Below are 144,179 nucleotides of genomic sequence, written 5' to 3'. Positions count from 1 at the left end.
TCAGTTTCAAACAAATATCTTGGATGCCAATTATCACTGTAATTCCAAAACAGAGGGGCACATTGGATTCAAAACAGAAGCGTATCAGAGTTAGAACAGAAGTATATCTTGTATAAATTCATTAGCCCTTTTTGAAAGTGACAGATGTTGGGTTGCATTCAAATAGCATTAGACAGACACACAAATCCGAGCAGAACTTTACATACTTCTGCTAAATTAAGATTACTGCTTTGACAATCTTTCTCATACTATTATGTCAATGTGGTGATTTGATTTCACAACAGATCTACATTTTATGCGGTCTTATTAGCTTCCTTATTTACTTTTGGTAACTAAGATTATACTCATATAAGTAATTCAAATTACATCATCTTCATACTTATTCCAAATCTTAGACCTGTATAGATATATTCATTGACTTTGATAAATTGTCACATGGTAACTTAGGGATAAATTTTAAACTTTTTCAAACCCTTACAATTAGTCAACTAAAATTCTTATATTCCCAAAGGTTCTTTAAGAAGTATTCATTTATCATTCTTACAAAATTCATTTTCTTATTTCCCGTTACTCATTCTTTTTTCCGTTTAACACTAACGTTGAATTTATTTGCAATAAGTTAGGCCATCTAAGTTAGGATTCAAGATCTAAATTCAATTATGTGTCTATAAGATCATAATATCATTCCTTTCTAACCACTATTCAGATATGAAATTTCCATATGTATATATATATATATTTGATTTTATAACTTAAGTAAACCACAAGTGTTTCTCTTCTAACGTTATCAATGTGATCTTATTTGACTTGTTTTCCAAATCATTTTAAGTCTTGATCTCATTCTTCTAAGTTTGAGAATTTCGGGTCAAGTTTCAATATCCAAGTAATGGATCCTAACTTTATCAATCATTCATGTATGAATATTACTATGTCGGAGTAGCATAAATATTATCTCTTTCAATGTTATCAGAAGGTTCAATAACGATATGATTTTAGTGAATTGAGTCATACATATTTGAGTACTAAGTAGGAAAATTTGCATTAGCTTAAATTGTTTAATCTTTTATTTAGCTTAAGTCAATAATCCTTAGCAATCTCAGGTTGAGTTTCAAATAGTCAATAAATGGGTTCTAACTTTATTAAATATTGAATAGAACCAATTCAAATAAAGTCGCATATATAAAATTTTAACTTGAGACTTCTATCCGCGTATTTAAAACATTCCCACTAATTTCCTAATTGTAGGTAGGTGCTAACCTTTAACCAGTTAAATCATTTGAGCTTTCCCCTAAACTTTGGAACAGTCTTTTATCTGATGCCCCATCTTCCCACACTTGAAACAAGCTCCGGTAATTCGATGACACAATCCTCGATGAATGTTGTGACACGTTGAGCATACTAGGATAGACTTACTACCTTTACAACCTTGCTTAGCATTACTTGTCTCTCCTATCACAAAATTCTTAGTCTTCCTCTTTGGTCTACTTTTTGCTTCCACGCCTAACTGTTTCTTTTGATCTTGCCAAGTATTATAGTATTGCACTGCTTTTACCATATTCTCTAGCACTTTTACTTTATCTAATCGTTCTGATAAGGACTTAACCTCCACTTCATTCACACTTTTCACCATATTTTCCTAATGACAGGAGAGAAGTGTTAAACACAAGAAGATGGTTACTAACACAAGAACATGGTCACCATCTTCATTAAGCCAACTCATGTACTTCTAAAAGATGATTACACGTATGAAAAACGGCCAATCCAGATTGTGAATCGCCAGATCAAAACATTGAGAAACAAAGAAATTCCATTGGTGAAAGTAGATTGGCAAAATCATGGAGGGACGTATGCGACTTGGGAGACCAAAGAGGATATGATGAAGATACCCTGATTTGCTCCCTCTGGATTCGACATTCTTCCAAAATAAAGGTAATTCGAGTTTGGAGGACTAAACTTTTTAAGGGGGGAAGACTATAACAACTCCAACCTATGATTAGCTAATAAACCTTACTTAAGAATGCTTAACTAGTAATTAAGATGAAATTCTGAGTTAATTGCATGTGCTATGTGTTAATTGTGTTTATATCTGTCCATGGTAGAAATATATGTCTGTTTTTTTGTTTTGATACACGAATTGAAGGCCTTATTGTCATCTGAACATGAAATTGACTACGTTTTTGTGTTATTTAGAATTTTCTGAATATTATGGTAGGTTTAATTAGAATTCGATTCGGAACCAAATAATTAGAATAAAATAAGTGTAATTGATTAGCTTAATCAAGGCTTAATGAAACTCCACTAACAAGCCTATATAAGGCTAATTGATCCTAGACTATGACATTCAAACACTTCATCTTCATTCTTGAGTAAGGAAAACGTGAGAGAGAGAGAGAGAGAGAGAGAGAGAGAGAGAGAGAGAGAAGCTTAGGAAAATTGAGTTCAAGCTTGAAGATTGTTGAGAATTAAAGGATTTGACTTGGAAACTCAATCAATTGAACATCTAGAGCACAATTGAGCATCTAAGGTAAGAATTAACCTTGAATTTGAGACATCAAATTAATTTCCATGAGAATTCAAGAGAATTAAGATAATGAATGCAAGAATTAAGCTAGGGAAGTAGAAAAGAAGATCATATCGTGAATGCATGCATATCTCCTTACATTTTTTAGCTTAATCACCAAGGATTTTCACATGCACGTGGTAATTCTAGTTTGGTTTTAAGAATTCCTCACATTTCATACCATTTGACCTCAATTGATCATGCTTTGGAAGGTTTGAGTTTACAACATTACATGTGTGAGACCATAAAATATCCTCTCACATGGATTGTTAGTGAGATTCAACGAAGACAACTCCATAAACCTGCAAGAGATAAATATGGTTGATGCCACCCAACCGGGGTTACCGGCCGGGGACACTTCGATGATGAAGTTAGAATCTATGAATGAAGAATCAAGAATTGTAAAGAGTATTTGTGTGCTGTCTGGAGAAGAGAGAGATCATACCTATATGTTATGAGGCCTCTTCCTTTTATAGACGGGGGTGGGCCGAATAAGCCCAATAGTTGGCCCCTTGGCAGGCCTTGTTTGGGTTAGCCCAATAAGTTGATATATATTTTTTCCTGGCTCCCACAATTGCCCCAAAACTTTCATTGACTTTGGTAGACGGAATGAGAGTTTTTATTGCCAAGTTATGCTATTCAAATAGACGTTAGGTCCTTTGACAAAGAATACATTGGATAAACGAATAACATAAATGAATGAATGACTGGATGAATGCATGTATGTATGAATGTATGTACAAATATATGTATATAAATGAGAGAGGTGAGCTAAAGCCCAGTGAGTAATACTATCTCTATAACGATGGGCCACAATATTATAACCCCGGGCAAGGGTGTAGTCTATTGTCGAGTGTAAAGATTGCTTCCAAATATGGACTTTTGTGCCGAGCTAGAAATATTGCTATATGCCGAGCACAGAAATGATTGCATGAACCAAATAAGACAGTTTGAATAAGGTAGATATATCAGCCAAAAAATGGACCACGAAATTGTTACCCTCGGGTGAGGGTGTAGACCTACGGTATTATAACCCCTGGGTGAGGGTGTAGGCCAAGGAATTCTAACCTCCGGGGATAGGTGTAGGCCTTGGTATTCTAACCCCCGGGCATGGGTGTAGGCTGCGGTATTCTAACCTCTGGGCGTAGGTGTAGGCCGCGGTATTCTAACCCCCGGGCATGGGTGTAGGCCATGGTATTCTAACCCCCGGGCATGGGTGTAGTGTATTACCTAGTGCAAAAATTGCTTCAGAATATGAACTTCCGTGCCGAGCTAAAGATATACGGAGAGCTCCAAAATATGGAGGCGTTTGTTGGTGTTAAGCGGCGATCAAATGCAGACATTGTAATCTGTGTCAATGATTTCCTGTACCAAATAACAGCCACAAAAAAGTGGAAAGCTGTAAAAGCTATAAAATGACGGTGCGCAAAAATATACGAAGAACTGTCGAGTGTGTAGCCGAATGTGTAGTATGAGTGTATTGCCCCCAAACTGTCGCTTGCTTGGAGCTGTGTGAAAAGGAGCAAGAGTTTGGAACTCATATTGCTTGTACCAAGTTGGCCGAGTATGCATGCATAGAAGAGATGCTGAGATGATGATCGGCTGATATGCCCCAATTGGAAAGTGAAAACTTGGCTAAGATGTCCTAGTGGGCAATAAATGGCCAAGGTAGTGAAATGAACGATCGGGGAAGATAGAGGATTATGTCCTAGCCCCAAGATCCTGCTGCTGAAATTGCATGTCGATCATATATGATATGACCGTTGAGCAATATTGTAACATCCAATCGTTCCAGGTCGTTGATCTCAATATTAGGCGCGAGAGGCACAAAATTTGTAGAATTGGACTTCAAGGTGATTTCGGATTTGTTGTTGATACTCGGCCGACGGAATAATTGGGGGAAGTGGGAAATATGTTGAGTACTCGGGAGTTACCGAGAACAGTAGTGACCCAGTTGTAGGTGTATGAATGACGCATAGGTTTTTGTGCAGTAGATTTTAACGCGGCTAAATGGAGATTGAACTGCCAAGTTGCCGAATTGGTGGTAGAATTGCTTCCATTGTTGTGAACATGTAACATCGGATCACCGTTGCCTCATTTCATGCAAATGACATTAGTTATTCGGAAGAAATACAGATTTGACATTGGCTAGAAGTGCTGAGGAGTAAGCCAAGAACAAATTGTTAAAACGGATTCTGTGCCCCAGTGCTGTTGAATGATAGTTGGTATTCAGAAGGAATTCATCATTTGGTGACGAATGAGTAGGGCTGGGAGATAGGCAGAAAGTCACCAAATAAGATGTAGTTGGTGAATTCGGCATTGAGCAAGCTTCAGGCGTGGCGGCAAAAATGTTGTTTTAGCTGCGATATGTAGCACTGCATATAAAAATCTATAAATTTGTGGTATAGAAGTTGCAAAATCAAATCGTACGGATGTGTTCAGAAGGCTCAAAATAGTTGGAAACGACTATTGGATCGTTGGAATCAGATTCCGGATGGCGTAATTTTAGCCAAAATGGATCCGACGGCTTAGATCGGTGGAGAATTAGGCTCCGTGAAGCACTGGATAATTTCACTGACACACTAGAAGGCTTGTCAAAAAATAAAAGGAAGTTGCCAGCAAGACTTGAACTCATGCCTATATAGAGAAGGAGTAGGACTTCACCACTTTGCCACACTAGATCTTGTTGTTTGTATTCGGCAAGAAATATACTTGAACTTGATTGTTCTTCAGCCAAGTGGAGCATAGCCGTAACACATGTAAGACTTTATTTGGCTGCCAACTTATGGTCTTCTCCAGCGAAGAACTAAAATTGCTCGACAAATTGCAACGGCCCCGCACGGCTTTGTCTATGCTCTGATTTTGACACGGTTTGGTGCGTTGAACTCGTCTCAATGAGTACTTCACACTGGTATGGTCAAAACTTGATTTCGATAATGTTGAAAATTTTAGTTTGCTGAAACTTTGGTAAGTTTCGCTAATACTAGCGAACGTCGGTTACTTTTTGGCTCCGTGGGTTGGTAGGTTTGGACTCTTTGAGTTGACACGAATCCTCTGGTATATTCAGAAGTTGATTTTGGCAAGCTGAGATGTTAGTTCTATGTCGAGATAGTAGTGCTGAACAATATTGTACTTCCAAAAAATCATGAGATTTTTGCCGAATAGGTAGTTAAAGTACTAATTATAATTATTCCGAGAATGTTCGCTGCTGTTGACGTAGGTGTGGCCGAGTAGTCTTGTCGAGTAAGCAATATTAGCCGGGTATTATTGCCAAAAATGTTAGCCGAATAATGTTACTCTACTACCGAAAATTACCTGGCCCAAGAAATCGGCATTTGATGTTTGGTGTCGAGTAAACTTTTGATGTTTTTAAACTCTGTTTTTTGTTGCATTCAAAACTATAAATAGCTATATCTAAACCTATATATATATACTCTAAAATTTGCAAAAATAATGTGACTGAATAAGGTTGTCGAAACCGAGTTGATAATATCCAAAGTTTACAATGTTAATATGCAGTGGATAATATGCGGAATGAAAAGCCGACTTGCAAAGTTAATAAGAAATGTTACGGAGTAATGGTGAGCATGGTTGCACAATGTGAGTAACTCGACAAACTTGCTGCGGTTAATGATTTAAGCGGGTGGTGATTGCCGAGAATGGAAGTGTTGCAGTCCGATCCTCCATTGCTGAGCTTTGACCAAGGTGGCCAAAGCATTGCTAGAAATAGTTCTTGCATGATGACATTGCCCTTTGACTTAGGTAAGCTCGCCGAAGAACCTTGGTGTGGTTGGAACGAGCTTCAATATAAAGCATGCTCGACGAAAATTATTCTCGGCCTTTCACGAGTTCGCTTGGCGAGTTTGGAAAATTGGTGGTGATCTGAAATAGTGAACGAGCTACTTAGTATGTTGGTGAACGCACTTTGTTGCCACATTGGTTGCTCTTTGTCGCCGAATTAGTCACAGTTTGTTGCCCTAGCTTTGGTTGTGCACTTTGGTGAATCTAATTTGATCTTTTAGTGCCAAGTTGTGTTGTAATGATGGTGGGCAGCTTGGGTGAGCTGTAATGATGCCAAGGATTGTAGGGATGCTGAGTATCCTTGTATGAGCTATGGCACTGCCGAGCATTGCCGAGCAATCTTTTATTAGTTATAGTACTGCCGAATTGCACATGCATGGGGTCGAGCGCCGAATACTTCTTCACAGTGAAGAAATTGTTCTGTTGTCTAGCAATGTTGTACTCAAAGCAATGAGCTAGCGGGTATAGACAATGTTGCTCTGCTGAGATAGGCGGGTTGGCAATTCTTCGGTTTACCGAAACAAATTGGATGGCGGAACACTTGGTCGGCTTGTCTGCTTAGTTTTGTCTTTGCCAAAAGTGGTTGGTAACCTTCTGTTTAGTTTTGTCTTTGCTGAAAGTGGTTGGTAACCTTCTGGCTTTTTCCGGGAATTATTGTATACTAAATTAATAATTACCCAAGTTCCAAGACTACTGGCTATAAGTATTTGCGAAAACATATTAAATTAATAATTGTGATAAATAGCAAGTTGAAATAAGCAAAAGCGTTATTGGCCATTATCGTGGTGTCGAATAAGAAAGTTTAATCCACTCCAAGTTATTGTGGTCCAATTCTAGTGAGAGAAAAAATTGAAGACCCAGCCTTGGATTCTACAGAAAGTTTTAGCATAGGTACACGTGCATACATGTCAAGAATCAACTTCAAGTTAAGTTTTGAGAAACAAAGAATAAATAAATAAATGGACAGACCCATGTATAGATTTAGCCGAGCAGCCTTATTGAATTGCCGAAAAGATGTTTACACCAAGAAAAGTATGAAACCCATTTTTAGAGAGAGAAAATGGAGATGTAAAAGTAGACCCATGAATTCTATTTTGTTTTAAAACTTTTTCATTAACATCAGTTTGTACGCAGACACATACGTATATGCAAGTCAAGAACCCATTTAATCAGAGAGAATAGATCGCCATCACGGTGTTGTTAAGTTTTTATTTACAGTACCATGTTTTCTATTTCCTTCATTGACCTCTTTTAGACGTTTCTCACAGACAGCGCCAATTGTGAGACCATGAAATATCCTCTTACATGGATTGTTAGTGAGATTCAACGAAGATAGCTCCATGAACCTGCAAGAGATAAATATGGTTGATGCCACCCAACCGGGGTTACCGGCCTGGGACACTCTGATGATAAAGTTAGAATCCATGAATGAAGAATCAAGAATTGTAAAGAGTGTTTGTGTGTTTTCTGGAGCAGAGAGAGATCATACCTATATGTTATGAGGTCCCTTCCTTTTATAGATAGGGATGGGCCGAATAAGCCCAATAGTTGGCCCCTTGGTAGGCCTTGTTTGGGTTAGCCCAATAAGTTGATATATATTTTTTTGGCTCCCACAACATGCATGCTATATATACATACAATTCAAGTTTGCTTTTGAACAATTAGCTTGCTTATGGGCCTTGATTTTGCCAAATGATCTTTAATTTATGATATTTTATAAGTTTACAAGTGTTTTCTCAAGTTTTGGCCCAAAAGAATGAGCTTTGATGCATTGAAATTGAGTTTTGGAGCTTAGAGAGCAATCTAGAAATTCCAGAATTCGCACTCTTCAGGAATGGTGAAAGTTGTGCTCGAGCGAAGAATGCTAGCTCCTAAAAGTTTTGTAGAGTTTGGGGGTTGGCTCGAGTGGAAAAAGTTACACTTGAGCGGCTACCCTTTATTTTGAACCTTGGCTCAAGTGACCAAAAGGTGCGCTCGAGCATAAAATGAGAGCTCTTAGAAGTTTTGCAGACCAAGGGGTCCGCTCAAGCAAAGAAAGTTGCGCTCGAGCAAACTGCCCTGCTTTGGAAACTTTGACTAAGTGTTTCAAATTACATTTTGACATCGTCATTGCATCCTAGGCATTCCTAAGCCTTAATTAAGACATAATGACGAGGATAAGGATTAGAAACACACCAAGATAGAAAAGAAATAAGTTATGTGTTTTCTGAACGTGTGTTTCAATTTGTATCTATGATGTGTTTGTGTAGGTCACGAGCCATAGACTATCTGATCTGTATGCTCTGTGTGTTCTGTTATTGGAGCTATCTATGAGTAATAACTCTGTAAACTTATGTTCATCTTTAAATATTTTCTAAATGATATGATATGATCAGTTTTATGATATGGTATATTCTGTATGAATGCATAATTGTCCAAATTTCTAAAATATAATCGTGGCATCCTTAGCATCATGTGATATCTGTTATCTATTACCTCGAACCAGAGGTTCCATCATGGAACTAGTTAATCATAGCCATTATTTGCTCTGTATCTTCTTTATATCTGACCGTTCCATGTGATCATGGGTCATCTGTTTCGTTAGCGCTAATGAATGTACTACGTATGACTATCTGTGAATTCTAAATTCTGAATATGCATATGAATTTTTTTCTGACTCTAAACTCTGATTTCTAAATCTATTACAGACATCATTCATTAAAACCTTTACTCTATTATTATTCAGTGGGCTTCAGTTCACCGTATTATTATGTATGTAGGTGATCAGGCGCGTGACTAGGTTTAGTGATGATTACTTGGAGATCTGTTTTGTCAGCTAACCACTGTGCCTCCCGAGGAGGTTCCTGTTTTGAGAAGTGGTCAAGTTTTGTGAACTATGTTTAAGACCTATGTTTTCTTTTGTTTAAGTCCGAACATGTCTTTTTGTTTATCTGTATGTGTGTGGCGACGCGAGAATGACGTGATAATGATGTAAATTAAGTTTTAAATTTTCTAGTCCCATTTATGTCTACACAGCTCTATGGACATTATTTTATGATATTTGCTTCCGCTAACCCCTTAATTTTGTTTAATCTGTTCAGAGGCCTTCGGTAATCCCCGGGTTACTGGCCGGTTACGATGCTAAACCTATAGGGGCGGGTTTGGGTCATGCTAGATACAATGTTAGGAAGTCAGTAAGTTAGATTATAACGAAAAAGTTGTTACTCCATCAACTCAAACTTTGAACCTCTGACCTTCTCACTAGTCTAAAGAATAGTTATATAGACCACTAGGCCAATTACCCTGTCTCAAATACAAATATATAGTACAACCCCTTTATAGGAGTCTTTACTATAAAATTTCCTACAATGGTTTGAAATCTCTCTATCAAATATATCCTTACCTCGATGGAAAGAGTATTGCGCATAATTGTTGTGTGGTTAGGTTTTATTTGATAATCTAAATTCTTCAATTTTTTAAAAAATATCAAGTATAACGTATCTTCAAAAACGTTAAATTGATCGGATGTTTGTAAATTTTTGATTTGGGGTTGATCGATAAGAACCAAAAGACAGATAAACAAAAAACTCACAAAAATAGAGTAAAAGTCAGGTTTTATGGTTGAGTTCTATGCCTTAACTGATTTAAGAATTTCTTTGGAGGTAATGAACAAATGAGATTACAAAGAAACCAAACAAAACTGATATTATATAAATGAAATTGTCACTTGTTAAAATAACAAGAGCAAGAACAAAAACACTTTGACAAACACTAATTGACAAAAACAAGCTATAGCTTGAACTACTTGTAACAATGGTTAACTGCTATGGCTATTCCTAACTATTGTAGAGCTACTCCTAGAATATCACGATTTGTGAATGAGGTTAAGGGTCCTTTCCTCTCCGAAGCCCTAGCATTTATACTCCTTTGCTGGCCACTTTCTCTTCCTTTTGCAACTACACGTGTCAATTTCTGTTTGTTCCATGTCTTTCTTGATTTCAGCTCCACTCAACTATAATCCCTAGATGTTAAGAACTTCTTTGCAAGTCATGCGCCCATGACTTCACTTGACCCTCAATTTTAGCATGTGCTTCTAGTTACATAACAACTATATCTCTTGGCCTATATTTTATCAATCCAGGCCATGCCAGTATCTCTGTTGACAAGTCATATTACATATTTTAGCACTAGCAGATATCAATAATTTTTTTACCAAATCACATTTTCACTCAATTTGATACATATTTATTTTTTATATACAAATATAATTCAATGAAAGAATTATCAATATTCGATAAACTTAATATTTTCAAAATATGTTTTAGTTTCATTATCAAAATAATACTTGAAACAAGTCCCATGTACAACCATCTCACCATTCATTTTTATACCATCTTCAATCATTCATTAATTTTTTTTTAATCTAATTTGATTTTAAAGTTAAGTAAAAATTTTGATATGATATGACCTACTCTAATTCTTTCATTAAATTTTCATCAAAATCTTTTAAAAAATTGTTTTCTTATCCCAAATTTCATTTTTCATCAATTTTGTTGAAAAAAAACCCAACTCCAATGCTTCCTCTTTTAACAATTTTATCAAAGTTAAGTGAAATTTTTATAAACATTTTGATGAAAATTTGACCAAAGGATTGAAGTAGGTCATATTAAAGAATTTAGATAACTAATAATAAAATCAAGTAATAAAGATTTAATATCATAATATGTATGTTTCTTAAGTGATAAGTATGTTCTTAATGAAATATAAGGTCTTGGGTTTGAAACTTAGTTATGCTATGCATATTAATTTTTTTTATTTGGGTTAATTACACTTTTACCTCCTAAACTATTACCATTTTGCTTACGTAGTCCTTAAACTATTAATTTTGTCTTGTTGGTCCCTAAACTATCACATTTTGGTTATGTTTAGTCCAAATGGTAGATGACATCCAAATTGTTAATGGCAAAGGTGAAAATGTGGTCTGCACGTGAGATTCAAAACTTGTAAAGGGGTAAAACAGACTTTTCACCTATATCTCCGTTAAAAAAAAAAAAAAAGCAATAGGAGGAAACTTATACATCATACGTATTTAATATAATTAGGAGTGAACAATTGGGATTTATCTTGGGTTTCAAAATTTCACCCAAATCAACTCGATTTAGGTTTGGATTTGTGTGAACAAAAATGCTAGAGGCCTCAAAAATTCTACCAAAAGTTTTTTTATCTTGGGTCCCACACCCATGTGAGACATTTGATAAAACTTTTGGTAGAATTTTTGGGGTCTCTAGCATTACTCTTTGTGTGAATCAACAACACTGGAAGGGTTTTGCACCAGTGTTTGTATTTATTGAGTTTGGTTTCGGATGGATCAACACGATGAAGATGAATACGAACATGGTGAACTCCAAACCTGTAAGTATACTTCTCTCTCTCTCTCTGAATCAACAACATTGGAAGGGTTTTGCACCAGTGTTTGTACTTATTGAGTTTGGTTTTGAATGGATCAACACGATGAAGATGAATACGAACATGGTGAACTCCAAACCTGTAAGTATACTTCTCTCTCTCTCTCTCTCTCTCTCTCTCTCTCTCTCTATCTATCTATCTATCTATCTATCTATCTATCTATCTATATCAGTTTGTGTTTGTATGGTTGATTGTGCATTTTTTTTTCAACTTGCACATTCGGTGTTTTTGTAACTACAAGTGAAATCATTGTTTAAGCATTCTATGTTTTTTTGAGCATTATTTTTTGTTTTTTTTTTGGAACAAAAATTAAGAAAGTGCTGTGTTATATAAAATAGTGTTCTATTGTATCAAAGCCTTCAAAGTGATGTTTTTAAGAATTTTTTTGTTTGTTTCTGTCAAATACTTAACAGAAAAGTGCTGTAATTTTATATAAAAAATATAAAAAAGTGTATTTTGATGCCACATAACTTTTATGTATTTTTTCTTGTTTGTTTTTGGAATAGAGGTTATGAAAGTTCTGTTTTGGAATAGATTATTCTGTTAGTGGAATCGTTAAAAGACATTGTATTTTTTTATTCCATTGTGGTCCCCATGCATTCATGTAATGTCTCTGTTAATTTGATATTTTTTGTCCCTTGCATTTGTAGATTGTGGGTAGTAATTTTGATGCTTTTGTGGTCCCATGCATGTGTAAATTGTCTCTGTTTTTTGGTCTCATGCATGTACCAATGTTGAGGTTGTTGACTTTGTGGAACATAGGTTTGAAAATTATTTCCATGATGTAAATGTTCATGTTTGGGAATGGGACTGCAACACTAATAAATAAGGCAATACTTTTAAAGTTAATGTTGATGGGCAAGGTGGTAGAACTCATGAAGGCAGTGTTGAGGGACATAGAGGTACTAGTCATGAAGTCAATATGGATAGGCAATGGGGTGTCACTTATGAAGATAATGTTGGTGAGCAAAGGGGTAGTAGTTCTGATTCTGAGGCTCAATATGAGGTGTTTGTTGATAGTGATTATAGTTTGAATGAGGAACCAATGCTAGGGATGAACCAACACACTGGTAAGCCATCAAAAATCACTCAACCATAGGGTCCCCTGATCCATCAAATCTGTCTACATGTGGCATCTTGAATCTTTCTAGTAGTCTTATAGCAGTTTCGATACACCCATCCTTGATATCGAGGATAGAATTGATTCCTTGGGATTTCTTGAACAATTTCTCCAACTTGGCTATCTTTAGCATAGCTGGATCAAACTCAACAAAATCAAGGGGAAAGAACCTCTCGATAAGATGTGCTGAAGTTTGGAAAGCTTGAGCCTGGGCTGACTTTTCTTAGTAGACAGGAACCTAAATATTCTCAACTGGGGGAGGTAAATCTGGAATTGGATGGTCGGCCGGAGGTGGGTGAGTGGGGGATGCCCTAGATGGCTGCTGCATCCTAGTAATTTGTTTCAGCCTGAGCAAAAATTGTGTGGTTTCGTGCATCCACAGTCCGCTAGAGATTAGTGAACATGTCTACCAGATCTTATGGGTTTTGAGCCATTACGAAATTAGGTGAGCTGACAACCGGGGAATTGAATAAGGGAGATCTGAGAGGTGATTATTGCAAATTCTTATCCAACTGCACTAGTCTGACCCTTCGTCTTCTAACTGATGGAAGAGACACAAACACTAGCTGATCTTAAACTAGATTTGTAGTCTTGCAGAGCTTAGAAGCACAAGTCCACAAAGTTTGAGGGATGTTAGAATTTTCTGAAGCTATAGTGAACTAACTACCTAGCAAAAGAAAAGAAAACAAAGAAACAAAACATCAATCGGACAACATTCTGACAACACTTCGGCTCAATCACCACATTTGTACAGCTGATCACTAGATACCTCCACTGAAACTACACTAATCTCAACTCGACAATTGATATATCTAAACCACTAATGTGAATAGAGAACCCCTATATAGATACCACACAAAGCATATAACAGTTAAGGCGAACAAACACCCCTATGGGGGGTTAGGGTTACCCTGTCCTAGCTTTTGGAGCGTTCTAGTGTTTCATTATTCAAACAAGTGATATCATCACATCTTAGACATGGAAGAGCATCATGTCCTAACTTGGAAAGTTGCTATAGTTCAATATATGCACAAGGTCAATCTGGTCAAAAAGGTATCCCAGCAAGATACCTAAATATCTACAATTCCCAACACCTATAAGTAAAGGGAGGATCAAACAGTACATTGGTGATCCAGATCTGAAGCACAATTTCCATTATGATAGAGCCCATGTCAAGCATGCCATCTAAGATATCAAATGGCAAATACAGTGACTTATATGCACCATGCATGAGATGCAATGAACATATAAATGAAAAGAAAACATCACATCATGAAGTTCAAGTCAAGTTCTCTTAGTTTCTCTAACAGAATTGCCAAAAACTATAGGATGTTTTTTGGGTTACCATGCGCGCCTAACAGTTCAGACTACCTATTTCTTTGATATAGTCTCACTAGTGAAATGTGAAACAGAAATGAGAGTCAAAATCTGGAAACTTTTATAGAAAATCTATTTTATTGCAAATATTTATCGAAAATAGACTACATCATCAGATCTCAGAGTCGCCACCTAATATTTTGGAAAAACTAGAAAACCCATGACTCGTGCCGAAGGCCACTGTCTGTCATAACCAAAGTATCTCGACAGAAACTTACGTATGAGGGGGAAAAGTCATTAATTGAGCACCCCACTCACTTGATCGAAAGATCGACCTCTACTAAGTCATGATGTGAGTTTTATATTCTATATATGCTCATGTTCCGATTTATTTAATATGGCTAACATTACTATCTGAAGTAGATAAATATAGATTGCGTCACTTGTTCTGGTTATGCTTTGGTTTCATGCATTTGGAAGAATCTTTTTTGCACAATTTCAAAGGAAAATGAATTCAGAAGCATAAGAATCAATCGCATTCCAACACAAGCAACACAACTTCCATCCACTGGCATTTATACAGATATTCCAATTAAGTATGTAGCAACATGATATAGTAATGGATACAATAAAGAACATGCACACACAATATGCTAAAACTAAAAAAGCTCACCTAGTACTCCTTGGCGGTAAGCCAAAAGAATGTATTAAGAAAATATATGCATGATCCTATATACAAATAGCTAATGCAATACATACACAAAATGCATCCAAAGGTTCGGCTACTAACATATGACATGTGTATCATCTCAAGACATGAGGGAGCACACATAATCAGGTTAGAAATGATAAACTCCACAAATGTAAATGAGTAGAAACCGAATATGTGAAAAATGTATGCAAGTCATGGATATGATAAATGAGACATGATGCTATTTACAGAAAGCATGTAAATAAAAAGAATAAAAAGACATGGGGCTAGAAGTTATTACAATAATTTGAATGAAAAGAAATAAAGACGGGTAGAAGAGATTATTATAACAATGAATGCATAAGCAAAAGAAAAGATGTGGGGTTAGAGAAATTATTACAACAATGAATTGATGCAACTGAAATAAAGCTGAATCTAATAAATCATACTAAAATAAATAGCCAAATTTAAACAGCAGTCACAAAAATGTCCAGGAGAACAGTCCCTAGAAACTGCCCTGTTCTACTTTGAGAAACCCATCTGGCCGTACACAAATTCATCCAACTGACTAAAAAGTGGTCTGGTTGAGCATATGCTCTGAGCAAAACTCTATTTTATGAAGCAGGTCCATAATAGAAACAAAACAAATCTTTTAAGGGGTACTCATCATTGCTACCTCTCTCTCTTATAGAGAGCATTCAAGGAAGAGGTAGATAGGCCTCAACCCTTATTGATAACACGAATGGCTATATACAACAAATATTTTACAACAACTCAACAAATAAAGTGAATTAAAGCAAAGTGAAATTCAAGCCTAAGAAATATATGGGAACCTACAATCATCTCTTTGTGAATAAGGGTAGGTTAGTACCCAAATCTATGCTCTATTAATTGGAGAGAGTAGATTAATGCCCACCATTTCTTAGTGGAAGCTTTACTTTAAAAGCAAGAAATTCATGAAAGAGTATTGAAAACTCCTCTTCTACTCGTGGAACAAGGATGTTTCCACATTTTCTATGTTCAAATGGATTCAGAAGAGAGTTTTGAACATATTTTACCCAAAACTTCTTACTTTAACTTCCAAGAAGAATCAATCAAAATAAGAGATAAAAACTTTCACAACATCAAATCTCAAGAATCATCCAACTAACCCTATGAAACCACCACCACTACTCATTAAGATTGAGCATGGGTTGAAGCTTATGGGCCAATACATTTGAATGATAAAATATATGATGAGAAAGTATATGAAAATGAAAGAATTTAATCTACATAATCCAAACTTGTGGATGGATGACTACTTTCTACTTCCTTCCACATCCACATTGTTCCAATCAACACATCTATATACAACAATAATGAATTATACATCTAGAAAGCAAGAAAGGAGAGCAAAACAATAGAAAAGTAAAGAAAATTATCAACTCAATGGATGGGTGGCTACTTTCTAGCTCTATCCACATCTATGACGACTTATCACATGATTACAACAAGTAAATAATGAAAATTAGAGCTTAGAGATGAATAACGAGAGAGAGAGAGAGAGAGAGAGAGAGAGAGAGAGAGAGAGTGATAAAATTTCAAAAGTTTATCCTCTTAAAGAGGGTGAACTTTTTGGTTGTCAAACTCCTTCTTGGCACCCTCAAGGTTCTCTAGATATAGCTTAGTGTTCCTAGAATCCTCAATAAGAAGCTTGGAGCTAAACTTTAATAGAGTTTTTGATGGTTGGTGTTTGAAAAGTGTAAGTTAAAGATGAAGAGTAAAGGTGAGCTCTCAATCTTCTTTCTAAGGCTTAGGTAAATTTTGTAACCCTGAGAAATGAAGTTTCGTCCTCTATTTATAGACTTTTGGACATAAATATCTAAGATAATTGTGGAAAACTTGTAGGAAACGTCGAAATTCCAAAAAAGGCTCTATACTCGGACAATTCAGCCGATCAAACAATTATTAATCCGGCCGAATAGATTTTCATCCGGCCATAAATTGTTATTTGGCCAGATGAAAAATATATCATCAGACTAATAAAGTAAAGTTAGCATGATTTGAAAGGAGAAACAGGTATTTCGGAGGATTTAACCCCTTCCATTCATCCTCACCATATCCTTTGCTTGGTTTACTAAAAAAGACAACATTTTGAGTTTGAAAATGTGAGCCATAGGACATTGCGGAAATGTTTGGAATTGCACCACCAAATGTATTTTGAAAAAGGTTTTCAAACGGTCGGAAAGCATTTTGGCCAAAACGAATACTAGGTCAGGTTTAAAGTTTGAGTTTTGGTTTTCCTATTGAAGAACTCATAAGATTTAGCATATCTCAGCTTTCATCATTGGGTATTCAGAAAAGAGAACCCAAGTCTTAAGGCTAGTTAAATGGGGTGTCTACAGCTACTCTAGTGGCTAATTCTTGGCAGAGACTGGGACAAAATTGGTATAAAAAATAAAAAAAAAGCACAAGAGCAAAAATGAAGTATGAGAAGAGTGAAACTCTAAATTAGCAATAAGAAAATTCTCGTTTATTCTTACTTAATCAAAATCAAAACCCTAATTTCAAAAAGCACTAATTTTGAAATTAAAAATCCCAAATAAAAAATGAAAACCCAAATTTCTACAAAACAAACCTCAATGTGGACGATGGGAGGAAGAGTTGCAAAGCTCTGGCGTGGTAGAAATGGGACAACTATGATGTGAGAAGGGTGGGACAACTGCTGGTTGTGGTGGTCTTGTCTTCACAATGGCTGCCGCCTCGTGGTGGTCTCTTCTCCAGTTTGTGTCTGTTGTATTGTTGAGTGATGAAGTGTTATGTTGGAGTACGAGTTTAAGTGTTGGAGAATAAGAAAAGTTGGAGCCAAAAACGTAGGTCACACTTGAAACCTAAAAAAAAAAAAAAAATTATGCATAAAAAGCTTTTAGAAATCTGTTTTATAAAACGGTTTTCAAAAAATCATTTTTTGTATGAAAAAAAAAATTTGCTAAAAAAAAAAACTATTCATGTTGATTTTTTTTTTTTTTTTTTTTTAAAAAAAAGTGTAAGGTAAAAAACGGCTTTTGAAAAATCATTTCGTAAAAATCATTTTCTAAAAACCGATTTTAGAAAAGCCAGTTTACCCTATAATGGGGAAAAAAGAGAAAAGTCCACCCTAGAGTGGGAATAAAGTTTTGGCAGTGCCTCTGTTAAGGAAATTGGTCCCTCCACGGATATCTTCTCCATTCCACAATGATGAAGCTCTTCCCCATGGAACAATTACCACCTCCAATTCCATCCATCTCCAAAAAAGAGACCTCATTGTGTGCACATTTCATTAAACACCTGGCACGTGTTGAACAATTAAGCTATATTAATACATAACCGAAAGTGAAGCTTTGATCCAACCTAATACCAGGAGCTTCTTTCTTTGACACATGTTGGAAATGGTTATAAAATTCTGGGTAAAACCAGAATTTTTTCCTAAGTTTGGTCTATTTTTTTGGTGGGCCCCGTGCGTCGATTTACGCGGGTCAAAGTGGTAACGTGTTCTATGCCGCGTTGTGATTCACGTGGTATATTTGGTTGCTCAAAACCATTACTGAGTGAATGGGAAATTGAAGCCAAAGTATGCTCCATGGAAATGGAGTTTTGGTGGAAAGTCCTTAAAGGTATTGAATAAAGCTTGTCCCACCTTGATTTGGTGGGAAGTTTTGAATGGGTTTATAAGGCATGGGTTTGGTACTTGGGGTGTGCCCCAAGGGGTACCCAAGTGTTTTAGAGGGAGAAGTTATGGGCAAAATGGGCTAGACCCATTAGACCGAAAAATCACCACACACGCGCGCGCCGCCGCCACCGTCCGGTCGGGCTGGGCTTGTTCGGCCCAATACTAATCTTTTTGGGTCAAAAACATTTTGAATTAAATTTTATTTTTTGGAAAAATAAAATCCAGAATTCAAATTAAATTCCGGAATTAAACTGATCCGGTTTTTCCTGTACACCCAAACAAGGCCCTTTCCATTTTTATATGTTCAAATTCAAATCCACCCGAATTCAAACCAAACAGTGCCTTAAACAGTTTTGTATCTGTTTAATTCAAATGAACAGGTACTGTACCTGTTTAATTCAAAATGGAAAGCCACCAATCCATCTATAAATAGACTAGCCCCCCATTTGGATTTTAACTATAATTCTGTCCTTCATAATTCTGCAAATATTCTTTTCATATTGCTGCATTATTTTCTTCTGTGAGAGAGTATAAACACTAAGTGTGTTCGTTAGCCAAACAATTTGTAGTGCTGCTATTGTTTGTAGTATATCATTTTATCCTGGGAGATAGACGTCCAAATTCTGAAAGCACCGTGGAGAGGACGAATCTGTCTTAAGGACACAGTGTCAAACACTGGACTTGGTCAGAAAATTATTCAAAGAAATTAATCAAGTAAGTTGTATAATTTATTATTCTATTATATTTATTTATTTAAATCGGATTTTAATTTTGTTTTTGTAACAAAATAAAATCTGTTTTTATTTATTTTGTTTTATTTCTAGTTTGATTTTTGTAATCAAACAAATTCTCTCATTTCCTTTATTTCTTTATATTCTAGTTGTTGTTTAATACACAACAGAATTTAATCTGTTTAAATACAGTGAAGATTGTCCAACAATCTTAAGACAGATTCTATTTTTGGTATCTTCATTGTATTTAATTTTCTGTAATTTTATAAAGACATATTCTGGTTGGAAAAACAAATAGTGATTTATGCTATTTGGCAGATAGTAGTAATATACTGTCTCTTTTCTTTGACAATTAGTAGTAATATACTGGTGTCATTAACAATTGCAGAATATTAATTTGTATTACAGAAAATTATTGTGGCATTTTATTTTTCTAGTTTTAGTAACAAGGAAAGTAAAATTATTTTGTGTTTTAATTTATTTTCTGGTTTTGGTAACTAGAAAATTAATTTATGGTGTGTTTTTCTGATTTTTGTAATCAGATATTATTGTGGTATTTTATTTTCTAGTTTTAGTAACAAGGAAAATAAAATTATATTATTTTCTAGTTTTAGTAACAAGAAAAATAAAATTATTTTGTGGTATAATTTATTTTCTGGTTTTAGTAACTAGAAAATTAATTTTGTTAATCAATCATGTAACTTTGTGTTTCGATTACAATCTGTACATTTTGTACGTAACTTACGGTTTCATTTGGAAGGTCACTTAAACCCTTTGTGAATAGGTGTTAGTACTTGGAAGTATTTGATTCTAGAGTTAAATATTAGTTTTACAAATTAATTTCATTTTTATTACGAAAAAACCTTTATGGCAAGTTTTTCCTTTATTGGTTTACTGATTTATTCTTTAATTCTATGAATAGTTTCTGCACATGAGTCGGAAAAAAATATATATATATATATATATATATATTCACAAGAACATTTTAATGTGTTGTAATTAGTTTATTTATGTACAAATCAAACTGATTAAATGAAGGTATGTTTTGTCATTTTTGGAGTTTAAAATTTAAAACGCATTGAATCTTATTTATGGGGTTTTTTTTTTTATCTCATGATGAAAGTTATGGGATCTTGCATGATTAGTTTATTTTGTTAATTCATTATTTTTAGTTGATGCGTTTGATATGCATGTATTGATATCAACTCTAGTTATTTCTTTAAAAAATAATGTCATGTGAGTTGGAATGATAAATTGATTTGTTGACTTTGGACATAAGTAGATTAATTTGAATATTTCTCATCAATTTTGAATAGGTGTTTAAACACCAGAGGAATTTAAACGTGAAGATGTATGTAGTTATATCGTTCTATTTAATTGGAAGTAAATTTAAGAAATCTATTATTTTAAATTATGTGACATGAGATGTTGTTAATATTTATTTTACTTGCGTAGTAGAATTTGTTAAACCATAAACCATTTTATTAATATAGGGGTGTATCTCTTGCATTAGTTGAGATAATTTAATTTTCTTCTGCCACAAATATTTTTATAACAGTGACACTTTTTCGTAAATGAGTTGCAAGAATGTATAAAATCAAATGGTTTTTTTTTTTTTTTTGAATTATTTGATTCTTAGGCAAAATTTTTATGAGGATATGATTTTGTCAAAACATTAATTTTGATTTGTGTAGTCATAATTATTTTGGATTTTTCATTTGAAATTTATGAATCATGATTTGAAATTTATGAATCTAGCACATCATAGACAACAAGTGATAGATGTTATTTTGTTTTATATTAGAAGTGATAGGGGTGGTGAATATGATGCACCGTTAAATGAATTTTGTGCACAACATGGCATTATTCACCAAACTACAGCACCCTATTCTCCTCAGCAAAATGGAATTGCTGAAAGGAAGAATAGAATCCTAAAAGAAATGATGAATGCCATGTTACTAAGTTCAGGCTTACCACAGAACTTGTGGGGGGAAGCAATATTGTCTGCTAATTATGTTCTTAACAGAATACCCCACAAGAAAACCAACAGCACTCCTTATGAATTGTGGAAAGGTCGACCGCCTTCCTACAAATACTTAAAAGTGTGGGGGTGTTTGGCAAAAGTTGAAGTTCCTGTTCCTAAAAAGACTAAGATTGGACCAAAAACAGTAGACTGTGTGTTTATTGGTTATGCTCAGAATAGTAGTGCATATCGGTTTCTGACTTATAAATCAGAACTACCTGATATAAATGTGAACACTATTATAGAGTCAAGGAATGCTGTGTTTTTTGAACATGTCTTTCCTTACAAGAAAGGATAGGAATTAAGTTCACAGGAAAGAACTTATGATTATACACAAAGTCAAAAGACTAATGACAATCAACCACAAGAGACTAGTAATGGTCTTGACCAACAGGATTTAACTGATGATGAACCAAGACGAAGTAAGAGAGCGAGAACATCAAAATCCTTTGGTCCAGATTTTCTGACATACCTGTTAGAAAATGAACCTCAAAGCTTTAAGGCAGCAATGACAGGTCCTGAAGCACATTTGTGGAAAGAGGCTGTTAATAATGAAATTAAATCCATTATGCAAAATCATACTTGGGAATTGGTGGATCTTCCACCAGGTTCTAAACCTCTTGGATATAAATGGATATTCAAGAGAAAAATGAAGGCAGATGGTTCAATAGACAAGTATAAAGCAAGACTTGTAGTAAAAGGTTACAGGCAAAAGGAAGGTCTGGACTATTTTGATACATATTCCCCTGTGACAAGAATAACATCCATTTGCATGCTTATTTCTATAGTAGCGTTGTTTAATTTAGAAATACATCAAATGGATGTTAAGACAGCTTTCTTAAATGGTGATCTAAATGAAGAGATCTATATGGAGCAACCCGAAGGGTTTGTAGTGTCGGGGCAAGAAAAGAAAGTTTGTCGGCTTGTAAAATCACTTTATGGATTAAAACAAGCACCTAAGCAATGGCATGAAAAATTTGATCATGCAATGCTTACTAATGGGTTCAAGATAAACGGATGTGACAAATGCGTCTATGTTAAAAACACTGACAAAGGATATTGTCTTTATGTGGATGACATGCTTATTATTGGAAGCAATCAAAACATGATCAAATCAACTAAGCAAATGCTTAATAAAAGATTTGATATGAAAGATATGGGGGTCGCAGATGTTATATTAGGAATGAAAATTACTAAAACATCTGACGGATATGCATTATCTCAATCTCATTATATTGAGAAAATTCTTGATAAATTTATCAAGAATGATTTGAATTTAGCTAGAACATCTGTAGACATCAGTCTTTATTTATCGAAAAATAAAGATGATGTAGTGTCTCAGTTATAAAACTCCCAAACCATTGGAAGCCTAATGTACCTAATGAATTGTACTCGTCCTAATATAGCTTATGTTATCAGTAAATTGAGTAGGTACACTAGTAACCCCGGAGAAGACCATTGGAAAGCGATCATTCGGGTTCTTAGATATCTAAGATTCATCCATGATCATGGTTTGAACTTTACTCGATATCCAGTGGTACTTGAAGGTTATTGTGATGCAAATTGGATATCGGATACTAAAGATTCAAAATCCACAAGTGGATATGTTTTCACTCTGGGAGGCGCTGCTGTTTCTTGGAAGTCCACGAAACAAACATGCATCGCACGATCCACAATGAAATTCGAGTTCATTGCTTTAGACAAAGCAGGAGAAGAAGCAGAATGGCTTCGTCACTTCTTAGAAGACATTCCAATGTGGCCAAAACCTGTGCCAGCTATTTGCATTCATTGTGATAGTCAATCTGCAATAGGCAGGGCACAGAATCATATGTATAACGGTAAGTCACGACATATTCGTCGTCGACATAATACCGTTAGGCAGTTGTTGTCAAATAGAATAATCTCAATAGATTATATAAAATCTAAAGAGAATATTGCGGATCCGTTAACAAAAGGTTTGACAAAAGAGCTCGTGTATAGTTCATCGAAGGGGATGAGATTAAAGCCTATTATATAAGAGTCATCATAATGGTAACCCTACTTATATGACTGGAGATCCCAAGAACTAAGTTCAAAGGGACAACTAAGTTATGTATGGCCCGCCAGAAATCACCAAGGGATTAAAATTTCCCTACCCATTCCTATGGTGAGAGTGATATCTGCAACATATGTTATCTGCAGGGGTATAAGGATAAGCTTTGCTTTTAATGATTACTTATATCTTGATTTAGGTATAAAAGTCAAGATGAGTATAAGGAGATACTCACAATAAGAATCACCTATATGAGTGTTGAACTGGGGCCGGTTCTATGAGAATGAAAGAGGCTACATTCTCTAGAAACACTCATGAAAACCAGGAGCGTTCAAGGCCAAAATGAACACAACAGTGAGAACCACGATGTGTTAGAAAATATTTTGTGTGAAATCTATTGTCTTGGCTTACACAAACAGCTGAACAATTCAAGGCATCGCGTCCATTGGTTAGCCAGTAAGTCTGATAGGTTATCACTAGGGAAGGTTCAAGGCCGAAAACTACCTATCCTGATGCAAGATATTTTCGACTTATACTCTTTCGATAAAGTCTGCATATTGTTGCATTTCCGTTGTCATCAAATTCCATTCATGTGGGGGATTGTTGGAAATGGTTATAAAATTCTATTCAAACCAGAATTTTTTCCTAAGTTTGGTCTATTTTCTAGGTGGGCCCCGTGCGTCGATTTACGCGGGTCAAAGTGGTAACGTGTTCTATGCCGCATTGTGATTCACGTGGTATATTTGGTTGCTCAAAACCATTACCGAGTGAATGGGAAATTGAAGCCAAAGTATGCTCCATGGAAATGGAGTTTCGGTGGAAAGTCCTTAAAGGTATTGAATGAAGCTTGTCCCATATTGATTTGGTGGGAAGTTTTGAATGGGTTTATAAGGCATGAGTTTGGTACTTGGGGTGTGCCCAAAGGGGTACCCAAGTGTTTTAGAGGGAGAGGTTATAGGCAAAATGGGCTAGATCCATTGGACCCAAAAATCACCACACACGCGCACGCGCGCCGCCGTCCGTCCGGTTGGGCTGGGCTTGTTTGGCCCAATACTAATCTTTTTGGGTCAAAAACATTTTGAATTAAATTTTATTTTTTGGAAAAATAAAATCCAGAATTCAAATTAAATTCCGAAATTAAATTGGTCCGGTTTTTCCTGTACACCCAAACAATGCCTTTCCCGTTTTTATATGTTCAAATTCAAATCCACCCGTGTTCAAACCAAATAGTGCCTTAAACAGTTTTGTATCTGTTTAATTCAAATGAACAGGTACTGTACCTGTTTAATTCAAAATGGAAAGCCACCAATCCATATATAAATAGACTAGCCCCCCATTTGGATTTTAACTCTAATTCTGTCCTTCATAATTCTGCAAATATTCTTTTCATATTGCTGCATTATTTTCTTCTGTGAGAGAGTATAAACACTTAGTGTGTTCGTTAGCCAAACAATTTGCAGTGCTACTATTGTTTGTAGTAAATCATTTTATCTTGTGAGATAGACGTCCAAATTCTGAAAGCACCGTGGAGAGGACGAATCTATCTTAAGGGCATAGTGTCAAACACTGGACTTGATCAGATAATTATTCAAAGCAATTAATCAAGTAAGTTGTACAGTTTATTATTCTGTTTTATTTATTTATTTAAATCAGATTTTAATTTTATTTTTGTAACAAAATAAAATCTGTTTTTATTTATTTTGTTTTATTTCTAGTTTGATTTTTGTAATCTTGCAAATTCTCTCCTTTCATTTATTTCTTTGTATTCTAGTTGTTGTTCAGTACACAACAGAATTTAATCTGTTTAAATACAGTGAAGATTGTCCAACAACACAAACATTAAATATCATTCAATAAAGGTGGGTTTTACAAAGGGATGTGGAGGGTGGTGGGGTGGTGAAAAAATAGAGGCTGTAGTGCTTTTTAGAGGAGATAAGGATGAATAGATGGATAGAGAAATAGGGGCATCAACAACGACACTAATGCTATGATATGGTTATGGTGATTAGGAACAATAGGAAAGAAGTTTGGTGGATGTATGGGTCAATAGGTTTGTTCGCTATGGTAGATGAGAGAGAGAGAGCAATCTAGCGAACCAGAGATCTCCAACTGCAAAACCAGAGGCTCTCTTCTCTCAATCTTTCATCGAGATCAAAGGGAGGGAGAGAGAGAGAGAGAGAGAAGAAGAAGAAGCATCGTCGGTATAGAGAAAACGAAACAGGAGCAGAATCGGCCATAGCCTTCTGCTGGAGCTCTCTTACGCCATAGAGTGAACCAGAGTTTGGGTAAAGAGCTCTTTCTCTTCTACATCTCTCAGGTTCATAGCTGTGAGAGCTATTGTTTGCTGGTCCTAAGTCGCCCTCCACCTGTTCGAAAAAATGCCTCAGTGAAACCACTGCAACTGATATGTCATAAGATGATTAAGGAGAAAGAGAGAGAGAGAAAGAGGGACAAAGAGAAGGACAGAGAGAGTAGCAAGCTATCATTGAAAAAGAGCAAACTAGCTAAGTGCAAATTAGCCAAGAGTAAATCAAAGAGCAAAGCGGCCAAGTGCAAATCAACGAAGGTATCCTTGAAGGAGATTGATGATCAAGTGGATGCTCAACTATCTATTGATGAGATGCCTATTGTACTCTGCTAGTCTACACACATTCGAGGACCCCCCAAATCTCTCTTATCTGGAGATTTTGTCGGGCCATGGCAAGGGCCCTCAAATGAAAACAAAAGGGGATTAAGGGATGCAGAATTTGAGGATAGCTCAATCGAGTGTGATTGTGTCGATCTGTGTTTATGTGAAAATCTTAGTACACCACGGTTGCGATTGAATGTGGAAATGCAAGCCTTAACTGAGCAATCATCAAAGCAGCGTCAAACACCTAATGCATGGAACACACCAAATAGAGTGCTAACTACTCTTGAGCAGTGGCCAAAATTAGTCATCGTGTCCCCACTGGCGGCAAACAAAATGATAATGTCAAATAAAGTTGACTCACTCAGTGCTGATCAAAGGAGAGAAGCAATGGGCACCAAGCAACGGAAGAGTGTTGAAAATGTGCGAGCTTGTAGCAATGAGGATTTGGTTGAACTACATATGGAAGACACACAATCTGGCAAGGGTGAATGTCTTGATGGTGATACACCTACTATATCAGTTAAGCCTCTACAAGCCTGGAGCACTTTAGTTAAAGAAGAGATTAACAAGGTGTCAAAATTGAAGTATAAAATAGGTGTCCATAAATTTGAGAACCTAGTAGATGGCATGCACAATGTCCCTGTTGAGATCTTAAAAAAAGGTTTTTCCCATTGGGAAAATGCCTTGGTTGGATACTTCATTGATAAAAGATTCTCTTTCCATTATGTGAAAACTTGGGCACAGAAACTTTAGAAAATTTGCTTGAGGATGTTGTCTCCATTGATAATGGCTTTTTTATTTTAAAGTAAAAAGTGAAGAGGCTATGGACAAAATTTTGGAAGATGGCCCATATTAAATTGGGGCTAGATTGATTGTTGTTAAAAAATGGCAACCTGGACTAAAACTTACAAAGTGTGAATTTTCGAGTGTGCTGTCGGGGGTGAAGTTGTTTAATGTTCTTTTTGGAGTTTTGGACTGAAGGGGGTTTGGGTTACATTGTTAGTATCATGGGAATTCCTCTTTATTTGGATGAGCCTACTTTCAATAACTTTAAAAAGTGGGGCATTACATTTACAGAGAATTTACCCACCAAATTCAGAACTTAAAAAAAAAAAATAACACACATTTTTTTAAAACAAAATATTCATAGAGATAGTTGTTAATTTTAATATATTAGCAAAAGAATTATCAGAGTTTAGAATGCTACCAATTAGTAACAACAATTTATCTATCTCTATATTCGGTGTGTGTATAAATTATAGCCAACAGAAATATTAGTTAATCTCCTAATGAAAGAAGACCCTAGTTTTATTAGAAGTATGCTTCAACTCAAATCTCATAGATATTGCACTCATCAAATGAATCATTAGATACAGTGCAAATTTGTGTACTCTCAACATATGCAAGTGGAATTAATATAAACAAATCAAAATATCTCGCATGTAAATAGTGAAAGACGGTAGCATGAAAGAACACCATATTTTCAAAAGAATTCTAAATGCTGAAAAATTACACTAACACCCCTATTTCTATATCTAAATTTTACCAACTCTGGGATCAAATAGGACTTTTATTGGTTTAGTCAATTAAGGTTAGGGAGAGGTAAGATAATGGGTAAGAATCATCATCTCCTTTATGAGTGTAAGAGAACTTTCAAAATTATTATTTCTTGTTTTCGACATTCTCTTTCTTCAACAATATGTAACAAAGTTGACTCCCTTTCATAATCTTACTTTTTTTTTTTCATTTTTTTTTTCTTTCTTCTCTATTGTCTTCCTTATTAATTCCTCTATTCTTTTGCTCCTAAAGACATTGGTCAGTTATCACCATGGATTTATTGAATGAAAGGTTTGACATGTAGGTTCAAATTGATTTATAAGGATTTTTGAGTATGTAGAAAGAAATGCTAAAGCTCGAATAATACAAAAATGACCTAAATTATTTCCCAGAATTTGGTATAATCTTTCAACTTTCATGATTTTTAGAGAGTATAAATGTAACATGATTTCTCCACATTCAACTAAAATGAAAAATATGAGACTAAATAACGAAATAGTGCGCTTCCAACTGAATAGTTAAAAGTAAATTTAATAACCCTCCAATAAAAGAATGGCTCTAAACTCACAAGGGTTAAAAAGTCTTCACATTAGTCATCAAGATGTTCATGTCTAAGTCCAAAAATTAATCAAAGAATATTTTTGTGACTATGTGCATGCGCAGATCAATCAGAGATGAGACAGAAAATTATTTTTAATCAAAAGATATATAATAAACTAAGATGTAATTAAATTACTAAGGCAACAAAATTAACAATTAGTTGCATAAACAATTGAAAATTTAACACAACACGCACCTAACACAATTTTTTTAAAAAGTAAAATTGAAAATTAAAATAAAAGTAAAATAAACACAAACCAAAACCCTTTCCCCCCAACTTAATTGATATTGTCCTCAATAGTACATACCACAAAGGATTGACAAGAACAATGAAAAGGAAGGAAAACACAAGAAATAAAAAAAATTTATATCACCGAGATGTAGGAGATAGATGCCCCCCAACTTGAAGGAAGTTATACTTGCAATAGGGGTAGACAATAAACACAAATATACATTTTTTTTAAATAAAACAATTTTTTTTCTTTATATATTTGAAATAAATAAAAAAAGACAAAAATATAACAGCAAAATAAAAATAAAAATTGGTCTTTTATCTTCAAATTCCAAGACAGTTTAGGGCTGAAAATCTTATCCTCCTTTAACTAACCCGTCTCGGACCAAATTTCTTTAGTCCTAGTCAATAGTTCCCTTCAAAAGTGTATGCATCTATTTTGCCTTGACACGACACACTAACAACACACAAAATAAATTAAAATAATACAAAACAAAATAAACTAATCTATTTTACTTGAGTGAAGCAATTTCACTTTTCCGCTTCTTATGATTTATGAGATATGGGTTCTCCCAGCAAAAATTATTTGACCCGTCCAAAAGTGGACAAAAGTGAGTTAAAAAGTGATCCTTTAACAAAACAAGAGTAATATATGCACACCTAGCATATGTATTTTTGAATAGCAAGTCATGTAAACAGACCCTAGGAACATAAATCAAAAGTTTGTTGCCAACCCACTCAACTCACTCACTATTTTCTCAGACACTAAATAAACAGGTGGAGGAGTATCCATGGAGATTGTCTCAACGCTATCTAGAAATTCATCAGTATCAATTGAAGGCAAAGGCTCTAACTCTTGATGCGGTACTTCCACACAAGGTGAAAAAGATGGGGTTGAGAGTGGATCATTCTCAATGGAAGAAAAATGTGATTCTCTGAAAGGGTTTGATAATGGCTTATCCATATCACTGTCATCAAAATCAAAACGAGCTAGAGACTCTCTTAAAGAATTTTCTATTGAAAAATGGGAGACAGTCTCTTCTTCCTTATCGAGAATATTAGCTATTTGCTCTAAATATCTTACATTTTGGCAATCGATTGACACTGGATATGCAACAACACGTTGAAATCTAAGTTGCTTTGAAGAAATGTTAACACTTTGTCCTTGTTATCTGAATTTTGTTGAGGTGGGATTTGGGAGTGCAACAATTGTGTACAGAATTCCATATTTTAAAAAATTTGCAGCACTCTCTTCAAAATAGGATTTTTGTTGAGGTGGTGGAGTATAATGTTGATATTGAAAATAATCAAAAGGGGTTTCAAAGTAATCAACATGCTGACTCTCATATTTCCACAAATTATTTTCAAAATACGCCATAACCCCACTATACACAAGGTTCCAAAACACTAAATAGCTTTGACCTTTGTTCCTGTCAAAAGAGCTCAAAAACTCATCCTTTATTTATTTATTTTTTATTTTTTTCTTTACAAGCTAAAACCTGCAAATTAGTATAAATAAATATACAAAAAAAAAATGGACAAACTAAATTGCAATAAAATAAAAGGGGATTTAGGACCTCTAAGAAAGAAAATAAATGTGCAGAATAAAAGGAAGTGTAATAAAGTAAATGTTAGTAGTCAAAGGTTAATAGTCAGTCATTTTTATTTGTCCTCAAAGTTATGTGTAGCAGATGTAATTAATTCACAAGTGTCAAACAACGGTAAATAGTCCATGAATTATATGTTCAGTATGGATATTTGCTTTTTGTGTCACGGTATCAAATTTTTGTCTTTTTTTCTTATTTTTTTTTAAAATTTATATTTCTCTTGCAAAAAAAAAAATTAAATTCAATTTTTTTTATTTTGTTTTATAAATAAATATCTAAATTAAATAATTATATTTTTAGTCCCCGACAACGGGGCTAAAAATTAATGTTGTTTGCGTACCAAAATATTTTATTTAAAACCAAGTAATAACTACTACTCCAAAGTATAGCGGTTAAGATCAAGTGTTGATCTTCAGGAACTAATCGAGTTGTGTAGATTCAAAAATAATAATTAAAGTAATTTAAGAATATTGGTTTTGAAAATAATAAAACTAAAATTAATGAAAACATAAAATAAATAAAATAAAATAAGAAATATCTCAGGGTTTTGACCACTACTAACCTTATAATCAGGGGTTATTATATTAGTTTTCAGAAAATCATTAATTTGGATAATATGATGCAAGTTGATCAAAAATACATCGTCTAGAGGATTTGTATATTAAAATCCGAAAATCACAAATCATCTTCAATTACTACAGATTGTCACCGTGAAACTACACTAAACTACAGTTGATGCACTACTTATCTTACTAGGTATGGCTTGTCTAACAATTTTAATACACAATAGTGAAAACAATTGTATAACGTGATTTGAATAAAACATTTATTATATAAAAAGATCTAAAAATTATACAATTTATTCAAATAAAATCAAAACTAAAAGGGTTTTTTTTTAAGGTCCCTCGTATTAAGATTTTATAGCATAAAGGACATCTAATATTTTCATAATGTCTAAGGTCCCTCAAGTTGATCCAGAGAAAATTGGTCTAGAGAAAATTCACGTCACAGAGAAAATTGGTCCAGAGAAATTTTGAAAAATTCTCCAGACAACAACGTAGCAACCCTTTCTTCAAGCAACCTTTGCTCTTGCTGGAAATCCAGAGAAAGTTGGAAAAGAAGAGGTTGCACTCGTTGGGGGAAGAGATGGTGGAGGAGTGGTTGATGGAGGATAGAAAGTGCATACAACATCGAGCTGATTACCCCCCCTCCCAAAAAAAAGAAGCAATAACATCAATGGGATTTGCAGACTAAGAAGCACAACCATTGAAGGAATGAAATTAAACATACACACATGGGTGCAGGTATATGTGAGTGTGAAATCTATGAAAATATACATAATATATATAAAATCATTGCGTGTGTATATATAATTTGCAGGAAACTAATCAAGCACTCACTATGCACTGTAAAATTGGAACAAAAAAAAAAAAAAAGGGAATGGGTAACATGAGTAAGAATGATAAGATGGCTAAAGAAATGGGTCGGCCAATAACTTCCCAGATTATCCAAAACTCATCCAACTCCGTAATCAAACCCAACAATCAGAGAGAGAGAGACAGAGAGAGAGTATGTATAAGCAGTTCAATTTTGACAGTTGGAAGCAAAGCAACCCATCATCAGTTGGAAGCAAAGAAATTCTGGACTTCCAAAGAATTTCTCTGGGTTCAACCCAGAGAAAATTCAAATTTCTCTGGTCCAAAATTTCTCTGGAACTATAAAACTCTGATTTGATCAATTTGTCTTTGGTTCTGCTGCTGCCGATTTAATCACAATTTCCTGCACAAACAAATTAATAGTTCTTCTATGACTTTGTGATAGATTTTCTTTAAACTTAATGCTATGAATTTCTCTGGGTTGAACCCAGAGAAAATTCAAATTTCTCTGGTCCAGAATTTCTCTGGATAGAAATTTTTTCCAGAGAAAATGAATGAAGAATTTCTCTGGATCACTTTAAGCCTTCCTCTACTGCTGCCTCTTCCTCAAGCTTCTTTTTCCAATATTTTTCAAGTAGGGGTCCAACTATTGCTTTTCCAGAAACAACTCCAATTCTACAAAACCCAGAAAATCAAAAGACGTTATATTCAACACTCAGAGAAATTTTTTACCTAAAGATGTTATATTCAACACTGGATATATATATGTGCTGACATTGTATATATATATATGTATGTATCATATATATATATATATATACATTTATCAACTCCACTCCACTCTGTTTGTTTACCCAGAAAATCAAATTTGCCAAACTTAGTGCTTTTGTTTTGCTGAATTTGTTTTCTTACTTGCCGAAAAATACCCAACACCAGTACCAGCATCACAGAGGAGAATATCCAGCAGCACCAGCAAAAACATCTGTACCATCGGAAGCTATGGACAAACAACTCTCTCTCCCTCTGCACCGAGCCAGCACCACTGCGAAGTATCGACGAACACCAACCTCAAAACCTTCTGATAATGGATCATCTGAATCAGCTTTGCGGACGCAACCAGAGCCGACCAAAAATATCACAGCCCACGGTTTCTTGCACTATAATATATAAAGATGATTAGCTTTTACCCATCCCAATAAGCTATCAGCATGCACAGTACCTATATCGAGCAAACAGGTCAATAAAATCAACTCATCTGCAGGATTTGCACACCGAAACCAACACGCTGCATCTTTCTTCCCCACACACCATGACCACCGATGCAAACCCAAAAACAAGCGCTACCACCGCCAGCGCAAAAAACCGACAGCATCAGAGTATAACCCAACACCGTTGGTTTGCCATTGCTGTTGTAATCTGGAGGAGAGACATCCATGTCCATCATGAATAAGGAAATGTCAAACGTTCAAAGCTGTGCCCATGAAGAAAAGTAATACATGTAGATAGATTAGCTGTGTGGAGGAAGGGATGGCATCAGAGTATAGTTTTAAGGTGGCTTTAAGTGCCTTAAGAGAGGCTAGGATCAAAATTCTTGTTGCAAAGAAAATTGCTGTAAATGATCGGGCACGGAATGAGAGACAAAGAGGGGATATGTTTAGGGAATTTAGACATCAAAAAAATAATTTTGTGGATCTCTTCCATTACAAAAAGTGGGAGAGGGACCCTAGACTAATTTTCCCAAACTAAAAATACTAAATATAGTAAAACTACAATTACTTGGTTAGGATTTCATGTTTACACTAAGATAAAAAAAATTAATTCCTAACACTCATATAAATATCACACTCTAATATTTATAAACTAAACACTCCCACTCTTGGCCGAAGAGCTCTCCCCCAAGCCCTCTTCTTCATTCCTCTTGGCCGAACTTGCTGCCTTTCATAGGCAAATGAAAACCTGCAAAGTAAATAAATGAATTAATAATTAATAATATATATATATATATATATATTAGTTAGTGGTGAATTAATAATTAATATATATATATATATATATTAGTGGTGTGGTGGGTGATGATGTTGAAGATAAAAGGAGAAGAAAAAGTTTATAAAAAGAGATGAAAAAGTGGAGGGGCTAAGTGGGATGGCTGGAATGAATTGGAACGGTGGGGTGATGATGATGTTGATCATGATGGTTTCTTGCTTTAATCTTCCTAACTTGATCAATGTAAAAAAAAAAAAAATGTCGTCAATCGAAAAGTCATCAAAAGCGAGCACCATCTTTTTATTTATTTATTTATTAATATATTAATATAAAATATCTAAAATATTTTATTTACAACAACTTATGTACAAGCACCCAAAATATGTGCAAACTCACAACATCACACAAAATTATAAAATAATATAAATAAATAGACTAATCAAGTGTATAATAGAAGGTCAAATATCTAACATTTAGGTACCGATCATGTTGTTTTGTTTTCACAAGCCAAGGGTTTTATATTTATGGGTTTGATAACCATTTGCTTGTAACCGGGCCTAAACCTTGAAAATTGTACTTGTAGGGCACTAAATTGTGTTTTAAATTTCTGTATATAAATCGTCTCACATGCTGTAAATTCATGCCTTAGAAAATATTGAATTTGTAATAGCATGTAGATTATATTTGTAAATCTTTAGCATATTATGAATACCAATATAGAGATTTAACGAGTATACAAATGATGGGAACTTACGATTACCAAATTGTTATAGAACATAATTAATGAGAATTGATACGCTTTGTAACAGCTGTTTTGGGTGATCGCTCGAGCGGTCATTTGGTCACTTGAGCAGAGATTTGCAGCTCCCAGTATCTCTCAGGTTTGTAGCAAGACCGCTCGAGCGAAGGAATGGTCGCTCAAGCGTAAAATGTGAGCTCCCAGTATTTTCACTCTAGCTTTGCAAAACTTTTGAGACCTCGCGTTCACCGCTTGAGTTTTGGAAAGTTTGCTCGAGCGGTCCCTTTGTATTTTGGCACTTCGCTTGAGCGGTCTGGTCGGGGCATCAGGGTTATATTGCGATCCAAACACTTTTCTAACTAATTTCTCTCACACTCATTCTCTCTCTAACAACCCTCTTTCCAAAACCCTAGCTAGAACACCCTAGATTTCATCTAGTAAGAGTAAGAGTAAGAATCGATCTTTGGGCCTTCATTAAAGTTGTTATCCTCGTCAAGAGCTACGTTTTGAACTGATTAGATCATGGTATTTCAGAAGCTCATTGTGTGGACCTTCATCTCTTTTCATGCAACCTTGAGATAGGAATACCTTTACCCTTGTACATTTGTATTTTGGCGTAAATGTGAGTGAATCTTAAGGTGTGTTGAACTATTGAGATGGATGTGGTATATATATACATCTATTGAGATGAAGTGGTTGTGTGAAATTTATGGTGGATTGTCGAATCAATTATGAAATAATGACTAAATATACTTGAATCAAGGAAAATAGATAGTTGAAAGGAAAAGCCCCAAATTTTCATATGTAACCCTAAGGGTTGTTTTCGATTTTGACTTAATGGTTAATGGATAAGTAAAATTGGAGAGTCCTTGTGATTATTTGTGTTGTGTTTAAAATGTTAATGTTTTGGAATGTGTTTGAGGTGCCCACTTGCCCGGTTCGCGTGAGGGCGACGAATATGGGGATGTTGTGAGATGTCCACTAGTCGGTTCGTGTGAGGATGACGAAAGTGCAAGGTTTGAGGTGTCCACTGGCCGTCCGTGTGAGGACCGAAAAATGTAGAGATTGAATGGGGAATTGTGTGTTGTGTAATAATTTCTAAACCAATGGAAATTCATGGGCATTAATAAAGGTCATGCATATTTGAACCAAATGTTTATATATTTTGTTAAAGTTATTCTCTATTGGGCAATTACTCATTCATATTTACTAACATTTCAGGAAATGAAGAGCCCCATAACCATCAATGAAGAAGAAGAAAATGACTACCTCTTTTAAAAAATCTAAATTTTTGTGAACTTGAAGTTGTAATGTAATTGTGGAACTCCTTTTCTACTTTTATTTTGAATTTTGTATTTTTGTATTAAATGTCACAATGTAATTAGTAACTTAGAGGACAATGTAATTGTTTTGTAATCTTCTCTAGTTCACTGAACTGAGATAAGTATTTTGTAATTTTGTAAAATCTGCAGTTCAATGGGAAAGAGAAACATTTGCATGGGATTGTGTCATGTGTTTATGTGAAGAATGTTCTTTTAATTGTTCATTGGGAATTATATGTGTGAGGTGTTACAAATTTGGTATCAGAGCTAACCAGGTTGAATACCTGGAGCTCATGGGAAGTGACTTGGTCATAATGGGTTATCATGCTAGGATGAGGGGTTGGTGGTTTTATTTGATTATGTGTTTATGTAATTAGGTGTGTATGGGGTCAATCCTCCAGAATATAACTTGTGTCCACTACATTCATCGAAGTCCCTTTGGAATGGCATCTGATCAATATTTTTTTTTCCACTAGGATATCCTTGAATGTCATGGAATGAGTTGATATCTTTGGAGAGGGATCCGTATGTGTTTTGTTTATTTACATACTTATGTGTTGAGAATGAGAGGGAGACTTGAGAAGAAGTGATGAACTAGTATATGAATTTTGAGTAAATTTTGTCCACATCTACTGTTATATAAGATGTTTGAATGTGGTAGGGGTCGTGGCAGACCTCATCGAGGTGGTCGAGATATCCCGGCTTAACTAAAGATCCCTCCTTAAGAAGAAGGAGTGGGTCAAAACAATATGGCTGCTCCACTGGCCCAAGACACTAGGGGAGTGCTGGCTTGAGAGATGGCCGGGGCACTTAGGGAGTCAATGGATATTCTTAGAGCCGAGCAAGCTGCTAGAACTATTGAAGGGGAGACTAGAGTTTCATTCCTAAAAAAGGAATTTTTCCGCTCAAATCCTACTGAATTTCTTGGGGGGTGCTGAACTATTAAAGGTAGATGAATGGCTTGAGAAAATCACCAAATCTTTCGAGATTTTAGATATTCGGGATGGTGAACTTTAGGCGGCCCTCACTAGTTATCAATCGAAGGGGGATGCCGACCAATGGTGAAAATATGCCAAGGGTCAACTTGAACATACTTGGGAGGCGTTTTCTCATGCCTTTCAGGAAAAATACCTTTCTCCAACTGCGAGGGAACACTTGAGGAGAGTGTTTAAGGAACTAGAACAGTCTGATTCCATAGTGTTGGAATTTGAGGCTACTTTTACGAGCCTATCACATTTTGCACCTGACTTGGTAGCTACAAAAGAGCGTAGGCGTCTAGAGTTTGAGAAGAGGCTGAGGCCGAGAATCTTGATGAAAGTGATAGAAACTGTAGCTTGCTTTTTGTGCTCCTTTCGGATACGAGTAGCCCTACAGTTAGGACTCTGTAGACACTCCATTTTTGACCGCCTGCAAGACTTGGATACTTTATCCTGGGCACTCGATGATGAAGTTGTGTTGTGTGTGATTCGAAGTCTCAATGAAGGAACGTAAGCTCTCACTCCAAAACCAGTCCCAAACCTTTCATATTTATACTGTGTTTATCCTAGAAATTCATTTTTGAACATTGTGTCACCCTATATTGAGTTTAAAATAGTGGAACAGAGAAACCCATTGGGAGCCGGCTGTAGTCATTGGGAGCTGGCCGGCTCTCGATAGCAAGAAACACTGTTTTGGGCAGGAATGGGCCAGCTGTCCATTTTTGAAGATATTTTCGACCTATTTTGCTCAAATTCTATAAAATGAGGTTATATCATCACAATTCAAGCTTGAGAGTGTGCTTGAACCAAGTTTGTGTTACAAACAAGAGCTCGCTTCTTTGAGAGGTATAAGCTTACCACCTTCTCTCTTACTTCTTTTCCAATCTCTTGTTAGCTACTTCTTGTGTTTTTGTGTTGTCTTGAGTCCTTTTCAAGTGTTTAAATTTGGGTTTGGATAGCTACCAAAGGGTAGAGAGGGTTAACGCCTTCTCTTACACCTTATTTCATAGCTCAAGCCCTTATTTTTACATTATTTTCTTTAGTTTCCAAACTGATTTTCAGAGGTTTAAAAGGGCTGGAAAACATGGTTTAAAGTCTCAAAAAGTGGAGGGGTTGGCCACCTTTCCTTGTCTTTGTTTACTAGTTTGTGTCTCCTTGCTTTTGTTTATCTTTTTGTGTACTTTTAACACACTTTTAGCCACTATTTTTTTTTTTAATGTTTTGGGACTGTTTAGGGCTGTCCTAATTTAGTAAATTAGTTTATGCTTTGAATATTTGCTTGTTGTAGTGTAAGTCCTCATAGCTTCGGTTGTTTAGGCCTTAGACACCGAATTATTTGAGCTGATAGCTTTCTTCATTTCAAAGGTCTCATTTTAATAATCAATTTAATATTCATTTTTGCAACCTTCCTCTTTTCTTCTTTTCTTCTTTTGTTTGAGAGTCATTTCAATCGGTTGATGGTTATTCAAAGCATGAGCGAGAGACCTATGCTCAATGGCTTAATCTCTACGGAGGTTCACCGTCAACGGCATGGTCCCTGTTTTATGCTTGGAGTTGCTTCTCGCTTGATATTGCTTCTTGTTTAGTGGACTTAAACATCACTTTGGACAAATTGATTAAAGAATGGAAAAGGCTAAGAAAATTGGCTTAAAACATAAAGAAGATGAGTCGTATTGCCTAAGTTCGGCAGGACGTCGTGCCGAGTCCATTGTGTCAAGGGTCGTCATACGTCAACTCATGATGTTTGAATGAACCTTGAAGCATTTCTACCTCCCTCTTTGAGCTCACTTCATGATAGGAGGGAGGGGTGGTCATTGTTCATTGCATTCATTAATTTTTGTCCAAAATCATCAAGCGATCAACTTGCTTATTGATGGTTTCGGAAATGACTTCATTCCTCTCTTGAGGATTACCATGACAGAGAAGAGCAGAGAGGACAAACAGGGCCTAGAAAGGCTCTGTCTGTACTGTTCTCAGCTCAAAGCACAAAACCTTTTTTTGGCATAAAATTTAGTGCCGGCCAGGACTTTTTGGGTCCGACTGGCTCCCAACATTTGGTAAACAGAGTGTTTTGCAGAAAATAGAAGGTAGTGACTGAAGGTGAAACAGAGCAAGTCTGGGTAGACAGAGCAGTTTCTGGACGCTATGTATACGATCCTTGTGCATCATTGTTTAGATCAATGTTGTCAATTAATGTTCCCATTATTGTTGTAATTCGTTAATTATCATTATAGTTAGCATTGTGTATTTGCAATTGTCATAATTAGTTAACTCAGCTAGTTGGTTATATTGTTCATCTTGGTTGCAATGACTTAGATAGCTAGTTGATAACTTAGATATCTAGTTAATAGTTAGCTAGTTTTAATTCATTCATTCAAAGTTGCAATAATTAGTTTAATTCGGACACTCAGACATTTATTCACACCCTCCTGCGCGAGGGCAAATATGTAATAATGGTGTATGTATTCCAATCCCCATTTCTTTCTCATTTTTATTTACCCGCTTATGATGGTGGCATAGAGCATCATGTTTACTTAGCATTCCCATGCTCACATACACGTGTTTCATGTATATTTGGGTTCGGCTCATCATACTAACCAATGTCAAAATCAATTTAATTGCTTGAAAACATGATTTATCGCATGTCTTGAATTGGACCATATACCATGCTCATAGTCGAGCCTATAAAAATAGCATAAATGTGTGCGTTGTATTGGTAACATTATATGGTTTAGGAACATGCATATTTTTCTAATCATTTTTCTTTATTTGGCTTGCCTTGGAGTACTAGGTGAGCACTTATTGTTTTAGCATATCACATCGCATGTTTGTGTTGCCATATCAAGCATATTCCATGAGGCTAAGTGTTTAAGTGATATACTTGTTTGAATGCCGGTGGACGAAGGCTAATTGCTTAAATTGGGGTAAATTGATTAATGTATAATACAAGCTCGCTTTTTCAAGTGACACGTATTCAAAACACTTTTTCAAAAACAAACATAAAATCAATGCATTCCAAATTTTGTGAATTGGTCTATACTTGTGTGCATCACCTAGTAAAATTAGCCTAATAACCGGAACAAGAGCATATAATATAAATAAAAATCACATCATGATTAGTACAGGCTGATCTTTGATCGAGTGAGGGGGTTGCTCAATTGATGACCTTCTCCTCTCGTACCTAAGTTCCCGAGCTGAAACACTTTGGTAATGACGGATAAGTGGCCTTTGGCATGAGTCATGGGTTTCCTAAATTTCCCAAAAATATTTAGGTGGCGACTCTGTAATTTGGCAAAGCAGTCCATTTTTAGCATTTGATTCAAACATCGATTTTTCAAAAAGAATTGCCGGATTTGGACTCTTTTGTGTTTTCACTATTTCACATTGCACTTGTAGAATCAGATTTAGAACCACGGAAGTCCGAACTGTAGGGCTAATCATATCCAAAAGGAGCACGAAAAGCAAACTACAGACTCCCGTGGTTCTGAATCTGGATCACAAGTGCAATATGAAACAGAAAAACACAAAAGAGTCCAAATGCAGCAAACCATTTTAGAAAATCGATTTTGAACTAAAGATGCCAAAAATGGACCGCATTGCCAGATTTTAGAGTCGCCACCTAAGTATTTTTGAAAAATTTAGAAAACCCGTGACTCGTGCCAAAAGGCCATTAGTCCGTCATCACCAAAGTGTCTTGGCTCGGGAACTTAGGTATGAGAGAAGAAGGTCATCAATTGAGCAACCCCCTCACCCGGTCAAAGATCAACATCTACTAATCATGATTGGATTTTTATTTACATTATATGCTCTTGTTCTAGTTATTAGGCTAATTTTACTAGGTGATGCACACAAGTATAGACCAATTCACAAAATTTGGAATGCATTGATTTTATGTTTGTTTTTGAAAAAGTGTTTTGAATACGTGTCACTTGAAAAGCGAGCTTGTATTGACATTAATCAAATTATTCCAATTTAAGTAAAAAGGCCTTCATCCACTGCATTCAAATAGGTGTATCACTTAAGCACTTAGCCTCATGGTATTATGCTTGATATGGCAACATAAACACACAATGCAATATGCTAAAGCAAGAAACGCTCCCCTAGTACTCCAAGGAAAGTCAAATAAAGCAAAACAATTAGAAAAAATGCATGCTCTTAAATAATACAATATGACTAATGCAACACACACATTATGCAAATAATAAGCTTGGCTACTAACATGGCATGTGATTTATTTCAAGACATGCAATAAAGCTTGTATTCGAGCAAAGAGTTTGAATTTGACATTGGTTAGAATGATGAGCCGAACCCTTATGCATGCAAGACGAATGGATGCAAGTCATGGAAAACGCTAAGCAAATATGATGCTACCATTATAAGCGGGTAAATAAAAAGGAGAAAGAAATATGGGTTGGAAGACATACACAATTATTACATGTTTTGCTCTCGTGCAAGAGGGTCCGAATGAGTGTCCGAATTAACTATTTATTACAAGTCCAAATGAATAATAAATAAACTAACTACTTATTACAAATTTGAATGAATGCTAAATAAATAACTAGCTATCTAACTTATTACAACAAGGATAATATAGCAATAAGGATTACAACACTAATTTCAACAATATAATATTACCACACTAAGTACAATAATAATGACAACAATAATATGAACATTAATACTACAAAATTAATGTATATATAAAAAATGCAGAAGGATCGCATGCGCGTCTCAATGAAGACGATTTTCAGAAGCTACTCTGTTTGCCTTTTGTGCAATGGCTTTATTTTACCCTCAGCCACTGCCCTCTGTTTCTGCCAAAAGTATTATGCTTACCAAACATTGGAGCTCAGCCGGCCCCCAATGAGGCCCGACCAGGTCCAAACAAGGCCTGTCGTGCCCTATTTTCATGCAGAAAAATATTTTTGTGCTCTGAGGTGAAAACAATGCAGACAGAGCCTTTCTAAGGCCTGTTTTCCCTTTCTGCTCTTCTCTGTCATGGGAAAACTCAAGAGAAGAACGGATTCGGTTCCAAAACCATCAATGGTAGCAAGTTGATTGCTTGACGATTTCGAGCACGTTTGGACAAAAGTTAATACATGCAATGAAAGACAACCACCCCTCCCTCCTATCATAAAGTTATCTCAAAGAGGGAGGTAGACACACCTCAAAATTCATCAAAATATCATGAATTAATTATGATGACTCTTGACGCGATGGACTCGACATAACGTCCGACTGAATCCAACCAATTTTATTCATCTTCTTTATGTCGATTTCATTGATTTTAAGTCAATTTTATTAGTCCTTTTTGACTTACCTTTCCATTCTTTAATTATTTTGTCCAAAAGTGAGATTTAAGTCCACTAAATGAAGAGAAATGTCAAATGAGAAGTGATCCTTAGCATGAAAGAAAGACCATGCCGTGACGATGAACCTTCGAAGAGATTAAGCCATTGAGCATAGGAGGTCTCTTTCTCATGCCTTGAATAACAGTCAATTGCTTGAAACAACTCTTAAACAAAGAAAACCAAGAAAGGAGGGAGGGCGTAGAAATGATTATGCGAAGTTGATTGTTATAAAAAATGGAACTCTTTATATGAAAACTAAGTAAAGAAAGCCATCAACTCAAATGACTCGGTGTCTAAGGCCTAAACAACCGAAGCCATGAGAACTTACAACACAACAAGCAAAGCATGCAAAGCATAAACTATTTGAATGATTTAAAACAGCCCTAAACAATCCCTAGCATGTAAAAAAATAGTAGCTAAAACCATGTTAAAATAGCACAAAACATAGCCAAAAGTAAGGAGGTACAAAGCTAGTAAACAAGACTAAGGAGGGGTGGCTAACCCCTCTACTTTTTGGACTTCTAAACCATTGTTTTTAGCCCTTTTAAACTATGAAAATTAGTATGTAAGCCAAGGAAATAGTGGTAAAACAAAGAGGATGAGCTATGAAATAGGGTGCAAGAAAGGGTATTAAACCTCTCTACCCCTTGGTAGCTCTTTTACCCCAAGTCTCAACACTTGAAATGGATCCAAAATAGTAGGAAAACACAAGAAAAAGCTCGAACAAGATTGAAATGAAAGCAAGGAAACAGTTGACAAGCTTTTACCTCTTGAAGAGAGAAAGCTTTGGTTGTAAACCAAACATGATCCTAGAACACTCTCAAGGTTGAATTATGATTCTCAAGGCTCAACCAAGGCTCCAAGGTTCAGCTCTAAGGGTGTCTATGATGTATATATATGGTTTAAGGATGATATAATATCACAAAGCTAGCTTGCTAAGGAAGAAGGAGCTCTCAAAGATTTTTTACACTCTTGGAAATATTTCTAACCCTCAAAATAGAGATATCAGCTCGTATTTATAGAATTTGAGCCAAATAGGTCACAAATATCTTCAAAAATAAACAGCTGGCTGATTCCCGCCCAGAACAGTGTTTCTCGCCCAAAAGGCACGGCCGACCCCAAATAGCCATGACCAGGCCCCATTGTGGCTCCCCTGTTCCTCTAGTTCAGGCTCGGTGTATGTTGGCACAGTGCTAAAAGATGGATTTTTGTGGTATATAGGTATAGAAACAGCCTGGGTATGGAAGGTTGAGATTTTTTATAGCTAAAAACCGAGTTCCTTCGTTGAGAATTCGAAACATTGAAAACATAACTATCATCATCAAGTGCTCAGGACAAAGCGCCCAAGTCTTGCGAACGGTAAAAATTGGGGTGTCTACAGTTGCTCCTTTTTGATAGAGCTCAAAGTCATAAAATGACGTGAGTGAATGTCAAAGCCCAAAGATGACCCATTTGACGATGCCGTAAGACTTGGGCAAACAAACAAATGCAAATATAGTTGGTTAAACCCGAGGGTTGCCTACATATCCCTTTGCAAGGAATCAAACCTGCGTAGTTCAGGGGCAAAAATACACCAAGACATATAAAATGCGATGCATTTTGAAAGTTGGACTTACACGCTACACATAGCCGGTTACTTTTGAAAACTCGTGAGTATGCAAATCAATGCAATAAGAAATAGCAAAGTAACAACACAAATGAAAAGCTCCAAAACAAATCCAATCGTGCCTCACATGGAACGGAGTAAGCAATTAACAAGACGGTGCAACCGATAGACACGTCTTTCTACATTGCATACAGAGAGAAAAGGAAAATCGTAAACAAGAGAAATCAATAACCTAACACGTCTCACGTGAAAGGAGATAAGGTGGTGTGAACAATAGGCACACCTGATGTTTTTAACTGAGCAAAATCGAGATCCTAACATGTCTCAAGCGAAATGAGGAAAGATGGTGTGAACAACAGGCACACCTACTGTTTTTCTTTTTTCAACCGAGGAAATCAAGATCCTAACGCGTCTCACGCGAAAGGAGGAAAGATGGTGTGAACACCATGCGCACCTGATGTTTCTAACCGAGGAAATCGAGATCTTAACGTGTCTCACGTGAAAGAAGGAAATATGGTGTAAACACCAGGCACACCTGATGTTTTTAACCGAGGAAATATCCTAACGTGTCTCACGCGAAATGAGGAAAGATAGTGTGAACACCAAGTGCACCTGATGTTTTTAACCAAGTAGAATCGAGATCCTAACGCGTCTCACGCGAAAGGAGGAAAGATGGTGTGAACACCAGGCAAACCTGATGTTTTTAACCTAGTAAAACAACTCCGGGTGTGTCTCACGTGAAAGGAGGGAAGATGGTGTGAACACTAGGCGCACTTGATGTATTTAACTGAGTAAAATTGAGATCCTAATGCGTCTCACGCGAAAAGAGGAAATATGGTGTGAACATCAGGCACACCTAATGTTTTTAACCGAGGAAGACAACAATCCTAATGCGTATCACATGAAAGGAGGGAAGGTGGTGTGAACACCAGGTGCACCTGATGTTTTTAACCGAGGAAAACAACAATCCTAACTCATCTCACATGAAAAGATGGAAGGTGGTGTGAACATCAGGCGCACTTGATGTTTTTAACCGAGGAAAACAACAATCCTAACGCATCTCATGCGAAAGGAGGAAATTGAATCAACGAAAGAGCAAACAAATTCAAAACTCAACACAGCGAGATTGGAAGGCCTCGGAGAAGGAATTCAAGGAGATAACCCAATTCAAGGTGCAAAGTTGAAATGCGAATTTACGAAGAGTTGAACATGAAGTTTAACAAACCAAACAAAGATACGTAAAATCAAAACATTCAAAGCGATGCTTGAATTAGTAATGTGAAAGCAAGTTTGCTGATTTTTTTTTTTTTTTGAAAATGGGCATAATTGGAAATAACATACCTATAAAAGATATATATATTTGAACAAATTACGAAATAAAACAACAAAACAAACAAAAGGAACAAAACTCTTTCTCTCTCTTTTTCTATTTTTTCCTTTTCTTTTCTTATCTTTTTTTCTATTTTTCTGTTTTTTCTCTTTCTGCTTTTTTTTTCTATTTTTTTTCTTTTGTTTTCTTCTTTGTTTGTTGTTTTTTTTTTTTCTCTTTCTGCTTCTTTTTCTATTTTTTTTCTTCTTGTATTTTCCTTATTCTTTGTTTTTATGTTTGTTTTTTTGAATTGAGGGCCACTCAGAGTTGGAATAAGACCACCCCGTACTGGAATAAACAAAACACACAAACTGTAATACACTTGGGGTCGATCGGGCCCAAATGAAGCACGACCGAGCCCCAATGGAGTTGGCCAGGCCGTGATGACGGCACAGGGGCAATATGGTAAAACCATAACCTGTGAGTGTTTAAAACACTCTTGGTCCTTCAATCCACACACACCCACATCCGAAACTCCCTCTCCTCTCTTTCTAAACTTCCCCTCTCTCTAGATTTTCCATCTCCTTCCATTACCCAACAACCCTTGTGAATTTTTTTCGTAAAACCCTTTCATTCCTCTACATTTTGAACCGATTGAAATTTGTTTTGGTTGAGTTTCGAGATTTCTCTTTGTTTTTCTTGGTTTCTTATGTGTTTACCGAAACTTTCCTTCTCCCCCTTTGATTTTCCACTCCCTCTTTCTTTTCTCTCTCCTAGGGTTTGGGTTTTTGGGATTTTCCACTCAAACTCACCCACCCACTCACTTTTCTTCACATTTCCTCATTTTCCCTTTATGGTTAGTGGTGAGATCCCCATTCCAGACCCTGCCATTAGTATTGGAGCCATTCTAGGTGAGGACATTGTGGCTGAGGATGTTCTCCTTCTTGTTCCTAAGCCCGAGTTTCTCCCTTTGGCTGACAGACCACTTGATGCGGCCACCTACCAACCCCGCTGTAGACCGCCCCAAACTCTACTCCGCGCGTAATGGCGCGAATTGTGCTCTAGCTACTACAGTTCGGACTCCTGTCACGGTTCTGAATCTAATCTCACAAAGTGCAATGTAAGACTGATAAATCACTAAAGAATCCAAATCCGGCAATTGGTTTTGAAAAATTAATTTTGAATCAAAAGTGCCAAACATGGACTGTTTTGCCAGATTTCAGAGTCGCCACCTAAATATTTTGTTTAGGAAAATTTAGGAAACCCTGACTCGTGCCTAAGGCCACGTGTCCGTCATCACCAAAGTTGTCTCAGCTCGGGAATTTGGGTACAAGAGGGGAAAGTCCTGAAATGAGCACCCCTGCTCGCCTGATCAAAGGATCGGCCTCTACAAACATGATATGTTGTTTTTGAAAACACATGTGTTCTTATTCCGGTTATTAATCTAACCTATTACATGATGCGTATAACATACAAGTATAGACTAAATCACTCAATTTGGAACAAAACATCTCATGTTTGTTTGTCGAAAATGGTTTGAAGTTGCTACTCGCAAGTAGGCTAAGTCGCGGATTTGCCACCCTCAAGTGGGCTTAAAACATGATGATTTCCCACTTCAAGTAGGCTTAAAATGCAGATTTTGATGAATTGTTCCAATTCAAGCAATGAAGCCTTCATCCACAGGCATTCATGCAGTTATATCAAATAAGCAAATAGCCTCATGACAAGCATGCTATCATGGCAGTCACTTACACACATGCAAGGATACTAAAGCGTAAACACTCACAGTGTACTTCGAGCCAAAAAAGAAGCTAGTTGGTAATCAATGCATGATCCTAGCTATGTTAAGAATGCCTAATGCAACACATGCAAAATGCAACTAAGATAGGCTCGGCTATTCTAAGATGTCATGTGAATGCAACTAGATAACATGTATTCAAATTGGTATTGAAATACAATACAGTTTGTATAATACGCCGACCCCGGTGCATGCAAGACAGATGAATGGATGCACACAGGCAAAGTATAAGTATGCTAATTGAAATATGCCCTAAACTAACCATCGAAAGCTGATAAGTAAAAGGGAGAAAGAAATGGGGTGGGAAGACATGCATCGCACACACGCACACTTATTACAACATGTTCCCTCTCGACGGAGGGTCCGAATAATAAGCTAACTAGCTAATCTAAGCTAATTAAACTAATTATTACAAACCAAAACTAATTAACTAATCCTAGTTAACTAATTAGTTATTACAACACAAATTGATTAGTTAAGCGCATTAACTAATTAAGTACAAAACCGTCAAACTAGCTAACTAAGTAAAGTAACTAAGTAAAACAGTTAAAAGGAGCCTCGGGGCGAGAAGTGCATGCATGCTCGGTCGCCTCACTTGGAAATCCATCACTATGCCCTGAATTTCCTCTGTTTGCATTTGATCTCTGGAAGGTGCACTGACTTCCAAATAGCTTCTACTCCAACATGGGAACCTCCTGGTGCATTGCCGACCAGAAAATGGTGCTGTAGACCACTTGTAGACTAGAAAAATTTGCTGTAGACCAGAAAAATTGGTCGGCCAGCCACTTTTACTGGTCTGCCGACCAGAAAATTCTGCCAAGCTCTAATTTGCTGCAACAGAGAACAAGAAGGGGCACAACAGTGTATTTGCAAGGTATGTGTGCATAACCACTCTCTCTATCATTTCTCAAGCTCAAGGGAGTACAGTTCTCGACTCTCGGGCCACCAACCGAGCATCGCAATGCACGATGGCCGAGAAGCCAAGTTTGCACAATTCAATGTCAATAAATGCACAAATAACACATAAGAGCCTCCACCTCTATCATGCTTGATCAAGAGGGTCAGCGACCAAGAAATGAGGCACGTTTCATCACTACAAGTATGAAACGTCCCTCGTTTCTTGTGTTTGGATTAACTTCCGATCCAAACACAAATGCAATGCAACAAACATGCAAACACAATGCAACAACACATGCAAACAGCATGCAATGCAATAAACATGCAAACAACATGCAAACAACATGAGCATGTCAAGTTAGAGTCCTTAAGCATGAAAGCTAGTGAAGGATACAACACAAGGGCTATGTAATGCAATGCTCAATGGACCAAACCAACCCCAAACTGACTTCATGCATGCCAAAACAAAGGCTAAAATGCTCTGAAATGATGGCATGAAATGCAAGATGGTGATGCTCATGCAATGGCTCATCAACTAAGCATAAGAGCACAACTCTCAAACGTGATTAAGAAGTGACAAATGTGAGAGTGTAGCTACACTATATGCACTGAAATCATGTGTGAAACGATGCCAAATCATCCAAACAACATAAGCATAGCATGCTAGAAGGCCTAAGGCAGAAGGCTACTAAAGGGGACTACACAAGAGGCATGCAATACATGGCACAAATGATTGAACCAAACATAGACAGAGCTCAATTAGGTCAAAACAAAGACCAAAACATGCTGGGATGGGAGCTCAAAAGCCTAGACAATCATGCATACGCATTGGCCCATAAGCAAGGCACAAAGGCATAACTCTTAAAAGCATTCAAAGAGTGAAGGAAGTGAGAACATGGCAATACTATATGCTCTGAAATAACATGTTAAATGATGCCAAGTCATGCACATGTCACAAATGAAGCATGCTAGGAGACTCAAAGCTTAAAACTAGCATAGGCACTTGCACTCTAGCTATACAAAGCAAGCCCCAAAAGGCCAAGAACACCTAAAATAGTCCTAAAGCAAGTCAAAATAATGCTAAAACATGTATGGAGTATAGCCAAGACAAGCTAGCGTGAAGGGCCAAAACACCAAGTACACTACGCCAATGAGCATGATTACACTACAAGTGTAAGAAGCAAATGAGGGATGCTCTAACTAACCAAAAACAGAGTTGTATCATGGCAAAATAACACCAAAAACACATTGATATGGCAGCCCAAAAGCTTAGGCAATATGGCATACATATTGGCTCATGTTTAGGGCATAAAGCACAACCCTCCAAAAGCATTGAAAGAGTGAAGCGTGGGAGAGTATGACCACACTACATACACTGAAATCACATATCAAATGATGCTAAATCATGCAAATAGCCCAAGCAATGCATGCTAGTGACTTGAAAACTCAAAGCTAGTGAGGAAGATTGCACTATGGCTATACAAAGCAAGGCATGCATGACCAAAACAACTTAAAATAGAGCTTAAGCATGGAAAAACATGAGTAAAAGCTTGCTGGAGTGGAGCCAAAAACATGCTAGAATGATGGTCCAAAGCATGATGCATGTTAGGCTAGTGAGTGGAATTGCACTACAAGTGCAAGGAGCATGCAGGAGATAACCAAACCAACCCAAAATAATGTTATGCCATGCTAAAATAAGGCCTAAGACATGATAAGATGGGGCCTCAAGGAGGTAGAAAAACATGCTAACTTGGTGAGACATCAACATAAGCACACAAGAGAAGAGGAGGGCGGACAACCCCCACCCATTTAGGGCCTCAAAACACACTTTCCACCACTGAAATTCCTCTGGAATTCAGTGGTGAAGAGGCCAAACAAAGGTGATCTCAAAGGCCTAAAGAGGTGGCACAAAACAAAGCAAAACAAGGCACAAAAAGGGGTAGACTACCCCCAACACCAAAGAGGCCTCAAACCAACATCTTAAACACTTGAAAATAAAGTTTTTTTACAGTTTAAAGTTAGGCCTAAAACATCATGCAAATAGGGCCAAAGACTTAATCAAAAACAAAGCTTTAAGAGGCTAGTTTCTTATCCTTGAAGAACAAGGACAAAGCAGCAACTCTAGTAACTTTTTTTGACCAAAAGCAATCCAAAAACCCCAAAACCAGCTTCAAGGTGCCTCAGCTCCAAAGCAAAGGTGTTTCACTAGGTGTTTGTGTACAAAAGTGTGAAGAAATGGCACTTTTGAGCACAAAATGGAACAAATATAGAAAGAGGGAGCAATATAGAGATAGAATGATATGTATAGCCCTCAACCAATTTTTTTGAACCTGAGACAAGAGGGAGGAGGCTCCCTTATATAGAATTCCAAGCTTCAAGCTTGTTGAACAAGCTAGAAGCTTGGTGCAATCCCTCCATACACGTGTATGGAGGATGCTTTCTGTGCCCAACAGCTAGCACAACTGGCAAGAAAAATATCTGCAGAAAGTGTAGGAAAGCTGCCGACCATTTGAAGTGGTCGACCGACCACTCCTACTGGTCGACCGGCCAGAAAACGTGGTCTACAAGGACAAAAAGTGGTCGACAAGGGGGGAAAGGTGGTCTGCACAGAGAAAGGAAGGTGGTGGCATGGCTGCCGACCACTTTAGGTGGTCCATAGACCACCCACCCTAGCTGGCAGGCCAGAAAATTGGCTGGCAGGGAAGAAAAGTGGTCTACAGGGGGAGAAATTGGTCTACACCCTTGTTCCACTCTCCAGGCAAGGGATAAGAAGGTTCGGTTCAAAACCAACCCAAAAAGGAAGCAAGACAAGAGTCCGCAAGGCGAGGCACTCAGCTGGAAGCCCTGAAAACTAGTCTACGGGCACAAAAAGTGGTCTACGAGAGGGAAAGGTAGTCTATGACTACAAAAAGTGGTCTACAGACCTCTGTTTCCCTATAGGCAAAGGCAACAAGGCATGGTCCAAAAACCAGGCCAAGAGGAGAACGTTAAGAGGTCCCGAGACAAGGCACTCGGCCAAAGGCTTCGGAAATCGGAAACTAGCCTACAAGAGGGAAAAGTAGTCTACGATTACAAAAAGTGGCCTACAGGCCTCTCTCTCCCTCCAGGCATGGTCTACAAACCAAGCCAAAACACAAAGAGTTCAGAGGCCCGGAGGCAAGGTACTCATCCGAAAACTCCGAGAACTTGAAACGAGCACAAACATGCGCAATCATCGAGCGCTCAGTCGATGACGTCTGAGTCTTAAGGTTGGTCAAAAATAGGGTGTCTACACCCGCACACACGCTCTGACCCCTGGCGATATCCAGAGATTTGAGGGCCTCATCCCAGGGATTGACGAGGACATCTTGCTACGAGATCCCGTAGAGCACTTGTTCGCCGACGTCTCCACGGTAAGCAATCTTTTCTTCTTTTTTGAACACAATTTGAATCTTGTAAGCAAATCTTTCTTTAATATAATGCAAATACTGACAACATTTCCATACTACAGGTGATAGCCTAGAGGATTAGTAGCTACGGGTCCATTTTCGGCCCCCGACATTGGTATAGGAGGCTCCTCCCAGCGATCCGCACATTAGTTGACGCTGCTGGCTTCGGGCCCTTCTGCTCAGACTGGTACAGATGAGGGTTAAGCCGTTGCTATATGAGGCCCTGGTGGAGAGGTGGTGGGACACCACTGACTCGTTCTACTTCTTATCGATCGGGGAGCTGACTCTGATCCCGTATGATTGCTCGATGCTTACTGGCCTGCGGATCGGGGTTAGCGGCCCGATCCCATTCAATCCTGATATGACATAGTGGAGAGCTGCACAGCTTCAGATTCTCAGGGCGATCCCAGATGCTGCCAGTTATGGAATGGTGTGATACAGCTCGTTCTTGGATCATTTCTTCTTCAGCTAGCTACCCCTGAGGAGATTGCTCAGTACACCCACGGATTTCTCATGTATCTCCTCGGTACTACCCTGTTTGTGAACAGGGAAAATACCATGGGGCAATACTTCTTCGGTGCGCTAGTGCATTTACCACAGGTGGTGGAGTACGACTGGGGTGGCGCCCACCTGGCCGCCCTATACTATTACATGAGTTTCGTATCCCACCGAAAGGTAGATTCACTGGGCAACTATTGGAGAGTTTGGGAGGTACACCTTACACTTCCTGTTTTGCTTTGCCTGTACTACTTATATCTGCTTCATTTATTCACTTGCAATTCCTCTACTTGTTTTCCTTTTGCAGCTGTGGGTTTACACGCATTTCACTTCCCTTGCCCCAGTTCTAGTGAGGCCGATTGAGTTGTCTATACCCCGCTCTCGGTACTATAACTCTCGATTCGAGCAGCGTCGGCGCGTAGACCGAGACTTCTCTTACTTCCGCCACTTCTTTGACATCGTCACCGCGGAGAGGGTAACAAAATCTGATACTAGTTTTTATCATTTACTGCTTTTACTATTTCCATACTGCTGTTTCCATACTGTTTAACCCTTGATATCTGATACTTGACTTGCATCTTTCATTCACAGATTGACTGGCTTCCCTGGGCAGGCATTCCTTAGGCAGCGAGGACAGCCTATGTTGCCGCATGACACGCCTCCACTATGTGGATTTTGTTCGAGAAGCCTTTTGGCAGGGCCTATTACTTGGGAAAGAGGTTCATTCGTCAGACTCAAGGCATAGCTGATCCTGACATCTCACATCCTCCCTCTTCAGGCATGAGGTTAGTTGATGATCTCCAAGATGGACACCAGATTGACTTCCTTATGTTAGGGGAGGACGGTGATCGGTACCATGAGCCTGGCAACTTCATTTCCTTCTTATAGACTCGGGTGATGGTCCCTCTTATTAGGGGTATGGTCCGTGCACTTCCTAAGGCTGCCGTTGCCACTGCCGCTACCGCTACCAGAGGTGTTCCCGCTGCCGCTCCCGTTCCTGGGCTTCCTACGATATCGACAGAGGTCGTATACATGCGACCAGGCAGGGTAATCAAATAGATTCCTCTTGAGCATATTGAGGAGAGGGATCACAGGTTAGTGATTGTTCCCGGCATTGAGCAGGTACATACTTCTTTATATGTCTGCCCACTGCGCTTTTATTATTTCTGCGCACTGTGATTTATTATTTTGTTTCATATTCTCAAGTCTTCTCTCTTTTGCAGGTGCCTACGAGGTATGCTGATGACCTTCTTCGGATGGTTGACCGACTGTTTCTCATGGTGCGGAGGAAATAGACTGCTCTGGTTTCTCATGGGATTAAGGTACACTTTGTCCATAGTCTACTATTGTTGCAAACTTGCCCATAAATCTGCTGAGTCTATCCTGATATCTATACTTTTTTAGCTTGAGCCAGCACCAGTTGCACATGCAGGACCTCCTCTAATTGGGAGGATGAGAGGAAGACGGGGCCAGAGAGAGACAGATGATGGGCTGATTGAGGGAGAGGTAGAGTGAGACAGCGCTCGCCCTCTGAGGATTCCTTTGATGAGTACACGACCCTCGAGGACGAGGGGGATGAGGCCAACATCCAATTCAGCAAACCTAGCGATGACAGCAATGCGCCTCCTCCCCAGCCAAGAAGGAAGAGGGCGAGGATGGGTTGATTTTACTTTTCTTTTCTTTTCGCTTTGTAATTAGGAACTATGTAGCTTCAGATAGACCTCTATATTTTTTTTTGAAGACTTTTCTTTTGTTTTTGGTTTTTGTAAAACAATGATCGGTGTTGGACCCACCAGTTTATGGAGAAAAAAAAAATTTGTGGATGACTTTTCTTGCATAAAAACATGTGATGAATGAATGGTGCAACCGTGCATAACAACCTTGTACAAGACTTTAAAACTGTGAATGCTTGCTCTTGTATTCATTCTTGAATCGAATAACAACCTACATCCGGACAAAATGTAAAACACAACTCGATAACGGAAAAGCACAATGAAAATAACCTAAAAATGCTAAAAAACACTTGATACAAACAAAACAAAACAAAACTCAAAATATAGCTGCAGTACACCAAGGCAAAGCTACCCTTTTTCTACAATTGCACTGGCTTGGGCTGACACTTAGACTCGGCTGGGTCCAAATAGGCACGATCGGGCTCCAATGAGGCACAGGCGGGCCCAAAAATGATGTCGGTGGGTGCAGTCCAGCTGTCATGCACTGTTTCTTCCCAAACTCTATAAAAGGTGCTCTAATGTTGTTTTTTTGGCAAAATAGCAAATCTTTGATATTTTCCTCTCAAGATGGAGATTTTTCTCAACAATAAGCTCCGAGACTAGATAGCCACTTTGGATGGCTCAAAAAAAATGAATTTTCGCGGTTTTGGCATAAACACTCTTTTTCCTTTGAGCCGCACTTCTCTTTGTTTTCCGTTCCTCCACGCCGTGGTCCGATGTTGGAACCCAGTTACGCATGTGTTTCGCTTCGGATCACAAGAAATGTGCCCTTTTCTCGAAGAATTTTAAGCTTTAATGGCATCCTGGCATGACGAAGAAATCATGTTGCTACCCCGTTTCAGCCATGCATGGGCACTTGCACAAATGTGTGGGCTTTCATTACACGAGGCTCGGTCCCTAGCTCATAATGGGGAGCTAGATATACCCAGCTTAATTCATCGATTTTCTGTCATCGGAAACATGAGTGACCTTCTCTGGCGACCTTCTCTAGCTGCAATACACCAAGGCAAAGCTACCATTTTTCTACAATTGCACTGGCTTGGGTTGACACTTAGACTCGGCTGGGTCCAAAGAGGCACGACCGGGCTCCAATGAGGCACGGGCGGGCCCAAAAATGATGTCGGTGGATGCAGTCCAGCTGTCATGCACTGTTTCTTCCCAAACTCTATAAAAGGTGCTCTAATGTTGTTTTTTTGGCAAAATAGCAAATCTTTGATATTTTCCTCTCAAGATGGAGATTTTTCTCAACAATAAGCTCCGAGACTAGATAGCCACTTTGGATGGCTCAAAAAAAATGAATTTTCGCGATTTTGGCATAAACACTCTTTTTCCTTTGAGCTGCACTTCTCTTTGTTTTCCGTTCCTCCACGCCGTGGTCCGATGCTGGAACCCAGTTACGCATGTGTTTCGCTTCGGATCACAAGAAATGTGCCCTTTTCTCGAAGAATTTTAAGCTTTAATGGCATCCTGGCATGACGAAGAAATCATGTTGCTACCCCGTTTCAGCCATGCATGGGCACTTGCACAAATGTGTGGGCTTTCATTACACGAGGCTCGGTCCCTAGCTCATAATGGGGAGCTAGATATACCCAGCTTAATTCATCGATTTTCTGTCATCGGAAACATGAGTGACCTTCTCTGGCGAGGTTACCACCAACACCCTCTACTTATGTTTGTTTGCACACTTCCTACTTGCCCCTAGTTACAGTGGAGCTAGCATTAGGTTAATTAAAGTGGCCCAATGCCTGAAAGAGGGTAAGAGTTGCATGGGTTTGGCACTGGCCGAGACCTTGATGGGTTTAAATGCTTTTCATCGGTGAGAGACTACTCGATTTGCAGGGAGTCCACTACTTCTTTAGGTATTGTTTCCCACCATTTCTTATTTATGATTCCTCGCATCACTCGGCAATCACTCTCTATTTTTATCTAAAAAACCCTTTTCTTACTTTTCCCTCATCGTACACCTCCCTATTCTTTAATCTCTCTTATTTTTCATTCCTTTCCAGGTATGGCTCACGGATAAGCTGAAAGTGGTGGACCCTTGCTCGTGTATTCAGCCAGAGCTTACTTCTTTCGGCAACGACTAGTGGACTTCCCTTCGGAGGGATGGTGGTGCGATTGGATGTACAGCGGATCTATGGCTGACATAGCTTGGCGTTGTCCCTAGCTCAATTTGACTGAGATGAGCTACCGCATGTCTCGACAACCGGGTATACAGTTGATTAGCCTTACGCACTGTGTGTTCTATTTCCCTTTCCAGTTCAGACACCAGTTTGGACATGATCAGACTTGTCCGGAAGAAGGGATAGAATACCTGGCTCCATTCCCCATTCGTGCTCCGCACTTGACTCGGTACCTCACTGCTTGGAGGACGAGAGAACTTCTAGCCCTGCCCCTAGCTTCAATTACACCCTTTCTAGCGAGTGCTTGGCTTGGCACGAGGCATAGATTGGGCCATCTTTGGCTGCAAAGACCTCCACGAGTGTGAGAAGAAGACACAGGACCACTTGACTTGTTTGTGCCCCTAGTTTTATTACTTTGTCTTTTCTTTTCAAGTTTTTATGATGTAAAAGCAACTTTGGTTTAATCAAAAGTTGGAGAATGTACTTGTGTTGAAATCAATAAAATTAAAGTTGCGAGCATTGAAAATTTTCCTTTTTGGTCCCAAAAATGGTCTAAGTTGTAAAAATTAAAATTTTGAGAAAAATCAATTCATTAAAATGTTTCAAAATGATTTTCCAAAACGATCACCACCTGACACACACAGAATCAATCCTTAAGGTGTACAACCCCAAATCAGAAGATCATAAGTGCCCATGATTGTATTCATCATCACTGCTCTGTCTTGCAACTGGCCATTCTACCAAATGAAGATGACACAACCCGGATAGAAGACAATGGATAGAGATGGCCTGAGCAAACAAATGGACAGAACAGTTGAGTTGGAAATGGTTATGGCCGAACTTCGGGATGAAGTTGCCTACATATCCCAAAGATGGGAATCGGGCTTTACATAGTTCGGTTCAAGTTCGCTTGAGTATTAATTCTCGCCTTTTGCGCTCTAACTTTTGCCAAAGCTACCCTTTCGGGTTTTCAACCTTGCGAGCTCTGTTTTTCTTTGTTTCTAATTTTTCATGCTCTAACTTTTGTCTAGGTCGCCCTTTCGGGTTTTCGGCCTAGAGAGCCTCTCAGGGGTAATATTTCTTCAACTTGTCCATGTTGATCGGCTGGGAAAACTCCAAGCCATCTAAATCTGTAAGCATAATAGCCCCTTCTGACTAAATTGACTTGATGATATAAGGACCAGTTCAATTAGGTCTGAACTTGCCCCTAGGATCATGGATGGGGGCTCGGTTGTCTTTCAATGCCATATCTCATTCCTTGGGATTTTTGGACTTAACCTTCTTGTTGAAAGCCCTAGCAATTCTGCATTGGTAACCCTGGATATGGTACATTGCCTTTAACCTCCTTTCGTCAAACAACATCAACTCTTCAAACCTGCTCTGTTGTCAATCCGCCTTTGCTATCTAACACTCAGCCATAACATGCAGCGACTGTTCTTCAATTTCAATTGGTAGAACAGTTTCCATCCCCGTACACTAGAGAATATGGAGTAGCCCCCGTGGATGTTCGAATTGACGTTCTGTAGGCCTAAAGAGCAAATGGTAGTTTATCCGGCCAATCTCTATAGGTCTCTACCATCTTCTGCGGGATGTTCTTTACATTGTTATTTGCGGCTTCAATAGCTCCGTTAGTCTGTGGTCTATACGTTGATGACTTATGAAAAGTCATGTTATATTTCTCGAGCAAATCGACCACCTCTTTCTTGAAGTGCGAACCGTTGTCTGAGATGATCTCATTCGGCTCCCTGTACCTACAGATAATGTTGTTTTTGATGAACTTGGCCACATACGATGCCTTTAACATAGAGTAAGATTGAGCTTCCACCCACTTAGTAAAGTAATCAATCACCATCAGGATGAACTCATGTCCATTGGAGCCTTTTGGCGAGACTGCCCCAATGACGTCAATTCCCCAGATTGAGAAAGGCCATGGTGAAGTCATGTTATAGAGCTTTGATGGTAGGATATTCATGCGATTAGCATGGACTTGACATTTGCAGCATCGCCGCACAAAACCAATACAATCCTCCTCCATAGTTGACCAATAATAGCCTTGCCTGAGGATTTTCCAGGCTAGCATCACACCATTCATGTGTGCTCCACATTCTCCACCATGGATGGCCTCTATGAGACGCTTCGATTCCTCTTCTTCCACACACAGCTTGTGCATTCCCAGATGGCCTCTCTTGTACAGCTTACCCCTGCAGATGATGAATTCAACGGCCAGGGGTTCTTTTCTAGAAAATTCCAAATGTCGTAATACCAGGGGTTCTTGTCTTACACCTCATCTACTGCGGCTACTGAAAAGGTCACATAAGCAGGCATATATTTCAATTTGATAATAATCGGACGCATCTTCACCCCCAATTGGTATGTCTACCATGAAAGATAGAGTTGTTAGTGCATCAGCAAACCGGTTGTTCTCTCTTAGCAGATGTGTGAACATTAGCTTTTCAAACCTTGAAATCAGAATATCTAGGGCCTAATGATAAGCCTTCATGTTCTCTTCCTTGACCCTCAAATCCCCATTGGCTTGAGAAACAACCAGGCTCGAGTCTCTGATGACGTTCAATTTTATTGCCACTAGTTCTAGGGCAGCTTCCAATCCATCAATACACGCCTCATATTCTGCTTCGTTGTTGGACACTCTGAAACGGAGTTTGAAAGAAGGGAATGTGGGAATCATCGGGTGTTATGAGCAACACACCTATCCCATAACCATATTGATTAGGCGCTCCGTCGAAGTACATTGTCCATGTTTCCTCTTCTACATGCAGAATGTCTTCATCTGGGAATAGGTACTTTACTACCTCATCTCTTTTTACTGGGTGGTTTGCTTGGAATTCCGCTACTGCTCTTCTTTTAATTGATTTGCGCGTGACATACTTGAGATCAAATTCGGAGAGAAAAAACAACCAACGAGTTAGCCTACCCGTAAGTATTAGTTTCTCAAAGAGATATTTGATGGGATCTAATCTCGAAACTAGAATTACAGAGTGAGCTAACAAGTAGTGCCTTAACTTCCTAGTAGCTCATACCAAGGCTAAGCAAGCTTTCTCCAGGGGAGTGTAACGGGTTTCATAGTCCAACATCTTCTTGCTAAAGTAGTAGATGGCCTTCTCCACCTTAGCTTCAGATTCCTGAGCAAGCATGCACCCCATGGTCAAATTTGTCACTAACAGGTACAAGATCAATGGCTTCCCCGGTTCTGGTGGTGACAGTACAAGTGGATTCTGCAAGTATTGCTTGACTTGCTCGAAGGCAAACTGACATCGATCGTCTCATTAGAACTTATTGCCTTTCTTCAGGAGACCAAATAGTGGTTCGCAAGTCAAGGTTAATTTTGAGATAAATTGTCTTATGAATTGCACTTTACCCAGAAAGCTATGCACCTCTTTTTCAGGCTTAGGTGGTGGCATTTCTAAGATGGCCTTGATTTTGGAAGGATCTACTTCAATTTCCCTTTGTGTAATCAGAAATCCCAATATTTTTCCTGCAGTCACCCCAAAGGTGCATTTCTGTGGGTTCAACCTTAATTTGTACTCCCTGATCCGTTGAAAGAATTTTTCCAATGTAGTGTAATGGCCTTCTCCCTCCTTGGACTAGACAATCATGTCGTCCACATACACCTCAACTTCTTTGTGGATCATGTCGTACAAGATCATGGTCGCAGCCCTAGCATTTTTCAGCCCAAAAGGCATAACTTAGTAACAGTAAGTACCCCATGGCGTAGTGAAAGCAATCTTCTCTTTGTCCTCTGGTGCCGTTAGAATTTGGTTATACCCGAAAAACCCATCCATGAACAAAAGTAAGGCATAACCAGTAGTGAGATCTACCAACTCGTCGATGTGCGGCAGTGGGAAGTCATCTTTCAGACAAACTCTGTTCAGATCCCAGAAGTTGACGCAAAATCTGATTCTGCCATCCTTCTTTGGAACTGGAACGATATTAGCTAGCCAAGTTGGATACTCAGACACTATCAAGAAACCTGCCTCAATCTGTTTGGTGACCTCTTATTTAATTTTCAACGCCCAATCTAGACGAGCTCTGCACAGTTTCTGTTTAATTGGTCGAGCCTCTGGGTCAAGAGGGATCCAATGATGTACAATCTCATGATCGATTCCAGGCATGTCTTCGTAGGACCACACGAAAACATCTTTGAAATCTTTTAATAAAACGATTAAATGCTTGCTTTCCTCCGAAGACAATGTGGACCCGATCTGGACCAAGCGAGGATCCTCCTCAGTACCCACGTTAATTGCAACGATTTCATTTGTATAGGGCTTAATATGCCTCTCCTTCTCGTGATCAACCAAAATTTTCAAAACCCGAGGAATTTCTTCCTCTTCGTTTAAATCAAAATTTTGAAAATCAAGAACAATGCAACAAACAAAAGGCATAGAGAAGTAAGTGAAATCTATAGCATTCCCATTCAAAAAGTCCGAATCTTCTGTTACAGTAGACTCAAAAGAAAAACTCACAGACAACCTAGACAAGACCTTGGCATCCGGGTTACCACTCCCGGAAGTACCAGACTCAGAAGAACTCGAATCTGACTCCGACTCCACAGACTTAGTGGAACCAAATTCGGACTCACTATCCGATTCAAAACTGTTGATGGTGCCCTTTTCAAACTTCTAGACCAGACGTGGAGCGTCAGATGTGTCCATGATGAGACCAGTGAAATCTACTGCCGGTTTGTCCTCGATCATTGAGACAGTAAAACTATCCCCCAAGTTGACGAGCTTAGTTCTAGCATTAGAACTTATTAGTAGATCAACCAATGCTTTCCCCAACAGCTCCTCTTCGTTGTCGATGTCCAAGCTGGCAATCCTGCCTTGATCTGTATTGATGCTCAGGTCCGTCTTCTCATCCTTCTTTTTCAGTAACTGGTGCTCGAAGAAGATTTCGAACCCTGGGTACCTGGTCTTTGTTTCCCGATCAAACCAAGGCTCTAGAAATCCACAACATGAGAAATCTTCCCCTTGACGAACAAAGCGTCCGTTTAGGGTTCCCCAAATTGGCCTGTGGACTAATTCATATTGCCCTCCAGTCCTTTTTGCTTTAATTCTTCTTCTCAACTCATCCCCCTTCCTTTGGCAGTCTGCAGCGGTAGGTTTGTACTCCAGCCTAAAAGCATAGGGGTTATGACTCATCTCTTTGGCAATAGTACCTCCCTGCCTGCCACTCCTGTCCAATCCTGATCCTGAAATATGCCCTTTTTTGTTCATCATGTAGATGGACTGGGAGCTTACGTAGTTCCCGTTATCTTCCGCCATGATAGTTTAGACCAACTACGCCTTTGTCAAAGAGAAGTTGGAGAGGAACACGTCCTCTTCCCCATGTATGATTTCCAGCAAGGGTGTGGTAGTTCCCTAGGAAGGGTGAATTGTAGAATTGCCGTACACAGTAGCAATCCCGCCTTTAAAGGGATATTTCACCAGTTGGTGAACAATTGATGAAACTGCCTTCATCTAATGTAGCCATGGCCTAGGAGTAGATTGAAAGTTGCTGGTACATCCATGACATGGAATTCCATCTCATGCTCAGACGGGCCGATTAGTATGTGGCTCTTGAACATTCCCATAACATCTCAGCTAGTGTTATCATAAGCTGGAACGGCTTGGGTTATGGACTTGAAGTTAGCCGGTTTCAAACCTATGGCATAGGCAGTTGTCGCCGGACACACATTAATCGCCGAGCCAGTATCCACTAGTACCATTGGGATCCATTTCTTTTGGCTCTCCAGCATCATGTATAGGGGTCTGGTTCGCACCCTCAGTTGGTAACTCTTTATCTGTGAAGGATATCACTGGCGTAGCATCCTTGGAGGTGACCAACAACACCAGTTGGTCAATGGTGGTGTCGATGGGTAGTTTCCTCTTGTTCATGGCCTCTAGCAGCGCCTGCCTATGTTCCCGGGAAGCCATCAGCAACCCCTAGATTGATATGTCTACCTGAATTTTCTTGAGCTATTTCAAGACCAGGTCTTCCTTGACATCTTTCCCTTTTGATTTCTCTACCTCTTTCCCAGAGGATTCTGGCTGATCTAAAGTCAGGGGTTTGAAATACTGACCACTGCGGGTCATATGATTAATCTCGTCAGTATATCACGTATCATCAGGGGTATCGGCTTTCCACCTTCGTCAGTGTACGCATGACTTCGATCACTGTCTTCCTGCCACTCTCATGCGGTCATTGCTGGGCTATTATCAGGTTCTACCTGGAGCATGTTCACATCACGCCCCCCGTCATCATACCATTCCTCCTCCACAATAGTTTTGGTTTCTACATTCTAGTACTTCCTGAGCTTTCTTGGCATTCTTTTCCTGTCACTAGGTTCCCACTTAGGCTTTCCCGTGCTTTAGACATCTACAACTGTTGGCTCGGTCTTTGCTTTTCCTTTCCTTTTTTCCGGCTCTAGGGCCATCTTTCTCTATATTTCTTCTATTCTTTCCCGTTGGAATTGCTCTAACACTTGTTCCTTCTCAGTTAAAGGTACAGTCTCAGCCTCGCTGCTATCACCAACTTTCCCTTCTTTTACAGTCTCTCTCGTTTGCTCCTCCACATCTAAGTCCACTTCACTTAACCACCCATTGCTAGTTTCGGGTTAACTTGGATCCCACCACCCAATTTGTGTACTACCCACATCTTCTTCTTCAAAGAGGTAAAGGTTCTCAAGATCTTCCTCCAGGTCAGCCAAGTCCTCCTCTAATTCAGCCAAGTCATTTAGGCCTTATTCAAGCCAATCATTCTGATTTTGCCCTAGTTTATCTTCCCCAATGGCGTTGATGCTGAGGAAGTTCGGCAGTATGACTACTGGCTTTGGCTGATCAACGGCCACAATGTACAAGCTGGGGTCAAAATCCTCTGCAAGTGAGGCCCCTTTCTTTATGACTTGGGTGTCAGACAACCCCTTTTCTAGTGCATTTTCCCTCTTATCCGCCTCTACCGCCATAGGCCCTTGTTGGGTTTGTGGTATTATGTCCATTATACATATGCCCATGTTTTCCAGAATAACCACCTCTAACGTAGGTAGATGGGATGGGGTAATATATGTGCTGAGGTTAAAGGTGGGTGGTAGTGTATGGGTTAGGTTAATGTTTCTAGGTGGGGGGACTTGGTTATGAGCGGGAAGTGGATTGGTGGTTATGTTTGGTTTGGCTAGTGGAGCGATGATTTTATTGTCACTAAGATCATGGATCTCATACGCAAGTGGTAACATGGGTTTGTGAGGTGACAATGCTGTTGGTGGAAAATGCAATACTGGGTAGGGTCATGTCTAGGTGGTAGTAGGTCAGGGAGGGGTCAAGGATCGAGAGGCTTAATGTGTCATTTCTCCATTAGGAGTTTAAGGGCATGGGTTGGGCTCATGTATAGGGGGTAAAGGTTCTTCGATTCTTATTTGGGCCGATAGGTTGTAGGGGTTGTGAGGTTGTTGCGGCAAAAGGATCAGCCATTTTGGCCGCTGTGATGACAGTACTGAATTGAAATGAAAGCAAGGAAAAAGTTGACAAGCTTATACCTCTTGAAGAGAGCAAGCTTTGGTTGTAAGCCAAACTTGATCCTAGAACACTCTCAAGGTTGACTTATGATTCTTAAGGCTCAACCGAGGCTCCAAGGTTCAGCTCTAAGGGTGTCTATAATGTATGGATATGGTTCAAGGATGATATAATATCACAAACCCAGCTTGCTAAGGAAGAAGGAGCTCTCAAAGATTTTTTACACTCTTGGAAATTTTTCTAACCCTCAAAATAGAGATATTAGCTCGTATTATAGAATTTAAGCCAAATAGGTCACAAATATCTTAAAAAATAGATAGCTGGCTGATTCCTGCCCAAAATAGTGTTTCTCCTCCAAAAGACACGATCGGCTCCAAATGGCCACGACTAGCCCCCAATGAGGCACGGCCGAGCCCCAATGTGGCTCCCCTGTTCCTTTGGTTCAGGCTCAATGTGTGTTGGCACAGTGCTAAAAAATGGATTTTTGTGGTATATAGGTATAGAAATAGCCTGGGTATGGAAGGTTGAGATTTTTTAGAGCTAAAAACTAGATTCCTTCGTTGAGAATTCGAAACATTGACAACGTAGCTGTCATCATCGAGTGCTTAGGACAAAGTGCCAAAGTCTTACGGGTGGTCAAAAATGAGGTGTCTACAGATAGGAAACATGATTTAGGATTATGATAGAGGGGGTTCTATGGCATCCAAAAATTTGAAGAGTTCTACGTCTTCTCATCTACCGCCGTTATCGGTCGTGTCATTAAATGCTATGTCGGGAAAGAGTACGGAAAGTACGGGACAAAGTGGGATCACTTGTTATCGATGTGGTGAGTAGGGTCACAAGTCCATTACATGTCCATGGAGGGGTAACCAATAACATCAGCCTTCTACTCGTCCTCAGAATCAAACCGTGGGTGGAGTTCAATGGCCATTTACTATCAATGTGACCAGCCAAGTCATATGAAGAAGTTTTGTCCCCAGATTGTTGAAATGGCTAGTGCTTCAAGGTTTCAGGCAGGGCAGAGCTAGAGATAGACTCATCAGCTAGTTCAGTCTGGACAGGCATCTAAAGTTATACATGGGGCTACCTCCGCACAGTTTGTGCAATATGCTTATTATCAGAGGGTTGGGTAGAGTGAACAGAGACCCCAAGGGAGAGTCTATGATGTTACCGCATCTAAACAGTCGACCGGGCCAATGGTGATACGAGGTACATATCTTATATATAATACTTGGGCCAATGTATTGATAGATATAGAGGCATCTCACTCATTCATAACATCAACATTTGCATCCATATTGGGGTTAGAGGCTGAACCATTAAAATCTTCTCTTGTGGTAAAATCACCGGTTGTGGGTAAGATGGTATTAAACCATAGGTGTCGCGGGTCTGTGATTAAAGTTGTTGTCCACCTACTTCCTTTTAGTTTGGTGTTGTTAGATATGACAATTTTTGATGTTATCTTCGGTATGGACTGGTTGTCCTCTTATCGTGTTGTAATAGATTGTTATCGTAGGAGAGTTACAGTGTGTACGGCTAGGGGTGCCTGTTTTTATTTTGTGGAAGATAGAACTGATAGACTTTTAACATTGTCATATGACTCTCATAGTTGAGGCAAATTCACTTCCCTTCTTATAACTTTGATGGGTGACAGGAATAGTGAAACGCGAGGGGTATTCCCTAGGGTGGTTTGTGATTATTTAGATGTCTTTTTAAATGACCTCACCGAGCTACCATCTCATCGTGAGGTTGAGTTTTCTATAGACCTAGTGCCGATTACGACACCCATTTCTATGTCACCTTACAGATTCGCTCCGGCAGAGTTGCTGGTTTCGAAGGAGCAATTACAAGAGTTGTTAGACAAGGGTTTTATACACTCTAGTACTTCACCCTAGGGAGTGCCGACTTTCTTTTCCAAAAAGAAGGATGGTTCATTAAGGTTATGCATTGATTACCGTAAGCTGAATAGGGTCACGATGAAGAATAAGTACCCGTTGTCTTGAATAGATGATCTTTTTGACCAAGTTAAGGGCTTTCAGTGTTTCTCAAAGATAGATCTAAGATCGGGTTATCATTAGTTACACGTGAAAGAAGAAGATATTCCTAAGACGGCCTTTCGTACTCGATATGGCCACTATGAATTCCTTGTGATACCATTTGGTTTAACCAATGCTCCTGCCACCTTTATGGACTTGATGAATTGGGTTTTTCGAGAATATCTCGACAAGTTTGTGGTAGTCTTTGTAGATGATATTTTTATATATTCACCATCTAAGAAGGAACATGAGGTGCACCTTCACATTGTGTTACAATTACTTAGGGAGCACAGGTTATATGCTAAGTATGAGAAATGTGAGTTTTGGCTCTTCGAGGTGAAATTTTTGGGTCACGTTGTTTCTAAGGATAGGGTTGTCGTAGATTCTTCGAAGATCGAGGCACTATAGAATTGGGAGCGACCTAGGAATGCATTTGAGATCTGTAGTTTCTTGGGTCCTGTCAGTTACTATAGACGGTTTGTGAAAGACTTCTCGTCGTTAGCTTCTCCATTGACTAGGCTAATGAGAAATGGAGTGAAGTTCGTTTGGAATGAATCATTTGAGAAATCCTTTTTAGAGCTGAAGGCTAGATTAACCACTGCACCAGTTTTGGTCATTCCAGAAAGAGATTTGGGTTATACTATATACTATGATGCCTCTAGGGAAGGTTTGGGATGGGTTTAGATGCAAGAAGGTAAGGTATTACTGTAAGGTAAGGTAGTGGCGTACGTTCCGCGCCAATTGAAAACCCATGAAACAAATTACCTGACTCATGATTTAGAGTTAGCTGCAGTTATTTTTGTCCTAAAACTGTGGAGACATTACTTGTATGGAGATAAATTTGAGGTGTTCTCAGATCATAAAAGTCTTAAATTCCTATTTTCCTAAAAGGATTTGAATTTACGTCAAAGAAGGTGCATGGAATTTTTAAACGATTACGATTTTGAATTATACTACCATTCCGGAAAAGCCAATGTGGTGGCTGATGCTTTAAGTAGAAAATCTGTGAGTACTATTGCCAATCTTGTAATTAGGGAATGGGAAATGTTGGGTGATTTGGGTGAATTTGATTTGCATCTTAGTGAATTTTCTAAACATGCCACTTCATTTTCTGTCCTTACACAATCGATGCTTGTTACTCATGTTATAGAGGCACAACAGGATAACTTGAAAGTTGAAACAATGAAGGAGAAAATTTCACAAGGGAAAAGGGAAAAAGGGTTTGAGGGTGGATTCCAATTTTAATGTTCGGTATCTAGATTGCCTTTTTGTACCTGAATCGTGTAGAGATGAGGTACTTTGGGAATTTCACCACTCTTGTCTTGCAGTACATCCGGAGGGCACAAAAATGTACCATGACATTAGCCAACAATTTTGGTGGAGGGGTATGAAGCGGGATGTAGCTTCTTTTGTGTCCAAGTGTTTAACTTATCAACAAGTCAAGGTATAACATCAACGACCAGCCGGGTTATTGTAGCCCTTGCCTATCACAGAATGGAAGTGGAAACGTATCACTATGGACTTTGTTTCGAGCCTCCCTAGAACACAAAAGGGTAATGACACAGTTTGGGTGGTGGTGGATCGATTAACTAAGTCCGCTCATTTTCTCGCTACACGTATGGAGGACTCAGTTGATTACCTGGTAGAACTTTATGTTAAAGAGATTATCTAGCTTCATGGAGTTTTGGTAAGTATTGTCTCGGATCGAGACCCTTGTTTTACTGTATGGTTGTGGCAAAGCCTACAAACTGTTATGTGCACTCAGTTAACTTTTACCACCGCTTACCACCCACAAACCGATGGACTGTCCGAGTGCACTATCCAAATCTTAGAAGATATGTTAAGAGCTTGTGTACTAGATTTTAAAGGTTCTTGGGAGAGACACCTACCTTTAATGGAATTTGCCTACAATAATAGTTTTCAAGCTAGCATTAGGATGGCTTCTTTTGAAGCTTTGTATAGGCAACCATGTAGGTTACTGATGTGTTGGACTAAGGTGGGGGACTCACCTATGCTTGGACCGAAATTGTTCGTGAGACCACTGAGAAAATAGCTCTCATTTGGAAACAGTTAGTAATGGCTCAGAGTCGACAAAAGAGCTATGCAGACCGGAGGAGAAGACCCCTATCTTTTGATGTGGATGATCATGTATGTTTGAAGATATCGCCTAGAAAAGGTTTAATGAGGTTTGGTCAAAGAGGAAAATTGTCATCTAGGTTCATTGGTCCCTTTGACATTATAGAATGGGTGAGAGAGGTAGCTTATCACCTTGCATTGCCACCGCAATTATCTGGAGTGCACGATGTGTTTCATGTCTCCATGCTTCGCAAGTATGAACTTGATCCTTCCCATGTCTTGGATTGGACAAATTTAGAGGTGAACAATAATGCTTTATATGAAGAGAGACCGATGAAGATCTTAGACACTCGGGAACAAATTTTGAGAGGCAAAGTCATTCCTTTAGTTAAAGTGTTATGGCATCACCATGGGGCGGAAGAGGCCACTTAGGAACGAGAAACTGAAGTTCGTGAGAAATACCCCGATTTATTGAATGACATGTAAACTTGCTTGTTTGTTAATCTTAGATCATTGTAGGGGAAGGTTGTAAAAGGCAGGTAAAAGAAAGAAATCCAAATTTCTATGCTATTTTTTGAAGTTAACTTTGATTTCATTTTGGTTTAAGAAGTGGTGATGATTGAAACTATTGTTATTGTGATATTCATCTTTCTTGGGAATTGTTAGAGTTGTTTTGGCAGGAACTATGAAATTTCGAGGATGAAATTTCTTAAGGGAAGTAGGTTGTAATAGCTAGTTTTTGCTCGAGCCTTCATTTGGTCGCTCGAGCGGAGATTTGAAACTCCCAGTATCTTGCATGTTTGTAGGCAAGACCGCTCGAGCGAAGGAATGGTCACTCGAGCATAAAATGCGAGCTCCTAGTATTTTCACTGTAGCTCTGCAAAACTTCTGAGATCTTGCGTTCACCGCTCGAGCTGTGGAAAGTTTGCTCGAGCGGTCTGGTCGGGGCAGCAGGTTATATTGCGATCCAAAAACTTTTCTAACTTATTTCTCTCACACTTCTTCTCTCTCTAACAACCCTCTTCCCAAAACCTTAGCTAGAACACCCTAGATTTCATCTAGTAAGAGCAAGAATCGATCTTTGGGCCTTCATTAAAGTTGTTATCCTCGTCAAGAGCTACATTTTGAACCGATTAGATTGTGCTATTTCAGAAGCTCATCACGTGGACCTTCATCTCTTTTCATGCAACCTTGATGTAGGAATACCTTTACGCATATTTATATTTTGGCTTAAATGTGTGTGAATCTAAAGGTGTGTGGAACTATTGAGATGGATGTGGTATTTATATGTATACATATATATATATATATATATATATGGGCTTTGTGTTGATGAAGTGTTTGTGTGAAATTGATTGTGGATTGTGGAATCAATTATGAAATAGTGAGTAAATATACTTGAATCAAGGAAAATAAATAGTTGAAAGGAAAAGCCTTAAATTTTTTTATGTAACCCTAAGGGTTTTTTTTTTTTAATTTTTTATTTTGACTTAATGGTTATGGATAAGTAAAATTGGGGAGTCCTTGTGATTATTTGTGTTATGTTTAAAATGTTAATGTTTTGGAATGTGTTTGAGGTGCCTACTTGCCCGGTTCATGTGAGGGCGACGAATGTGGGGATGTAGTGAGGTGTCCGTTGGCCAGTTCATGTGAGGACGACGAAAGTGGAAGGTTTGAGGTGTCCACTAGCCATCTGTGTAAGGACGGGAAAATGTGGGGATTGAATGGTGAATTGTGTGTTGTGTAATAATTTCTAAACCAATGGAAATTCATGGGCATTAATAAAGGTCATGTATATTGAAACCAAATGTTTATATAATTTGTTAAAGTTATTCTCTACTGGGCAATTACTCATTCCCATTTACTAATATTTCAGGAAATAAAGAGCCCCACAACCGTCAATGAAGAAGAAGAAAACGACTACCTCTTTTCAAAAATCTAAATTTTGTGAACTTGAAGTTGTAACTTCTTTTCTACTTTTATTTTGAATTTTGTATTTTTGTATTAAATATCACAATGTAATTAGTAACTTAGAGGACAATGTAATTGTTTTGTAATCTTCTCTAGCTCACTGAATCGAGATAAGTATTTTGTAATTTTGTGAACAAAATCTACACTTCAATGAGAAAGATAAACATTTGCATGGAATTATGTGATGTGTTTATGTGGAGAATGTTCTTTTAATTGTTTATTGGGAATTATATGTGTTGGGTGTTACACGCGTTGATGAGTTAATCTTGATTATCAAATGTTAATTATATGGGGATGTTACGTGTTAAATAATCGGCAACATAGGTTCGAGTAAGAAAATTTGATATACTTTGAAGGAAAAAAAAAAGAAAAAAAAAAAGAGCTTACCTTGGCTACGAACGATATCTTCAGCTCTAGAATTGAAATCCCTAATTATAGAAGAGAGCATAGAAGAGAGGCCCTTGGCCACTGAAGAAGAAGAAGAAAAAGAAGCACAATTGTGAAATAAGAATTCAATTATATGCAAATAAATTTAATTTACCAAAAAGGTAAATCATAGAGGTCCTCTTCATTTGAGAAACCTTCACAATTGTGAAATAAGAATTCAATTATATGCAAATAAATTTAATTTACCAAAAAGGTAAATCATAGAGGTCCTCTTCATTTGAGAAACCTTTTTTTTTTTTTTTTTCACTATGAGAGAGAGTGTGTGATCAACGGGCTTTTTAGTAGGTTTTTGTCTTAACTTTTAGGGTTTTGGGAGATAATAATTTTTAGGGGTATGGGGTGTGCATTTTAGCATGTGTGAAATTTTCGTAAAGATAATTTTGATATAATTTTGGGAGAATAAATAAATTTTAAAAATTTTAAAATTTATAAATAAAAATCTAAAGAAATAGAGTTCCAAAATAATAAATAAGATGCTAATAACATCACTTTTATTTTTTTACACTCATTAGGATTTACTTTTTCATAGATTAAAAGGGAAAGAAAAATAAGATCACCCACAATGCCCCCATATGTTTACTGAATTCATAACCTCTATGATAAGAATTGAAATTATTCCTTAGGGGTTAAATGTGGATGGCATAATTTACATCTAATCAGGTTATTTGTCATAATTTATTTGTGCTAATAATAATGTTTTGATAAATTATAAATATATTATTTGAGATTTGCTTAAAATACGAATTGGTTCTGTGATTCTACATCTCACTCTCTCAAGTTTCTAATTAAATAACAAATGCTCTATTTTATTAAAAAATTATTAAGTTAGTTAATTATTTTTAATGATGCCATAAATATATTTAAATTAATAATTCATATAATCTTATTATTATATAAGAAAATATTTAAGAATTTTATTTTTCTATAAATTCTGTTAAATTAAAAATATTTGGGAAAATGAGGTAATTGCAATCGACAATGCTAGGTAGCTCAAATTTTTGTGGCTCAAATGGCTCAAATCTGTCAAAACGACGTCGTTTTGACAGATTTTGAGTGTAAAACGACGTCGTTTTGACAGATTTGAGCCATTTGAGTCACAAAAATTTGAGCTACCAAACATTTTCCAATTGCAATTCCAAACCTATAGGGGTAATTCTGCATTTTTTTTTAATTCTAAAAATGTTTAATAAGTTGATTTTTTAATAAGGTCATTTTTAAAAGCTAGTGAGACATATTTTAGGGTTGTTTGGAGTGATTTATTTAGATTATCTTTTTATCATTTAATAAGATTTCAGAATAAATAAATAAATAAAAGAGGTCTTTTTTTAATATTATTTTCGAATGCGACTGAGGGAGGTCCAACTGATCATTTCTACGTTTACCAACTTGGGACATTGGTGATTAGTCTCCTCTCTCTCTCTCTCTCTCTCTCGCTCTCAAACCAGTGTGACTGCTGAAATTTGGTTGGGTGAGGGCTCTATACCTGCGGTGAAATGTGCTTCCAGTGTGTACGCTTTTTCTGACCAAGCAAGGTAACTCAACTTGAAAACAGCAGACCTTTCATTTACTTTCTCTCCTCCATTTCCCTTTTATTCCTCCTGTACTCTTTTGCTTTCATTCTTGCCGTCTCCTTTTGATTCTTGTACTCCCTTTGCTTCTTCGCTTTCGTTCTTGTTTTTTTTGGCTTTTTCATCTTGTGTTTCCTTATAATTTCTTAAGAGAGAAAAAAAAAAAAAAAAAAAAAACAGAAGTCTAGAAAAAAGCCCAAAAATTAGAAAGAAAAAAGTGAGAGATGGCTGAAGGAGTTGGTTTCTCCTGTTTGGGGAAAGCTCTGGGGGGAATTGGAGAGTACTTGATTGCTCCGATCGGCCGACAGTTTGGTTATCTGTTTAGCTTCAACACCAACATTCAAAATCTTGAGACTCAATTGGACAGCCTAAAAGTGACAAGAGAAGGGGTTCAACTAGGGGTGGATGAAACACGCAACAATGTCAGAACCGTTGGACCTCATCTTGAGGCATGGCTGACTAAAGCAAATGACAACACAGCAGAGGCAGAGACAATTATTAAAGACAAGGCCCATGTTCAAAAGGGGTGTTTCAATGGGTGGTGTCCAAATCTCAAGTTGCGTTACTCACTGGGCAGGAAAGCTGTGAAGAAGACTCAGGAACTTGCTCTTCTCCATGCTGAGGGTAGCAACTACATTCAGTCGTCCTACAATCCACCACCACCAAGCATAGAACCTATACCTACAACAACAGAATTCCAGGGGTTTGATTCTCGAATTCTGGTCATGAACGAGATCATTGAGGCTTTGAAAGATGATGAGATCCACTTGATTGGGATATGCGGGATGGGCGGAATGGGCAAGACAACAATGGCAAAAGAAGTTGCAAAAAGAACCAAAACTCTCTTCAATGAATTTCCAATAGCAGTTGTCAGCCAAGATCCAGACCTAACTAAGGTTCAAGGGTGTATTGCAGACATGTTGGGTCTCAAACTTGATGACAGGGAGAGCCCGATAGCAAGAGCAAGTCTCCTACGCAAGAGACTTCTGCTAGACAATAAGAAAATTCTTGTCATATTGGATGACATTTGGGAAGAATTTGATCTAGAGGAGTTGGGATTTCCTTTGGAAGGAAGCAGCAACAAGAGTTGTAAGATCCTTTTCACTTCACGAAATCGAAATATGTGGAAAGGAATACAAAATAAAAGGTATATCCAACTTGAAGTCCTAGTGGGTGAAGAACCATGGCATCTCTTTAGAGAGAAGGTAGGCGATTGTGCTGACGACCTTGATCTGCTACCACTAGCAAAGCAGATTGTAAATGAATGTGGAGGTTTACCACTTGCCCTCATAACTATCGGAAGGGCTCTTACAAACGAACACAGCCAACATTATTGGAATAATGCGCTTCAACAACTAAGAACCCCTTGTTCAGAAAGTTTGTCATCAGAAGTGCCTGCAAAAGTGTATCAAGCTCTATATTTTAGTTACAATTTTCTAAAAGATGAGAGAGCCAAGAAGTTGTTTCTGCTCTGTTGCTTGTTTCCAGAAGACTATAATATTCCTATTGAAGATTTGGTTAGATACGGAATCGGATTGCGGTGGTTTGAAGGCATTGACAAAGTGGATGAAGTAAGAGATCGAGTGAATGTCTTAGTTGATCAACTTAAAAGTTGTTATTTACTGTTGGATGGTGATAAGGAGCAAATAAAAATGCATGATGTAGTACGCGATGTTGCCATATCAATTGCGGCTAGAGATAAGCATGGTTTTATGATAATCCATGGTGCCAAATCGAGAGAGTGGCCAAAGAAGGCGACATATGAGCTTAACACTTCCATTTCGGTGATATCAAATGAAATTGCAGAGTTTCCAGGAGGATTGAGATGCTCAAAACTTGAGTTTTTACGAATACAATGCTGGAATAGTTCACTAAAAATACCAAACAATTTTTTTGAGGGCATGGGAGAACTCAAAGTTTTGAAGCTGAGCATCTCGAAAGACATCTCGTTACTGCCGTCATCACTACAATTCTTAAGCAACCTGTTGACACTGCATCTTGATTACTATAAGAAGTTCGATAATATATCTGTAATTGGAAAGCTATTGAATCTGGAAATCCTCAGCTTTTGTCGATCCGACATTGAGGAGTTACCTGAGGAAATAGGAGGACTGGTTAATTTAAAGTTGTTAGATCTGACAAGATGTGTTAAACTTAAAAGAATAGCACCTGGTGTCATATCAGCCCTAGTCCAATTACAAGAGTTGTACATGGGTGGCTGCAAAATCATTTGGGAACGAGAAGGCAAGGAAGGAGGAGAAAATGCGAGCTTAAGAGAGTTTGAATCCTTGTCCAATTTGAATACTTTAGAGATTAATATAAAAGATGTCGTGTGTTTGCCAAGAATCCCATTGTTTAGCAAATTGACAAAATACGCAATTTGGATAGGTTATGATGCCGGCACCTTTTTTAGTGAAGAATACATAAAAAAGTTCCGAAAGCTTTTGAGTCTCAATATCCCGTCAGAATGCGGTGGGATCAATTCGTTGTTACGGAGTACTGCAGTTTTAGGGTTAGAAGGGGAGGGTTCGAAGGATGCAGTGCAAGAGTTGTTTCGAGAGGGAGTTGAAGGACTCCAACACTTGAAGATTCTATATATTGGTAATTGTGCTACATTAGAATGTTTTGTTAATACAATGGAATGGGTCCCGCGTACACCTAATGTTATTCCTCCTATTTTTCCTATCCTGGAGAATTTAGAGCTCAAGAATCTACCTAATTTAAGAAAGATATGTCACTGCCAACTTCCAACCGGCTCTTTTGGAAAACTAAAACATCTTACAACAAAAGGTTGTGATAGAATGGAAGAAGTTATTTGGAAGGAAAAAGGAGAAGATGATGCAACAAACAAGATGGAGTTTCCAGCGTTAGAATCCATGACTTTGTCCAGTCTACCAATGCTTACTGGCTTTTGCAGAGGGGCTGACGAGATTGAGTTCCCTCAATTGAAGAAATTGTTTCTTCGGAAACTACCACAACTCAAGTGGCTCTTCCTCAATAGCAGTAATACGTTTTCAGAGTCAATGGAAAACCACAATGCTACCTTCCTATCTCTTTTCCCCCACAAGGTATGGAAATTTATCAATAGGTTTTTATAGTTAGAATTAATTCTCATTAAGTCCTATTGAAAATAAGCCTTAATAAAATTGTTATTAAAAATAATTTTTTGTAACGATTTTTTACATGTCGCTAAAATTTGACAATTAGTGACTTTTTTTTTCATGGCTTTTATAAATTGTAGCTAAAACTTACATTTAGTGATATTTTTCGCTGAAAGTTAAAAATTAGTAACTTTTTGTGACAAAATTTTCAAACAATTGCTGAAAATTAATAATTAGTGACATTTTTTTTAGTAGTGTTTGATAAAAAAAACGCCATTAATTCTCACAGAATCTAATGGATAATAAAGTTCATCTATTAGGACTTACACGTAAATTTCCCCATATATATATATATATATTGTACTAGTAATTAGTAAGATAATTATAAATTGGAGTACTTTGCATTTACAAAATTTCAGTAGTTTGCACCCTCCAAATTATTTACATTACAAAATTTAAAAAATAGTTTTTAAATTAAGTTTTATCAAATATTGATCTATTATATTTGTTATATGTATTGTTTATTATATTTTTATATTATGGTATAAAGTTACTTGTATTATTTTATTTGTTTCTATTTGTTACTATTCTTGTTATCTGTTCATATGTCATATATGGTTTTTTTTTCTTCATTTATAAATCACATTTTAATTTGCATATGCATCTTATTTTGCATTTATTTTTGTTTGTTCATTCTCTAGAAATAAGAATATTGTCTAGAAATAAAAATATTATCTATTTCAACATGACATTCTTAAAATAAGTTAATAAAATTTAATACCGCTTATTGAAATGGATTATCATTATACTCATAAAAACATACATTTTCAATTATAATTTCTTTTCAAAACTAAACTGGAAGATGATTTTGCAATAAGTTATTTGATCATATTTATTGAGAAAGATATATATTAAGGTTTTGATGTTGAGTTTAACATAGATATTTTTATATATTATATATATATATAAAGTAGCGATTACAACATTTTTAAATAGTTAACTTTACTAGATGAAGACATAGTAATAGTCAATATTTTGTTAAATTAATACAGACAAGAAATATGTCTAACTATATTTTTATTCTCAATTATGTTAACAAAGAATATCCGATTAATAGTAATGTTATTTATTTATTGTGCTGGTATAAATCAAAATTTAAAATTTTATAATAATTTTTTGATGAAAGTTACATGTGTTTCCCCCCTCCAAAACTCAAATCCAAGATCTGTCCCTGTCACTCACTCTGTTTAGAAATCAGCTAAGATCTTTAGAAATGGTTTTTTCATTTGGCCATGGATGGAAATTTTACTATTCTAACGTAGCTTATTCTATAGTTGTTTCTTTAATTGAATGACACAATCATTTGTTTCTCTTCTTTCTCTTTTCATAGTCAAGGATTAGTATTTATTTTATTTTGTTTTATTTTTTTGTCCCAATAACCAAATGAAAAAAAGGCAATCATATCTTATTTCATTCATTTAAACATTTTGGTTGCAAAAATTATTGGTCATATATGCAGGCTATAAGAGGAGAGACAGAGATAGAGTGATATTCCATAACAATTCCTACAAATGTTATAACTACCACTGGCAAAAGTTTTATTTTCAGGTTGCATTACCTAGCTTGGAGGAGCTAGTACTCAAGGATCTTGACAATCTGGAAGGGCTGGAACACATTCCAATCTCAGTGGGTTCCTTTTCTAAACATTTTATATTACTTTTAGTAGTATGGTTGTTAATGCAATTGTTTGGTTTGCAGGTTGCATTCCCTAGCTTGGAGGAATTAGAACTCAATAGATTTCAGAACATGAACGAAATATGGTGCAATCAACTTCAGACTGGCTCATTCAACAAACTAATTGATCTGTATGTCTCAGATTGTGGCAGTTTGAGAAATATGTTCTCTCCTTTTATGGCCAGACATCTTGTGCATCTAAAAATGCTAGTCATAAATAAATGCTCAATGATGGAAGAGGTAGTTGCAAACGAGGAAGATGAAGGAGGAAGGATAAACAGAACTCCATTGCCTAAATTGGAGTATTTGGAACTCAAACATCTACCAGAGCTCAAGAGTTTTTGCCACGTTACTCATGTTTGGGAATTGCCATTGGTAGAATACATCACTGTCTTCAATTGCCCTAAAATGAAGACCTTCTCTCCTGGAGTCATATGCACCCCAAAGTTGCAACGTGTATTTGTGCAGGACCGAAAGTACGGGCGGTTTAAAGGCGTAAAAGGAGAAGACTGGCTATGGATAAGCGACCTTAATCAAACCATACTGCACCTAATTGAAAGGGTATGTTGTTTATATGAAAACTTTTGTTTTTCTCTCTCTTTTTCTTGCATTAAGTGCGTAAGCCACATTTTAACGTCCAAGTATCCAAAAAGGAAAACAAGCTCCAAACAATGGAGAAATAAGTATTTTAAAACTATCCAACCATGATTTTTCCAAAAATTAAAATTTTGTTTACTATACTACTAAGTATCAAATTAATATATCTGAAGTACATTTTGCATAAAATTTTCTTCCATTCAATTATAAACATTGAAAGATCAAAAGTTCGTTCTTTCTAAAGTGTGAAAGTTTCTCTTAAGTTGTGTTTGGATCATGGATTTAGGCAGGAATTCTTTTTTTTTTTTTTAAATAAAAAATAAAAAAAAAAGAAGAAGAAGAAAATGTTGGGTGAAATATGAATAACATATAGTTACATGTCACACACTTTTTCCTTTTCTCTTTAAAATCCCTATACAAATCCATGATCCATACATAGTTTTCAAAATTCACAAAATTAGAATTCATTGTATAGGGTTATTTATTCTTGAGCTTTTACTATATCACTTGTGAATTGTGAATATTAGAACTAATATTTTAATTCCTAATTGATGATAGTACACCTTTAATTCCTAATTGATGATAGTACACCTCAAGTGGAACCAACAATTCACTCTCTTCTGTTTGCTTTCCAACTTATATGCTATCATATCTAAGCTATAAGATCTATTTATAATAAAAGCATCTACGTTACATGACTGTGAGTATGAGTATTGGTTGTTGATGCCTAGACAAGTACAAGACTTTTTAAATCTTAAATCTTAAGATATTGAGATATATATTCAAAAGTTACGGGGACATGTAACATACACATATCTATATCTATATTCATATTATATAAATTTATTAGATGATATGAGTAAATTATTTAGAAATATTCTTGAAATTAAGTTATAAAAAATATATATATATATAGGATTTCTATCTCTCAACCATGTGTGAGTAGGCAAAATATATATATATATATATACTAGCAAATGTGAGTTTCTTCCTCTTCAAACATCATATAAAAATTAGAGGATACAAGTGTTTAAATTGGATACAGGTGTTGGACATATATCCAACACCCATATTTTTCTCATATCTAACAGACATGAATACTATAGGAGAAATAAAAGGGTGTATCTAACATTGAAAAGGATCACTTGAGACCTTGAGACTTTTCAGTGAATATACAAAATATCATAATAAATCTTAACAACCAAAGTGAGTAAAACATTACAAATAAACAATTGATTTAATAATTAAAGCATACATCATGTAGGGTGGAGGTTCTTAAGAAAAAAGAAATAAATGAAAGTGGATGATTCACCTAAAGTTTTTTTATTATATAATTCTAAACAAATTCAAGGGTTTCGAAAGGAAAATATAAAATACAATACCTAGAAATAAATTTCCTCCACTACTCAGGAATGCTAGTCCAAGATAAGAGTAATATTGGTCCAACAAATTTCTAACTTTCATCAATTTTCAAGAACAATTATGTGCACACACTACTTTTAATCTCACACACATCCCTTATGAGAAAGAAGGGGGGGAAGAGGGGGGGGGGGAATCGAGTATAAGAAGCTGAAATTAGGGTGTTGTTAGCCAAAATTTAATTAAGGTCAATCAATAGAAGCCAATCGACAAACAAATTCAGTTTTTACAAAACAAAACAAATCAAGCTTGTAGTTGAGTTCTATGCCTTAAACTGGTTAAGGGTTTCTTTAGAGGCAATTAAGTAAAAAAGAAATATAGAGAAACAAATGAACTGAATTTGTATTAATCAAATGAAATTGTCACTTGCCACAAATCACATGAACTTAAACAAGAACAAGCATTCGAGAAATACACTGATCAACAGAGAAATAGTAACAAGTTATCACTGATCTACTCCTAAAATGATGAGTGACTACTCCTAGATAGAAACTACTCCAAGAATTCATGTTGTGTGAGTTGTGTTGGATATCTTCTTTGTATCTCTCTTAGCTTATTTATAGGCTCAACCACATGAGAGAGAGAGAGAGAGAGAGAGAGAGAGAGAGAGAGAGAGAGAGGGGTAATCTAAACTCAAGATTTCCTTAATAGGCTATGATTTTCTCAACAAGCCTGATTTCCTCAACATCATCCATGTCTCATGTTTGACCACTTTCCTAATTCCTTCATATTCTTCACAAATCTAGCAACCAAATTAATAATAACAATAATAATAAAATTGATAGAGACAATAAAATATTGCCATAATCACTTAAAAAGATAATTTATGGTGTAAATCGACAAGCCACAATAAGATTAGATTTGACCACAATCAATAGGCCACAATCGATAGAAAAATAAATTATGGTGTCAACAATGCCCTTTCATTTAAGATAAAAGTAAATTTTACCTTAAATGATATAAAAGAAAAATTCTGGGCGAACCCAGAATATTGGCTAATACTAATTAGCCATGTAAAGATGAGGACCACTATCAATTGTGTTGGGCTTCTGCTCCATGTAAGGAGCGGCGTACATGGAATCCATTGGAAGTCAAAGAAAGCTGCAAAATGAAGAAAAGAATGCAACTGCAGATTTGAGCCGAAGATCTTTAGTCGAGCTATCCTATTATAGGGTAATTGTGTTGGTGGCTGCCATCAATGTTGTCGGTGGCTCGTCAATGGCTAGTCGGTGGGCAAGCTTTGACTTTAGGCTTTCCAATTTGTGTATAAATAAAGGTAGAGAGAGAAGACAAGTGAGTGGGGAAACCAAAAGTGAAAAATGAGAGACTAAGATAGATTGGTCCTCTGTGTGAAAGAGGGTGCTCCCTTAGTGTGAGAGGGTGAGTTGAGTGTAATTTGAGTGAGGATAAGTGTTCCTTTCTCCTCCATTGTAATCTTTGTATCCTCTCCATCTATAGTGAAATTTGGTTACTCTCCCGTGGACGTAGGCATTGAGCCAAACCACGTTAAATTTGTTTGTCTTCTTCATGTGTGTGGGTTGTTTGGTGCATGAATGTATACTCTAGATGTAGGCAAGGTCTGAGGTCAAGGGTTCAAAACAGCCAGGCTGCGTTCTGGAAAATATTTTTTTGTGAAGGATGACACAGCGTTGACATAGCAGATGACGTAAGCATATCCGATCCAGGAGGGACCCAACGCAGATCCGACCCAAATAACATCAGCCAGATCCAGTACAAAAGAGACCCGATCCAAATCTAGCCCAAGAAGGGTCCATGGGTGACGATGTCAGCATGACGCAAAGATGACATCATCACTAACACAGTAGGTTGACGCAATGCTAATGCAAAGATGATGTCAGCAGAAGAAATATTCCAAGAGAAAATTGAATATTCCCTGGTGGTTCTAGAAATTGCAAGACGGCCCAATTTTTTCCAGAAATTGCAATTTTACCCCAGGTTTTAAGTAGTATTTTCAGTGAGGCTCCTGGAAGTGCAGCGATGGTTAGTCCTAGCTAAATGGACTGTTCTGGACATAACCACAGTGTTAAAATGGTGAAATTCTGTACGATTTTTAAAGATTTCCAAAAGTATGAGTTTGTCATCTTCAATAACTAGAATGAGGTTGTCGGATGTTGTGAAACGCTACGAATTCACTGAAGAGATCGAAATGGCGACATTCTAATCAGATTGGACAAACAGATGCAAATCGGGAGATAGATCATTGGTGTAACGCCCCCAAAAACACTTACAATAAATCCAACCACGAATGCTATAACATTTGATGTAAATGAGACAATGATCTTCCATTCATCAGAGTTTAATTACAAAAGGCTGACACATGCGATAAACATCCATAAATGACCTATCCTGAATCTACATGTGTCACTCATAATCAAAAGATGAAAGATTAACATGTAATTAAGTGCCTTAACAGCTTACATCTTTCCAAGTCACTACTTGGTTACAACAAAAGAGAGTCTAACTCACTACAATTTAAGCCCTTAGCTATATAAAACAAAATACAACAAAAGTGAAGCCCTTGCTCCAAGCCCCTTCGAGTTACTACCTTGACGGAGGCATCTCACCAACACCTGGAATCCTTTTTCCCAATAGAGTGAGCCACAACCCAATAGAAACAATCTCACACAACATATGAATATTAACAAGGTTATAAGTATGATGCCAATGTTTCAATGTTCAATGATAAGAATCATTTGTAACCCTCTTTTCAAAACCATGCCATGACAAGTATTATGCCACAATTCATATCATATTAACACCTTTCATATCATTTCATACCTCCTCAATTCATGAGTCATATTCATTGTTATTCAAACAACCCAACTGGAATTACAGCTCATTTGTTTCCTTATCACACAACGATTACAAATAAACACTTCAATTGGCCATTTTACAAAAATTTCGTCCGCGGGATCGACACCCATGTCTATGCGCAGTCTGCTCGAACGCAAGAGTTGACGCTCGAGCGTCAGACACAATAAATCGTTCCACTTGAGCGCAAGAAATGCCACTCGAGCGCCAAGACACAATGAAAGAGACACTCACCGCTTGAGCGCAAGAAGTGATGCTCAAGCGTAGAAAACACACATCCAGTAGTTTTGCAGACAGCAGGCTAACGCTCGAGCACAAGAAAGGCCGCTCGAGCGCCCATCCGCTTGAGTGTAGGAAACGCCGCTTGAGCGTTAAAAACCCTCTCCTAGTAGTTTTGCAGACCTGTAAAGTACTGAGAGTTTGCAAAGCCTGATCGAGCGCAAGAAGTGCTGCTCGAGCAGAGGAACAAAATTCTGAGCAACAAAGTTTGGAAAAACAAGCAACCAACCTGTCTCAAACACTGCCGCAACAACTCGATAGCCAAAATAGAGGGAAGACAAGGGAAACACAATATGAATAACCATTCAAAACCATAAAACTCGGGTCCGGGATACAACAAGTGCCGGGTCAAAACCGGAATCGCTATAATTGGAGACCAAAGGAGATCATACTTGATCAAGTGGCGGATCAAGGGAGATCATGATTGGCCAGAAATGATAAGAGGATTGCACATGATTATCTTAGGATCAATAATGTCTAGAAAAGTTCTGTCAAGAAGGCACCTCTACTGTCTAAGAAGACTGGTTCTTAAGTAGGACCAATTGTGATCCCATCAGTTTTTCTTAGAAACTTTCCTGGTTATTGAGTCCAGGTGATCAGGAGATCTGGTTCAATCGGGAGAAGATCACTTCATCGATAGACAGATGATTGGCAACCAATACAAGCTTAGAGGAATGTTGTGGTAGTTGGAGCTACTGTCAAACAAGAATACAAGTAGCACTAGTGGTATGTGAACGTGGAAGAGCAACAGCTGCAGACGTGCAAACATAAGGCGCCGGAGCACATAGCTACGAGCATAGATGGGTACGTAGGAGTATCGTACAAGGTGCAGATAAACAACAGTGCAAGAGTATGCAACAAAGTCGTACAAAGGTGCAGTGTGTAGGATTTTGGCCTAGAAGTAACAACCAGTTCACAAAAGAAAGCTCCAGATAGAGAAATTAAGATGGATAAGACGCGATAGTGCGCACCCAGTGACCCAGTGAGAGGCAGATCTCTTGCTTTGTCTTGAATTTGGTTCATGGCAATGAAGTAACGACGGGCATCTAGAGAGTTTGGGTGGAGTCACCTCAATAGGGAAACCGTATGTATTCTATTAGACGATGAAAGTACCTGGTGATAGAGGTAGAAGCCATGCAAGATTATGTATGGCGGTTAAAGACATTTCAAGCAGGAGGTGTAGTGTTAATCCAAATGCTTGATGGAATGGAGACGTGTTTGTACAATGGCATTGTATCACCCATATAGGTGATAGGGGTGATAAATCTTATTCACCAATTGGAAGCCAATTTGAAGACCCTTTAGACTCAGAAGTTCTCATTTCATTTGGAGACTCTCGGGTTAGTTACAGAACTTCACAGTTCATTGGGATCTCTCTAGGAGATAGAGAGAATCGGTATTGGCAGAGTAAACTACGAAGATTTGGCATGTATGATAAGTCCAAAGAGTAGTACTTTATTGGCATTAGCCTTTGTGGAGGCGTTAGAGATCCCTCATGGATCATTGTTGAAATACCTGCATATGGTGAAGCCTTGGTGTCCGCATTTGTCAATTTGAAAGAGAAGTTGTGGCAATCTCCTTCAGATCTTGTTGGAGCTTTGGCGTTCTTTTTTACAATGTCTATTGAAGACATTGTTTTGGCTGTCTTTCACGGATTATTGGCGACTTCTTTGGACTCGTGTTTTGCTGAGATTCACTATCACATTTGGGATCTATGATCGTGTTTGATTAGATCCATTGGTGTTTCTAGTTCGTGAGACTTGATCGTTTTTTCCTAATGTGATTTTCATTTTTGCAATCTGTTTCATATTCGAAGACATCAACTATTAGCGGTCTAAGTGACGATTCAGACTCTGTGTGTTTGCTTCTGTGGAAGTAGTGTGATCGTTGTTGTTCGTTGAAGATTGAAGGTGATTTTGAATCTTATGTTTTGGGATCCCCCTATCAATCTGTCGTTGGATTTGGAGGTGATAGATCATATGTTGACTCGATGGAGTCAGTGGGGACTGTTGGAATTGTGTACCTACAGTGCATGCACCTTTGGGCAGTTTTGGTAGCTGTAAAGATGGTGTATCATCTTGTGTCTGCCGATTGGAATTGTAGTTGGAGGAATCTGGAGTTTGCTTGACACTTTAGAATTTTTAGCTCTTGTTTTTTGGTCGTCTAAAGGTTGTTATGATACTTTCGAACTAGTTAGAGTCTGACTGCATCCACAGTCCAGTTTTTATTTGGTGGCGAACTTGCTTTAGTTCTTGGAGTAGTTTTTGGCTATCATGATTAGTTCGAGCTTGAAGAGAGTAGTTTTGTGTTCGGTGGTAGATCGAACTGGAAGTTTATGGTACCACTTTTAAAGTTACTTTGACGGAGAATGTGAAACATCTCTTGTTTAGTAAGCAAATATGCTCACCGTGGTTTTTTTTTTTTTTTTTTTTTTTTGGGAGTTGTCAAGGACAACTTGTTTGGCACTTGTAGAAATTGAAATTTGGCACCATGGTGTAGCTTGAGTTACAAAAAATCGAAAAAGCTAGCTCGATTGGTTCTGCATGTTTTGTGCATTAGCTCAATATTTTTTTTGAGCAATGGAATCTACTGTATTCTTTGGAAGAGCGCTCGTGTGTTGTACAGCAGATGTCATTCAAATTTGACTAAATGGTTGGTTTTGGTTTCATGGCAGCAAACGCACCTCTTGATGAAACAGAGTAGTTACGGATCTCTCAGGCGAGCTCGAGCGTAGGAGGAAAGATGAAGCCACGATGAGCACTCGAGGAATATGGGTGCGGTTACTATGCTAGGTATTGCATAGTTGGTGACTTGTACAGACCTGTTGAAACTGCTTTGATAGAAGGAGCTACTGTCAATCATCAATCTGGTAGTACAAGTGAGAGATGCGCAGGTGAAGTGCATCACTGAACTGGAGATCAAGGATTGCAAAGGGCATATAAAACAAACGTGTGGAAATGCTAGGGGGTTGTTCAGAAGTGGAAAAGGCAAATGCTGATAGTTTAGATGGAAGCTCCAAGAAAAAAAAAAATCGGAAACGTTGACCAGGCAAACAAATAGTTTTCTGTTGCTCCAGTTTTGACCATACGAAGTGGTGCATGTCAGGTTAGTGGCATTTTAGAGAAGAGCTATAGTGTCACAAAGCACTCAAGGGAGTGTAGGGCATCCCAGGCAGTGGGTGTAGGGCATCCAATTAGGGGGTGCCATTTATTTTGATTACGCAGGTTCAAGCATGGTAGGTAAAGACACACATGACAGGGAAGCATGGAAGAGATGTGTGAGATAGAGCAAGGGCTCTCTTCAAGAGAGACTCGGAGAGTGGCGTGAGTTGAGTTGAGGATGTTGGATTCCCTACACCTCTTGTATCTCTGTATTTCTCTGGTGTTTTATCTCTAGCTTCTACCATGGACACCCGAATGAGGGGGTGCCAATATTTTTTGTTAGGGGGTACAGGTGTCTCAGTGTGGAGATGCAGACTATGCTAGTTTTGGATGTGACAGGATTTGCAGTAGGTTTGGTTGCGGATACGACACATCACCCCACATGAGCAGAAAGGGGTGATTGTTGGGTTTTTGCTCCAAGTAAGGAGCGGCACATGCAAATGCCATTGGAAGTCAAAGAAAGCTACAAAATGAAGAAAAGAATGCAACTGTAAATTTGAGCTGGAGATCTTCAGCTAAGCTATCCTATTATAGGGTGATTGTGTTGGTGGCCGCCATCAATGTTATCAGTGGCTCGTCAATGGCTAGTCAATAAGCAAGCTTGACTTTAAGCTCTCCAATTTTTGTATAAATAGAGGTAGAGAGAGTAGACAAGTGAGGGGGGAAACCAAGAGAGCAAAATGAGAGAATAAATGAGATTGGCCCTCTGTGTGAGAGAAGATGCTCCCTCGGTGTGAGAGGGTGAGTGGAGTGTGAGTTGAGTGAGGATGAGTGTTCCCTTCTCCATTGTAATCTTTGTATTCTCTCCATCTATAGCGAAATTTGGTTACTTTTGGGCGTAAGCATTAAGCCGAACCACGTTAAATTTGTTTGTTTTCTTTACGTGTATGGATTGTTTGGTGCATGAATGTATACTCTAGACATCCTGGGCGGGATCCCTAGATCCCAACAAATTGATGGGTACTCACCTTTGGCTCTGTCGAATAACATGATAGAGAGTCACATCCTTTATTTTTTCAAATAAAACCTTTCTTTGTTAGCCATGTTTTAGCTAATCAAAGAGAATTCATTACAAATAACATTTTTCAACCATTTTTGTTTTTCAAACCATGTCATGAAGGTTAATTTTTTGTGTGATCCACTAATCCAAAGTGGATGTTGGATTCCAAACTCACATAATTGAATGTCATGAAAAATTCATGAACTTTGACACTTTGAAAAATGTCAGCAAATTCAAATTCAACAAATGTGGATTGCTCATAATTTTCAATCATCTTTGGCCTAAAATCATGCCCCCCAAGCGAATCTTCATCACTATTTTGTGATTAATTCTCAATATTTTATGAGGAGGGGTTGTTTTTCTATTTTAGCCACTAATGGCGTATCACTTTTTGCCATGTTTCGCTAAAAACATGCCCTCTGAATGAACTTTCACCATCATTTTACGATGTACTTTTAATATTTTTTGAGAAATTGAGTTGTTTTTCTTTTTTAGCCATTAATGGCTCGCCACTCATTGTCATGTTTGGCAAAAAATCATGTCTCACAAGTAAATTTTCACCATCATTTTGTGATGTATTTTTATATTTTTTTAGAGAATGGTTTGTTCTTCTTTTTTGACCATTAATAGTTTATGAAAACCTTTCCTAGTCATTTCATCTTTATGACTTGGTTCTCTAAAAACAGGTATCAACCCCCCGAGCCACATATCTTTCCTTCTCATGAATAATTAGCTCTCTAAAAGTAGGTGCCACTCGAGTCACATATCTTGGCACTTCATAAGTAATTGGCTCTCTAAAAATAGGTATATTATAACCTCTCGAGCCACATTATTTTCATACTTTAATATTTTATTAGCCATTATGCTTTATAATTTTTGCCTCCAATATCGAATTTCTTCATCAATTAGGGAAATTTGGCCTTCAAGTTGATGAATTTTTTCATCAAAGTAATTTAAATCTCTTTGCGTCAAATAATACGAAGATGAAATTATTTGAACTATTTGTCTACAAAGAATTAATTTCTTCTTTTAGGGCCAAAGTTTCACTCCCACACTAATAAATTTCATTCTCACAATGCGGAATCATTCTTTCCACATTATTTGTCATGCCATTATGTTGGCAATAAATGGTAGAACCACCACCATAACACTAACAAGCTTTAGACATGGAATATGAGGTATTCCACTGATAATTTGTATCTATGGGAACACTGCCACTCCATTGGCGATTTGCATCCATAGGTGCACAGGATGTAAACATGCCACTTGAAGGCATGATTCCATATACATCAGTCTACTTCTTCATTCCCATAACTCCAAATTATAAATGTCCCACCGAGCGTGCCAATTTATGTTAGAAAAAATTTAGTTAAGTCCAATCAACAGACAAAACTTAGTTTTTACAAAACAAAACAGATCAAGCTTGTGGTTGAGTTCTATGCCTTAAGCAAATTAAGGACTTATTTGGAGGCAATTAAGTAAAGAAGAAATATAGAGAAACAAAGGAATTGAATTTGTATTAATCAAATGGAATTGTCACAAGTCACATGAACTTAAACAAGAACAAACACTCGAGAAATACACTGATTGACAAAGAAATAGTAACAAGCTATCACTGATCTACTTCTAAAATGATAAGTGACTACTCCCAGATAGAAACTACTCCTAGAATTCACATTGTGTGAGTTGTGTTGGATTTCTTCTTTGTATCTCTCTTGACTTATTTATAGATTTAGCCACATGAGAATGAGTGAGAGAGAGAGAGAGAGAGAGAGAGAGAGAGAGAGAGAGAGAGAGAGAGAGAGAGAGAGAGAGAGAGAGATGTAATCTAAACCGATGATTTCCTTAATAGGTTATGATTTTCTCATCATGTCATGATTTCCTCAAACATTATCCATATCTTATGTTTGACCACCTACCTAATTCCTCCATATTCTGCACAAATCTATCAACCAAATTAATAATAACAATAACAATAAAATTGATAAAGATAATAAAATATGACCATAATTACTTAAAAAAAATAATTTATGGTATGAATCGGCAGGTCATAACAAGATTAAATTGGGTCACAATTGATAGGAAAATAAATTATGGTGTCAAGAAGTGTACATATCATTATTCTTATTTATATGCCATGTTCTTTTTAAATTTCATCCTAAATAGTATATTGAAAGGGCTGGATGAGAAACCAAAATTATCACCAATGAAGATGCCAAATCAAGTATGAAGTTCATGTGCCACCTGAAAATTCTAATGGTAAAGCAGCTAATCTCTCATGTCCAAGAGGGGAGAACTTCTAAATACACCCCCTAATTCCTTTAGCCAAGCCACTACTTGCGTGCATGTGATTGGGTTTATTTAGAAGCTCCCGTTTTAGAGCCAAACTTTTCATTCATCCTAATAAATGAGAAACATTCAAGAAACCTCAATAATTCTGCCCAAATCCACTTGTATCTTTTATGTTTCGATTCTTTATCCGTTCGTAGTTATCAATTTTTTTTGGTATTATGCACCATGTTGCCTCAAATGGTGCTTGTGACTTCTGGTTGGGAGGGGGGGTTACATTTTCCGTATTTGTTTATCAGTCAAACTTGCTTGATTTCTTATTTTTTGTATTCCTATGTAGCAACAACAAGAACAATTGCAAAAGCAGCAACAAGAAGAAGTGATTTTATTTGTTTATTTTTTGTATTCCTTTGTTGTAGCAACAAGAAGAAAAATTGCAAAAGCAGCAACATGAAGGAGAAAATGAAGAAACTTGTTAGATTTCTGAAGATAATGATGGGGATGAAGAAACTTGTGAGACTTCTAATGATAGTGATGGGGATGAAGAAACTTGTGAGACTTCTGATGATAGTGATGGGGATGACTCTTGATGATAGATGGCAATGCTCAATATTGTGGTTATAAAGCTCTCTGTACATTAAAAAAAAAAATGTTTATTAAATTTTTTTTTCTATATTATTTTTCAAGTAAGAGGACAATGTGTCTTGTGGCTTCTCTAAACCAGAATTCCCAGTGTATCATCAGTCACTTTCATTTTGATGAACGTGCTACGATTTTTATTTTCTTTCATTACATCGGTTATACTGTTGAACTTTTAAATTAAAATTCTATTTATGACACATAATTATTTAGGAGTCATTAATACTGTTGAACTTTTAAATTAAAATTCTATTTATGAACACATAATTATTTAGGAGCTATTTAGGAATAAGTTATTATAGTTTTCTTACTTTTACACACACACGCACACAAACCAAAAAAAAAAAAAAAGAAGAAGAAGATGAAAGAAAAAAAAGGAAGAAGCGAAAAATAGAGAGTATTATAAGAATTTATAGTGACTTTTTAGCTATAAACCCACCTTCCCTAACAAGGCCTTATTACAAAGTGCATGGAGCATATCTATTTGGGAACACCCAAAAATGTCACATTTTCTCTAAAAAAAATTGTCCTTAGTTATCTTTTTCCAACGCCAACACCAACAGCACTCCCCTAACCCTATTGCCACCACTACCATACAACCACCACACCGCCATACCATGACCGCTTTACCATTGTTGTGACCACAATCACTACCACAACCTCTATAGCCACCAAACCACCACCACCTTTACCGCCATTATTACTAGAACCACTACCCTACTACCATTGCTTCCACCGCCACAACCATTACCTTACCACCACTACTACCACCCTCACAAAAACCACACCACCACAACCATCGTGAAAACCACCACTCTATAACGTTGTCCGCCGCCGCCGCCACCGCCGCCACCACTACCACCACCACCCACCATCCTACTATCACTTCTATCACCACTGATGATGCTATCACCGTCGCCACCACTACCATGACTCACACCATCTCTTCTACAACTATCAACACTACCATGATCTATATAAATTTGTAAACTTGTTTGTTACTACCTTATTAAAAATAAAAATAAAAAAACTTATTTCATGCAATTAGTTTAATAGGCATAACTAAATATGAGAATGAGAAAGAGAATTATCATTTTATTCTTATGTCATTCCATATTGGCAAGTAAACAATGAAATGAGAATGGACATTTCATTTCATTCAACTTTATATTTCATTCTCACTTCATTTCAGTCATTCATACCAAACATGTAAGGGAGATGAAAATCTGTATCTATGAGATAATTATGTGAAAATTTAATTATCTAACTAATGGAGGCTATCTTGTGATAATATATACACATATATATGTAGAATAGAAAAACAAAAAGCTCTCACTAAAAATATTCTTTTATTGCCATTTATTCTGAAATTAAAGTAATTGTATATCTCCATCTCTAATATCTCTCATACAGATTATAGAAAAGCAGAATATATACTAGTTACAAAGAAATATAGGATGAGAAGCCGCTCGATATATACAATGAAAGAAAGCCCTCGTCAAAGTTGTTGGAAGGGAGTAGTCCTATTCAGGCCCAGACTCCTATCCTTTGAGCAACCTACATCAAGAAATGCAATAAGTTCATTACTGTATCATGCCTTTAACATCGTAATTCATGCGCGTATCCATCCCTATCTGGCAGCTTGGTTGAGTAAACTTGAAAACTATACATATTTAAACTTCCGCCATCCTGATCTACCTCCTCCCTGCCTCAATTTTATTTATTAAATATATATATATATAATATGTATATAATTTTATTTTTTTACTAATAACATTAAAATATTAAAATATTATACTTAATATTTATTTTCACTTATTTATTTATCATATTACATCTTTTAACTCTCATTAATTATAAATTATTATATATAATATACTATATTACCTTTAATTTTTATTAACTTCTTTATTTTTAAAGCAACAAAATTAATCCGCCCCCACAATACTCGCGCCCCGCCCTGGATATGATATGGGGTGGGGCTGGAGGATGACAAATCCACTCCAAACCCACCTCGTTATTGGCTACCATCACTAATGACCTCCTCCGTCAACTACCTTCAGCCAACACCTCCCTCAACTGTTTTTATCCAAAATAAATATAAACATGCTTAATGGTTTTTGTGTATAAAAAATAGTAAACTGTAAACGTTGCCAAACGGTACCTAAATGTTTAGCAGCAGCCTCGTGAATCTCAGCACACACCATGCACACCTTGTAAATAAACGTTCACCACATTGAAAAATTTAGCCACCACAATTCACCATCATAAAATATGATACATATTGTATCCTCACAACTATTTTCCAAATTTTGTTTTGTTTATAATCACTTAAATTCACACCCTTTTTTTTTACACGAGCCTAATCTAAGGAGAAAGGGAAAAAAGATCAGCCCCAACACCACATGAAGCTCGAACCCACGATCTCCACTATAGGGATTGTAGACCATACCACTGTGGCACAAAGCCATGGGTTAAATCCATACTAGATTCTCATAAATTTGCCTATCCATTTTTTATTTTATGTGTTTTTTTATTAAGAGCAACCCCTTGACCCCACTTTTGGTGGGACTAAGGTAAAAACGCCCAATAACCATGCGATAAATTTGCCTATCTATGTTGAACATGTATTGGACATGTAACTGCCACCAACACAACACTACATTCGAAAAGATATCATCTTTTATTTTAGTACATCACTGTGCTCCATAGCAGAATATGAAATACAATTGCACTTTATCAAAGTTCTTGTATCGGTATTATTCAGCACTACCTAGCCCAATATAACCTACAAAAATATATGTATAGCATGGCCATAAAAATTTTTACCATTTTTCCCAATCCAAAATAAAATAAAATAATCATGTAGCTTTAGAGTTTTGAGTAACATCCCCGCATGGGCTTGTGGGTCGTTTAGCTATTTAACATACATAAATGCAACAAAAGCATATTGAATTTTGAAGCTGTAACAAGTCAAAAGAAAACAGTTGCTAAATGCATAGAGAGAGAGAGAGAGAGAGAGAGAGAGAGAGAGATGCATAGCAAAAGGCATGTGGCTCATGTAGTTTGCTAGCAAGCCATAGAAGTGAAGTTGTTAATGATACCTCTTTGAAGGAATGTACATCACTTCCCCATAGCTAAGCATCACAACTTGCATCTCTGGCACCCCATACATCGTTTCTACGATCATCCCCCACATGAACAGCATCCTCAGGCTTTACTCCCAACAACTCACAAGCTTTTATAAATATGGTGGGATTTGGCTTCTCTGCTTCAACCTGTTCGTGGGGAAAGAGAGAAATTGAACAATGCCATAGGAAGAATGAAAGGAGAAAATAAATAGATCAATACTTACTTCAGCTGATACTGCCACAGCATCAAACTAGTAATCACAATTCAGAGCCAGCAAAACAGGCCTCAATCGAGTGTCAAAGTTTGACACAACAACCAATTTTACACCTGCATTCCTTAGGGTCTTAAATACTTTTTCCGCATCAGGATCACAGAGGTGCCATGCCTTTGGATAGAAACAAATGAAAATTAACTTAAAATTAAGATGGTAAAAGTAAGTAGTTATAAGTGTCAATTAATATATCAGACAAGGTTTGGTTAGCATTTTGGAAGTATTTACCTCGCTTTTTATACCAAGGGAAAAAAAATTGCATTCAATAACCCCAAAACAATTGTAACCAATTAATGCCTCAAAGCTAACCTTTTCAGTGGTATAATAATTGTACAACTCCTCAAAGTACTGAGAATCCGAACAGCCAGTTGAAGAATTGACTATATATTGCCAGAATGGTCTCCCATTATTAACATATCTGCAATTTAGTAAACACACTTTTATAAATTGTTATCGCCTATTAGAAGAAAATAATATTTTGAAAATATAAATGGAGAAAACTTTTACCTTTGTAGAAAAAGGGGGTGAAACTTTTTTACTACTTGTATTATTGTATACTTACTAATTAAGGGCAACAATGTCTAAAATGTCCCGAGAGTTGAACAGACAAAATGCCCTAAAAGAATTTCAATTAGAAATTCTAGAAATAGCATCTTATATATCTTCAGGAAGTCCGTGCAAGATGCAATCTTGATAAGCGATAATAAAGTAACTAATATTAAAAATTGATTACCGTAAAAGTTTAAGCCATATAGAATGACGTGATTCATACATTTATTTCACTGTGTGCCCCTCAAACTTTACCATACTCCTCATGAGTGAGGCATGCACATCTATGTTACCTTGACTCTCAAAACTAAATCAAACACTCATCTTACACACCCAACAATTTGACAAGAGTGTGTGCTATGTGTCTCATACTTTCTATCAAGACACTTATATATTTAATAATATTTGTATTTAACACTATCATTATGTATATGTTTTGTTGTATAATAGCTATAAAAGGCATAAAATACATTTTTGACAATGTACGTTAATGTTACATATAACAACATAATTTTATCTCACATAAACAATTTAAAATATATAAATATGACCCTATTTATGCCAAGTCCATATGCCTTTAAATTTGAGATTTGAATCCCTAGAAACGCATCCTCACACCGGACACCTGTACCCAAGTCCATGTAACATAGATTCACAAAGTGCTCGTTTGGCATGAAGAAGTTTGAGGCTTTTTAGCTAAAATAGCCACAAAAAGACAAAATTGGCTAAAAAGTCAATAAGACAAAATGTCACATCTAAACCATAATCATTTTATTTTTTCTCTCACAAAAGTCAAAAATGCCAAAAAGCCTATCCCAAACGAGGCTTTTTAGCCCCGGGCTAAAATAGCTAAAAAACCAAAAAGCCAACCTACATCCCAAACAAAGCCAAGAGATTTACCTAACCAGGGTTCAGGAAGGATTTCAAATTGATAAAAATCCTACTGGCTCTATCACCATGTAATCAGACAACTAGTACTCTAAAAGCCAAAGCTAATAGAGTGTGATTAACTTATGGATTCATCTTGCCACTCATTTACATTTGAGAGAAGTTATGAAATACACGTTCAATTTTGTGTAGCAACTATATGCAAGCTCAATATAGATAAATTAACTATAATCACCAAAAAAAATATTAAAATAACAACAAAGCAGAATAAGTAAATGACTCTTTTATTGAGGGTGACAAATTGAGTCCAGCTAGTAAATGAAAAGATAAGAAAGTCCTCAAATGTCAAATTTGCTTTCTCTGAAAAAAAAATTAAAAAAATAAAAAAATAAAAAACCCACAACACTTAAAGAAGAAATTAATTTCGAGACCCATATATAAAAAATTGTGACCCATGTCTTACCATAAAAAAACTCCAGCTCCTCCGAAATATCAGAATTGAATGATTCTATACATGTTCAATCAACATGGATATCTCAAAAAGCTTTAATTACTCTAGTACCGCATTAGAGAATAAAACGACAGGCTTGGTATAAAATCAGCTAATTAATAACGTTCAAGTTACATATTTCTCTGTTTTAATGGTTAGAACAGGAAACCTATAATGGGTGAAAAGAGAGCATACCCTTATATAAAGCAAAAAATGGTCATAATCATAATACATAATTAGATGCAATTGAAACACAGAATCCACCTCTCTAATTATCATAACTCAAACAAAAGAAAGTTATAATTCTTGCTCTTGATATCATACAAAATTGAATCAAATATGGGTCATCAAAAATCACATTTAATCCTCTATGTAACTCCCAAAATATTTTCAAATGCAACCATGCAAACTAAATTAATTTAGAAACTAGCAATGGTATGTTCAAACTTGTCAAGGACAATAAATCACCTGAGTCGAGATCCGCCCCAAGGCTGCTCATAAGCCCTCCTGTATCTGTTTAATATCTCAGTTTCTGAGTACTGAACGCCATATTTCTCACCAATCTGTCTATAAATCTGCAACATAAAGACATCAAGAAAGAGAAAGCAATGAGATATATTTAATGCATATATATATATATATATATATATATATGTATACAGAGAAAGTAAGTTACATTGACAAATATATGAATTTTGAATGTAGGGAGGTTGCTTTCAACTTTATCCTCTAAACTATGGTTCTTGGTTTAGGCCTTGCCTAAACCGAACCTATTTATATATATATATATACTGTACGAGCACGAAATAATGTCCTCGTATAATCCTGTTGATCAAGTTTGCGCTCCACCGTACGTCGTCGCTTTACTCCCTGAAAACACAAACATGAGCTAGACGGCGGGTGTGTGCCGGATACCTCTTCGATGCCTAAGTCAGCAAAATAGACAAATAGACAATAAGCTCTGTGTATTCGGGAATCAAAGTTCTATTACCTTTACATAGGTTATGTTATGAGCTTTTATAGGTTCTGCATAGCACAATCCTAGTAGGACTCTTATTCCTCCATGTAGAGTCTTCCTAGGAATCACACTCCTGAAAGATAATGCTTATCATTCAACACCTCCTCACTGCTTAAACCAAGTGAGATGGTTTTACCACGGTTGGATGACAATATGACCGAGCTAACATGGCCATGCAAAAGCGGCAGATTTGACATAGCTCCAACTAGCTCGGTTCTTCCCTTCATTTCTTGTACCTCGGTTTGGCATACTCAATACTATGATTCTATATGCAATGCCTAGCTCGGTCCTCGACCAAGTACACCTCGGTTCTAGTTGTTCAAACCGAGCTAACCACAACAATCCCTCATCGGGCTAACCAGGATGAGGTCGATCACGCAAGGCCCAAGCTCCTCAATCCGAAGCTCGGTCCGAACTCCGCCTGGGTCAAGCTTGCTAGCTCTAAAACCGGGCTACATCAAACCTTACCCCGGTCCATTGTGTGGCCCAACTCACAAAGAAGCCTTTAGCTCGACCCAATTATAAATTACCCTCTCAATTGCCCCTTAATTCCATCTGCGTAGCATGATTGGGATTACTTGTTACCAGCCGAGCTAAAAACTTTAAACTTCCAACCGAGCTAAGGTGTCACCGGGCTATCGGTTTGTCCGGTCAAAAACGTCTCTTCAGTCACGCTGCGCTTCTGAATCGCTTGCTATTCCTATAAACACGTTGCAGGCCCCTATTGGTTGAGTACAACTGTCGACGCCGACTTCGTATCTCGCAAATTTTGAACAGTCCCGCCATTTTCACTCTCTTTACACAAAACAAAACCCTATTCTTCGAACAAAACATATCACTATTCATCATCTTCTCTCTCTACCTTCTAAGCCTCCATTTTTCCTTAACACTGCATCTGCAAAGCTCGTGTTTTCTACTGGTGCCGTTTCCATCTTCTATTCCAAGATCTTTGAACTGGTACGTGGCTCAAACCTTTCTTTTTCATTCATTTCGTATTGTATTATAATACGTAGCATAGTATATATGTTTCCCAAAAACACTTCCTTGTAGTTTCCATGGGAAATAACCGCTTCATTCCAAAAACCATGTAGTACACCCACTGAATTCACAACCAATCTGAGAAATGATGCTTTTGATTCAAAATAATATTTCAACCGAACTAGTAACCTGTTTGTACTTAAGGTGTGTACCCAACCGAACTAGATAAGTTTCAATCGGTCTAGAAACCTTTTGTTTCATTTAGCCGAGCTAGGAAACTGTATTAGGTGTGCGTACTGCCGGACTAGAAAGCCTTAACTCATGACCGAGCTATAACTTGGGGCCAAATCAGCTCTCTAACTTAGTCAAAACCGAACTAAGAATGCTGCACCCTAAGTTTCAACCGGGCTACGAACCACTCGTTTACTTAATCGGGCTAAAGTCCTTCACTCCAACCGAGCTAAGGACGGATAGTATCCCACGTAGCCGAGCTAGGACTCCATTTATTTTGCCTCTGTTCTTTCAGCACGGTCCAACAATCTGTGCTTAACACTTTTCCTTTTCACTTTGCAGACTGACTTAGGTTGGCCAAGCACACCTTTGCACACTCAACCGAGATACTGAAGGTCATCTCAACACCGAGCTAAATTATACATAATTTAAGGCCAGATGGGGAAGTATCGATTTTTAGTGAACTCTCCAGGGGCCATAGCCGAATTCCGAAATGATTACTAAATTCCAGATGACGTCCATCTTTCCCTAGCCAAGCTAGACACAACTCCATGGGGAAAACCGGGCTTCGTTCCCTTCTCCGTCATATCTATTGTAGAGGTCGGTCTCTGTTTCCCTGTACAGCCTCTCCTTTGTGAATTCCTCAGACAAACAAGACTTTGCCCTACCCAGCTTTCCACAAATTCGTACAGAATAATAAATGGCATCGCCGGCTTGGCCTCAACCTTGGTTTAGCCAAGCTATTCCACCAATACTCCCTTGGCCTGAATGAAGATGGTTGGGTATATTACCTAAGAATAAGACGCCGCCGAGAAAAGATAATAAAGAACACCCCAGACAAAGATGTAAATGACGACGATTTTTTCTGGGTTTCTGGGAATTTTGAAGACCAAGAAGCCCAAATACCAGGAGACCGGATTAACTGGAACAAAGGCATAGCCGGTATATATACCTCAGCTCAGTTTTGTGCGTTCAAACCCTGTTTATATATTTTGCGCCGTGCTAACCGTTGCTTTTTTCCTTATGCAGACTTGAACCATCTAAAGTCACAGTACAGTTACCCGAATCTTGACGCACTCCGCACCGCACTAAGATATCGCGATCGAGGTTGGGCCGAACTACTCAACTTTGAGCCGACATACAGATATAGCAGCAGGAGGAAGACCAAGGTGACGGATTTCCTTTTAGAGCCATCACCAGAACCTAATCCTTTCCTTCGACAAATCAACCTTATTCCATTAACAGCGGAACAGGAGATGGCCAAAAAGAGAGCAGTTAGGGCCCTGATCCCCAAAACAAATCAGGCCGAGGTACCACAAACCGGCCAAACACAAGAGGCCGTGGTAGCCCTTCCAACCGCCTAGCCTTCATCATCTCGGCCAAGCAAGCACGCCCGAACTTCCACGTCCGAGTCGTGCCTCGTCGATGAAGAAGACACCCTACTACCCCAATCCACCCAGCTAAGCCCAGAACCAGTGCGTTCAAACCGGGCTAGCACTTTCGAATGGGTGCCCAAGATCACATACAAGAACCAAGCTATCACTAGCACTGACTCGGTGGTCGCGGAAAAAGACCATGCGCTGGCTTTTAACCTTGCCAAGAGCGTATGTCTGCCAGCCGATATGGAACATCACGACCACCTTACCAAGCTAAAAGCCATCCGCTCAGCCACCAAATCGATGGTGTTGGTGAGTACTTCTCTTTTTACTTTTCAATTTTGTGCATCTGTTTACTCGATTTTACTCAAAATTGTTCATCTCTTCATTTGCAGGCCCTATAGAAGAACCATGTCGCTTATAAGCGCGTGTTGGAACTTCGAAAGACCACACGGCAAGCCGTGGCAGAGGCCAACGCGAAGACGGCCGAGTGTAGGCACCCCATTTTTGACCGACCTTAAGACTCAGACGTCACCAGTTGAGCACTTGGTGGTGTTGCATATTGTGCTCGTTCTGAGGTTTCAGAGTCTCGGCTGCGAGCCCTGCCTCCGGACTTCGGGACTCTTTTTGTGCCTTGCCTCGGTTTGCGAATCGGGTCCTGTTTTCTCCATTTTCTCTTCCTGAAGGGAGGGAGAGGTCTCATAGACCATCTCTCAGTGGCCGTAGGCTACGTTTCGTGGTCGTAGGCCATTTTTCCCATTTGGAGCGCAGTTTCTGATTTTCGGAGCCGTCGACCGTGTGCTTCGGTTCGGAACCGCTTAACTACCTCCGTTTGCTCCGATTTTTGTCACACACCTTATTTCCTCCCTTTAGAGGGACATTGTGGCCCGGGAGACCACCTTCGTGGTCATACGCAACTTCCGGTACCTAACAGCCTGTTTTCAGGCCCCGAACCGCACGTTTTGCATCTGTTTTGGTCCATTTTTGGTAAGGACCTTATTTTCACTGTTAGGGAGGTGGTAGGATGGTGGCCGGCCACCTTTTCCCCTGAAAAGCCAGTTTCCTCTTTTTCTCTCCAAAAGTCGGTTTTTCTGACAGAAAGCTGATTTTTCTCACTTTTGAACCACATTTTCTGGCTTTTCATATTCCAAGCTCCAAAACCCTAACTTTCTTGGTCCATTTACACTACAACCCTTAGCACCACACCTCCATCATCCATTCCAGCACCTTGGAAGCCATTTGCAGAGGTTGAAAGCTCACCAACTTGGTCCAAAAGCTGCTGGAGGTCGGCTCTTCAAGGGTAAGTCCTCATTTTCTCCATTTTTGCATTATTTTGCCCTATACCTTAGCTCCATTTGCAAGCATTTTCGAGCCTTGGTGTAAATTGAAAAAAGTCTTATTTTGAGCTCCTCTTCATGTTTGTTTCAGAGCACTTTTCTGTTTGAGGCCTTCTACACCCTTGCATGCTTTACCCCTCTTTGTAGCCCTTTTTTGCATCATACTTTAGCCTTACTTGTGAACACTTTCGAGATTTGTCATAAACTAGAAAGTGCCTTATTTTGAGCTCCTCTTCAACTTTGATTAAGGGCACTTTTCTGTTTGAGGTCATCTACTTTCTCTTACCCTCTATCTCTCTTTTAGGGCTATTTTTGCATCATACTTTAGCCTTACTTGTGAGCATTTTTGAGATTTTCTATAAACTGGAAAAAGTCTTGTTTTGATCTCCTCTTTAAGTTTTCTTAAGGTCACTTTTCTATTTAGAGTCATCTCCTTCCTTGCATGCTTCATCCCTTCATGATTAAGGCTATGCATTAGAGCATTTGCATTGGCCATGGTTTGGCCTCTTAGCCATTGAAATCCAGTGGATTTTCAGTGGCTTTGATGCATTTTTGAGGGCCAAAATTAGAGGGGGGGTGACCCCCTCTCTCCTTGTCTTGTTTGGGGGTCTTTTGGGCCTTCCAAAGGGACCCCATTTTTCATGCATCGAAGTCTTGTTTCAGGCCTCATTTTGTGAGTTTTAGGGTCTGCCTTAGGTCTGTCTGGGGCCCTTTTGATCATATTTTATGTCTATAGTGCATGTGTAGAACAATTCCATTCAAGGCCTTTTGAGGGGGCCTTTCATCGTATGCTTCCTTAATTGATTTCAGGGCCAATTTTGTGAGTTTTAGGGCTGTCATAACTCATTTCCAGAGTTGGTTTGGTCATGCTAAGTGTCTATCTTATATGTGCTTAACAACCCCTTGAATGGCCTTCCAAAGAAGCCCCTCATTTTTGCATGCATTGGCTGCATTTCAGTGATTATTTGGGCATGTTTTGGCATGTTTTATTCACTGTTTTTGGCTGGTTTTATGAGTTCTCATTTGCATCATATACATGCCATGTAAACCATGCTTGCTAGCCAATGTTGCATGCTATTTTAGTCCATCATGTTAGCATCTTTTGGCCATGCTCTAAACTAGAAATGTGCATGTTTTGGGACTACCTTGGCTCTGTCTTTTGAATTCATGATCAAATAATGCTTGCTTTGTATACTTGCGGTTCAATGCATTGGAGTAGTTTTGAGTTTCGGGGCTTATTCCATGCATCGGGCGCCATATTTCCATGTTTCGGGATCATTTAGCATCATGTTTTAGTGCTGGAAATTACATGTTTGAATGCCATGCTTCATCCTTGCCATGTTTTGGTAGAGTGGCATTTGATGCCTTAGGTTCGGTCCTCGGTATGCGTGCATGTGTGCACGCATTTCGGTTGTCTCATTTTCATTTGATGGCTACTGATGTGAGTGTGGCTGAGGTCCACTCATGTTGGTGTAAGTCCATTATGCATTGTGTATGCCTTTTCAATTCATAGCATTGCGTATGCTAGGTTGCGTGTTAGTGCATTGTGTATGTCATGTTACATCGAGCATTGTGTATGCCATTTTAGTACAGAGCATTGCGTATGCTAGGTTGCATGTTAGTCGCATTGTGCATGCCATTCCATTTGCATGGTGCTTGGAATAGGGTCTAGTCCAAGCACGGGGAACGAGGGGCGTTTCGTACTCCAAGTGACGAAACGTGCCTCGATCCCCGGTCCCCGACGTTCTTGATTATCTATGATAGAATTGTTGGCTTCATATGTTCATACCTGCATTCATGTCATATTAAAACGTGCAATTCGGTCTCTCGGCCATCATGCATCGAGATGCTTGATTGGTGGCTCGAGAACCGAGGGCCACACTCCCTAGAGCTTGTGCAAGGACGGGGAGGAGTGGTCGCGCACACATATGTTGAAAATACATTGCTTTCTCTCTTTCTTGCCTTTGTTGCAGAAAAACCAGAGTCCAGGGGCAGAAAGTGGTTGGCCAACCAAGTTTTCTGGTAGGCCGACTACCTTTTTAGGTTTTCACCATGAGGGGTGGTCGGCAGGTGTTTCCCAAGCCAAGAGCTGGTCGGCAACCTTCCCCAGGTGGAGTTTCAGCCTCCTGGAGCTTTATGTAAGTTTCTGAAATCAGCTGCAAACAATGGCGAGACAAGGCATCGCGATGGAATTTACCGATAAAGCGCATCGAGCATGCATGCATCCATTATCATCCGAAACAGAGCCGGGGCAGTCCATTTGCATGCCAGTTTACAGCTTACTTAGCTAATTTGTTAGTTAGTTAGTGGATGTGTAATAATTAGCTGTAATTCGTTATTCATCTCGGACTGTATTATTTATTCGGACCCTCCGAGCGAGGGCACAATTGTAATAAGTGTGCGTGAGTGTGATGTATGCCTTCCAACCCCACGTCTTTCTCCCTTTTATTTACCAGCTTATGATGGTTAGATTAGGGCATGTTTCAAATAGCATACAGTATGATAGCATGTTTGCATCCATTCATCTGCCTTGCATGCACCGGGCTCGGCGCATCATACTAACTGCATTTGTATTTCAATTCCGAGTTGAATACATGTTATCTGTCGCATTTCATATGCCATGTTTAGAATAGCCGAGCCTATTGTAGTTGCATTTTTGCATGTGTTGCATTAGGCATTTCTGTATAGTTAGGATCATGCATGGATTTCTAATCAGCTTCTGTTTTGGCTTGGAGTACTCGGTAAGTACTTATGCTTTAGCATCCTTGCATGTGTGTGAGTGACTGCCATGATAGCATGCTTACCATGAGGCTAATTGCTTATGTGATATAACTGCCTGAATGCCTGTGGGTGAAGGTTGGGTTATTTGAATTGGAACAATTCATTAAATGCGAGTTTTAAGCCCACTAGATAGTGGCAAAATCATGTTTTCTAAGCCCACCCGAGGGTGGCAAATCCACGTCTTAGCCTATTTGCTGGTAGCACCATCAAACCATTTTCAAATAAACAAACATGAGATGCTTTGTTCCAATTCAGGCGACCCAGTCTATACTTGTATGCTGTGCGCATCACATAGTAATCTAGGATAATAACCGGATTAAGAACACATAATGTTTTCAAAACTAGATATCATGGTTAGTAGAGGCCGATCTTTGATCGGGTGAGCGGGGGTGCTCACGAAGTGACCTTCCCCAATCGTACCCAAGTTCCCGAGCCGAAGCAACTTTGGTGATGACGGACACGTGGCCTTAGGCAACGAGTCAGGGTTTCCTAAATTTTTCAAAATAAAATATTTAGGTGGCGACTCTGTATCTGGCAAAACAGTCCATGTTTGGTACTCCTTTCAAAAAAATCTGTTTTCAAAAACGATTTGCCGGATTTGGACTCTTTGATGATTCATCGGTCTTGCATTGCACTCTGCGAGATTAGATACAGGACCGTGACATTGAGTCCTGAACTGTAGTGAGCCCAATGAACAAAACGGGGGGGATTTCCCTCTCGGGACGTTCGGGGACGTCTATAGTTTCTGGCGACTCTGCTGGGGATTTAGAGAACTTGACTCGAACTCATGATATCTAGTTTTGATTACACTTATGTGTTTCTTTGCATTGCATTTGCATTGGTGCACCTAGGACACCGTGTTTGCCGTATGCTATTCCCGAACGGTTTGCCAGAGGCTCGTTTTGCGAAGCGTGCCATAAGGCTAACCGGTTGCGGGTTCTGCCATGACGGAAACACAAACCCCCGTTTTACCGGGGCACCCTTTTTGACCATTCGACCTAGTGCATATTCGGAATCCATAGTGACCATTCCAAGCTAGGACAGGTTGCTTACCCGATCATAGGTTGTTTGAAACCGCTACGTGCGTAGTGAAACCCTAGCTCCTGACAAAATAGGACAGGGAAACCCTACCCCTCTATAGGGGTGTTTTGGCTCTTATTTGCTTGCTATGTGCTGTCAAAGTCTGTCTCTACAGGTTGTGTGTATCAGTTTGCAAGTCTGAGTATTAGGCCTGCGGGCATCAGTATTTTGGGGCAATCAGTTTTACCTGAGGGTATCGATTTACAGGAAGAATTTTGGGCAGAATTCAGTAGAGAGCACGGTCATTCAGCTTTGCTCATATCTGTTTCGGTGAAATCGGGCTGAGATGCTGTCTGTTTTCTCTTTTGCTAGGTAGTCTGGGAACCATAGCTTCAGAAGGCTCCGATATCCCCCGAGTACATTGGACTAGTGCTGATAGACTTTGTTAGGTCAGAAATTCAATTTAAGGGCAACCAGTGTTCTTTCGCTGAGGCAAGGCAAAGAAAGGCCAGTCGGGGCTCACCGGTTCATCTGATCCGTCAGTCGCCAGTCACATCACCTTTGTTCGAACTCAGCAGACCGTGATGGCACAGGGTTTGGAAGAATTTGTGGCCGTGATAGCAGCGTTAAATCAGGGAGCTGCCATGCAGGCTGAGACCAGTATTGAAATACAGCGCCCATCTGGGGCATCTGCCTCACATCCAGCTTTGGGACCCCAGCCGAACTTTGACCCACTTCCGCCAGCTGAAGATTTGCAGGGTCCAGATCCTCGAGAAGGGTTGGCTCAAGCCCGAGTTTTCAGACCCCTGGTGCAGCCTAATGAGAGGCTTTATCCCCTTGATGTTAATGAGCTCGATCTGACCGCAGTGAAAATTACAAACCTTGAGAAGCAATTCAAAAGGGTACATGGCCTTAAATCCATTCCCGACATTGAGGATGGGTACAATGAGGTTACCGTACGGCTCCCAGACAGATTCAAAATGCCACAAATTGACCGTTTCGACGGGTCTGGATATCCTATGGTACATATCCGGCTTTTCTTGGATATCCTGAAGTCGATGGGTCTGACTAAGCCACATAAACTCTCTCTGTATGGAAGAACCCCGTCGGGTGTAGCAGCCACTTGGTATGCCAAATTGGAGGATACAGTGAAGCAAAACTGGGAAGAACTGGCTGAGGCCTTTGTCGATCAGTATTCCTACAATACCCAAGTTGAAATGACCATCCAAGAGCTTGAAGCAACTCGCCAGAACCCAACAGAGCCTTTTGTGGAATTCATTGCGAGGTGGAGAGCAAAGGCAGCACAAATGACAGATCGTCGCCCTTTTGAGAGGGATCAAGTGCAGATGATGGTGCGAAACCTCGAGCATGATATGTTGCAAAAGTTGATAGTCGCTCCGCTATTCACTTTCAAAAGTTTGCATGAACTGGGGGTTCAGATCGAGAATGCGTTCAACAGTGGGATCATTCCCAGAACAAGTGAACCGACAAGGAGGGTGATTTCAGGGAGTACCAATGCTGGTAGTAGCGCTATTCCCAAACCCACCGAAATCAATACAGTCGCCACAACCAACCCTTTTGCCAATCCAAGCCTACAAACCGTTGGCCCAGCCCGAGCTCAGGGCAGAACTTTCACCCCTCTCTATATGAGCCTGACTAGCGCACTAAAAGTCTTGATGGAAAGAGGGTATCTCAAACCCCTCGATCCTCAACCTCTGCCTGACCCACTTCCAGCCAGACATAACCCCTCCAAGTACTGTGTGTACCATCAGCAGCGCGGTCATGGCACCGACCGTTGCTACCGCCTTCGTCACGAGGTCCAAAATCTCATCGGCAACCGGACAATAGCTCCACCTTTAGACCCCAATGACCAAGTACCTCATCCACATCTCAATCAAATTCATACACTGGCCGTCCCTTACGACCCTAGCATATACATCACCCCTGTCCATCTACCCAAGCCTGAGGTGTTCATTCCAGAAAGCATGGACTTATGCATGATGGATGCACCTGGACCCCAATCATCTCAAACCCGTGAGCCCACTACTTCTGAGCTGAAGAGAATGATCGAAGATCTTCAGAGAACTGTGACAGATCTGGCCTCCGGGACATTGGTTCCGTTATCAACCACATCACATACTAGGGAGTTCTTGTCAAAAGGCTCCCCAATCTTGGAACGGGCTGCATTTGAGGAATGCCAATCCCTTGGCAAAGTGGAGGCGAGTGGAAAGAACAAGATAGGGGCAGACATGGATCCCCATGAACATCTTCTATTGGCTGTTGAGGCTTTCAAAGCCGAAGGACTGAACAAAGAACAAGTGCTCGCAGTTGTTGTAAAGACTGTGGATGACACTTTCGCCACTCAAGTTGGGGACAGTCTGAATCAAGGGGCAAGCCGAGACAAGGGATATCGTACCAGAAATACCCCTTTCAACTCCAATCCTACACTCGGAAGAGATCATCAAAAGTCAGCACCTGCCGACCCTTTCGCTGGTACATCCAACACAACCAGCTCACAACCTGCCAAATACCCACCTCGGGGCCAAAAGGTGTTCACCCCATTGTACATGTCTCTATCAGCAGCCTTGTGGGTCCTGATTAGAAAGGGGGATCTGAAACCCCTGGAGCCGCGGCCACTGCCAGATAAACTTCCTCCCTCCCATGATCCAGCCAAGTACTGCACCTTCTATCAACAAACCGGTCATGGCACTGACAATTGCTTTCGTCTTCGCCACGAAGTGCAAGATTTGATTGACAGCGGGGTCATCGCCGCGCCGAGCTCTGCAAAGTCTATCAGTACTGGATCAGTGAACTTGGGGGATAATATGATGTGATCGGGGGATGAACCACCTGCGGGCGGCGCTCAGTTTACTTCATATATGGTGGATGGCATGCACTGTTTTGAGCACATTTGCGAATGTTGTTAATCTGTACATTCTGACTTGGGTATTGGGTCAGTCTTGTTGTTTTGTATAGAGTCAGTCTTTTTGTTTTGGGTCTGTCTTGTTGTATCGAGTCAGTCCTGTTTTGTTGGAGTCGGGTGATTTCGGGGGTGTTACCTCGGACATCACTTGCTTGTTTTGTGTTTGTCTTTTCGTTTTCTTTTGAGTCTGTTTCTGCCTTGGAGCCAGTTGTGCCAACAGATTCTGATTGAAATAGCAGTGATTTTCGCACTCTTGTGTTTGCTTCTGCCGTGTGCTAGTTGTGCCGGGATTTGAATGAAACGGCAGTGCATTCCACCTGCTCTCTTGTGCCTTGAAATTATTGCATTGACCTAAATTTTTCAAAACTTTTTTGAACACTGCGATGAAAACGAAGAGGAAGGAATTCCTCGGGTTTTGCAAAAATTTGATCAATTGAGAGAAAGAGAGGCATGCTAAGCCCTTAATGAATGAAATCATGCTTGTTAGTGTGAGTACTGGGAAGGATCCTGGCTTGATCCAGATTGGTTCTACACTGCCTTCAGCGCGAGCGACTAGTCGCTTTCTTAAAAGATTTCAAAAAAATGTTTTGCGCGGTCCTGCGAAGACCTGCGTGGAATCTCTCTTGAGATTGTGCAGCCTAGGATCGCTCTCAGCCTCGAGACTCCACCCCTCTTGATTTCAAAACTTGAACTTGGATTCAGAATGTTCAACGGTCAACTACAATGTAAGGCCTGTGTGGCCGGATCAAAAGCAGCCCGTGAAGTAGCGGCGACAAAGTCAGATCAAGAAGCTTGCGAAGCTAGATTAGGAGCACCCCTCGAACTAGGGGCAAAAGAATTTCAAATGTGCTCGAAGAGTCAAAGTGAAGATCAGCGAGAATGCCAAATCCCAGTAGGGAGAAAAGAAGAAAGTATTGGTGAAGGACAACCAAGTTCCTATCCACAACACTAGGGGCAAATTCAGCCCCCCATTGGATGGACTCTTACATCATCAGCGAACAACAGCCATTCTCCTGGATTTAGATGGCTTCGAGATCTCAAACCATTCCATATGGACAAAGCTACACTTTTACCCTTGAGAGGCTCGCTGGGCCGAAAACCCGGAAGGGCGACCCAGGCAAAAATTAGAGCAAGAAAAGAAGGAAAAGAACAAAAAAAAATGAAGAAAATGCAAAAAATGAAGAAAAAATTGAATTGAAAAAAAAAAGAAAAGAAAAGAAATAAAAAAAATTGGAAAGAAAAGAAAAACAGAGCTCGCAAGGTTGAAAACCCGGAAGGGCGGCCTTGGCAAAAGTTAGAGCGCAAAAGGAGAGGTTAATACCCGGTGTACCTAAAGCCCGAACTACGTAAGGCTTGATTCCTATCTTTGGGATACCTAGGCAACTTCATTCTGAAGTCCAGCCGCAAAACACTTCAAATTCGACTACGTCCATGTGATGGTTCTGATCATCTTCTGTATCCGAGAGTCTGGTTGTGTTCGTCGCTCTGAGGACTGACTACAATGCGCTGCGGTGCCATTCAAACAAGGGGCAACTTTCTGTTGCCATACAATGTGCTGCGGTGCTATTCAAATAAGGGGCAACTTTCCGTTGCCATGTAGTGTCCTTCAGATGAGGAGCAGTTTGCCATTGTTGTGGATCTGAGGTTGTGCATCTCAAAAGTAGGTTCTGTGCTTGTTGAGCAGTGACCATTTGCAAAAATAGTTTTTGAAAATTTTTACTGAGGTTGACTAATTTTCTCAAAAATTATTCCATCTTTTTCTAAAACTGGACCTTTTTCTTGGATCCAAAAAAGGAAAATTTTCAGTGCTCACAACCTGACTTACATGATTTCAAATCAAAAATCGAACAAGCATGTTAATCTAACCCTCATTTTGGTTAAAATTGTTTTAGCAGGAGCCAAAAACAAAAAATGGTCAAAATGATGAACTAGGGGCACAGTTGAGTCAGGTGTTCTGTCTTTTCTCCCATTGTCAACATACTTGCCAGAAAGGGCACTCTACTTGCCGGAAAGGGCACTGTATTCGCCAGAAAGGGCACAGCGGAAGCTGACCTCAAAAGGGCAAAAAACTCTCACATCCTCCAAGCAACGAGGTATCAAGCCAAGTGCGAAGCACGAACTGGAATGGGGCAAGATATTCCACTCCCTCATCTGGACAGATCTGATCACGCCAGCAGAGCATCGTCAACCGATGTCAGTTGCAGATTTGCTACACACTCAATTGTAGCGCAATTCCTCTGTGGGAGGAATGCACTAGCTGTGCGCAGAAGAAAGAGAATCTAGCAGAATGCTAGAGGCAAGAGCCCGCAACTTCTTGTTTATCCATCAACAACCCAAGGGAGGGATAAAAAAATGAGAGATTGAAGAATAGAGAGATGTGCGCTGAAAGAAAAAGTGAGGAAAATGATTTTATGAGAAAAGCCGAGCCTGAGGGCCGAGTGATGTGAGAATCACAAATAAGAAATGGTGGGAAACAATACCCGGAGAAACTGGCTCCTCGTGCACCGAGAGGTCTCTTGCCTTTGTAACACAGCTGAGTGTTGTGTTTGTGTGTTTTGTTTGTCTCGATTCCTGTTTTGAGTTGTTTAAGTGTCAACAGATGTGTTTAGGTCATTTTATCTTGTTTTTCCTTTGTTGAGTTGTGTTTAGGTTGTTCTACCTTTGTTTTCCATTGTTGAGTCGTTTTGTGTGGTCAGTTGTAGGCTCAATACCAGGTTGAGAACCTTTTTCTCATTTCAATTTCAAAAATCGTTTTGTGCTCAGAGTGCCGTGTCGTTCTCCACATTTGTGCAAAACAGGATTGGTTCTTTCATAAAACCGCAGAGTTCAACCCAGGTCATGTGTGAATAGTAAAGCAAGGACCTATCTGAAGCTATTTAGGTTCCGGACTGCAAAGCAAAAGAAAAGAGGGAAAATTTGGAGCATCTTAGCATGTTTCAACTTTAGCAAAATCCGAGACTGCATTCCAGGTGCACTTTCTCAGGCCACGGCGTTTCTCTGGAGTATGAGTGTATCTCAACCCTAAGTGTAAGCCTGCTTTAAGTCAGAATGGCAATCCAAGCAGCACTCGAGGGTTTCACATGCAGATGTTATCTCTCGCCAATATGAACAGGGTGTGCCCTTTTTGAGCCGAGTGTGTTGCGAAGTCCTCTAAGAGGCAAATCAGAGGCACCAGAGTACATATTTGATGCTCCTCTATTGCATAGAATGTGAACTTTCATATGCACTGTTGTTGCATGCGTGCCACGCATCGTTATGATTCATGCATAGAATATGCTTGCTTTTGATTCCGCATAGAATATGCTTTGCTTGTCTCATACATAGAATATGCTTTCCCTGTTGCATAGAAAATGCCCTCGTACTTGCATAGAAGATGCATTTTATCACACTGTCTTGTGCATCTTGTGGTTGTATCTCACTCACACTATTTTGTACGTTTCAAATCACTCGCGCTGTTTAGCGTATCGCACTGTTTTGTGCATTTCAAATCGCTCGCGCTGTTTAGCGTATCGCACTGTTTAGTGCATTTCAAATCACTCGCGTTGTTTAGCGTATCGCACTATCTTGTGCATTTCAAATCACTCGCGCTTTCTTGCGTATCACACTGTTTTATGCAGTTTACACTCGCGCTGTGTAGCGTATTGCACTGTCTTGTGCATTTCAAATCATTCGCGCTATTTTGCGCATCGCACTGTTTTGTGCAGTTTATCATTCGCGCTATTTTGCGCATCGCACTGTTTCATGCAGTTTACATTCGCGCTATTTTGCGCATCGCACTGTTTTGTGCAGTTTATCATTCGCGCTATTTTGCGCATCGCACTGTTTTGTGCAGTTTACATTCGCGTTATTTTACGTATCGCACTGTTTTGTGCAGTTTACATTCGCGCTACTTTTGCGCACCTCAATCGCACTGTTTTGTGCAGTTTACATTCGTGCTACTTTACGCACCTCAATCCCGCTGTCTTATGCTTTGCATATTGCATCCCGCTATCTTGTGCACCTTACCTGCACTTGTTAGTGCATTGCATCGCGCTACCTTGCGCACCATACCTGCACTTGTTAGTGCATTGCATCGCGCTATCTTGCGCACCTTACCTGCACTTGTTAGTACATTGCATCGTGCTATCTTGTGCACCTTATCTGTATCGCACTGTTTTGTGCATTCACCATGCTCGTACTGTTTTGTACACCTTTAGCATCACACTATTTTATGCATCTTCTTAGCACTATTTTGTGCATTCACTCTGCATCGCACTGTCTTGTGCACATTGTATTTTTGCATCATTCGCATTGTCTTGTGCACTCCTTGGTCTAGGAGACCTTAAATCCTCTAAAGGTGCAATTCCTTTGGTGTTTGTCGTGCCCGAACGAATTTCAGTGGTCTGGTATAGCCACCTGCCTGTGTTTGCGGTGAGTTCCTAGGAGACCAACTAAGACGGTGGAAACTAGAGTTTGAATGGCTCATGCCTAGAACGCAAAGGTTCGGAATTTTCGAGACTAAAGTCTGGTTTAAATACCCAGGGGTATATCCTCGGCTTGAAATCTGTATGGCAGCCCCATAGATTGAGATAGCATGTGTATGCGCCTCAATTCTGGATACCGAATCAACCTAGTCTATCACCCTGTTGGAGAATAGGGAAAGCTGCGACCATAGTCAGGGAGAAAAGTAGTACCTGTAGTTCAACTGAGAAGAAGAGGAAGATTCCCACATCAGCATGAGGTAGGACATTGCTGAGGTAAGTCATGCCAATTGCCCCTGTACGGTACCTCCCTTTTCCTAGCTATCACATTGCATTTTAGTCATTACAGTGCATTGCATAAATCCTGAATTTTCAAACCGACTTCGCTTAGCGTATAAGTCCAATTTTCAAACCGGCTTCGCGTAGCGTATAAGTCCAATTATCAAAATCTTTCTGCATATCATTTTGCATCTTGCCCCTTACCTGCGGGCACACCTTTGTTATCCTGTCTGTTTGTCTAAGTCTTCGGCCTTGTCAAAAATGGGTCGTCTCTGGGCTTTGACATTCACTTCCGTCACGCATGACTTCCGAGTTCTGTCAAAGAGGAGCAACTGTAGGCACCCCATTTTTGATCGACCTTAAGACTCAAACGTCACCAGTTGAGCGCTTGGTGGTGTTGCATATTGTGCTCGTTCTGAGGTTTCAGAGTCTCGGCTGCGAGCCCTGCCTTCGGACTTCGGGACTCTTTTTGTGCCTTGCCTCGGTTTACGAACCGGGTCCTGTTTTCTCCGTTTTCTCTTCCCGAAGGGAGGGAGAGGTCTCGTAGACCATCTCTCAGTGGCCGTAGGCTACGTTTCGTGGTCGTAGGCCATTTTTCCCATTTGGAGCCCAGTTTTCGGTTTTCGGAGCCGTCGGCCGTATGCTTCAGTTCGGGACCACTTAACTACCTCCGTTTGCTCCGGTTTTTGGCACACACCTTATTTCCTCCCTTTAGAGGAACACTGTGGCCCGGGAGACCACCTTCGTGGTCATACGCCACTTCCGGTACCTAACAACCTGTTTTCGGGGCCCCGAACCCCGCGTTTTGGCCCCCGAACCTTTGTTTTGCATCCGTTTTGGTCCATTTTTGGTAGGGACCTTATTTTCACTGTTAGGGAGGTGGTAGGATGATGGCCGGCCACCTTTTCCCCTGAAAAGCCAGTTTCCTCTTTTTCTCTCTCCAAAAGTCGGTTTTTCTAACAAAAAGCTGGTTTTTCTCACTTTTGAACCACATTTTCTGGCTTTTCATACTACCATTGTGTTGTGCTCATCTGGGAGGCCACCAATATGGGTAGGCCGGCCAGAAATTCACCTTGACCCTTTTGAACCTTGCTTAAAAGCTAGCTTTTCTCTCTCCTGGGTCACATTTTCTGGTTTTTCTCCACAGGGCTGTGTTCTACTCATCTGGGAGGCCACCTTTATGGATAGGCCGACCAGCAATTCTGCTTGAACCTTTTGACTCCTGGTCGGCCGACCAGGGGGAGTGGTTGGCCGGCCACTTGAACTGGCCGGCCTGCTTATTGTTTTTCCTCTCTCTGAGTGTAATCCAGCTGTGCCAGCTGGAGACCATTTGGTGCATCCTTCATACACGTGTATGGAGGATCTTTGAAGCTTCCAAGAGAAGCTTTGGCCTCTCTTCTCTATAAGAGAGGCCCTCCTCTTCATATCTAGGGGTTAGACATTTTTGGCCAAGGCACACAACCTCCCTCCTCCATTGCCACTATTCCAAGCTCCAAAACCCTAACTTTCTTGGTCCATTTACACTACAACCCTTAGCACCACACCTCCATCATCCATTCCAGCACCTTGGAAGCCATTTGCAGAGGTTGAAAGCTCACCAACTTGGTCCAAAAGCTGCTGGAGGTCGGCTCTTCAAGGGTAAGTCCTCATTTTCTCCATTTTTGCATTATTTTGCCCTATACCTTAGCTCCATTTGCAAGCATTTTCGAGCCTTGGTGTAAATTGAAAAAAGTCTTATTTTGAGCTCCTCTTCATGTTTGTTTCAGAGCACTTTTCTGTTTGAGGCCTTCTACACCCTTGCATGCTTTACCCCTCTTTGTAGCCCTTTTTTGCATCATACTTTAGCCTTACTTGTGAACACTTTCGAGATTTGTCATAAACTAGAAAGTGCCTTATTTTGAGCTTCTCTTCAACTTTGATTCAGGACATTTTGCTTTTTCAGGTCATCTACTTCCTCTTACCATCTATCTCTTTTTTAGGGCTATTTTTGCATCATACTTTAGCCTTACTTGTGAGCATTTTCGAGATTTTCTATAAACTGAAAAAAGTCTTTTTTTGACCTCCTCTTTAAGTTTTCTTGAGGTCACTTTTCTATTTGGAGTCATCTCCTTCCTTGCATGCTTCATCCCTTCATGATTAAGGCTATGCATTAGAGCATTTGCATTGGCCATGGTTTGGCCTCTTAGCCACTGAAATCCAGTGGATTTTCAGTAGCGTTGATGCATTTTTGAGGGCCAAAATTAGAGGGGGGGTGACCCCCTCTCTCCTTGTCTTGTTTGGGGGTCTTTTGGGCCTTCCAAAGGGACCCTATTTTTCATGCATCGAAGTCTTGTTTCCGGCCTCATTTTGTGAGTTTTGGGGTCTGCCTTAGGTCTGTCCGGGGCCCTTTTGATCATATTTTATGTCTATAGTTCATGTGTAGAACAATTCCATTCAAGGCCTTTTGAGGGGGCCTTTCATCGTATGCTTCCTTGACTGATTTCAAGGCCAATTTTGTGAGTTTTAGGGCTGTCATAACTCATTTCCAGAGTTGGTTTGGTCATGCTAAGTGTCTATTTTATATGTGCTTAACAACCCCTTGAATGGCCTTCCAAAGAAGCCCCTCATTTTTGCATGCATTGGCTGCATTTCAGTGATTATTTGGGCATATTTTGGCATGTTTTATTCACTGTTTTTGGCTAGTTTTAAGAGTTCTCATTTGCTTCATATACATGCCATGTAAACCATGCTTGCTAGCCAATGTTGCATGCTATTTTAGTCCATCATGTTAGCATCTTTTGGCCATGCTCTAAACTAGAAATGTGCATGTTTTGGGACTGCCTTGGCTCTGTCTTTTGACTTCATGATCAAATAATGCTTGCTTTGTATACTTGTGGTTCAATGCATTGGAGTAGTTTTGAGTTTCGGGGCTTATTCCATGCATCGGGCGCCATATTTCCATGTTTCGGGATCATTTAGCATCATGTTTTAGTGCTGGAAATTACATGTTTGAATGCCATGCTTCATCCTTGCCATGTTTTGGTAGAGTGGCATTTGATGCCTTAGGTTCGGTCCTCGGTATGCGTGCATGTGTGCACGCATTTCGGTTGTCTCATTTTCATCTGATGGCTACTGATGTGAGTGTGGCTGAGGTCCACTCATGTTGGTGTAAGTCCATTATGCATTGTGTATGCCTTTTCAATTCATAGCATTGCGTATGCTAGGTTGCGTGTTAGTGCATTGTGTATGTCATGTTACATCGAGCATTGTGTATGCCATTTTAGTACAGAGCATTGCGTATGCTAGGTTGCATGTTAGTCGCATTGTGCATGCCATTCCATTTGCATGGTGCTTGGAATAGGGTCTAGTCCAAGCACGGGGAACGAGGGGCGTTTCGTACTCCAAGTGACGAAACGTGCCTCGATCCCCGATCCCCGACGTTCTTGATTATCTATGATAGAATTGTTGGCTTCATATGTTCATACCTGGATTCATGTCATATTAAAACGTGCAATTCGATCTCTCGGCCATCATGCATCGAGATGCTTGATTGGTGGCTCGAGAACCGAGGGCCACACTCCCTAGAGCTTGTGCAAGGACGGGGAGGAGTGGTCGCGCACACATATGTTGAAAATACATTGCTTTCTCTCTTTCTTGCCTTTGTTGCAGAAAAACCAGAGTCCAGGGGCAGAAAGTGGTCGGCCGACCAGGTTTTCTGGTAGGCCGACCGCCTTTTTTGGTTTTCACCATGAGGGGTGGTCGACAGGTGTTTCCCAAGCCAAGAGCTGCCTTCCCCAGGTGGAGTTTCAGCCTCCTGGAGCTTTGTGTAAGTTTCTGAAATCAACTGCAAACAATGGCGAGACAAGGCATCGCGATGGAATTTACCGATAAAGCGCATCGAGCATGCATGCATCCATTATCATCCGAAACAGAGCCGGGGCAGTCCATTTGCATGCCAGTTTACAGCTTACTTAGCTAATTTGTTAGTTAGTTAGTGGATGTGTAATAATTAGCTGTAATTCGTTATTCATCTCGGACTGTATTATTTATTTGGACCCTCCGAGCGAGGGCACAATTGTAATAAGTGTGCGTGAGTGTGATGTATGCCTTCCAACCCCACGTCTTTCTCCCTTTTATTTACCAGCTTATGATGGTTAGATTAGGGCATGTTTCAAATAGCATACAGTATGATAGCATGTTTGCATCCATTCATCTGCCTTGCATGCACCGGGCTCGGCGCATCATACTAACTGCATTTGTATTTCAATTCCGAGTTGAATACATGTTATCCGTCGCATTTCATATGCCATGTTTAGAATAGCCGAGCCTATTGTAGTTGCATTTTTGCATGTGTTGCATTAGGCATTTCTGTATAGTTAGGATCATGCATGGATTTCTAATCAGCTTCTGTTTTGGCTTGGAGTACTCGGTAAGTACTTATGCTTTAGCATCCTTGCATGTGTGTGAGTGACTGCCATGATAGCATGCTTACCATGAGGCTAATTGCTTATGTGATATAACTGCCTGAATGCCTGTGGGTGAAGGTTGGGTTATTTGAATTGGAACAATTCATTAAATGCGAGTTTTAAGCCCACTAGATAGTGGCAAAATCATGTTTTCTAAGCCCACCCGAGGGTGGCAAATCCACGTCTTAGCCTATTTGCAGGTAGCACCATCAAACCATTTTCAAATAAACAAACATGAGATGCTTTGTTCCAATTCAGGCGATCCAGTCTATACTTGTATGCTGTGCGCATCACATAGTAATCTAGGCTAATAACCGGATTAAGAACACATAATGTTTTCAAAACTAGATATCATGGTTAGTAGAGGCCGATCTTTGATCGGGTGAGCGGGGGTGCACACGAAGTGACCTTCCCTAATCGTACCCAAGTTCCCGAGCCGAAGCAACTTTGGTGATGACGGACACGTGGTCTTAGGCAACGAGTCAGGGTTTCCTAAATTTCCCAAAATAAAATATTTAGGTGGCGACTCTGTATCTGGCAAAGCAGTCCATGTTTGGTACTCCTTTCAAAAAAATCTGTTTTCAAAAACGATTTGCCGGATTTGGACTCTTTGATGATTCATCGGTCTTGCATTGCACTCTGCGAGATTAGATACAGGACCGTGACATTGAGTCCTGAACTGTAGTGAGCCCAATGAACAAAACGGGGGGGGATTTCCCTCCCGGAACATTCGGGGACATCTACACCGAGCTAGAAGAGTCCCAGCAAAAAATGGCCGAGCTACGCATCGAAGTAGCCCGACTCACCGGGCTAGTTAGTTCGGCTGAAATGGATAAACAGAAAGCTTTGGCCGAGTTGAAGAATAAGTATCTGCGAGAGCTTGCTAAAGTCGAGAGGAAGAAGAACGCCGAGATAACCGAGTTGGAGAAGAAGGTGGAAGACGTGGAAGACCGCGGTTACAAAGAAGGTGAAGCCACCTATATCCTGTCGTGCGAAGCTGCTAAGGATATTTTTTTCAAATGTGGGTGGAAGGCAGCCGTGGCGCAGCTCGGTTAAGGCCAAGAGACCGAGGTCTTCCTGAACCCTCCTCCACATTTCATACCAAGCTACATGGCGGAGTATGCCAACGCCATTCAACAAAAATTTCTTCAAGTTGAGGAAGAAGAAGCACCAAAGCCCAACAATGCCCTGATCGTCGCCAATGATCCCGCTGTGCAGTCAGCTCAGGTGGAGCCACCGGTGGAAGACTTGGTTGAAAATGTGACCGAGCTACCTGCTGAAACCGGGCTTCGAGTTGATCTGGATGCGGATCTTGACGACCTTTTTGCTTGATCCCTTATTTTCTTCCTTTTACTTCTTTGGAAAAAATGTGTAACCGGGCTGAGGCCCCATCTTTTGTACCTTTGATTTGAAGGAAACAATGAAATCTTCTTTTGTTTAACCGTTTGTTCGGTTAACTCTATGCTTGCGCTTAGTTTTTTTACCATAAATGCATGAAGTATAACATTTTCTGGCCGAGATACGTATCTCGGTCTTAACCTTGTAATCTGTTTTGGCCATACCTGCCAACCACTCTTCAGCCTAGATCCCTATCTCAGCTGAAGAGTACTAAAAGTTGGTTATTTCAGCCAACCACTCTTTAGCCTAGATCCTTATCTCGACTGAAGTGTACTTAAAGTTGGTTATTTCAGCCAACCACTCTTCAGTCTAGATCCTTATCTTGGCTGAAGAGTACTTAAAGTTGGTTTTTCTAGCCAACCTCTTCAGCCTAGATCCTGATCTCGGCTAAAGAGAACTCAAAGTTGGTTATTCCTGCCAGCTTAGAGCGAAGTGTTTGGTTATTCCTGCCAAACTTCCTACAGCCTAAATCCGTATCTTAGCTTAGAAGAAATAAGTGTTGGTTTTCCAGCCAACCTCTTCAGCCTAGATCCTGATCTCGGCTGAAGAGAACTCAAAGTTGGTTATTCCTGCCAACCTAGAGCGAAGTGTTTGGTTATTCCTGCCAAACTTCCTGCAGCCTAGATCCTTATCTTGGCTTAGGAGAAGTAAGTGTTGGTTTTCCAGCCAACCTCTTCAGCCTAGATCCTGATCTCAGCTGAAGAGAACTCAAAGTTAGTTATTCCTGCCAACCTAGAGCGAAGTGTTTGGTTATTCCTGCCAACACTACTTTCATTGCCCCTAGCTCACTAAAACAACTTTTACAGAATAAAACAATTATGAAGAAAAGGAAACTACTTGTCTTATTGAGAAAAGAAAAAATTACAAGTACTTTAATGAAAAGCTAAAAATAAAATAGTTTGAGATTGGCGGTGTTCCACAGGCTGGGAATGGTCTTGCTGTCTCCATCTTCCAAGTGATATGCCCCTTTGCCTGCTAATCCAACCACTTTGTATGGTCCTTCCCAATTAGGCCCTAACTTGCCATCTTCGGGTATTTGAGTATTTCCCATTACTTTACGCAACACTCAATCTCCAATCTTGAATTGCCTCGGATGTACTGTCTTGTTATATTTTCTCGATAACTCTTGCTAGTATGAGGCGATGTGAACCAGTGCTCTTTCTCTTTTTTCTTCCGCAAGGTCGAGTTCCAAGGCTATGGCTTCTCCATTTAACTCTGGGTCAAAATTTTAACTTCTAATGGTGGGGAGGCCAACTTCCAGTGGGATTACTGCTTCCATGCCGTAGGCTAAGAAAAAAGGTGTTTCTCCAGTTGACTGTCGAGGTGTGGTACAGTAAGCCCATAAAACATGAGGTAGCTCCTTCGTCCATTTGTCTTTTGCTTTTTCCAGCCTTTTCTTCAATCCAGCTAAGACGACTTTGTTTGATGCTTCTGCCTGGCCATTTGCTTGGGGGTATGCTGGTGTAGAATTGTAGAATTCTATCTTGTACTCTTCACAAAAGTCTTTAAAAATTTTGCCATCGAACTGAGTGCCGTTATCAGATATTAGAGCTTTGGGAATGCCGAACCGAGTGATGATATACTGCCAGACGAACTTCTTCACATCTTTCTCTTTTATTGAGGCGAGTGCTTCTACTTCTACCCATTTTGTAAAGTAGTCTGTTGCTGCAAAAAAGAACTTTCTGTTGCCAGGTACCGTTGGAAGTGGTCCTACTATGTCCAAGCCCCACATTGCAAAAGGCCATGGGCTAGTTAAGGGTAGAAGCTCTCTGGCTGGTTGATGTATTTAGTGTGCGAACTTCTGACATTTCTCGCACTTCTTGACATACTTCTCTGAATCTGCTTGCATGTAAGGCCACCAATATCCTTGTGAAATTGCTCTGTAGGCCAATGATCTTCCCCCTTGGTGACTTCTGCATACGCCTTCGTATATCTCGAACAAGAATGCCTCGACCTTGCTAGGATGGACACATTTCAAGTAGGGTCCTGTGAAGGATTTTTTGTACAAGGCCATTGATGGGGAGAGCCAGAATTGCTGTGATTTTGCTCTTATTTTGTTGGCCTCTTTCTTCTCTTCGGGTAAGATGTCGTCCTTTAAGAACACTATAATGGGATCCATCCATGAAGGGCCTAGTTCGGCACAACATACCTCGGCTACTTCGAGTTCTTCAATGCTTGGTCTTAGTAGGAAGTCAATTAGTAATGGATGTGGGATGGATGTATCTGCCATCGAAGCGAAGCCTGCTAGTTCGTCTACTCTACTGTTTTCTTCACGGCCGATCTGCTCTATCCGCACTACTTCAAACTTCATGATCTCCTTTTTGACTAACTCTTAGTACTTAGCCATCCTCTCATCTTTTGCTTCGTAGTCGCCTGAAATCTGGTTTACTATCAGCTGGGAGTCACTGTAAATCATTAGCTTGGTGGCCTTCATGAAGAGTGTTGATTTTAGGCCTGCTAAGAGCACTTCATACTCCGCCTCGTTGTTTGATGCTGGGAAGCCTAGGTTGACTGCTTGTTCTACTATTAGGCCATCTGGTGAGATGAGGACTATACCAAGTCCTGCACCATGCCTATTGGATGCTCCATCCACAAAGAGTTTCCACATCTCTCCAACAAATAGCTTCCAGCAAGTAGAGGGGTCAGATGATGTCTTAGGGTCATGAGTGTTGCTGATGTTTTCTTCCAAGTCCACACCTACTGTTTGCCCCTCACTATCTGACTGTACCCAATTTTTACTTGTTGATGAGTCTTTGCCTGGTGTAGCATGGTTTGCCTCTTCCTGCTTATCTTCAAGCCTATATGGTTCGCAATGCGGCTGGGTATCTTGTATTAGGGGTTGCACATTTACTGCGACACTTTTCGTCCCCATTTCGGTTGTACCAGTCAAGTCAACTGGGCAGACGTAATGACTTCCTGGTGTGAATTTTGCCACAAAATCTGCCAAAGCTTGGACTTTTATTGTGGTTCTGGGTTGAAACTTGATATCATACTGCCCCAATTCCACCGCCCACTTCAAGATTCGCCCAGAAAAGTTTGCCCTCTCAAACAAAGCTTTTAATGGAAAAACTGTGAGGACGATTATGGTGTGGGCGTGAAAGTAATGCGATAACTTCCTTGATGCCATCATCAAGGCTAAGGACAGTTTTTCCAATCATAAGTACCTGGTTTCTACGCCCAGCAAGGTCTTCCTGACATAAAAGATGGGCAGGTGTTGGATTCCTTCTGCTCTGACCAACACCGCGCTGGCTGCGTGCTGTGAAACTGCCAGGTACAAAAAGAGCTCTTCTCCAAGTATCGAAATTACTAGCAATGGTGGAGAAAACATGTATTCTTTCAAGCTTTCTAGGGCGCGGTCGCATTCTTCATCCCACTCAAACTTGGCCTTTAATGCTTGAAAAAATGGTTGACATCTGTCTGACGACCGACTTATGAACCGGTTGAGCGCAGCTGCCATGCCAGTGAGATGCTGCACTTCTTTTACTGAGTTGGGCCTCTCTAGATCCTAGATTGCCTTGATCTAAGAAGGGTCTGCTTCTATACCTCGGTTGGTCACTAGGAAGCCTAGGAATTTGCCTAATCCTACGCCGAACGCACACTTGGATGCATTTAAGCGCAACTTGTTCTTCTTCAGGATCTGGAACATTTCACCTAGGTCCCTGAGATGGTCCTTCTCATCCTTGCTTTTGACCACCATGTCATCTATGTAGGCCTCCATTGTTCTGCCTAACAATGGTTCGAACATCTTGGTGACCATCCGTTGGAATGTTGCCCCGCGTTCTTTAGGCCAAAGGGCATGTCCTCATAACAATACAACCCTCTGGGCGTTGTAAAAGATGTGACCTCCTAGTCAGGCTCATACATAGCGATCTGATTGTCACGACCCAAACCGCCCCTATGGGTTTAGCACCATAACTGGCCAGTAATCTGAGATTACCGAAGGCCTGCTTAACAGTAAGACAGTAAAACAGAGTACAAGGGTCTGGCGGAAGCCAATACAGTAAATAAACAATGTCCAATGAGCTATGACAGTCTGTATGCCAAAAAGACTTTTCATATATATATATATATATACACAGTGCAGAACAGTATGCACAATATTTACAATCATGCAAAACAGGGACCAGATCCCTAATAAACAGTACAGTCTATACAGTTATTACAAGACAGAACAGAAAGGGGAAAAACTAAAACACCCCATAGCCTTGGCTTGACAGGCTCGGAACCTCGCAGTGAGGCACATAGGTTGGCTTGACAAAACTGGAGTTTACCCCAACGCTTCTAGCTGCGGTCTGGTGCCTGTACACCTACATATATATATGAGCAGTGAGCTAAAGCCCAGTGAATAACGTAATGCGTAAAGAGGTTAAGAATGAATGTCCTTACAGTAATGAAAACAGTTCGTTAATTCAGTATATCAGTCATTCAGTCATATGTGGTACATCCATTAGCATAACAGTACAGTAAACAGTAGGTCTTAAAAGACCGAACAGTAAATGATAGCCAACAATCAGTAAACAGTAGTGGTTCCAACAAGGGAACCGACAGAGATCTTTGTAACAGTAACAGTCAGTAACAGTAGTTGCTAAAGATGCCACAATACAGTTCAGAATAGAGGACATACATTCATTCTATTAACAGTATCAATTCAGAAACAGTACAGTTCAATTGTTCAGAAGATAATCATTTTTGAACATATCTTTACACAGTTGTTACTCACAGAGTTCTGGGCTACAGTTAGGCTAGAGCGCGTCCCCAGTCGCCAACCCCACACAGTTTACAGGATGAACACACACTAAGCTACACAGTTGGGAAAGATAATAATTTAATCCCTAATTTGCCTCGGTGTGTTCTACATCTATATCCTCATTAAGATGTCTTAAACTAGGCCTAAGAATGCCTAAGATGGGATGAGGATACAAAGATGCACTTTAAAAGCATTTTCAGAATTTTCAGAAAACAGGAGTTCTGCTCGAGCGTAGGTTAATTCGCTCGAGCGTACATGCAGACAAAGGTTTCCGCTCGAGCGCAGACTAACCGCTCGAGCGTACTTCAAAACAGTCAAAAGTGCTGGATAGGTGAAATTCACGCTCGATTGGGCGCTCGACACCCGCTCGAGCATAAAACACAAGGTCCCGCTCCGGCGTAAATTACCCCGCTCGAGCTGACTTAAAAACAGAACAAAATGTTGGGAGCACGATTTCCACGCTCGAGCGCCAGTCACCCCGCTCGAGCGTGAGTTCAAAATCTGGAATTCCCAGATTTGAACCTCAAGCTCAAATTCAACTACAAATGTATCAAATTCGATTCCTTTAGGCCCATTTCCCAGAAAACACTTCAAAACTCATAGTTTAACATGATTCAAAGCTCAATTTGTAAAATCACAGCCCAAAGGAAGATCAAATAAATTCAATTTCAAACCAATTTTCATGAACAAGATTGCATGAAGTTAAACAACTTACAAGCCTCAAATACATGCTCTATTGAGCTAATATCTTCAAAGACAAGATGAATTTATGGACTTAACATAAGTATGAGCATGCATGTGACAATTTTCCATGGAATCAACTCAAAATTCAATAATATAGGCATGCATGCATGAATTAAGCTATAATTCAACAATTAAGAGCCATAGCTTGGCTCTAGACTTCAACTTGTTCCAAAACCATGCAAGAATCAATTGAATTCACAAACAAGAGGGTAGTTACACTACCTTAGGTCTTGTAGTTCAAGAATGGAAGCACAATTTTGAAATCAATCTTCAATTCCTTCAAGTTTCTAAACAAATCAACAAGGACAATGCAATTCTCTCCCTCACTCTCTCTTGGTCGGTTGCTCTCAAGAAAATAGGCTGATGAAAATGTTTGTCTGAGTGTATAAAGGCTCAAATAGATGCTAGATAGTGGTCCACTAATAGGGCAAGTTGGTAAATAAGCCTAACGATGCTATTCAACCTTAATTAATCTAATTTAATCTTACCAAATCAGTTTCAGATAAATACACCATAAAATCACATAAATTATGATGATCGTAAAATATCAATCAATTTCTGATTCAGCCGCCGATAAGGCCTTCAATTTGGCAATTTAAACATAAAACATGAACAGATAATCAAATAGGCAACCGATAGAAATGCAATATAACAGATATACTTAATCAATTTAGTTTCAGATTTCAGTCAATCAGTTCAGTATTTCAATTACTTCAGTTATCATTCATAATCAGTCTCAGTTTAGCAATAATCGGTAATTTATCGGTAAACAGTGGTGAGGGTTGTCACACTGATGGTAACCTCTATATGCATCAAGGAAGCTAAGTCGATTGTGTCCAGCCGTCAAGTCTACGAGTTGGTCTATCCGTGGTAGGGGAAAACTATCCTTTGGGCATGCCTTGTTGACTGTTTTATAGTCCACGCAGACACGCCATTTTCCGTTCATCTTTGGCACTACTACGGTATTAGAGATCCACCTGGGATAGTGCACTTCTCTAATAGCTCCTGCTTCTAGTAGGTTTCCCACTTCTTCCGCCACTATCTCAGTGTGGTGGAGTGCTGATCTACGTATGTACTGTATAATTGGTCTGGCAGTTGGGTGGACATTCAGTTGGTGACAGATGAAGTTTAGGCCAATGTCAGGCATGTCATACGGCGTCCAGGAAAACACTTCGATGTTAGAGGTTAAGAATTCCATAACCTCTATTCTCTCAGTGCTAGACATAGATGAGCCGAGCAAAAAGAACTTTTATGGGTTCTTTTCATCTATCCTTACCTATACCAAGTCTTCCACGGCCTTCTGTTCAGCGGCTTTGCCAACATCCACAAACAATTCATTGCTCTTAGGTTCTTCCACCATTTGTACATACCCTTTGGCAATGCGGCTGCCGTTTACTGTAACGAAGCACTATTTGGACATAATTTGGTCTCCAAAGACCTCTTGAATTACTCCGGCTTCGTTAGGGAACCGTAATACTTGATGGTAGGTTGGCGCTACCGATCGCCTGGCGTGCAACCATGTCCTTCCCAAGATTATGTTGTAGGTAGAAGGAACTTTCAATATCCAGAATTCCACATGTTTCGTCATGCTTCCTGCTCTGTCTGGGAGGATTATTTTACCCATTGGCCACTCTGGCATTGAGTTGAATCCGATCAGGGGAGATGTTGCAGGTGCCAGGTCTTTGTCCTCCTGTTTCAATTGTTTGAAGGTTTCGTAATACATTATCTCACATAAGCTCCCTTGGTCAATCAAAATTCGCTTGATGTCGTAATTCTTGATGCGTAAAATGACAACCAGTGCTTCATTGTGAGGGCAGTATATCCTTGCTAAATCTTTGTCTGAAAAAGATATGACATTTGTGGCCTCTATTCTCCCCTTTTTGATGGCAGGTTGTGCACTTAATACCTCCCTCAAGTGCTCAGCCTTTTTGATCATTCCCCTGAGTTCACATACCCGCTCAGGTTCGAATACCCCATGTATTACGTTAATTACACCTTGAGATGGGGCGTCGATCGACATTCTGTTTGGGTTATTGTGATTCTGGGGGGCTGGCTGTGTCCCTCCTTCTATGTATTGGTCCAAGTGCCCAGCTACCACTAACTCCTCCAAATGCTATCTCAACAGCGTGCAATTTTCAATGCGGTGCCCTTTTTCATTATGGAAGGTGCGCCGGGATCTTTCGTCATAGTCTTTTTGTGCTTCTCCCAACTTAGCTGGCCATCAGACGAAAGGTTCATCACGTCTTTCACTAAGAATTCGGTAGATTGGTTTTTTGAATACTGTGGTAATGGCGGTGCGGACTCTTAACCTTCTTTGGTCTGGGTCCTCTCTGTTGGCCCGCCTGCCTCGCCCATTCCTGTTTGGTTGATCTACCGTGTTGACTTTTGCCATAGTCTTTTTGTCTGGCATTATCGTTGTGCCAGATTTCACTTTAGTATAGGTGTCATCCTCCTCTACCCGAATATGCTGGTGCACTCTCTCTATTAAGGCCTCCATCGTAAGGGGCGGCGTCATAGTTATTGAGTCCCTCAATTTGTTACCGACTGGTAGACCCCCTTTGTATTGCGCGATGGTGAGATTTGTGGGGCAATCTCCTATCTGGTTGAAAGTCTCCCAATATCAACCGTTGTAGGATCTCAACGTCTCCTTGTCGCCCATGTCAATGGAGAATAGCTGATCAATCTCCACTGGTGTTTTGCTGTTCGTTTTGAACCTAGTCACGAACGCCTCTGCCAAATGCGCCCTGGAGGCGATGCTACCTTCTGGTAGCCTTTCGAACAAGGTCAAACCTAGGTTGCCAAGGCTGGATGGAAATAGGATGCACATTAAGGCCTCGTTCCGCCAGTATACTGCCATAACTTGGCGAAAGTGGCTTAAGTGCATGTAGGGGTCTGTCTTCCCCTCATAAGTGGTGAATTTGGGCTGGTGGAAGCCTGAAGGTAGGGGCGCGTTCTCAATTGCCAGAATGAACGGCGAGCTCTGTAACCTTGCTAATGCTTTGTCTGTTGGCTCATAAGAAAGGTGCGGCATTGGCATTCCTACCTCGACGCTCCTATGCGACCGAGGGGCCAACTGCTAAAGGGCCGAAACTCTGCGCAGGTCGCATGCCCTAGTATCCGCCTTCCATCGTGCCCTTTCTTCAAGCACAGGTCACAAGTCAGATGACCTAGGCAGCTCCGTGTGCCTAGATGACGTCTGGTGCGTGTAGGAGGGCCGATAGGTGCTTCCCTCAATATACGACCTCTCAGTTCTCGTTCTCTCAGACCTGGAGTAACGAGTCCTAGAAGTCCTTGATTGAGTGTCACCTGTTCTAAGGCTCTTACTTTCTGCTTGCGATGGTGTGATACGCCTATCACAATCCTCCGAGTGGCAAGGGGGCATGTTGCCTTTGCGCCCCTCTCTTGTCGCCACCCACTTTCTCTTTTATCTGGTGCTTCATCAACTCCATGTTTGCCTTCATCCCTCGTATTAATTCGTCCTGCTCCTTTACGCGATCCTCCAGAACTTGAGGGCCCAACCTCCTTCTCTGTCTTTCAGGACTTTGGGAGCGACGGGGGCTGTTAGCCCGCCTCCCCCTTACATCCCTCCGGGGGTTCTGTCGCTGGGGTTCTAAATTCGTCATGGGAGGGATCGAAGGCAAACCTTCGCGCCTCCTGCCTCCCTCTGGGGTTTGCCTATCTATGGCTGATTGCGGCAAGTGTTCGTTGTGCGCCATTGCTTCCAATTCGAGAGGAAAGCTTGATCAAGAGGTTTTGTTCTTTCTGGGATTCCCATAGACGGCGCCAATTGTACGAGCACGAAATAATGTCCTCGTATAATCATGTTGATCAAGTCTACGCTCCTCCGTACGTCGTCGCTTTACTCCCTGAAAACACAAACGCAAGTTAGCCGGCAGGTGTATGCTGGATACCTCTCCGATGCCTAAGTCAGCAAAATAGACAAATAGACAATAAGCTCTGCGTATTCGGGAATCAAAGTTCTGTTACCTCTGCATATGTTATGTTATGAGCATTTATAGGTTCCTCATAGCACAATCCTAATAGGACTCTTATTCCTCCATGTAGAGTCTTCCTAGGAATCACTCTTAAAAGATAATGCTTATCCTTTAACACCCCCCTCGCTGCTTAAACCAAGTGAAATGGTTTTACCATGGTTAGATGACAATATGACCGAGCTAACATGGCCATGCAAAAGGGGCAGATTTGACCGAGCTCCAACTAGCTCGGTTCTTCCCTTCATTTCTTGTACCTCGGTTTGGCATAGTCAATTCGGTGATTCTATATGCAATGCCTAGCTTGGTCCCCGACCAAGTACACCTAGGTTCTCGTTGTTCAAATCGAGCTAACCGCAGCAATCCCTCACCGGGCTAACCAGGATGAGGTCGATCACACAAGGCCCAAGCTCCTCAATCCAAAGCTCGGTCCGAACTCTGCCTGGGTCAAGCTTGCTAGCTCTAAAACCGGGCTACATCAAACCTTACCCCGATCCATGGTGTGGCCCAACTCATAAAGAAGCCTTTAGCTCAGCCCAATTATAAATTACCCTCTCATATACATATATTTTTATCGAATTTTTTTTTTAATATTAAATGGTCTATTAAAATGGACTTGATTGCACCTAATAATTTTCCGCATACGAGAATTTTTAGGTGAACAAAGGAAGAACTGGAAGTTTGAGTCAACTTCGTAATCTATTTAATTTGTATTGGTTATATTAATGGATTTTATTGATTTTACTTATGTTTAAGTTTGAGTTGGATTTAATTTGTATTGATTTGCATTAAATAATGTTTTTCATTTGTATTATGTTTAAATATTAAAGACTTGTTTATTTTAATTATTTATTATTGATTGATTCACTTATTTTTAATATAGTGGAACAGTGGTTTTACCCCAAACCAACCCAAACTATTTTGGGTTGGGTTAGGTGGGGTTGGTTCTAGTGCATGATTGGTTTTGTTCTAGATCCAAAATTTTGGAACCGATCATGATTGGGTTGGTTCTAAATTTAGTGTCAAACTAAACCAAACCAACCCATGAACACCTCACTATATTTTGGTCCTATCCTTTTGGTCCCTGTTTTAGTTGGCATTATTTTGATCTTGAAATTTATGATTTTATCACAATTTAGTGTAATTGATTACAACTATTCACATTTTTTTATGAAAAATATGTACATAAGTGACATGTGTCATAATTTAAAGGGTAAAATTATAAATTTATTCAACTCGGGGGACCTCAAAGTTGTCAATTTGAATTAATTTAGTCCTAACTCTAACGTCTGTCTACATTAATAATGAGAAATAAAAGTAAAATACAATTTTAGTCTATAAAGTATATGTTGTGTTCTTTATCATTTTAGTCCCTTCAATTTCAATTTTGTTATTTTGATCCTCGAAATTATCAATTTAGTCATATCATTTAACGTCGGTCTACATTGATAATGAGAAAAGTATTGTATCCTTGTTTTTAGAGTATTACACCAATGGCCCCCTTTTTTTTTTTTTTTTTTTTTTTTTTTTTTTTTTTTTTTGAAATATCAGCGTCACTCCCTTTTTTTCTTATGATGGTCATGATTTGGAGTTTGAGTGACTAACAAAATGAAGAGAGAAATGTGAAAGATGTTGTGTATGGCAAGGTAAAACATGTGGCATAATATGATGACTGAAATTGACAATGATCAAAATAATAAAATTGAAATTAAATTAAAACTATTTTTATTCATATTATTCTCGTTATTAATGTAGACGGATATTAAAATTAAACTAAATGGACTCAAATTAATATTTAGAAAATAAAAATAATAAATTAAATTTTGAGAGACCAAGCTGACAAACAACACATGATTCGGGACTAAAATTGTCTTTTTAACATTACACCCTACAATTGAACACTCATCTTCTTCTCTATATTTCATTTCAAAATAGTGAATTGAAAACCACCAGGGTTGGTGGCCTGGTGGAGGAGGCGGGTCGATTCTTAGGAGGGATATTTGAGATCACTCCCTGTGATCAATGCCTTTACTCCCCTCAGTCCCTGGCGTCTGCTGCGGCTTGGGGTTTGCCCTTCATCGGTGCCCTGGTGGTGGATCCCTCACTTGGTGGGGGTTAATTCCTAGCTAGCAACCGGTTGTCCTGGGACTAGGGCCCAACGGGGCTGTGATGACACCACAGTGCCCTTTTTTTATAGTTCAAAAAAAAAATAGTGAATTGAAAATTTCTTTTTAGTTTAGCTGTTTAAATTTTGAAATGACCATTTTTCACCTCAAATGAAATTAGATTTTAACTGTAATTAATTTGGACAATTTTTTTTTACAATTAGCTGAAATTATAAACTTTAAGAGCTAAATAAATCAAATTAATAGTTTAAGAATGAAATTCAACTAAACAAAAACAAAACAAATTTTGTGATAGTTTAGGAGATTAAAAAAAAATCAAAATTAACCCAACATAGAGAAATATAAAGGGAAATGAAATGGGTACATAATTCTATAGAGAGAGAGAGAGAGAGGATGCATGCCTGGGCCATGGGCTGAGAGGGGAGAACAAGAGTGCCAACAGCATCAACCAAGAGAGCCTTGTGTTGTGAGTGATGCCACCATACAGAGCCTTTCTATACTTCTCGTAATCCTTCAAACTCACCATGTCCGACTCCAGAGGAGCCACCGAGGATGATAATGACCAACCCGAACTTCCAAATGGATCGACCCGAAACTTTCTCGCAGCGCCATTAGAGTACGAAGCAGAAGCCAAACTGGGCGTTATGTGGGTTGCTGTTAAGATGCTCAGAAGATTACTGATCTTGGACTTTGTTGTCGCCATTAGAGTCATGTCTGTGCTTCATTTGATGTTTTTGTATATCCAAGAAAAAATAATATGAAACTTATATTATAATTTAAAAAAAAATTACACACGCATCGCGTGTACCAGCCGCTAGTATATATATATATATTCTGATATTTTTGGATAGAGAATGGAGGAATAAAGCTTGAGACCCCGGTGCCATGTGGCACCGCGTTACTGGGGTGCTGGGTCCCTAGCACCGTTGGGGGCACCAAGGATCCTCTAGAGTGAAATTTCTCTAAAGTTTCCTAGAGTGCTACCTTGTGTGGTTGAGATTTATTGGCAAGTCACATCAGAAAAATTGATATGACTTGCCAGTAAATTTCAACCACACAATGTAGCACTCTAGGAAACTTTAAGAAAAAATCACTCTAGAGGATCCTTGCTCCGTTGGGGGATGGAGAGTCGCTGCGAAATGATGAGAAGACCCGAAAAAGAGGCGAGGGGGCGATTTGAATTATTTACTAGCCTACCCTACCCTTGTGCGCCTTCTGTTATTATCTTCTAAAAGCATTTCGAGAAAAGAAAATAATATATAAGTGCATATTTTACGCATCTTTTTTGGGTTAAACTGTCCTATCAATCAATAGTTTCTCCTAATTTTTTTACATATCATTTTATAAAAGGTTAAAAAATATATTTATTTAAAAAATTTCAAAACCAAGTTTTAGACTTACTTTATAAGTTAGTGATATGTCAAAAAGTGATATATCAATTAATCATTTTTTTAATATATCATTAGATCTAGAATTGAGAATTACACACACAAAGAAAAAAAAACAAAAAAAAAAAATCCAAATTTAAGTTATAACAAAAATCCAAATGTAATCTTGAATTTTTAATTTTGACAATTTAAATTTAAATCTTTTAATTTTTTTTTGATATAAATTATTTATTTATTTTTGTTAAGTAAAATAAAAGAAAAAGAGTTTTTGAGTTATTAAACTCAATGTAACTATATATAAAATATCTAAAATACTCTTTTTTAATAAGTTTATTTACAATTTTTTTCCGTTGATTTTATTAATGAAATAGACAAATAATTTAATTGAAAGTAAATCAAAATATTTTTAGACTTTTGAAATCTAGTCGAACGAGCAATTGATTGTTCAAATTTCGCTTAAAAACTTGAATAAACTCTAAAATATGTTTAAGTTTAACTTATTCAATTAAGGAATTGAGCTTAAATGAGTTTTTAACGAACCAAACATGAGTCAAAGTCGAATTATTTAGTTCATTTACCACCCTTATTATTTACTACTTAACAGATAAAAATAAGTAAAACCAATTTAAAAAATCAAATTATTTGAAAATTAAAAGAAGAGATTTGCTAAATTTTTAGCTTAAGAAAAACTACACCAAACAAACTCAAAAGTCACTATATATGCTTTCATAAATTAAAAGTCTACTTTGTTGAAAGTAAAATAATTTACTTGGTAAAATATTTTTAATTTAAAATCTTTTACAAATGATTATTATCTTTTTGATAGACACATTCACAGAGGATATAGTATAAAACAATAATAAAAACTTTAACAAGTGAAAGAGGTCTAAGTTTTGTCGATAGTGGTACAAATGGACTCAAAAATTACACTTATGCTTTTATCTTCCTGACATAGGCCCTGTTTGGTAGAGCTGTAGGAAAGTACTTATAGTTTATGCCTTAACAGCTTATAGCTTATAACTATGAATATAAGCTGATTTCTGACTTATAAATTAAGCTTCTCATGCCCCACTCAAAGAATAAGCTGATTTCTGACTTATAAAAATCTATAAGCTGCATTGTTAAGCTAAACCAAACACATCAAAATAGCTTAAATTAAGCTAAAAGCTAAAATAAGCTGAAAAAAAGCTGTACCAAACAGGGCCATAGTATTTCATCATAGATCCAACTCATTCTGTCTGATTGCTCGTCTATCCTTGAAAGAGATTTAAAATCTCATTTTTACATATTATGGAGGAATATTTTGTGAATGGCAACACGTGACCACGGTGACACCGAAGTGTCAGCTGAGATGCCACGTGTCTTGGTCATGGCGCCGAGGTAATCTCGGCTGGGCCGAAGTTATTTGCGGAGATACCGGAATCCGAGATGAGTGAATAAGGGACAAGAGTCCTAGAATAGGGGAGGACCTCAGTCTGGATAAAGATAAGCCTCTTAGGGAGTTTATTTCTATTTGGCTAGAAGTCCAAGATGCGCATTGAATCCGAGTCCATTGAAGCTAGGCTTCTACAGGGATCAGGTTAGTGCTGGCTATAAAAGTAAGGCACCCTCATGGGTCTAAGGCACGCTTTTTGTATCCTGGCTAGTGAATTAAGCACTGCTTGCTATCCTTGAGAGATAATTGAGTACTGACTTGATCGTCGGAGTGCCCCCGGGTGGACAAACCACTGTCGGAGTCTTATCTTTCTGTGACAGGTTGTTCGGGCACAATCTATTCTGTCGGTGTTCTCCAGTTGAGTACCTGTTTGGCAGTGTGGTCAGAAATCAGCACCCACAATTTGGCGTCGTCTGTGAGAAACGTAAGAAAAATAGATGGCCAACGACGGGCAGAAAGAAAGAGTTGGGGGCGACATCCCTAGTGGGAGTGGTAAAAATGCCAATCCTAATATAGAGGAGGACAACTGCAATGAAAAACCTCGGGAAACGAATCCCGGAGAAAAAGGCGTCAGCCAAGAGGGAGACATACCGAAGAAAGCATGTCAAGGTGGGTATTACAACAAAAGCGACCTCCAAGTATGGAAAGATAGGTGCCTGATGAGGGACGGGGAGATGAAGGAGATGGCAAACAAATTGGCAGACCTGCAATCGGTTGTCAATTTTATGATGCAGAATAAAGTCATGCAACCACCGTTCCCATTAGAGGACACGTCGATTCCAGCGGCCAAGAACGATGCCCAGAAAAGGAGGCATAAAGCAATCCCTGCAGTCTCCCAGCATGACAGGGCAATGGAGCATTCTCATCAGCCTTCATGGGAGGTCGGGTGAGGAGAATCAATGAGAGGAGAGTCTCAGAAGACACATTGTGCCAAAGAAACCTACACTAAAGAACATCGGCATGTTCAAGGGAAAGAGCTTTGCTTTGACACAATGAATGGAGGGAGGTCCAAGAGAACTTACAACGACACCAGGAGCAACGCACCAAAAAGGCTGAAATCCATTGACGGTTGAGCTCCTAGACAGACTAAGGAGGATTTGAGAGATTACCTCTAGAGGAAGCGACAAGATGCTGAGGTAACATCTCTGGTCAAGCTGAGAACACCGTTCTTGGTGGAATTTGACAAGTTTGAGGTCCTAAAAAGGTTTCATATGTCGATATTCTAGATATATGACGGTAAGTCTGATCCCAACTTTCATATTGGCTTATACTTGAACTCAATGGCACTGTACACTGGGAACGAGCCGTTGCTCTGCAAAGTGTTCCCTTCATCCTTTCAGGAAATCACATCAGATTGGATTCACAAGTTGTCAAAAGGAAATATGAAAAGCCGGGAAGGGCTGGCCGAGATATTTGTGGCCAGGTTTGTTACAAACAAACTACAGTATTGAGGGTAGACTTTCTGATGGCTTTGAGAATTGGCGAGGATGAACGTGTCAGGGCTTATGCCAAGAGGTATTATGAGGTGTTTAACCGAATACCAGAGTGCAACCAAGAGGTAGCGGTCGTATCTGTTAAGAACGGCCTGAATGATGACTGTCTGCTTTAAAAGTCATTAGCAAAGACATTGCCAAAAAGTATGAAGGAACTTATGGCTAAGATAGAGAAATATGCGAGAGCAGAGGAAGACGCGCCAGGGACAAAGCATCAAAGCAAGAGAAGAGGAACAGCTCGCTGAAGCGAGGCCGAGGTAATACAAATTTTAATAGACAAGAAACAGGACTAAGGGCTGCACAAGCAGTCACCACAGTGTTCCAGATCCCGGTTTACAAAGTCCTGGAGAGAATTAGGAACCAACCTTACTATAGAGCACCGGAGAAGATCCCTCGAGAATTTATGAGAAGAAGCCTGGGGAAGCATTATGCCTACCACAATAAGAATGGGCACCTGACTCAGGGGTGTAGATCCTAAAGACACATTTGGAAGACCTTGTGAGACAAGGTCACTTAAGGGACCTGGTAGATAAGGCCAAAACAAAGGAAGAACAAGCAAGGGGACCTTAGGCACCAGCAGCACCACCTCCACCAGCACCACAACCACCTGCAGACGGACCTCGAGTGATCAATGTAATTCACTCAAAGGTCAATAAGAACGAGGTACGTGGGGAGACTCAGAGGGTGAGACACTTACAACATGTGTATCAGGTCTAGTAAAAAAGGCCTAAGGTAGACGAGTGCTAGGGACCAATGGTGTCCTTCACTGAAGCCGACCTAGACATGGTGTAGCATCCACACAACGATACTCTGATGATATCCTTGAAGATTGGAAAATGCTAGGTAAGGCGCATTCTAGTTGACCAAGGAAGCTTTTGTGGCATCATGTATGTCAGGTATTACAAGGGGCTCGGCCTTCACCAAGATGATCTGGAACAACCCAACAGTCCAATGGTCGGGTTCAATGGAACACCGACATGGCCCTTGGGGGCAATAAATTTGGAGGTACAAACAGGCACCAGGAAAGTGATCACAGAGTTTACAATCATTGACACTCCCTTACCTTACAACGTTATCTTGGGAAGACCGTGGTTGCACGGAATAAGGGTTGTTCCCTCAACATTGCACCTATTGCGGTTCCCAACGAAACAGGGAATTGAGGAGATCATAAAAGATCAGGCGCAGACGAAGAATTGCTCCATGGCAGCAATGAAATCCACCTGCAACGTATGAGAAGCAGACACAGCCGAGATTGAGGACAAGGACATGGAGGTCCTAGATGACATCGACAAAGAACCAGCCACGAAAAGTGAGGAAGCCCTGAAGAAGATTCTAGTCCAACAAGGGGACGAAGAGCGTTTTTTTCTTCTCGGCTCAAGATTGGTCGAGGAGGAAGAAAGGGAATTAGAAGCCTTCTTACGAGCAAACATTGAGGTGTTTGCCTGGACGTCATACAAGATGCCTGGTATTGACTCCGAGGTCACTTGCCATAAACTAAATATGGACAGGTCGGCTAAACCTGTCATCCAACGAGCAAGGAAGCCAACGTTGATGCATGTTGAAGCAGTAGAAGAGGAGGTGGGAAAACTGCTGGAGGCCAGAGCCATTCGAGAGGTGAACTACCCAACTTGGTTGTCAACACAGTTGTTGTGAAGAAGAAGAATGGGAAGTGGAGGGTCTGCGTGTACTTCGCTAGCCTGAATAAGGCTTGTCCCAAAGACAGTTTCTCACTTCCCAAAATCAATCAATTGGTGGATGCCACTTCAGGGCATAGAAGGATGAGCTTCCTAGACGCATACATGGGGTACCATCAGATAGCAATGTACCCCTCTGATGAGGAGAAGACTGCATTTATCACCCCAAAAAGGCTGTATTGCTACAAAGTGATGCCCTTCGGGTTGAAAAATACAGGAGCAACCTACCAGAGATTGGTGACCAAAATGTTCAAACATCTAATTGGCAAAACAGTGGAAGTATACATTGATGACATGGTCGTGAAGACCAAAGAACCTGAGGATCATTTGGCCAACTTGAAGGTAGTTTTTGACATCCTTAGAACATATCGGCTCCGACTCAATGCTTCAAAATGCGCATTTGGAGTTGGGTCTGGTAAGTTCTTAAGATACTTGGCTACCAAAAGGGGCATTGAGGCAAGCTCAGATCAAATCAAGACTATCCTGGACTTGAAGAGCCCAACATCGGCAAAACAGGTGCAAATGTTGACTGGAAGGGCCGCAGCCCTGAATAGGTTCATAAGCAGAAGTTCTAACAAATGCAAACCATTTTTTAATTTAGTGAAAAAAGCCACAGATTTTTTATGGACAAAGGAGTGTGAAATCGTCTTGGCTGACTTAAAAAAATATCTGACCACAGCTCCAGTTCTCTCAAATCCAGTACCTGGAGAGGAGCAGTTCTTATACTTGGCAGATTCAGAGCAAGCAGTGAGTGCAGTGGTAATCAGAGAAGAAAATAGAGAACAGAGGGCAGTTTACAATGTGAGTAAAACCCTAGCAGGCGCAGAGACCAGGTATTTACCCCGGGAGAAATTGACATTTGCCTTGATAATGGCCTCCAAGAAGTTGAACCACTATTTCCAAGCATACAAGATTGTGGTACTGACTGAACACCCCTTGAAGTCCCTACTACAAAAAGAAGATCTGACCAGCAGGGTGGCCAGATGGTCAGTGGTATTGGGCGAATACGATTTGGAGTTTAGACCCAGAACAGCAATCAAAGGCTAGGTTCTGGCCGACTTTGTGATTGAGTTCACACCCGGCGCCATCCCACGTCAGGCTCCGGTAAGCCGCGGCTTAGGATGTGCAGGTGAATAAGAAGAAGCGCAATTGGGAATGAAAAACCCCACATCAACAGTGCAGAAGAAAGAAGAGAAACTCAAACCTTGCGACATTTACATCGGCGACTCCTTCCACCTATTCGTTGATGGGAGTTCAAACTGTCAGAGAGCGGGGGTAGGAGTAGTGCTAGTGTCGCCAAATAGGCGAATGTAAAATAATCTATTCGATTAGGGTTTAAGGCTTCAAACAATGAAGCAGAATATGGAGCACTGATCGCAGGACTAAAATTGGCAGCAACAATGGAAGCTGATGAGGTGGTAGTCTTCTGTGACTCCCAGCTTATTGTGAACCAGGCAACAGGCGAATATACAGCCCGAGATGAAAGAATGATAGCCTATATCAAAGAGGTTATTAGACTACTGTCCTTATTTCAAGACTGCCGACTACAGCAGGTTAGCCGAGATGACAACAGCCATGCCGATGCCTTGGCTAACTTGGCTAGTGCAATGAAATTAGGAGAGGCAAGGATAATAATGGTTGATTATTTGTCAGGCCCAAGTGTGGAACCACTAAGCACAGAGTACGAAGCAATGTGTGTGGAGATGGGACCAAGTTGGATGGATGCAATAGTAATATTCCTTAGAGATGGGAAGCTGCCAGATGATCGCAAAGAAGCACACAAGACTAGACTGAAGTTGGCTAGGTTTAGTTTGACTGCAGAAGGACATCTCTACAGAAAGTCTTTTACTGGCCCCCTTTTGAGATGTGTGCATCCTTCACAAGTTGAAGACTTCTTGCATGAAATACACGAAGGCCTATGTGGAAGCCACGTTGGGGGCAGGTCACTTGCTCATAAGGCCATTACTCAGGGGTACTGGTGGCCCTACATGTAGAAGGATGCTGAAGCCTATATCAGAAAGTGCGAGAAGTGTCAAAGGTTCGTACCTTTGATATATCAACCAGTAGCAGATTTGAACTCAGTGTCCAGCCCTTGGCCATTTACCCAGTGGGGCATGGATCTAATTGGTCAATTACCCCAAGCAACTAGACAAAGAGAATTCTTGCTGGTAGCAACAGATTCTTTCACCAAGTGGGTAGAAGCTGAACCCCTTACAATGATTCGAGATATTGATGTGAAGAACTTCATATGGAAGAACATCATCACCAGGTTTGGGATCTTAAGGGCAATAATAGCAGACAATGGCACGCAGTTTGATAGCAAGCTAATCAAGAGCTTCTGTGCAAAGTACAAAATCAAGAATTATTACTCTACTCCAAGCTTCCCTCAGAGTAATGGTCAAGCAGAAGCATCCAATAAAACAATGCTGGATGGGATCAAGAAGAGGCTGGAAGAGCAAAGGGAAAGTAGGTGAATGAGCTGCCCAATGTACTCTGAGCATATCGGACTACGCTGAGAAGATCAACTAGAGAATCCCCATTTGCCATGGCTTATGGCACCGAAGCAGTCATCCCACTAAAAGTCAGCATCCCAGGGATCAGAACCCAGGGAGTAGAGAATGGGACTAACGAGGCATTCTTGGCCCGAGATATGGACCTAATGGAAGAAAGAAGGAAGAGAGCAGCAATTCAGCTGGGGGCATACTAGGAACAACTTGCTAGGGCTTACAACAAGAAGGTTAACCCAAGAGAATTCAAAGTTGGGGACCTTGTGTTGAGGAAAGTGGCTTCAACAAGAAGGATCCTAGAGAGGGAAAACTAGGCCCATATTGGGAGGGACCTTATAGAATTATCTTGGTTGTCGGTAATGGAGCATATCGGCTTGGAGACAGCGAAGGCAAAGAGTTGCCAAGACCCTGGAACACTTGCAACTTAAAATTTTTCTATCATTAGACTTTTTTGTTTTTTCGAAATTTATGTCATAACTTTCTTAGCTGAGGTAGAAATAAAGTTCTTTTTTGGCTTGATTTTTTTTAAAAAAAAATTGAAAATTTGTGTGATCAGTCCTTTGGCGATGTTTTTAATTGAAACATGACGAATAACTTAGACTTATTATATGGCAGAGTTGAATTATACTTGCATATAATAGAATTGAGCTAAGTTGGCGATGTTTCTGATTGAAACATGACGAATAACTTAGACTTATTATATGGTAGAGTTGAATTATACTTGCATATAATAGAGTTGAACTAAGTTGGTGATGTTTCTGATTAAAACATGATGAATAACTTAGACTTATTATATGACAGAGTTGAATTGTACTTGCATATAATAGAGTTGAACTAAGTTGGAGATGTTTCTGATTGAAACATAATGAATAACTTAGACTTATTATATGGCAGAGTTGAATTATACTTGCATATAATAAAGTTGAACTAAGTTGGCGATGTTTCTGATTGAAACATGATGAATAAATTAGACTTATCATATGGCAGAGTTGAATTATACTTGCATATAATAGAGTTGAACTAAATTGGTGATGTTTCTGATCGAAACATGACGAATAACTTAGACTCATTATATGACAGAGATGAAATTGGATTTACATATAAAGAAGTTGAACTAAGTTGGTTTAGCATAACCTTACCATGTCGGCAGAATTAAGCTTAAAGAATGAAACTAAGTGCATTTCAGTTAGATTGACAAAGAAACCAAGGTTGTGAACCTCGGCTGGTCTTTGTTTGAATCCAACTTCGGCAAAAACTATACATACTTAATGTGGACATAAGTGAGACTTAAGTTTACATTAGGGGGCAAGAAACTGGAGAATGATAAGTAAATGTTAAAGTGCTTGGGAGTTGGAATTTTATAGAAGAATTTACAAGCTAGAGTTGGCTTAACACTTGTTGAAATTTTTTGAAAAATTTACAAGTTGAAGTTAAGCCGAGGTAATATTGCAGAAAGTACATGCATACTTGCCGAGATGGTCATGTTGCCAAACTTGGGAAATATAGAAGACAGAAGTCTTGATAAACTGAGAGTGAAGTGGCAAGTTTAAAACAACACTTGTGAAAATATTTTTACAATGTTTTCAAGTGTTAAGCCAAGACCGAGATAAATAGTCAGAAGCATATCCGAGGTACTTTATCCCGAGGAGATATATAGTTAAAGGTATAATTTGAAGACATGCAAAAATTATTCTAAGTATGGAATGGTAAACATACACATGAGAAAGAAGGCATTCAAACACTTAGAAGAAAGGAGGAAACATGCATTCAAAAGATAAACTTGTTCGGAGTACAAAAAAGGGCATATCGGCCAAACTGAAAGCTAACATTGTTCGAAAGGAAAAAATACAAGGTACAAATAAGGAAAAACTTCTAAATAGACTACTCGGCGTCAGCAATGGACTGTGTTTCCGCCTCGGAAGACAACTGGGAAGTCTTCTCAATAGTCTTCTTAGCCTAGATCTCGGCATCAATCTCAAAGAGAGTTCGATCGGGAGGCAGTTTTTGAGACCTCGTCTTCCTCATCCTGAATTAAGTCTAGGACTTGCTTATTCAGAGTTGGGGACTTGGCCCCAGCAGCTTCAACCTTCTCAAACTTGTCGACCTCGGCATCCTCCTCGAACTCAACCTTGTCCTCGGATTGGCTTGGAATAAGAGGGAGTGGTAAAACGAGTCAGCTGGTGTCATACAGTGGAAAATTCTTAGGGACAACCAACTCCTTCAAGGCAGCCATCCAGCCAAGGGTGTAACCCTTGTTGCATGCCTGTTTAACTTGCTTTTTGTAATCATCGCAGACATCAGCTACCTCTTTGGTGTAGGCCTTTTCATCGGCCGCCTTGATTTTGACCTCCTTTGTAGCCAGGGCCGTCTGAAGCTCGGTTTGGGCCTGGACCTTTTTTTTCTTGGCCTCCTTGGCCTCGGACTGAGCCACCTCGGCAACATTTTCTACAGCCTCAGCATGGTCATCTGCATTTTTCAAGGCCATCTCATTAGCCTTAGCTTGGTTAAGAAGACCTCGGATGCGAGCCTCGGCTTTATTGAGTGAGGTGAGAAGCTTAGTTGCCTCCTTGGTTTTTTGGGTTAGCTCTTTCTTGTAGTCATTGGTGTTGACTGCAAGGGAATGACCCCGCTGGATAGCCTGCAAGATTGCAAAGGAAGTTAGTATGACAACCAGAGTTAAAGTTAAATTAAAAATTACAAGTGTTGAAGCTTACCAAGACGCAATGCTGCATCATCATTGCATAGTTCTCATACTCCGAGAGCTCGGCCATCTGGTTGATGTCGACTGGGAGTAGGACAACAATAGATATGGCGGCACCGACCTCCAAGCTGTCAAGGGCACTATCCCTAGCAAGAAGTGGTCGGTCTCTGACTATAATAGGTGGGTTCTAGGGAGCGTCAGCACGAAACCCAAATGGCTCAGAAGAACCGCTGGACCTCGGCTTCTTTGGTTGGGGCTGGTCTGACGCCTTGGCTTCGGAAGGCCTTTTCTCGGTCGACTTCTCTGCTTTGGCCAATTTTGAAATAGGTATTGTATCCTTTGATTCCACCTTAGTGGCGCTGGGTTTGGCATTTGCCCTTTTTACCCTTTTTGCCTTGGGTTTTGGCTGGGCTTGGGAAGGACTTGAGGAGTGGACTGACACCACCCCAAAGATGTCGGCTAAAAGGTCATCCGGAATGATCTTTGCACGGCCCATCTCTTCGGCGGTAGCGGCAATAGTAACTGTGACAACCCTCACCTTTGATTAGTGCTAATTTATGATTAAGCATGATAAGTAATTGATTGGACTGAAATTCTGAACTGAATGCATGAGTGTATTGTTTTAATTGCATTTCTATCTGTTTGTCATTAAATGATCTATTCATGTTTTAACCTTGAATTGCGAATTGAAGGTCTTATCGGCGACCGAATAAGAAATTGATTAGTGTTACATACTAATTAGAATTTATGTGATTTTATAGTAGGTTTAATTAAAATTCAATTTGGAATGATTAAATCAGATTAAATAATATTAAATCACATTAGTTTAAGTAAATTACCAAATTGCCATTGAGTGGCCATTTCTTACAAACTTTGTTTGGAACTTAATTGTTGCATTTCATATCATCTCCTCAGCATTTTCTAGACCAAAACCGTAAGAGAGAGTGAATTGGGAGGACTTGAGGTCATCTAGAAGATTTAGCTAGGAGACTTAGAAGAATTGAAGGGAACTTGCATATTTGAGCTTCCACATCTAGAATTCAAGACATAAGGTAGAGAATTCATCTTCTTACTTGTGAATTTAAGTTGTTCTTGCATGGTTAATTTGAAGAGTTGAATTATGAACTAATTCATGCATGCATGCACATATTCTTGAATTTTGAGGTTGTTCTTCATGAATTTCCACATGCATGTCCACATTTTGGTTGTGGTCCATGAATTCACCATGAATTTGAGCTAAACCGTTCATTTAGTCATGTGCTAGAAGCTTTGTTTTCAATTAAACACTTGCATGGTACATTTACATATTGTTCTTGAAATTTGGGTTGAGATTGTGTTCAATTGTCTCACCCTTGGGCTTGATTTTACAAATTGATCTTCAAAACATGTTATATTTTGGGGTTTTCAAGTGTTTTCCAGAAAATTATCCCAAAAGAATCGAGTTTGAAGTCTTCAAAGTTGAGTTTTGTGCTTGAGGATCAATTTGGAAATTTCAGATTTTGGACCCACGCTCGAGTGTAGGAATTCACGCTCGAGCGTACACTCTAAGTACATGCACTTCCGCTCGAGCGTAGGAAGTCACGCTCGAGCGTGAAATGCATATGCCCAGAAGTTCATGTGTTTTGCAGTCTGCTCGAGCAAGAGAATTCGCGCTCGAGCGAGGACCTGAGTCTCACGCTCGAGTGGAGGTCAAGCGTCCATCGAGCATGAAAATCGCGCATCCAGTACTTTTCATGTATTTTACAGTCCGCTCGAGCGACGGAAGTCACGCTCGAGCAGAGCTCCTTTGTCTGCATGTCCGCTCGAGCATAGAAAGACACGTTCAAGCGAGACCCCTGTTTTCTGAAAATTTTGAAAAGTATTTTAAAGTGCATCTTTGCATCCTCATTCCATCCTAGGCATTCCTAGGCCTAGTTTAAGGCATCTTAATGAGGATAATGTTACAGAACCACACCAAGTCAAGATAGGGGCTAAGGTGTTAATCCCGAGTGTGTAACTTAGTATGTGTTCGTTCTATTATTGTGTAGCGTTGGCAGCCGAGGACGCTCACTAGCCTATCTGTAGCCTAGTGCTCTGTGAGTAACAATGTTGTAAAGATATGTTCAATGATGATTATTTTCTAAACAATTAACTGTATTGTTTTCTAAAATAATACTGTTTACTGAATGAATGATGTCCTATTTATGCATTGTATTCGTGGCATCCATAACAACTTACTGTTACTGTTACTATTACTGCTACTGTCACAGAGATCTCTATCGGTTCTAATACTGCGAACCAATACTGTATACTGTTATGATGGCCATCAACTGACTGCTTGGTCTGTTAAGACCTACTGTACTGTTTGTTATTGGATGTACCACATATGACTGATATGACTGATTTACTACTGAAAGGACATTCATTCTTAATCTCTTTACACAGCTGTTATTCACTGTGCTTTAGCTCACTGTTTATATTTATATATAGGTGTCCAGGCACCGGACCGGAGTTAAGAGCGTCAGGTTAAGCTCCTGTTTTGTCAAGCCAACAGTTGTGCCTCACTGCGAGGTTCCCAGTCTGTTCATGCCAAGGTTGCTTTTGGGGTGTTTTAGATTCCCCCTTTTTTGGTCTCTGTTATGTATTATCTGAATAAGATTTCTGACTGCTCAGTTATGGTATGGGGATTCAGTCCCTAACCTTCATGTTTGTATATATGTTTTGGTTGTGAACGTGACTTGTCAATAAAAGTCTTTTTGCATACAGAATTTACAGCTCATTGGACATCTTTTATTTGTTGTTTTGGCTTCCGCCAGCCCCTTACTCTGTATTATTGTCTTTACTGTTAAGCAGGCCTTCGGTAATCACGGATTACTGGCCGGTTACGGTACTAAACCCATAGGGGCGGGTTTGGGTCGTGACAGTAACCTTGGTCCCGAAGCGGATTGCTGGTAGTGCAGTTGGTGGGTTTATCGGATCGTAAGCCGACACCTTGGAGGATTGGCATTTTCGACTATAAGTTCTTCTTGCAGGAGCGAGGAGTGGAGCTCGGCATCAGCGTTGACGCTGGGCTGGAGAAATTAGTTAGGAAGCGGATATTGATGGCTGCTCTGTTGGACCGGAGGTTGAAGCTTGGTTAGGCCATGGTGATGAAGTGTTAGAGGGAGTTGTTGCTGAGGGTGGAGACTTGCTATTCTTGGGATGTCGGGTAGCTCAGATTTGTAGGTTGGAATGTAGTTGAGCAGCAAAGGGGCTTTCCGTTGGTCAACTGGCAAGTCAAGTAGCTTTTTAAAGTCCTTGCTGGGGTAGAAGGTTTTGCGGAAGTAGTTTGGTGGCTGAGGAAGAACTGCAAGTAAAAAAACAGACATTAGAATATATAGAGGAATAAAGTAATAAAGACTTAAGAACATGTAAAGTGACACTTGGTTCTTAACATTACCCTCTTTGAACACTGTTCGGCTCAAAGGATAGAGGTGGAGGTCGTCATCAGGTTGGAACTCCCAGTTGCTCGAGACGATGAAATAATCATCTCCAGCACCTTTGTTGGAGTCTGGGAGGTTGGCTATGAGTTTGTACTCAGTGGATCTCAACTTGAGGTAATAAATGTAGCCTTTTTCGGATTTCAGGCCACACATGGTATAACAGTATTGAATGTCGGCTAGTGTTATCCTAGTGTTCTCTCGACTAGCTAGGGCAATTATACCATTAATGACTCTGTAAGAGTTAATAGCCAGCTGCATTGGGTTAAGTTTGTAATAATGAAGGACTTGTCAGAAAAGGATGTTGAGAGGGAATCTAAGTCCACACTCTATGAAGGCCACTACAGGGAAAGGCATAGAGTCCCTATCAAGCATGATGGAGTCCTCCTTCCCTGCCAGCCTAAGATGAACATCGGCTGGGATGAAGAACTCTGTCCTAAAGTACTCTAGTTTGGCCGGGGTGTCTACCCTCCACCTGAACATACCCATGGTGTCGCCTTATGAGGATTAAGGCAAAATTTCAGAAAAGAATGTTTGGTATGGGTTTGAGGACCTTGGCTAAACCCTAGAGAGTACTGGAGTAAAGGTTTTTAAGAATCTAAAGGAGTTTTTGGTTCAGTTTTCCTAAAGAACAGAGTTCTAAAATGAAAACCCAAACCCAAGTCTACGCAATCAAAGACAAGAATCTAGAAGTAAAGCAAGAAAAACAGAAAAGAACAATGATTCAGACTCAAGAAAACAAATAGAAATTCAAGACCATTGTACAAAGTGTGTGCAGATGTGCAAAGCCAAGGACAGTGGCAAAATAAACAAGTGTGTGAGCAGTATGTGTGTGCATATACCCAGAAAAAGATTGGACAAAAGCAAAATCACAAACAAACATGATGAAATTTAAAACACAGACGAAGATTCAAGAATATGAACGGATTCACAATGGCAGCACACAAACGTAACAAAGTTTGAAGTAAATCCAAAACTGAAAAAAGGGGAAACAGTGACTTACCGAAGAGAATGATGCCGGTATGAGGTCCGCCGAAGTCAGACGATGATGGTGCGTGGAGCAGAACGGTGAATGCTTCGCCGGAGGGAAAGAACCAAGGCAGTTGCAGAAAGCTTTGAGAGAACGAAAATGGTGGTTTCTTGTTTAGATAAAGAGAAAGCTTGAACTCAGAAGGAAAACGAGGAATGAAAAAGTGAAGAGACGGAAAGAGAAAGTGTTTTTGTTAAAACACGAAAAGGCGGCAAAATCGTAATAAATGTACCTTGGACGACGTGCGTAGAAGCGAAGCGACCTGATGGCGCGTGTCAGGTACGGATCAATGAGAAAAAGATGCGTGGCGAAAAAGATTGATAAATTGTGCGTGACAACTCATGTGCAGATAGAACTCTTGGAGTTCTTGACTTAATAGAGTGAGAACCTCGGCTATAGGGACAGTCTTGGTTAAGGAACTTGGAAAACTCATTTCTTGATTCTTGATCATTGATAAGGTAGACTGCAGAGTCTTGTCATATGAAGCCAACGTGTAAAGATCTCGGTCGTGATGGATGGCGTAGGTCCTAGCCGATGTGATATATGGACAAACAGTATAAGTTCCATCACCTCAAGATGCCGAGGTAATAGAACCTAGGGGCCAATTGTGGGGGCATATTTTGTGAATGGCAACACGTGACCACGATGACATCGAAGTGTCAGCTGAGGTGCCACATGTCTTGGTCATGGCGCCGAGGTGATCTTGGCTAGGCCGAGGTTATCTGCAGAGATACCGGAATCCGGGATGAACGGATAAGGGACAAGAGTCCTAGAATGGGGGAGGACCTCAGTTTAGATAAAGATAAGGCTCTTAGGGAGTTTATCTCTATCTGGCTGGAAGTCCAAGATGAGCATTGAGCTAGAGTCCATTGAAGCTAGGCTTTTACAAGGATCAGGTTAGTGCTGGCTATAAAGGTAAGGCACCCTCGTGGGTCTAAGGTACACTTTTTGTACTCTGGCTAGTGGGTTAAGCATTGTTTGCTATCTTTGAGAGATAATTGAGTACTGACTTGATTGTCGAAGTGCCCCCGGGTGGACGAACCACCGCCGGAGTCTTATCTTTCTGTAACAGTTTGTTCGAGCACAATCTATTCTGCCAGTGTTCTCCAGCTGAAGACCTGTTTGGCAGTGTGGTCAGAAATCAGCACCCATACATATGTACCGTGAGACAAACAAATGTTGACTAACTATTCTCTCTTAAATGACCATAGTTCTCTCATAATATATCCTAATCTACCTTGTTTTTTTAGAGACTTTCGTATGCAATGACAACAAATAGGATAGCTACTCCATGTTGTGTAGCCAACTAGTTTAATTATAATATAAAGTTTTCCAAATTATATAAACCTTACGTATTTTATATGGATTCTATTTGACAAATATTTTTTATATATATACTTTTCATCGTAAATTAAGATAATTCACAAACTCAATACCAATTTTGCGTTTCACGTTTTTCTT

General features: G+C 39.4%; 2 protein-coding genes and 1 pseudogene across 5 annotated transcripts; 2 read left to right on the top strand and 1 right to left on the bottom strand.

The window, feature by feature from the left end:
- The first annotated feature begins 64,864 nt into the window (after positions 1–64,864).
- LOC145803552 (uncharacterized) lies at positions 64,865–65,959 on the top strand. Its single transcript, XM_082896850.1, has 3 exons — positions 64,865–65,007; positions 65,179–65,392; positions 65,606–65,959. The coding sequence occupies exons 1-3, from the start codon at positions 64,865–64,867 to the stop codon at positions 65,957–65,959; spliced, it is 711 nt and encodes a 236-aa protein (XP_082752976.1).
- A 4,973-nt stretch (positions 65,960–70,932) lies between these two features.
- LOC145804488 (putative disease resistance protein At4g27220) lies at positions 70,933–88,043 on the top strand. Of its 3 annotated transcripts, none has more exons than XM_082898492.1 (4): positions 70,933–73,844; positions 75,486–75,563; positions 75,636–76,172; positions 87,608–88,043. In XM_082898492.1, the coding sequence occupies exons 1-4, from the start codon at positions 71,001–71,003 to the stop codon at positions 87,665–87,667; spliced, it is 3,519 nt and encodes a 1,172-aa protein (XP_082754618.1). In that variant the 5' UTR covers positions 70,933–71,000; the 3' UTR covers positions 87,668–88,043. The 3 variants fall into 3 exon arrangements, 2 of the variants coding, with proteins under 2 accessions (XP_082754618.1, XP_082754617.1); XM_082898491.1 differs by having other exon boundaries at positions 75,474–75,563; XR_014346285.1 differs by lacking the exon at positions 87,608–88,043 and having other exon boundaries at positions 75,397–75,563; positions 75,636–75,694.
- Positions 88,044–88,920: 877 nt separating this feature from the next.
- LOC145804489 (putative hydrolase C7D4.05) lies at positions 88,921–127,754 on the bottom strand (annotated as a pseudogene). The gene is made up of 6 exons (XR_014346286.1): positions 127,414–127,754; positions 93,626–93,732; positions 91,540–91,648; positions 91,183–91,344; positions 90,932–91,105; positions 88,921–89,384 (listed from the first exon to the last, which is right to left on the bottom strand). The product of XR_014346286.1 is annotated as a putative hydrolase C7D4.05 (transcript).
- Between the last annotated feature and the right edge of the window lie 16,425 nt (positions 127,755–144,179).

The sequence above is a fragment of the Camellia sinensis genome, chromosome 12 (assembly GCF_055761805.1).
Source record: "Camellia sinensis isolate YWXY chromosome 12, ASM5576180v1, whole genome shotgun sequence".
In the NCBI taxonomy this organism is placed as follows: domain Eukaryota; kingdom Viridiplantae; phylum Streptophyta; class Magnoliopsida; order Ericales; family Theaceae; genus Camellia; species Camellia sinensis.
This window is presented reverse-complemented; position numbering and strand designations above follow the sequence as displayed.

Bases quoted from the DNA above. Each gene is read 5' to 3' on its own strand.
- LOC145804488 (XM_082898491.1), top strand. From the start codon at position 71,001: ATGGCTGAAGGAGTTGGTTTCTCCTGTTTGGGGAAAGCTCTGGGGGGA. The intron at 73,845-75,473 runs GTATGGAAATTT...CACTGGCAAAAG, and splicing joins TATCTCTTTTCCCCCACAAG to TTTTATTTTCAGGTTGCATT. The intron at 75,564-75,635 runs GTGGGTTCCTTT...TTTGGTTTGCAG, and splicing joins TGGAACACATTCCAATCTCA to GTTGCATTCCCTAGCTTGGA.
- LOC145803552 (XM_082896850.1), top strand. From the start codon at position 64,865: ATGGACTTGATGAATTGGGTTTTTCGAGAATATCTCGACAAGTTTGTG. The intron at 65,008-65,178 runs GTTATATGCTAA...GGGTCCTGTCAG, and splicing joins CAATTACTTAGGGAGCACAG to TTACTATAGACGGTTTGTGA. The intron at 65,393-65,605 runs GTTTAGATGCAA...TTTTCCTAAAAG, and splicing joins CTAGGGAAGGTTTGGGATGG to GATTTGAATTTACGTCAAAG.